The 144,179-nt window shown below is 45.6% G+C and overlaps 1 protein-coding gene, 2 long non-coding RNA genes and 1 pseudogene across 4 annotated transcripts; 2 read left to right on the top strand and 2 right to left on the bottom strand.

Moving 5' to 3' along the window:
* Nucleotides 1-12,061: 12,061 nt before the first annotated feature.
* On the top strand, nucleotides 12,062-12,760 carry LOC127331770 (uncharacterized). The gene is made up of 3 exons (XR_011750854.1): nucleotides 12,062-12,350; nucleotides 12,421-12,527; nucleotides 12,626-12,760. It is a non-coding gene; the product is annotated as an uncharacterized lncRNA (long non-coding RNA).
* Nucleotides 12,761-59,156: 46,396 nt separating this feature from the next.
* On the top strand, nucleotides 59,157-60,675 carry LOC139835443 (uncharacterized; annotated as a pseudogene).
* A 7,974-nt stretch (nucleotides 60,676-68,649) lies between these two features.
* LOC127331768 (uncharacterized) lies at nucleotides 68,650-129,804 on the bottom strand. 2 transcript variants are annotated; one of them, XM_071825961.1, is made up of 6 exons: nucleotides 129,362-129,804; nucleotides 128,975-129,081; nucleotides 127,783-127,891; nucleotides 127,535-127,696; nucleotides 127,218-127,391; nucleotides 68,650-69,050 (listed from the first exon to the last, which is right to left on the bottom strand). In XM_071825961.1, exons 1-6 carry the CDS (start codon nucleotides 129,629-129,631, stop codon nucleotides 69,003-69,005), a joined length of 870 nt encoding a protein of 289 aa, XP_071682062.1. In that variant the 5' UTR covers nucleotides 129,632-129,804; the 3' UTR covers nucleotides 68,650-69,002. The 2 variants fall into 2 exon arrangements, with proteins under 2 accessions (XP_071682062.1, XP_051213915.1); XM_051357955.2 differs by lacking the exon at nucleotides 68,650-69,050 and adding an exon at nucleotides 126,518-126,905 and having other exon boundaries at nucleotides 129,362-129,741.
* LOC139835982 (uncharacterized) lies at nucleotides 95,242-98,417 on the bottom strand. The gene is made up of 2 exons (XR_011751492.1): nucleotides 98,003-98,417; nucleotides 95,242-96,888 (listed from the first exon to the last, which is right to left on the bottom strand). It is a non-coding gene; the product is annotated as an uncharacterized lncRNA (long non-coding RNA).
* Nucleotides 129,805-144,179: the final 14,375 nt, after the last annotated feature.

Below are 144,179 nucleotides of genomic sequence, written 5' to 3'. Positions count from 1 at the left end.
CTGCGCCGGCAAGCTCTAACTTGGGTCAGGAAGCGCCTGACGCTCCTCCTTCGCCCAAGACCTCGCCTGCGCCACCGCCGGAAGCTCCCAGCGCCAAGCCAACCGGAGCCAAGCCAACGTCGCCGCCAATGACCCTGAAGATCATCAAGGGGAAGGCCACGGCTTCCGGCACCTCAACCGGCGGCCCGCAGTCCTTGGTGTTGCACGCCGCCCGCGTCGCAGTTGTTGCCGGCGAGAAGGCCACCGGCCTGCTTGGCCGGATAACGGAGTTCAAGCGCGAAGGCCGGGAGCTAGGGCATCTGCTGCCTTATACTGAAAAGTGGAATGCCGCGGATGTGTCCGAGGCTACCCGCGGCCTGGGAAAGGATCGGCTTCCGGCGCCTGACCCCGCTGGCCCCCGGTGCTCGGAGGAGCACTTCATGCGGCTGCGCCGCGCCGTGAAGGAGCTGGATAGCGCGTGGTACGATGCCACGAACAACATGATGGTAAGTCCCACCAAACCTTTTCTATTTTTCAATTCACACCGGTTTCTCTTTTTCCGGATCTTGTCTATCTTCCCTTCAATTTTTAAATCTATGCCGGTGTCTCTTTTCCTGGATCTTGTCTATCTTCCCAGTCCCCGAGTTTCGTGTTGAGAGCGTAGCTCTTAGCGCGAAACTTAGGTAGAAACGCGCGAAACCAGCATAGCCAGTCCCCGAGTTTCGGGTTAAGAACATAGCTCTTAGCGCGGAACTTAGGTAGAAACGCGTGAAACCGGCATAGCCAGTCCCCGAGTTTCGGGTTAAGAACATAGCTCTTAGCGCGAAACTTAGCTAACACTTTTTCTTGAACAGACCACGGCCGACGCCCGGAAGATCCTCTTTGAGGAGCTTCTCTGGAAGCACCGAGACCTTGCTGAGGCGCACAGCAAGTGCCAAGGTAAGCTTCTGCGCCTCCGGCATCTTCTTACCGGAAGGCTTTCTCTTTCTTAGTACTTATGATTCTCTGTTTAACAGTTATCCCGGAAGCTTCCATTGAGGCCCTCACGACTCAGCTCGCCGCACTCCAAGGTACTACTTCCTCTTTTCCGGTTGACTTGCTTCCTCTTCATTTTATCAGTAGAATCTCGCTAACATTTTCTTTCTGGGCTTCAGATGAAAAAGATCAGCTCATCCGGCAGCACCACGAGGCTCTGAGCACTCAGAAGGCCATCTCCAAGGAGCTGAAGGACCAGCTCATCCAGCTCGGGCTCGAGCATAGCAAGGCGCTGAAGGCCGCCCAGGCCACCGCTGAAGCCAAGCTGGACGAGGCGTTGGAGGATACCAGCAACTCCACTGTGGTGTTGCGGGCTGAGTTGGAGGAGGCAGCCAAGGCGCGGAAAGCAGCCGATGATCAGGCCGCGCGTTTGGAGGCAGAGCAGAAGGAGTACAACCTTCTAGTCACGCAAACTGACGCGCTTGCCTTCCGTAAGTTTTTCTTTTTTCTTTTCCAGTTTCTGCTTATAAGCTTATCTCTTCCGGTAGCATGTGCTTATCTTTTTTCCTTCGCCTTGCAGGACTCTTTCCGGACTCCCAGGCATATGCACAGAAGAAGGTTGGAGAGCGCCGGGTTGCGCAGGCATATCAGAACCTGGATGCGCCCTGGGACCCCTATGACCACTTGGTCGCGCTGAATGCGCGGGTTTCCCACATGCGCGCTGTGGACCGGAACCTCTCCGACATCCCCGAGGTGGCCATCCAGCTCTTCAAGGTTCTCTGGCCTAGAGAGGAGGTGCCAGACACCTTTTCGCTCACCAATGACCGCCTGAAAGGTGCCGGTCGGAGGATCCGGGAGTGGCAATGTTCAGCAGCTCGTGCCGGAGCGGACTCGGCGCTACGCGTCGCCTGCTCCTGGTACCCGGACCTGGACCTGGACGCCCTCATCGGCGTGCGCGAGCAAGCTCCAACTGACCTGGACCTGGTCCTCACCGCGAAGCGGCAGGATCGAGCGTACCGGATCGCGGAGTACGCCGAGATGCGCACCTTCATCCCCCCTCCTCCAGACGTCAAGGATTATCTGAGCAACGAGGAGGAAGATGAAGACGATGAAGATGCTAGAGCTGGTGACGCGCCTCCGGAAGGCCCTAACGCCGGTGATGCTCCTCCTGATGCCCCTGCTGCCTAAGTGTCTCTTGTGATATGTTTGCCTGTCCTGCTCGACTTTAAAACAATGCTCGTTAAATTCTACCCCGGTATGCCGGGGTCTATGATGTAATATAAAACTTGCCTGTCCTTTTGGTTGTGCTACAACGACTTATGCCGGTATGCTATACCGGTAGCCTATTAAGTTGTGTTTGTCTATTGTCTTAGCATTTTTGCTTGTTGTTTTGCTTTTATCTTGCACTGCAAAGATTCCGGAATTGTTTCCGCATCCAATCCGATGCACACTTGGCTCTTTTGCTCTGGCTCTGCCTTCCTTCTCTGGGCGTTCTTTGGCGTATGAGCACTAAGTTCTTTTACCAAGCAAGCACTTTCTTGAACTTAAAAATAACTCGAAATTTTAAAAAAAAAACCGGTTTAACCGGGGTTAGTTAAAACTTTTCCGGATTGTTCGTTCCCACTCTCTCTTTTCGCAGTTCACGTGCTTAATTGCTACCGGTTTATCTTGCTTGCCATGAAGCCAGGTTGCGAACAGCAGCAGAGTCAAAGACTCCGGTAGGTTTAGCACGCTACTAAACCGGAAATAAAAAATGTTCACTAAGCAACCGGTGAACTGAAAAAATAAAAATATTGCATGCAATTTCAGCAGGGGTAGTCCCCGAGATTCATTCGAGGTCCCGACATCTTTTATTCATATCATATAAGGTACAAAAAGGAACTTCTTACACCACAACTTCAAGAGTAGAAGGGACACAACAGGGCTACGTTCCATGGACGCTTGCTCTCCTCTCCGGACCTGTCCGCCTTTCCTTTTTTCCATTCTTGTGCATCGATCAAGTAATAGGCATCATTGTGGAGAGCTTTGCTCACAATGAAGGGTCCTTCCCATGGGGGTGAAAGCTTATGCCAGCCTTCAGTGCGCTGCACTAGGCGTAGCACCAGATCTCCTTCCCGGAATACTCTCAGGTTAACCTTTCGGCTATGATAGCGTCTGAGGTTTTGTTGGTAAATGGCTGTTCTTGCCAATGCCAATTCTCTTGCTTCTTCTAGCAAGTCCATATCATTTTCTCTGGCCTCTTTTACCTCTTGCTTGGTATAGAGCTGCACTCTTGGTGAGTCATGAAGAATGTCGGTTGGTATGACCGCTTCTGCTCCGTAAACCATGAAGAATGGAGTGTATCCGGTGGACCGGTTTGGAGTTGTTCTTATGCTCCACAGCACTGATGGTAGCTCATCGAGCCAACACCCTGGTGACTTTTCCACCGCCTCGATGAGTCTTGGTTTGATACCGGAAAGTACCAAAGCATTTGTTCTTTCCACCTAGCCATTGCCTTGTGGGTGTGCCACTGAGCACAAATCCAACCGGATGTTGTTATCCTCACAAAATCTTTTGAACTCTCCTTGAGCAAAGTTGGTTCCGTTGTCAGTGATAATGCTATGCGGGTAGCCATACCGCAAGATAACATCTTTTAGGAACTTCACCGCTGTGCGCCCATCACACTTTGCGATAGGTTTCACTTCTAACCATTTGGTGAATTTGTCCACCATGACCAAGATGTGGGTCATATTCCCTCTTGCAGTTTTGAATGGGCCAACCATATCCAGGCACCAAACAGCAAATGGCCAAGTTAGCGGTATGGTTTTTAAACCGGATGCTGGGGTATGATTCTGCTTGGCGTACCTTTGGCACCCATTGCATTTTCTTACCAAATCCTCAGCATTTTCCAAAGCAGTGGGCCAATAGAACCCATGCCGGAACACCTTTGCTACCAGCGCCCTTGATGAAGCATGGTGCCCACATTCTCCCTGGTGAATCTCCTCAAGCATTTCTTTTCCTTCTTCCGGTTCCACACATCTTTGAAGGACACCGGTAACACTTCTCTTATACACCTCGCCATTGATTATGGTATAAGCTTTGGACCTCCTCTGGATCCTTCTGGATTCATTTTCGTCAACCGGCGAGGTGCCGTTGATCAGGAATTCCTTAATAGGTTTAACCCACAATGGTGCCTCTCGAACCAGAAATACCGGTACGTCTATCTCCATGTTATCCACCAGTACTGTTTCTTCCGGCATGGCCGCAACAGTCCCCGAGCTTACCGGAACAGTCCCTGAGCTTGCCGGAACAATCCCCGAGTTTGCCGGAGCAGTCCCCGAGTTTGCCGGAGCAGTCCCCGAGTTTGCCGGAGCAGTCCCCGGGTTCCCCTCATCGATATCCATGGGTACTACATGTGATTCCGGTACGAAAATTGATTCCGATTCCGGGCTTGGTTTGATCGATGGTACTCTTAAGTGTGCTAAGGCTATTCCGGGAGGAATTTCCTGCCTAGATGAGCCCAGCTTGGACAAAGCATCCGCGGCCTCATTTTCCGCTCGTGGCACATGGTGAAATTCACAGCCCTCAAAGAAGCCGGCAATCTTTTGCACGTGAAACCGGTACGAAGCCATGTTAGCATCTTTTGCGTCCCAATCTCCGGAACATTGTTGCACCACGAGATCTGAATCTCCATAGCAAATGATCCGGTGCGCACCAATTTCTTTTGCGACCTTTAGTCCATGGATCAAAGCCTCGTACTCAGCGACATTGTTTGATGCCCTGAAATGTACTTGCAGAACATACCGGAGATGATCTCCCTTAGGTGAGGTAAGCACCACACCGGCACCTAGACCCTCTTTGAGTTTGGATCCGTCAAAGTGCATCTTCCAGTATTCTATTTTTTGATCCGACGGTTTGTATTGCATTTCCGCCCAATCAACAAGGAAATCAGCCAAAGCTTGCGCTTTTATGGCATCTCTTCTTTCATACACCGGTACATATGGTGATATCTGGATTGCCCACTTTGCAATCCTACCGCTAGCATCTTTGTTGCACATGATATCGGAAATGGGTGCCTCGCTCACCACTTTCATGGGGTGCTCCTCAAAGTAATGCTTAAGCTTGGTGGCGGCCATGAACACGCCATAAGTCATTTTCTGGAAGTGAGGGTAGTGTTGTTTTGAGAGGGAGAGCACCTCGCTCAGGTAGTATACCGGCCTCTGGACGGTTTTTCCGTCCTCTTCTCTTTCGACCACAACTACCACGCTCACAACCCGGTTTGTTGCTGCTATGTATACTAGCATAGGCTCTCTTTCTAGAGGTGAAGCCAGTATAGGCGCTGTGGCCAGCATTGTTTTTAACTCTTTAAACGCTACGTCTGCCTGAGGGGTCCAGATGAATGTATCGGATTTTTTCATGAGAGCATAGAGTGGCAGAGCTTTTTCTCCAAACCTGCTTATGAACCGGCTTAGCGATGCCTAGCTTCCGGTAAATTTTTGCACATCCTTGAGATCGCGCGGTATAGTCATTCTTTCAATTGCCCGGATTTTTACCGGATTAACCTCAATGCCCCGGCTTGATACGAGAAAACCAAGCAGCTTGCCGGCAGGGACACCGAAGGTGCATTTTGCCGGATTGAGTTTCATCCGAAATCTTCTCAAGTTATCAAATGTTTGCCGGAGGTCATCGATTAAGGTTTCTTTTACCTTAGTTTTTACTACGACATCGTCCACATAGACTTGCACATTTTTTCCGATTTGATCAAACAAGCATTTTTGCATACAACGCTGGTATGTTGCACCAGCGTTGCGCAAACCAAAAGGCATAGTGACATAGCAGTAAGCCCCGTGCGGGGTAATGAACGCAGTTTTTATTTGATCTTCCTTTTTCAGGGGGATTTGGTGGAAACCGGAATAGGCATCCAAGAAAGACAACAGTTCACAACCAGCGGTGGAATCAATCACCTGATCGATCCGGGGTAAAGGGAAAGGGTCTTTCAGGCAAGCTTTGTTCAGGTTGGTGTAGTCGATGCACATGCGCCACACCTTTGGAGCTTTTGCTTCTAAGTTCACTTCTTTCTTCTTTTCGACCAGCACCGGATTGGCTAGCCACTCAGTGTGCAGTACTTCCACGATGAAACCGACAACCAGTAACTTTGTCACCTCTTCTCCAATGATCTTTCTCCTGTCTTCAGCAAACCGGCGCAGCGGCTGCCTTACCGGCTTTGCATCTTTCCGGACATTTAATGAGTGCTCAGCCAGCTCCCTCGGAACACCTACCAAGTCATCAGTAGACCAGGCAAAGATATTCCGATTCTCATGGAGGAAGCTGACGAGCACGCTTTCCTATGCCTCATTCATGTCGGCACCGATACGAACGGTGCGCTCAGGGTAAGCCGGGTCCAGCACCATGTCCTTTGTTTCTTTTGTCGGCTTGAATGTCGGTGTGCCCAGGTTTGCACTCATTGCCGCTAAGCTCAGCTGTGAGGACTGAGCTAGCGCAACAGCAGTTTGCATCCTCCTCTTTTCCTCTGCAATCACCAGCGATTCTGCCAGGTTTGATCCGGCGGAAGCAGTTTCCAGTGAGACTTTGTAGTTTCCCACCACAGTTAAGGGTCCACGAGGTGCCGGCATCTTCATCTTGAGATAGGCCGTGTGAGTTGAGGCGATGAAAGCAGCCAATGCCTTTCTTCCCAGCAATGCATGGTAAGGACTATCTAAGTCCACCACCTCGAACTCAAGGTTTTCAACCCGGCAATTGTCGCGTCCTCTAAACGATACATCCACCCGGACCTTTCCGACCGGTGCGCAGGACAGGCCCGGAACGATTCCGTGGAAAGTTGTACGAGTTGGCTGAAGCATGTTTTCTGTTATGCCCAGCATATTCATGGTGTGCCGGTACATGATGTTTATGCTGCTCCCATTGTCTATCAGCACCTTGCTGAATTTAACACGAGCGTTTGGCCCTTGCATGATTGGGTCCAAGACAAGAGCATAGCCACCCGGGTTAGGCATTATCTTGGGGTGATCCTTGAACGACCAAGAGATCTCTTGATCTGACCACAGCATGTATTTTGGCACTGCCGGCATCACCGCGTTCACTTCCATAGAACGGCGATGCAGACTTTGTCTGTCGGTTGGCTCAGTGACTAACACAACGCAGCACATATCTGGATCATGGTAAACATTCCGGCCCAAAGGTGCCGGTGGAGGCGGTTGGCCATTGCCTTCTCCCACCTGGTTAACTTGCTGGAACTGCTGTTGCCGGTTTGGCTGAGGCTGTACCGGTAAAGCATTTGCCCCGGTAAGCGGCGGTGGTGGTGGTAGCTAATGCTGTCGTAGCATATCTTGAGGTGGTGGTTGCATGGTGGAGCACCCTTGTGCTTGCGCATCTTTTACTGCTCCCCTGAGCATCAAATACTTTGTCCAAGAGCAATCCTTCGTCAGATGATTTGACGGGTGAGCCGGATTCGGTGTGTGCCACCGGCAAGGTTGATCCATGGCAGCTTCCATGGTATACTTCACAGGTTCTTGCCAGTTCTTTTTCTGGCCCCAGGGTTTCTTTTCGACCCACTGTTTCTTAGGACCCGCCCACGGCTGCGATCCGGTTCTTTGCCTCTGACTGCCGCTGGCCTCAGAGTTCTCTTGTACAGCAGCAACTTGCTGCGGACCGTACCTTCGATCCGGGAAATCTTCCCTTCTTTTGTTGTTCCGGTTATCCCGGTGTTGCTCTTGGTGCTGCTGAGGCGGGTTTGATTGCTCCGGCTCAGGTTGCACTGCCGGCTGCATTAGGTCTCCCAACGCATAGTTATCCGCCACGCGTATCATTTCCACCAGCGTTGTCGGCATGTTCCGCTGCAGCTTTTGCCACAACGGTGAACCTCTTCTGCACCCACTGCTAAACCAAGCAATAGCTTGTGCCTCTATCACCCCTTCACAGGAGTTCCTTGTGGTGTTCCACCGGGCCAGATAATCCCGGTCTGTTTCATTTGGGCGATGTACGCACAGGGCGAGCTGCTGCGGCCTGTTTGGCCTCCGGTACGTGCTGCTGAAGTTACTTACAAAAGCCTCCTCAAAGTCCAACCAGCCGTTTATGCTTCCTGTCGGCAAGTTGTTTAGCCAGATTCGAGCCGGTCCCACCAAGAATGATGGTATGATTCTCACGGCCCAACGCCGGTTTCCTCCTCCAGCTACGGTTCCTCCGCCACCAGCGACGTATACCGCGGTCATGTAATCCGCGAGCCAGTCTTCCGGCTTAGTGGTGCCATCGTACATTTTTGTGTCACGGGGCAACTGGAAGTTGCGAACTGGCGGTCCCTCTTTCATGATCCTTGGGCCAAAACACTTTGGGACCGGAGGACCTTCTGCCTCGATCATTTCTGACAAGTATACTCTATCCAGACGGTGCCTCACATCTCGTTCTGGTAGGTATCTTTCTCCCAGGCGCTCTCCCAGTGGGTTCCGGTATGCTGCCGGTCTTGTTGAATCAACTTCGTCATCATGCTCCAGTACCGCGGCCCTTGCCTGCCGGTACCTTGGGGGATCCATTTCCCTCTCATCATACGCTGCCCTTGCAGCTCGATAATTTTGCCCGGTTTCGTGTCTACCGGCATGATTGTTTCCGGTATAGCCTCCTTTGGCGTAGCCTCTGTCTGCCCCTTGGATTTTTCTACCGGCATCGTGTTACCCGGCTTGTTGTTTTCCAGCAAGAACCGGATCATACACAGTCATCTGCTGCGCATTCATCTCTTTTTCTCTTCTTCTGTCTGGATGGGGGGACGAGGCCTGCCCATGGGACTTGCTACCGTCATTCTTTGTTGAACGCGCGGATTTTGAAGCCCCAGCCTTGTTCAGCTTAGCAAGCTGCTCAGCGTTTTGCTGCTCGATAGTCTCAAGCAGCTCCCAGAGGTACTTTTGCCGGCAAGAATTTCCTTACGCAAATCCTGATCTAGATTGCGAGCCTTAAGCCGGTTTTCCGGTATCCTAGCAGCATGAGCGCTAACAGAAGCAAAGCCATGGGCAGCATTATACTCACGTATGGTTAGGTTCAACTCGCGCTGCGCCCTGACGACGTCCTTGCTGTTCTCGAGCAGCTTCTGGCGTTGCGCCTCCAGCTCCGCCTGAGCCGCTGCCGGGTCGATGTTCTGTGCGATGGGCGTGGCAAGGACGCTCATCGCCGCTTGGAGCGGCGTCTCCGGTAGCGCGGACGATGCTCCCGCAGCGCCTGCGTCGCGCTCCAGCGGTGGCTTGGCCGCACGGGTTGATGCCGCACGCCTAGCACCTTCCTCCACAGCTTCCTTGCCGGCGCCGACCACGCCAGCCATCATCACCTCCACGCTGCCGGGAGCGCGGCCAGCATGTAGCCATCTTGGCGGATCCGGCGCCACCAGCACCGGTGAGGGGCGCTGGCGCACAGGGACAGTGCCGAAGTAGATGCGGTGGCTGCCGAACTGGATGATGCGGCCGTTCTTGGGGAAGATGCCGCCGTTGGCAAAGCAGCCCACGTTGTCGTTGATGAAGTCCATGGCGTAGATGCGCTGCACCAGCGCGTACACCGTACGCTGGCGGCGACGTCAAGGATGCCCGCCCGAATGTGAACTCCAGCAAGCGCCAGTTCTTGCCCCACGGTGGGCGCCAACTGTCGTCGTGGTGAACGAGCAGATGCCATGGGATGGCTTAAGTTGGGGCCGAATGGATGCTAGAGGATTCGGGAGAGGGTTTGTGATTAGATGGGATGAACTTCCGGATGCTTTCCTCAAGAACTCAGCCAAAGGCAGTGATACAAGAAGAAACACACAAGGAAGAACTCTGCTCTAGATCACTATCTTCATTGATCTCAACAGGATACAGGTTTTTGGTTACAAGGTTCATCTAGAGATCGACCATCCCGGATACGGGTGTGCCCCCTCTCCTTATATAGGGTAGAGGGTGGCTTACAGAGCAAGAAACCCTAATGGCATCTTTGACTGGACAAACTACTTTACAAAGTAACTTTAATCATAGATGACGCCGGGGTCTTCTTTAATCAGAGAAGCTGACGTCCTCCGGCTTCTTTCAGCGTCATCTTCCTCTTTGGCACCAGGGCCTCGTTTAAAGCTACTTTGCTTAGCTCATCCTTGTCCTCTAGCTCTGAGGAGAATCTTTGACCAGTCTTGCCGACACGCTCTTCTTACCGGTAGCCCGGTGTCTTCTTCATCCGGTTCCGGTATACCCCTCTTGGGGATACCGGCCTGGATTTACTTAGCCAAACACTTATCTTTGTGCTCCAGTATAAACATTAAACCGGTATCTTGATGGCTCAAACCATCCGGTTTGGCATGCCTTTGGCATACCGGGGGTCATCCCCCCAACAATTACAACTATCACTCTCATGGGGAGCGCTGGTTCGCTGGAATCACTCGGGGGCTCTTGGAATATATTCAATTATTGCATTTACTCCCATCGGGAGCGTTGGAATTCAAGAAAACATGAAGAAAACTTATACTATCAATGATTTCATCAAATCATACCCGGCAATACTCGGGGGCTTAGTCGACACATCAAGGCATACCCGGCAATACTCGGGGGGCTTAGTCGACACATTAAGGCATACCTGGCAATACTCGGGGGCTTCATCGACACATCAAAGCATACCCAACAATACTCGGGGGTTGTGAAGTTTTTATCTTGTAACTTTCATCGAAAGCCTCAGGAAACATGCGAGTGCTGCAATCGATGGAAAATAAACACGGCTCATCAAGATATGTTGCGATTGCTACGGGTCCATCGGGTCTGCAATGTGAACTGATCACTCACAACTTGTTGATGACCACCATACAACCAAATATACGACTCAGTAAGATGAAATAAGTCTGTCGTGCACATGGTTCCATCGTTGACTCGAGGGCTGTTGCCGATATAATACAAACAAATATACGGCTCAGTAAGATGAAATGAGTCTGTCGTGCACATGGTTCCCTCGTTGACTCGGGGGTTGCTGCCGACATAATTCAAAATCATCGACTCCTCCGGGACATCATCCAAATCATCGGCTCCTCCGGGACATCATCAAAATTATCGACTCCTCTGAGACATCATCAAAATCATCAACTCCTCTGGGACATCATCCAAATCATCGACTCCTCCGGGACATCACCAAAATCATCGATTCCTCCGGGACATCATCAAAATCATCGACTCGTCCGTGACATCATCAAAATCATCAACTCCTCTCTGACATCGTCAAAATCATCGCCACCATCGAAAGCATCCAAATATTCTCGGAACTTGGAGAAATCTACGGTATTCGACTTAACATTTTTGGGATTTCTATTTTCGTGCCCCTGGTTCGTTAGTTGTACTCAGTTTTCCCCAGTCCCTTAGTTTTTCCTCAGTTTTCCCCTCCTCTAGTTTGAAACACGCACAAGTGCTGGAACGGCCGGTAGCCGTCAGGTCAGAGGCCTTGACCGTTAGTCTGACCGGGTGGGGCCGCACAGGGGCAGCTCCTCCCTGACCGTCTCGTGCTGACGGGTAGGAGTCGAGGAGACACGTCGGAGCAGCCATCCATCTATCGCTGACGTGTGGGCCGTTTTATTTCATGATTTTATACGCGGTGCTGCCAATGACAAATGGGGCCGCTCTATAGGGCTGCCGCAGCCAATGACCAGTGGGGTCGTCTATTTTTCAGGAAAAGACATATATTGCCGCTCTGTGGGGCTGCCGCAGCCAATGACCAGTGGGGTCGTCTATTTATTTAGAGAAACTCATATATTACCGCTCTGTGGGGCCTCCGCAGCCAATGACCAGTGGGGTCGTCTATTTTTCAGGAAAAGACATATATTGCCGCTCTGTGGGGCTGCCGCAGCCAATGACCAGTGGGGTCGTCTATTTATTTAGAGAAAATCATATATTGCCGCTCTGTGGGGCCTCCGCAGCCAATGACCAGTGGGGTCGTCTATTTTTCAGGAAAAGACACATATTGTCGCTCTGTGTGGCTGCCGCAGCCAATGACCAGTGGGATCGTCTACTTATTTAGAGAGAAAAAATCATATATTGCCGCTCTGTGGGGCCTGCGCAGCCAATGACCAGTTTTCGTCTATTTTTCAGGAAAACTCACATATTGCCGCTCTGATATATGTCTTTAGAGAATATCATAGAGAGAAGCAACAAGTTCGCTAATTAATTATTCTTAAGCTAGACCGGAGAACCGCTGGCAGCTCGTTCCCCACCGTCGGACGGAGCAGCCATCGCCGGCGCCTCGTCGCGCCGCCGGCTCTGTCCCCCGGCGGCGTCGGACGAACTGCGGCGCTGCACGTCAACCACGGCTCCAGCACTTGTTTCGTCCGCACGCATTGTACCCACCGCAGGAAAGTCCGCCGCAAGCAGATCCGCCGCCCACGACGACCGGGATTTGTTCCGCGCACCAATTGGTATAGCTTGGTAAGACCTCCGCTTCTGCCTCCCCCGCCCCCTAATCGATTCGGTTCCCGTAATTTATTGGAGTTTGCAGGTACGAAATAGTCCTCAATGTCTGGTCGTAGCGGGTACACCGGCGAGGGTGGGGATTCGATCATGTCGTGGCCACGTTCTACTTCTCCTACCTCGTCGGAAGTGCAGGTATCTAGCTTCAGCTCTCTGTACTACCGTTGAATTTGAAGTTCCGCCATGGCCTGTTGGGGTGATTTCAGTTGTTCTTTTTTCCATTATTGTTACAGTTAGCCAGGCAAGCCGATGATCCATGGTACATTGCATACCAAGATGAATCAACCCAGTGGTGTAGCCAGAGGATGGATTTGGAGGAGAAGGTGGCCAATTTAGGTGATGAATTGGCCCGTAAAAACCTGATGATATTCGAGCTGAAGCGTATTGTGGAGGAAGAAAAGAAGAATTCAGAGCTTATTCGCAAGGAGAAGTTGAGAGTTGAGACAGATCTTGCCGTATTTGATCAAGTGGTAGAAAATCTAGAACATGAACTTAAAGTGATGGGAGAGGAGAAAAGTAGATTCATCTGTGCAGTTTTATTAGGTGTCATCCCTGTCCTAGCAGTTATGTGGTTCTGGTAGACGATTTAGTATAGAATTGTTATTCAGTAGATGGCTCTAACCACTGTATTTTGTTGTGGCTCTAAGCACTGTATTTTGGTGTACAATTTCCTACTTGTGCTAAGTAATGCGCACGATAATTTTAGAATGCATGAACATTTTATAAAAGTGAAGGGATCCCAAAAGTGAAAGCATGTACCAGCCTCCGGATCAAATACATATCAATATCTTCCCAATCAAGTTGGGATAGAATTCAAATCATACATACGGATGTACATGGACACATCAAGAACGTGGAGAAGCTTTTTTTGAGACGGAGGTAGTAGTTCGAACAATTTTATCCCATTTGGAAATTGAAAAATACAAATTTATCATAATTTATCCCAATTTGCGGCGTCGAACACGGTGATCTGCGCCATCAAACGTTGAAGCGATGTTATCGGCGATGGCTTCAATGTTCGTGGCATCGATGACCAGTGTCGGAACCGCCGCTGTCTTGGTGTACTTCATCAGCGACGGATCTGCGGAGGGCTGGATCGGCGGCTTTGCAGCGTGGTTGTAGACGATGGCCTCAATCGTCTTGGCATCGATTCGCACTCTCGGCACCGGAAGTGAGACATCAACAGGCTCCGACATTGAAGGCTGGGTTTGCGCCGTCGAAGCGATGTTGTAGGCGATGGCTTCAATGTTCGTGGCATCGATGACCACTGTCGGCACGGCCGCCGTCTTGGTGTTCTTCATCATTCAACAGATCTGAGAATAGAATCCTCACCGGTTAGAGACAGAGAGAGACAGAGAGAGACATTTCAACTATTTCTGACGGTTAGATCCTCACCGGCACTCTTAGATCCACGGTGCACGCACGGTTAGATCCGCGCCGCCGCACGCCGCCGCACGCACGGTTAGATCCGCGCCGCCGCACGCCGCCGCATGCACGGTTAGATCCGCGCCGCCGCACGCGCGCACGCACGGTTAGATCCGCGCCGCCGCCGCCGCCGCACGCATGATTAGATCCGCTGCCATGCGTACGCCGCCGCACGCACGGTTAGATCCGCGCCGCCGCACGCCGCCGCACGCACGGTTAGATCCACGCCGCCGCACGCACGGTTAGATCCGCGCCGCCGCGACCGCCGTAGTAAGAGAGGAAATACAAGAGAGGAGGATGCGATTGGAATATGCGACTGCCAGGGTTGGTAGGTATGTGCTCTGCTCTTGTCTCCGTATGCGTCCATCGTGGTAGAGAGAGAGAGATACAGGCCGTCCGATCATAAATGATCGAACGGTGCAAGCGTTCGTTGAGCTTTCAACTAACCAAGATCCGTGTGACATACATCTCGACCAATCAGAGATCAGCCAGTGAGTACAAGTTAGGAAAACTGAGTAGAACTAAGAGGGGGAAAAGTGAGGAAATGTTTATCGGAAGGGCAAAACTGAGTATGACTGAGTAAAACAAGTGGGCCCGGAGGGGGAAAACTGAGTAACACTAAGTAAAACAGGGGCACCCAAATAATAAACGGACTAAGGGAAATTGAAGCTTTTGGCATAAAAATTGTAAAATTGTGTTATTTGAACAATATATTACATTTTGGCCGACTAGATATTGTTTGCAACTCAAAGATACACAAGTGTGACGAATTTGGACTCATTTGGACAAAGTTTGTAAGCATAGTGGGTATTTGGGAGGTGTATTGAGCAGAAAGCCCTGCATCTTCATATCTAGTAGCTCATGGACTAGGAAGTGGTTTTGAAGCTTTTGGCATAAAAACTTCATATCTCTATATTTCCTTTTCCATTATTATTTCTCTAGGTTGTAGGTAACATAACAAGGCTCCATGGGAAGGTTCCACCATGTTTTGAATTATTTTGAATTGAACCCTAAAACCCTAAAACCCTAAAATGATAAATGTGGCTTAAATGTGGCATACAAATTGTTCATACAAATTCAAATTGTTCAACACAAAGGGATCCCCAATACAAAGGGAACCACAATACAAATTGTTCATACAAATTCAAATTGTTCAACACAAAGGCATCCCCAATACAAATTGTTCAACACAAAGGGATCCCCAATACAAAGGGAACCACAATACAAATTGTTCATACAAATTCAAATTAGTTGTTCAGAATAAAATCTTTCTCTTGCTCCTGGTGTGACTCGCCACCACCACCTTACTCCGGGTAACCCTACCAGGGATATTACCGGTGTCTACCTTCCTTTTGCCCTCTTTCTTGTTCTTCTTCTTCTGCAAAGCTTGTGCTTTTTCTTCTGCCATGTACTCTTCGAAGTTAGCTTCTATCATGGCCTTACTACTTTCGAGGCATTCTCGACTATACTGTTCCCTCTCCTCTAGACTCATCGGTTGAAGCCATTCTACATCCATCTGTTCCCTCTGCTCTCGATCCATCGGTTCAATCTCCTCATGTTCAATTGCTGCTTCAATCTCCTCTGCATTTGCTGCTTCAATCTCCTCATGTTGAACTGCTGCTTCAATCTCCTCTGCATTTGCTGCTTCAATCTCCTCATGTTGAACTGCTGCTTCAATCTCCTCATGTTGAACTGCTGCTTCAATCTCCTCTGCATTTGCTGCTTCAATCACCTCATGTTGAACTGCTGCTTCAATCTCAAGTTGAATTGCTGCTTCATTCTCCTCTGCATTTTCTGCTCCCGCCTGATCTTCCATTCCAAAAGCTGGGTCAACTCCATTTTTACAAAGCCTAGCAATGTGTCCAGGGATTCCACAACGTTTGCACTTACGTTTTCGAATCGGTGCACCACCCTCTGCACTAGCTCTGATCCTATTCTTCCTCGGCCTACCTGCCGGTCTAGTCAATACTGGAGAGTACAGTTTGAAGCCTGGATCGACTTTCATCCATTGGTCTTTTCCCAACAAGGTAGGAACATTCATAGCATATGCAGCCCTAAATTTGGCAACAGAGAAATACTCTGACACATACTGATCAACTTCACCATCTTCACCCCCTATAACACTCATGAAAAACAATGCGTGTATGCAGGGTATCCCACTGATCTGCCATCCCCTACAATGGCATGTCCTATCAACCAAACTCACTGGATACCTCCACTGCCTGTTTTTACTGGATGCATCCACGGCCAAATAAGGCCTGCAACCATCCAAAAAGCCTTTCCAGCAAGCTTTGAAACAAACAAAAGCCCTTCTGAAACATTCCTTGTGCATTACCTTCCCGCTTTTCAATTTGTAGGGAACTGTATGCTTGTCTATCGCTACAACACTGCCTGGACTAGCCATCTCCACTTCAGCTTTGAAAGTGTAAAGCAACTGAAAGCTTTCATTCCATGGACCATTGATCTTGTCAAGAGCCATTTCCTTTGCATAGAACATCCTCATGTAAGGTACTTCCATTTTATACTTCTCAACCACCTTTTTTACGAGTGCTGTTGGACCAAGTGAAGGATCTTCTCTCAGCCAATCTAGGATTATATCTGCCAACCACCTAGTCTTCACTAGCTTTGTTTTCAGCTCTGGCTCTCCCCCTAGAGGTGGACACCTATGGATCTCCTTATTCTTCTTTATCTGAAACATAATGATAAGGGATATCAGTAATAGTTAACAAATTTTACACCGTGATCTAAATACACAACTGGTTGGCGTAGTACCTGAACCAAGCTGCTTCTGCGCATTGTGGATGCATGCAGCCTAAACCTACACCTTGGGTATGGGCATTTAATTGTGAACCTACCTGGCTCACTTTTAACAAAACTCAAAATTATTCTTAGTGAGAATGTGATATGTAGTAATTGCATTACGGCAGTCCATCATCGTTTGAAACACGGTGCCTTCTACAAGCTGGGGATCCTCCCTGTTCCACTCAATTGTTGGCAAGTCTTCACCTTCGTAATCGGCTAAAACGAGGCTGTCATCATTCTCATTCTTCTCTTCATCATCAGTGTCATCAAATCTGGCACCAAAAGCAATATCTTCCATGTATTGATCCTCCATTGCCTGCTTACTGCATCGATCTACCAATTCAGGAAACATCAACTCATCCTCATCATCTTGAGGAGACTGATCCTCAATGTCTGCATCGTCCTCCACATCGACCGTACGAACGATCTGGCTACCACTAGCACTGGGGACAGATGGTGCTGCTGTGGACCTACAAGGAGCGCCACAAGCACATCGTTAGAAGAGGCAGCAGCAGTAGAGAGACATGATGCCCGACCACCTGATGATGCCCCAGCACCAGAGAGAGATGATGCCCGGCCCCTGTCCACATGGATACGAATTTTACCGAACCGGCAAGAAGCATTCAAAGCAAAAAGAATTCCCAGATCGTCGTCGGAAATTAGTGGAACAAATCTTCCCTCCTTGTTGTGCAAATATTCGAAATGAACTGCGTCGTGGAAGCTCCAGCTGTACTGAACGCAGATGTTAGCTTTCAAATTCCTCAACGAGATGGTGGTTGCAACCACCGCAGGGAAGAAAAACCCATTCTTATAGCGTTTAGAATCACGCGTAAAGCTAGAATCCAGCCTAACCACCAGCCGAAAAGCCAGCGCTGGATCAATCCTATTCGAAAAGCAACGCAGTTAGTTGAGCAACAACGATTGGCGCTAAAAAACTGCCTACTGTTAATTCACATAGGCAGACGATGCTTACCCAGATGGAATCCATGCATTAGATCCCTCCGATTCCCAATCTTCTCCGCGGCTGACGCGAACATTTGGCACACCAGATGGACATACAAACTCCGCGAAAGGGGTAGATCTAGATTTGGTGGAGGCGGAGCCCTCTCCGCCTCCCGATGGTGGTGGTGGGGGCGGGGGCGGCTCGGCGGCGGACGACGCCATAAGGTAGGAGGGCAGGACGGCGTGGCGGCGGAGGGGTGGTGTGTGAGCTCCTCCAGTATCGGGCGGAGTGGAAAGCTTTGGGTGAGCTCCTCCAGTCAACAGTCAACACAGTTCGAAAGAAACGGTCAATTCAACACCAACGCGGCTCCCTAGCCGTCACCGGTAACGGTGAAGGCCTCTGACCAGACGGCAACCCTCCCGTCTGAGTGTCTGCGACGGGTTTCAAACTAGAGGGAGGGGAAAACTGAGGAAAAACTAAGGGGCTGGGGAAAACTGAGTACAACTAACGAACCAGGGGCACGAAAATAGAAGTCCCAACATTTTTTATACCTTATACATGACTACTTCATAATAATTTATAGGCCCGAGGGCTACTCCCGTCAGGAGTGTTGGTTGCGCACCCGATAAAAAGATGGAAGCCTCGTTGATAAAGAAGAACGGACCCAAAGATTCTAATAATCCAGCTCTTCGGCATCTCTCGGAGCTTGCACCATTTTGAAGACCCGATAGATTTAACAGTATCAGATGATGGGATAATTTGAAGAAGCTGTTGGCGTCCGAAACCCACCGGCGAGCAACGGCTGGCAACACGAAGAGCCGGGAACAACCTAGAGCTGCGGCTGGCCCTGGTCCCTCCGAGCGACGGCCCGCAAAGCTCCTGGTACGCACATCCCGATGCTGGTGCAAGGGTGTGCCACCTGACCTATACCTGGTCAGGAAGGTGATGGATTTGCTTCGCTTAGTTTCCTGCATGGCATACACGTAAACATTAAATACGAGCCTCGATCGGCTCTCAGGTTGTCCTGTGAATCGGCTCAAGGAGCCGATCCACCCACGGTTCGTATGAGGTCTACGATCACATGGTGGTCCTGCTTGATCGATATATAGCTAAAGCGACCTACGACGATTTAGGGTTTTCACCACATAATCGGAACATCCTACGCGTGATTGAGCCTAGCAGCCACGCACGGTGATAATAAACCAACCCTAGACAAGGCCTAAAAACCAACATGAAGTTGATCCCCGGAACATCTTATCTAGGGCTAGCAAACTACACCCTACGTGCTACTGGATCCTTCAACCCGTTTGCAAGGCCTAACTATGCAGATATTAAACTAATCCTTGAAGAATAAGGAGCAATCATAACGGATCGGATCTACTAAATAAAGATCAAGCAAGGTGCCGCCCCTACGCCTAAGATAGGTGTAAGGGCGGCTAGACGTCTAAGGGTTGCATGGACAAAAGCATGTATCGCGGTAAAACAATGCTAACCCTAACACATCTACGATAACTACGTTGCTCGCCATCAACAAGGCTTCAGCACGAGCAACGCATGAACAACGAATAAACGTATACTGCCTAGATCGCAAGATGCGATCTAGGCAGCATGATGCTTACCCGGAAGAAACCCTCGAAACAAAGGGGTTGGCGATGCGCCTAGATTGGTTTGTGATGAACGTGATTGTTGTTTTTCTCAATAACCCTAGATACATATTTATAGTCTGTAGACTTTCTAACGTGGGAATAATCCCAACCGTGCACGAGCCAAACTCTAACTAACCGACACGTATCCTACTATATTTACAGATACACGGGCAAACTAGCCCAAACTTTCTTGTACAAGGCCGCTTCATGTATATCTTCCATGTATATTCTTCAAGCCCAATCTTGATCGCGGCCCACCTCTGATCCGGTCAAATTCTGGTGATAACACATGCCCCCCTGGTTTTGGAATTGATAACTCCAAAATCACTCTGCTTTTTCTTCGTCGGGTCATGTCGTGGCAGGGCAAAACCGTCGCAGTATCCTTCATCATGATGCCTTGCCTTCTCAACTTCTCCGCGTGATTTGACCGTTGTTTTTTTTCTTTTTGGGCACCACTTCCTCGGAAACTGCTGTGGCATTAAATCTCCACTATATCCCCTTTTATTTAACCGCTCCAAACAATTTCGCCACTTCATCCCCTTGATCTGTTCTGGCCATCGGCACCAAGAAACCCCAATCTCAGAGCAATGTCTTCCTCCTCTTCCTCCTCCGCCTCGTCGGACCTCTCTTCCCAGTCCTTCTCCTCCTCCTCCTCCTCCTCCTCCTCCCGCGAACCCACGCCAGAGTGGGATCCGATGGCGGCTCAGATGGCGGTGCACGACGAGCGCGCCCCAGAGGAGTGGGACCAGGAGGACCACGCCTCCTCCATCTGGTTCGAGGACGACAAGTCCTTGACCAGCGGAGACGAAGAGCTCCAGTTCCTCGCCGATGGGGAACTGGAATCGGAGAGCGAGGATGACTCGTTCTCCTGGGACGACTACACCTCCTCCGAGGAAGAGGAGGAGGAAGACGACGACGACTCCCTCGAGGATTACCCGCCGGCGAAGCCGCGCCGGGTCAGACGACGACGACGACGACGAAGATGAAGATGAGGAGGCCCCTAATGGGGGCCGCTGGAGCAGTGACGAGGAGCCCGCCGGCAGCAGCGCCGACGAGAGCTCCGAAGACGACGACGAGGGCAGCGACGGCCCGTAGACTAGGACCGGCTAGTATAGGCCTAGCAGTAGTAGTAGCAGATTGGTCAATAGACCTTTCTTTTGTTCTTCATCCCTTGAGCAATCGGCTCTTTCTTTGTAAGAAATCCTCTTATTAACGAAGAAAATATTCCCCCATTAACTTTGCTTTCTTGTTAATTTTGCCGATTGTCAAACGAAGTCAACGCTCAAAGAGCCGATGGCAGAGCATCGGCTCCTACCATAACACGCATTTTAAGGCCAATTTTTTTTACTGGCCGATTTTATACATCGGCCCCCATGTTTTACTGTCCATCGTCCCACATGCTTGGGAAATATTTCTTGAGGTGCTGACCATTGACAGCTGCTGGGAACTTAGCGCCGTCCAGCTGCTCCAGCATGTATGCATTACCCTTCAAAACCTGGACGACTTTGTATGGACCGTGCCAATTAGGAGACCATTTGCCATATGCTTTATCCTTGGTTCCTAATGGCAACACTGCTTCCCATACTAGATCACCAACTTGGAACTCCTTTGGTCTCACCTTCTTATTGTATGCACGAGCTACCCTGGCTTTGTTCTCTTTAATCTTCTCCAACGACCAAAGTCTAAGTTCCGTTGCATCCTCAATAGTATCACTCATCAGAGCTGCATATTCTTCAGCTGTCAGGTCATTCTGAAACGTGACACGTCTCGATCCAGCCGTAATTTCCCAAGGCAATACGGCTTCCTGCCCATAAACGAGCTGGTATGGCGAAGTTTTTATAGCTCCATGGCATGACATGCGATAGGCCCACAACGCTTCTGACAATGTTTCATGCCAAACCCTAGGGTTCTCGTCAATTTTCCTCTTAATCAGCTTGATCAGGCTCTGATTGGACGCTTCAGCTTGCCCGTTGGCTTGAGCATAGTATGGAGATGATCGGATCAGCTTAATTCCCATCTCATCACAGAATTTTCTGAATTCTTTAGAGATGAAGACCGAACCTCCATCGGTCGTGATGGTTTGAGGAATCCCGAACCTATGAATGACGTGTTCTTTCACAAATTTGATAGGGATTTCTATTTTCGTGCCCTCGGGTCCTTAGTTGTACTCAGTTTTCCCCAGCCCCTTAGTTTTTCCTCAGTTTTACCCTAGCCTTTGTCTGAAGACCCGCAGAAGGAGCTCAGACGGAAGGAATCCGTTTATTTGGATGTTCTGTGCTGACGTGTTGCGCCGCGTCGTCTGTGGGGCCGCGTCGTGTGGGGCTGGTAGAAAGGGACCGCGTGGGACAGGACGAGAAGCGTTTGGTTGCACGTGAGCAGGAGCTGGGTTTTGTCTCTCTCGGCCCAAATTGGCATTTTTAAGAGCACCTTTTCCCCTCTTTCTCTCTCTGTCTTTTTCACCAAATTAGTATCAAATCTAGAGAAGCTTCTATTTCTGTCTTTCTTCAATATGGCAGCAAATCTAGTAGCAAATCTAGTAGCAAATCTCTGGGGTTATTTATGCCTTTTGGCCCTCGTTTTTTGCCCAATATGGCAGGAAATCTAGAAGCTAGTATATGATAAATTCACAACAGCATAATCAGAAAACTAAGTATAATACATAAACTGCATACAGCAGCCAAAAGCAGCCAATAACATTGTTAATGTTCACGACAAACTAAGCTGAAAAATATACAAGACGCACGCAATGTATGGACAACAAGAAGATTAGGATACCCCAGGATGAATGAATTTGTTCTTCATTCCTCCTCATATATTTCTCCGTCGCTCCAGCCGTGCATTACCCCAAGGAAATATTCATTGAACTCCTTCCGTCTGCAGTGTGAGGCCGATACATCCTCCAAACGGTATGGCCTGTGTTCATTTCTCATACCGTAGTTTCCTATTCTATCCACACGTAGTGGCCACTCATCCCAGGCCTTTGTATCATGAGAGTACTCTCTGATATAACCCAAATCCGTGTAGTAGATGCAGCCAGGTCGAAGTGTCGGGTACACTCTGGTGTCGACGGAGATACACCGGGTATAATTCACGAAGAAGGCATTACTGCCAATGTTACTGACCGGATGGAGAGAGCGGCTCTGAGTGTCCACACGGTACACCAATGGTTTGCCCGCCAATGCCACGCTGACCAACAACACAAGCAGCAGATCACCATCCGACTTCACAAGGTAGAACTTCTGATGTCCAAGTTCAAAATGAAATTAGTGTCTCCATCTTGACAGTGCTCGCACGCTGCTGCAAATGTACATTGGTGCACACTATTCTTCCGGACTCAAAATTGTCCGCAGCTACTGCATACAGTTCACCATTGAACGGGGTAATACAACGCAGACAATGGTTCTTGATCGAAAATCTTCCTTCTCCCCAATCTTCATATATATCCTTAGTTGGAGTGCTCTCATCGACCCAACCAATTTCTGGCGGGTAATGTGCGGCAACGAAGATCATAGTCGGGGATTTGATTACAGCGACTGAATTCAGAAAAACAGATGGCATCTGCGCCTCAAACATAGTGTTCGATTTCTTTGTGAGTGGGTTCAGAAGCCGTATCTTGTGCGGCGGGTTCTTCTGGGCAAGCACGATGACGCCATGGCAAAAGCCGACGAAGTAGTATCTAAAATATATTGATAAAGATAACATTCAGCACTAAGATGTTTAAGATTGAAAATAAAAAGGTAGATATGGAGGAATTTGAACCTTGTATGAACTTCCGATAGATCTATGGTGACGTAGCGTGATGTGCCGAGTTGGAGGAAGGTGAACTCAGCGACGCGTGGAAGGGCGTGGTCTAGCATGATCCATTCGTCCAGATGCACGTCGGGCTCAGGCAAACCTGAGCGCCAATTTCTACAGACTTGCCTCATAGCAGAGTAGGTGTCGGCGTACTCCTCGTTCGCCAGTAAGCATTCGCCGATCTTGTGAAGTGGTCCATCAGCCGAGAGAGAGGCCCAGTTCACGGAGGCGCCGCGCTTGGATGCGCCGCCCTCGGCGGCGACGGGCTCGGCGGCGACGGGCTCGGTGGCGACGGGCTCGGAGGCGACAGGCGCGGAGGCGACGGGCTCGGAGGCGACGGCCGCCGGCGCATTCTTCTTCTCCATCGCTGGCAGGGTAGCGTGCGTACGGCGGTTGGGGTTTTTTCGATTTGGAGAAGTTGATGGGACGTGAGAGGGGTGGTTTCGTGCGTGAGCGAGAATGAGACGACTGTGTGCAGAGGGAGGGAGGGGCTTACGCGTCCTAAATGCGACCGGCGTCCTACGCGTCCACTATTTGCACGTCTGCACCGCGACACGCGTCAACAAAGGCACGTCTACCACTTCTGCACCGCAACACGCGTCCTCGGGTCTAACCCTGGAAATTTAGATATACTCAGGTATACCCCCGAGTCATATACTAGCATTTTTCGTGTGCTCAGTTTTCGCCTTGAGTGCTAATACTGGCTAGTGTAATATACTCAGTTTTACCCTCAAGTGGGTGGTCAACAGAGAGTCAACAAATGGGATTAACTAGTTAAATGAGTTATTTAATGTGCAAAAAATTCCGAAAAAGAGTGGCACTTACTCATGGAGTCTTTACCACAAATTGCCACTTCTCAAATCATAGATAAATCCTAGATAAATCAAGTTTCACCACAAATTGCCACTTCTCAAATCACCTAGTAGCTATGAAGGTGCATGGTTTTCCATAATAAGCCCTACCCAAAACAGCTTTCCCCAAAACATACTTTGTCTGAATGAGGCCATAATTTTCACACTCATGTAGATTTGTATTGCAAATAGTTTGAGGTAGGCCAAGATGGGTTTCATTGTACAAAACACGCATTTTCCATTTTTTAAATCTCATATTTGAATCCCTTAGTCTGTTTACTACTCACTTGCCCTTGGTTTCTTGATACTACTCAGTTTTGCCCTCTCCCTTCACAAACTTGCCCTGATTGGTCTAGCCCATGTCACGCGGATCGTGCTCGCCGACCGTTGATCGTATGATCTAACGGGCAGGATAACCCCTATCTCTCTCTCTGGTCGGGGCCACCACCCTCTCTCTCTCTCTCTGTCGTCGGTTAGCTTCACGCAAAGTTTGGTTTTCTGCATTATTTTTCACGAGCTAAATTATAAACTCTTTTTAGGCATTACTTTTCACGCAAAAAATGATAAACCATCACCGATTTGTTGTAGCCATTACTTTTCATGCAAAAAAAATGATACACCATCACCCATTTCGTGTACCCATTACTTTTCACGCAAAAAACGATAAACCATCACCGATTTTGTTGTAGCCATTACTTTTCACGCAAAAAATGATACACCATCACCCATTTCTTGTAGCCATTACTTTTCACGCAAAAACGATAAACCATCACCGATTTTGTTGTAGCCATTACTTTTCACGCAAAAAATGATACACCATCACCCATTTCTTGTAGCCATTACTTTTCACGCAAAAAACGATAAACCATCACCGATTTTGTTGTAGCCATTACTTTTCATGCAAAAAAAATGATACACCATCACCCATTTCGTGTACCCATTACTTTTCACGCAAAAAACGATAAACCATCACCGATTTTGTTGTAGCCATTACTTTTCACGCAAAAAATGATACACCATCACCCATTTCTTGTAGCCATTACTTTTCACGCAAAAAACGATAAACCATCACCGATTTTGTTGTAGCCATTACTTTTCACGCAAAAAATGATACACCATCACCCATTTCTTGTAGCCATTACTTTTCACGCAAAAATGATAAACCATCAACGATTTGTTGTAGCCATTACGGTAAATGATAAACTATCACGAATTACCATTTCTTTTAGGCATTACTTTTCACGGTAAAATGATAAACTATATCACGAAGTTCCATTTCCATCAAGATAGTCCGCATTACTTTTTTGTTGAGATATATACCCCCACAACGGTCATCTCCTCCTTAAATTATTGTGTAAACCCCCACAACGGTCACCTCCTCCTTAATTTATTGTGTAAACCCCTACAACGGTCATCTCTCCCTTATAAACACCCACAACAGCCATCCCTTGTGTCAATAGGTTCTGCCTCTCTCTTCTTCGTTCACATACACTTGATCATCCATTGCCATGGCTTCCACGTCTCGGACGCGGAACGGAAGGGGAAGGGGAAGGGGAAGGGGAAGGGGAAGGGGAAGGGGAAGGGGAAGGGGAAGGGGCGGCCGGGGTGGTGGATCATCAACATTGCCACCACCACCGTCGTCAACACTGCCATTGATCATAGAGGAGTTCTTCATCGTCATCTATGAAGACCCTTTGGTCAAGAAGGTACGTATGCGTTCCCACATATATGATGCATGTGATTAATTATGGGCATGTTCTAAAAAACCTTTAATTTCAAACGATCGGCGCTCGATCTCTTTGCAGGCACTCCCAAAAAAGTTTGCGGACTATCTTGACGGCCAGGAGCCAGCTAAGGTGTATCTGCGAGCAGCTGATCATGTCTCGTCTCTGACCGTGGAGGTCCTATTTGACGGACAAGGCCGGATGTATCTCGACAAGGGCTGGGAGAATTTCGCCATCGCGCACGGTGTGGATTTCGGCTGCTACGTACACTTCAAATATGAAGGCGATGATGTGCTCACAGTGAAGGTGTTCGACGGAACAATGTGCAGGAAGTACTACTACTCAGACGACGAAGATACTGACGATGAAAGTGACGACGACGTGAAGCCATGCATCCATCCCCTTTAGAGATCTAGCTATTTTCTATATATTTAGAGATCTAGCTATTTTATATATATTATGCACAATGTTTAGCATAAGAGCGGCAATATATGATTTTCTATAAATAAATAGACGACCCCACTGGTCATTGGCCGCGGCAGCCCCACAGAGCGGCAAATATATGTCTTTTCCTGAAAAATAGACGACCCCACTGGTCATTGGCTGCGGCAGCCCCTCAGAGCGGCAATATATGACTTTTCCTGAAAAATAGATGACCCCACTGGTCATTGGCTGCGGCAGCCCAATAGAGCGGCCCCATTTGTCAGCACGAGACGGGTCAGAGAGGAACTGCCCTCTGTGCAGCCCCACCCGTCAGATTAACGGTAACGGTAAGGCCTCTGACCTGACGGCAACCCTCCCGTCCGAGCGTCTGCGAGGGGTTTCAAACTAGAGGGAGGGGAAACTGAGGAAAAACTAACGAGCTGGGGAAAACTGAGCACAACTAAGGACCTGAGGGCACAAAAATAGAAATCCCAATTTGATAACATCTTCTGATTTTACCTTCTTCATAGGGACGGCCTCCACCCATTTGGTGAAGTAATCTGTAATGGCCAGGATCCACTCGTGGCCTTTGCTCGACGCAGGATGGATTTTGCCGATCATATCCATGCCCCAACGTCGGAATGGCCAAGGCTTGATGATGGGATTCATTGCTGATGCGGGTACCATCTGAATCTTCCCGAACATCTGACACGCTTGGCATCCCTTGTAGTACTTGAAGCAATCCTCAAGCATGGTGGGCCAATAAAACGCTGATCGCCTAATCAGCCATTTCATCTTATGAGCCGATTGGTGAGTTCCACAGGCGCCTTCATGCACCTCATGTAAGAGCCGATTAGACTCAGTTGGTCCCAGGCACTTGAGCAGTAACCCTTCCAACGTCCTGTAGAACATGTCATCTCCTATAAGGACATATTTCATGGCCTTGTACCTTATCCGTTTAGGTGCCCCCCGAGCCGAATCCTTCAAGTAATTGAAGATATCGGCTCTCCAGTCATCCTGTTCTAGGAACTGCACCTACCCTTCTGACCCGTCTGGTATGTCCTTATAGCCTGACGCCATCTGTGCGAGATCGTTGGCCTCGGTATTTTGAGATCTTGGGACCCAATTGAAGTTGATGTACCGAAATTTCGTCATCAGCTCGCGGCATTCCATCCAATATGGGAAGAGTGACTCACTCTCGCACTTGTACTCATCCGTGAGCTGGGAGATCACCAACTTCGAGTCTCCAAAAAGTTCCACCGCCTCTGCCCCGGCTTCCAAAAGCAACTCCATTCCCTTGCGCACTGCCTCATACTCAGCGACATTGTTAGTGCAAGGGGTAGATAGCCTGATGGAGAAGGAGTAATTTGCCCCCCTAGGCGACACGAGCAAAATGCCGATGCCACAACCATCGTCACAAGCCGATCCATCGAAGAACATAGCCCATGCACGTACATATAGTGCTGCTATATTAGTATTAATCCGCTCAGCTATGAGATCGGCCAACGCTTGTCCCTTGACTGCTTTCGCAGGCTGATACCGGAGATCGAATTCCGATAACGCAAACATCCACTTACCAAGTCGGCCTTTCAAAACAGGAGCCGACAGCATGTGCTTGACAACGTCTGACTTGCATATGACGACGATCTCTGCCGTCAACAGGATATGATGAAGCTTGGTGCAGGTGAAGAATAGGCAGAGGCATAACTTCTCGACCTCAGGATACCTTGTCTCTGCATCCAACATCCTTCTGCTGAGGTAGAAAACGACCTTTTCAACACCCTCGTAGAGTTGCACCACCACTGAAGCAATGGACGTGTCAGCTACTGATAAGTAGATATAGAATGGCATGTCTTGCTGAGGTGGAACTAGCACAGGCGGCGTTGTTAGATACCGTTTAATCTCGTCAAACGCCTGCTGCTGTTCTGCCCCCCAGTGAAACTCGTCATCAGATTTAATCTTCACCAACGCCATGAACGGCTCAATTCGTCCTGACAGGTTAGAGATGAATCGTCGGACGAAGTTGATCTTGCCGATGAGACGTTGGAGCTCCTTCTTCGAGGTAGGTGGCTGCATGGTACGTACTGCTTCCTGACTTTTCAGGCCGATCTCAATTCCTCGTTCATGAACAAGAAAACCTAGGAACTGACCGGCCGTCACACCAAAGGCACACTTCTTTGGATTCATTCTAAGTCCGAACTTCCGAGTTCGGTCTAGGATGCGTCGCAGATCATCCAAGTGTCCCTCCATGGAGACAGACTTGACCACCACGTCATCGATGTAGATTTCCACCAACTTGCCGATCAGATCATGAAAAATATAATTCATGGCTCGTTGGTACGTTGCACCGGCATTCTTCAGCCCAAAAGTCATGACCACATATTCAAACAAGCCCACCGATCCTGGTACTCTGAATGCAGTCTTGTGTATATCTTCTGGGGTCATGAAGATTTGGTTGTAGCCGGCATTGCCATCCATGAAGCTCAACACCTTGTGGCCAGCAGCTGCATTGATCAACGTTTCTGCCACAGGCATGGGATATTCATCCTTAGGAGTGGCTCTGTTGAGATCTCGGAAATCTATGGCCACGCGCCATCGGCCGTCCTTTTTCTCTACAGGTACGATACTGGAGATCCATTCAGCATACCTGCATGGCCTGATGAACCCGGCGGCCAACATTTTCTCGATCTCTTTCTTGACTTCTTCCAGAATTCCGGCCTTCATCTGGCGTGCTCGTTGTTGGAATGGCCGAAATCCCTTCTTGAGCTGGAGCTGATGCTCAATGATGCTCCTGTCTAACCCAGGCATCTCTGTGTAATCCCATGCAAAGCAATCTGGGTACTCTTTTAACAGAGCTATCATCTGGCTCCTGAGATGTGGATCTAGCTTTTTGCTGATGAAAGTTGGTCGTGGCTTATCCCCAGGACCAATGTCGACTTCTTCTAGCTCATCAGCCGATGTAAACCCATACCCTAGCTTCCCGTCACCTGTTAGATCGACACTGAACACAGGGAAAACGTGTGGTAAGGATAATATGGGCCGATTGCTGGAATCGGCCCCCATTTTGATTGCACTGCTCAAAAGAGGTTTACATCTCATTCGTGCTTTACCACAACTACTTGACATGCTTGATACAAGATCATCACTTTTTATTTTTTGGGGCCGATCACAAGGATCGGCCTTGCCACGTACGTCCACAGCTTTTGCTCTTGTTACACGGTTAGGCCGGTGGATAAGACCAGCCTCACCCTGTTTTTTGTCACGTCGATGCGCTCGCAGTCGTCCAAAGTGATGCCTGAGAGTGGCTCTTGGCCTGCCGTCTCCCAAACGTTCATGCCAGCCGTTGAAATCTCGGCTGAGTCATCTGCGTGGACGACCTCTACTTCATCTCCATCCCACTGAATTTGACATTGGTGCATCGTGGATGGAATGCAATAGTTGGCGTGGATCCAATCTCTCCCTAGCAGGACAGCATAGGTGATCTTGCTATCGACGATGAAGAATGTCGTAGGGATGGTTTTCCTCCCTACGGTTAGATCCACGTTCAGAACACCTTGTGCTTCAGATGCTTGGCCGTTGAAATCGCTCAGTGTAACATTGGTCTTGATCAGATCCGAGCTAGAGCGTCCCAACCGACGTAGCATGGAGTATGGCATGATGTTGACTGCCGCTCCGGTGTCCACCAGCATCTTGTTGACAGGCTGCCCATTGATATAACCTCACAAGTACAGGGCCTTCAGGTGTCTGTAGCTTCTTTCTCGTGGCTTCTCGAAGATAACTGGCCGTGGGCCACAGTCAAGTTGTGCCACAGGTGCTTCGTCTATTCCAGGAGCACAAAACTCTGCTGGAAGAATGAACACCATGTTTGTACCAGCCGATGTCTCATCATCGGCTTTCCTTTGCTTGGGGCGCCACTCCATCTTTTGTGGTCGACCCTCTTCGTCCAGGGTTCGTTGAATTTTCGCGGCTAGATCAGGCCGCGCCTTCCTTAACGTGTGCAGGTATAACCTTTCGGCTTCCTCCAAACCACGTAGTCGCTGAACCCTACGCTTCTGGGAACGGCTGAGTCCATCAGGGCACCACCTTGGCCGGTGGTACTTATCTTCTTCTTCTTCATCGTCATCTTCTAACTCCTCGAGATCTTCCACCCGAGAGGACTCAGCTTGCTTGTTCCGAGATGGGAGAGGTCCCAGACGCTTGAACACTGACACGTCTCCTGTGCTCTTCTTCCTCTGTCTACATTCTGGGCAGTTGCCGATTGTAGGCAATCGGCTCATTCCTGAATCCCAGCAGTGTTTGAAGAAGGGACAGTCCCAGTGCTTGTCCACGTCGTCTTGCTCTCTTGACTTGTCCCTGGCATGGCGCTCATATCTCTCCTCGTCTCGATCATGCCGATGATGTCTCCTGGCGTCCGTGCTAGCCAGACGATCTCTTTCATCACCGTCGTCGTATCGTCGGCGTTGGTCGTACTGACTCACATATTTGTTGAGGAGATGATCAGAGAGAGGTCGTTGATATCGCACATTCTTCACTTCTCCCTCTGTGATGTAGCGCTTGCCATCGTGTCGGAGCCGATCGCGCGGAACGGCTTCCTCCTTGTCCTTGCTACGAGAGCGGTTGCTCTTGTCTCTGTCCTTACCAGAGTGGTGCCCAGGCCCTACCATGTTAATGCTGAACGAGAAACCTGGCCGGCACCTCCCAGGGTAAGTGCACTCCACCATGTTAACGGCGGGGAAGGGGTGCGTGTCAACTTTCATGGCGTACTGGCTGAAGATTAGACGCCCTTGCTCTATCGCCATTTGGATCTGCTGACGCCACACCCTGCAGTCGTTGGTGGTATGGGTGAACGTGTTATGCCACTTGCAGTATGGCTTTCCGTTCAACTCCTGTGCCGTGGGGGTTTTGAGGCCTTCGGGTAACTTTAGCTGCTTCTCCTTGAGTAAGAGGTCGAAAATTTGCGCAGCTTTGGTCACGTCGAAGTCAAACCCTCTTGGAGGACCTTGTGGCTTAACCCACTTGCAGGACAGCCCCCCCCCCCCCCCCCCCGAGTCCATTCAGCCACTGCTACCTCTTGATCTCCCGCAGAGCCTTCATCTTCATTCGCCTCAACCAGGACTACCGCACGCTTGAATTTGTCCTGGTACAACTCTGGGTGGCGCTGTTCATATAATGACAGTTTCTGAACCATATGCGCCAGTGAAGGGTAATCTGCTTGGGAAGCCATGTCCTTGATTGGCGATGCGAGACCCACCACCGCCAACTCGACTGCTTCTTTTTCAGTCAAACGAGCCGAATAGCATCGGTTCCTGATGGCCCTGAAGCGCTGGATGTATTCTGACACTGTTTCTCCGCGCTTCTGCCGTACTTGTGCTAGATCGGCAATGCCAGCCTCGGAAGCCTCTGAGTGATACTGCATGTGGAACTGCTCTTCCATCTGCTTCCAAGTCCGGATTGAATCTGGTGGCAGCGAGGTGTACCACCCGAAAGCCGATCCTGTGAGGGACTGTGCGAAGAACCTCACACGTAGTTCATCTGATGCTGAGATCGTGCCCAGCTGCGCCAAATATCGGCTCACATGCTCGATTGAACTGGAGCCATCTGACCCACTAAACTTGGAGAATTCAGGGAGCCGATATTTGGGTGGTAGTGGGATCAAATCGTACTCGTTGGGGTACGGCTTGGAATAGCCGATTGCCCTCCTTTTCGGCACCATGCCGAACTGGTCTCTCAAGATTGTACTGATCTGATCCGCGGTGCTGGCTGCAGGAGTCGAGCTCTGAAGATTCGCTGGAGTGGCGTACTTAGCCAGCCACGCTTGCTTCTCAAGCTCTGAGCTAGCTGCAGGAGTTGAGCTTTGGAGGTTTGTTGGAGTGGCATACTTAGCTAGCCACGTCTGCTTCTCACGATCTGAGCCAGCTGCAGGAGTTGAGCTCTGGAGGTTCGTCGGAGTGGCATACTTAGCTAGCCACGTCTGCTTCTCAAGATCCGATCCAGAAGCTCCTCCTGCTGTTCCAGAAGTCCCTGCTGTTGCAGTCTGGTTCGTGAGTGCCCAGTTACTGCAGTCTGGCACGTATGTGCACGTGTACCCGTGAGGGATCTCCTTAGGCGTCTCATACAAGAACTGGTAATCACTAGGGTCACCACCGATCTTGTAGACGATGAATGCCGGTGAACTCAGCACTTCTGGTGCTGCCAACGCGAACGGCAGCGGCGGTCGGGACTGGAGTGGTATCTCTCCTTGGTGAGTCCCTAGAGCAGGTCCTGACGGAGAGTACTGATGCCTCATGATTTCCTGGATCACCCGTAGGGCGACACGCTCCAAAGTGTTCACCAGGTTCTCAGAATGGCGGTGTAGCGAATGCGCTACCATGAAATTAATCTCCTGACGCAGAGACCTGGTGCGTTCTTCTGAAGGGGTAGACAGGTCCACTCCATCGAGCGCGCCTTCAGGCGAGAACCCTTTCCACCTGATGCCGTGTGAGCGGGTCCTCTGGAAAGAGCCGATGAGGTCGGCTTCGAGGATAGCTTTGACCTCGTCATACTTCTTCTTGAGCTCCTCAGTCAGATCCTCATACGTGACTGGAGTACCTTCCGCCATCTCAGATGTGGATGGCGATGCAGTTGATGTCGAAGACTGTCCCACCGGGCGTGCCAGAATGTGTTGGCGTCCGAAACCCACCGGCGAGCAACGGCTGGCAACACGAAGAGCCGGGAACAACCTAGAGCTGCGGCTGGCCCTGGTCCCTTCGAGCGACGGCCCGCAAAGCTCCTGGTACGCACGTCCCGATGCTGGTGCAAGGGCGTGCCACCTGACCTATACCTGGTCAGGAAGGTGATGGATTTGATTCGCTTAGTTTCCTGCATGGCATACACGTAAACATTAAATACGAGCCTCGATCGGCTCTCAGGTTGTCCTGTGAATCGGCTCAAGGAGCCGATCCACCCATGGTTCGTATGAGGTCTACGATCACATGGTGGTCCTGCTTGATCGATATATAGCTAAAGCGACCTACGACGATTTAGGGTTTTCACCACATAATCGGAACATCCTACGCATGATTGAGCCTGGCAGCCACGCACGGTGATAATAAACCAACCCTAGACAAGGCCTAAAAACCAACATGAAGTTGATCCCCGGAACATCTTATCTAGGGCTAGCAAACTACACCCTACGTGCTACTGGATCCTTCAACCCGTTTGCAAGGCCTAACTATGCAGATATTAAACTAATCCTTGAAGAGCAAGGAGCAATCATAACGGATCGGATCTACTAAATAAAGATCAAGCAAGGTGCCGCCCCTACGCCTAAGATAGGTGTAAGGGCGGCTAGACGTCTAAGGGTTGCATGGACAAAAGCATGTATCGCGGTAAAACAATGCTAACCCTAACACATCTACGATAACTACGTTGCTCGCCATCAACAAGGCTTCAGCACGAGCAACGCATGAACAACGAATAAACGTATACTGCCTAGATCGCAACATGCGATCTAGGCAGCATGATGCTTACCCGGAAGAAACCCTCGAAACAAAGGGGTTGGCGATGCGCCTAGATTGGTTTGTGATGAACGTGATTGTTGTTTTTCTCAATAACCCTAGATACATATTTATAGTCCGTAGACTTTCTAACGTGGGAATAATCCCAACCGTGCACGAGCCAAACTCTAACTAACCGACACGTATCCTACTATATTTACAGATACACGGGCAAACTAGCCCAAACTTTCTTGTACAAGGCCGCTTCATGTATATCTTCCATGTATATTCTTCAAGCCCAATCTTGATCGCGGCCCACCTCTGATCCGGTCAAATTCTGGTGATAACAGAAGCTGACATCAACTTCAACATCAAGCCCTTCGAGTAGTAAAACTTGAGTCTACACTCGGTTGCAAGCACCCATCCATAGACTCGGGGGCTACTCTCCTCGGAAGCATTGGTCGTGCACCCGATAAAGAATAACTTCAACACTACATCAATCATAAATTCAACAGATGATCAAGAGATGATCAAGACATTCGAATGATGACAACTTTATTCCATGCCCGAAGCTTCACTTCAGCCAGACACTCGGTGGATACTGATGTGGGCATTACCCTTCAGGTACCCGACATTGCTATACCCGGTACAGATTATGAAGATGGACCAGCGCAAAGATTCTACAAGCTGGACCCATAAGAAACATCAACTTGGACTACAAGAGGACTTTTGTAAACCCTAACCTGGTTGATATATAAAGCCAGATAGGGGCACCACTTAGAGGATACATTCAGAAACAGAAAAACATAGGCGCGATATGCCTAGACATCGCAACCCGCAGATTAGAACTAGACTAGATACAACAACTCTGTCTATGGCGGCCCCATGTACACATATATTCATATAGTGGATTGCTAGAAGGACGTAGCAATCCTCCACCGTGGGGATGTGAACCTGGGTACGTCGTGCCTTCTCTCGCTCCCGGAATCTCCATCACCGTCTTCCGTCAACCCTAAACCCTTCATAAAGGGCATTGCTGAGGAACCGCCTCGTCACCAGGTCTTCTTGGAAAAAACATGTATATGATGCTTCTAATGAAATAGAAACTCACATTAGGATGCACTAGTGGATTTACTGCATGTTTTATAATCCTAAGGAATCTCATCGGTAGTTCCTTAAATTTATCTCGATAAGAACGATAGGTATCGATATCGATAAAGAACTTTCTTTTGAAACACAACCGGAACGTATGACCAAATAGAACTTGTATTTTGTAGATCTCCCTATAACAAAGTGACTCTTAGAGTGTGTATATATTTGTCATTTGTTACATTTAGGACTGTACACGAATGAACCTAACATTATAATAGAACATTTTATTTACTAATGACCGGAAGGCAGAATACTCTCTCCTCCAGTTCTCCAACAGCAAATGTTTCAATTAAGCCTAGAAAATCGTCCATTGTTCTTTCATTGCATTTGCATTAATTTTCTTGAAAAGAACCACAAAAATAAACTTAATTATCTTGGTTTTTTTCTTGATACGTGCAAACAGTAGCTCCCCCATAGAAGAGATATTTTGAGCTGCCGAAGCTTTCATTCGATAGTTAACTTTCTACAGTTCTTCAAGCACTTTGAGTCACCCCGCGCCCATAGTAACTCGAATTATGCACACCCGACCCACGTCATGCGACCCTGGCTATGAGATTTTTCAACCTCTCTCGTCAACTATTCCTAGAGGAAGTGGCTCACACAGGCGATCATGAGCAGCAGTGACAACGCCGTGAGATAGCTATGACATCCATTTACTCGTTGGCCACGATATGAGGACGGCCAGAGCAAACATCGGCATAGATAAGCTATACCAACGGCTAGGCAGCTATGCAGATGCGAGATTTGGGTTGCCCATATGCCAAGAGTGGCAGTCGGGTAGCCTAATTCCTACGACAATTCGGCTTATACGGACGGCAAAGTTTGTCGGCATATATCTCATTATTCCTGTAGTGGTAATGTATTGTCTGGACCTATCCTGAACAGGAATATTTATACGGTGACTCAATCGTGACAGTTTGGTTGCATCATGACATCGTCAGGGCCTTGCGGTGTGGCCTGCACGGGAAGCAAGTTGAAAATCAAAAAAGCGTAATTTTGGATCGACGTGTCTCGGGTCATAGCTGGGAAGAGAGAGTACGTACGTGTAGAACGTTCTCGATTCCAGACATAACCAGTGGCCATTGACCATTCGCCGAGACTGGGCAGCAGCAGCAGCTATATATGCACAGAGCACCGTCCACGGTTCAAGCAGAGATGCGCGTAACGAACCCTCCACGACCAGCCGCCGCCCAGTTTCGGACGCGAGGTAATTGCACCACAGGTACAAGAACTTGCATCTTATGTGCATTTTCATACAACATCTTCCAAAACATGTTCCACTCATACAACAACTTGTCCAATATGTGCATAGTTCATACAATTGAATGTGGTGGCGACACGTGGCAGTTTGGAGGCGGGAGAGAAAGTTTTGCATCGCAACGTTTGACAAACTGGATAATTACGAAGAGGTCCTCCCACCTCTCTGTATAACGACCACGCAGAAATCACGCGCACGACGTAGCCTTCCTTCTTTCTGTTCGTCGTGGGTGGCGAGGATGCAGCCGAGTTCGTGGGCGGCGGCGGCGGACATGGCGGACGATCCACGCCGGCGAGAGTGGCGAGACGAACCTCCGCAGTATGGTACGTCTCGTGGCCGTCCTCGTTTTCTGTTTCTCCTCTTCTTCTCTTTGTTTCTCCTCCACGGCCATGGATTTTCGTGGAGCCGATCTAGCCATGTGTGGACGATTAGCTGCGCAAAATCAGTGGGAGATGTCGTTGTACTGCTTAGGGATAGGTTTGGGGAAGGTTTTGGTCAAGATGGTAGGTGTTGATGTGAGGCGCCAGTCTTCTGTTGATCGGAAAAGCTGCCATTTTGTGTGATGAACAAGTCCAATCAGCTCGGACCAATGCTTCTATTCCATTGGTGTTATTGTGTTTGCAACAATGTAGCAGTAATCCATCTAGTTTATGAAGCTTAGGTCCAAATTGAAGCTGCACAAGTTAACTGTTTAACTGTTAACTTAATTTTAACTGCAAATGTAGATGTGGAAAAGCTGCCATTTTTTATGATGAATAAGTCGAATCAGCTCGGACCAATGCATCTACTCCATTGCTGCTACTGTGTTTGTAACAATGTAGCAGTAATCCATCATGTTTTATGAAGTTTATGACCAAATGGAAGCTGCACAAGTTAACTGAATTTTGACACTTGCATTTTTAACTGAATTTTGACACTTCCTGCAGATGATCCAGACAGATTTACTATTGAGTTTGAGCACAATGGGTTTTTCTGTGGTCTGAAGGAGCATTTGGAGTACATTGGTGGGACTGTGGATTTCTTTGACAATTGCAACACTGATACTTTCTCACTTCTCTGGCTTGTGGATTTTCTTAAGCAAGGAGGGAATGAAATGACAGAGAGAACAAAGTTCTACTGGTGTGTTCCTGGGACTGACATGAGAGATGGATTGTGTCTCATTGAGAATGATGGTGACATTCTTGCAATGATGGCAGCTGTGAGAGAGGTGAAGACACTATCAGTTATGGTTGATCACAACAATTTCTTGCAGGGGCTGAGGACAGATGTTGTGGTGCCAATTCCAAGGAAATACACTGCAGGTGGAGAAGAAACAGAGCAAGAGAAAGAGATTGTTGATCAAGAACCTCTGTCATCTGCATGTCTGTCATCAGGAGAACCACAAAGTGAGGATGAGGATGATTCTGACACTGACAGTGACTTCTATGACAGTGATTATGATGCTGAAGATGGTGATGATGATCTGTTTGCAGACAACATTGACAAAGATGTTAATGACCGCAATGAGTGCACAGACATTGTTGAGTTTGAGGATGATGCTGGGCTTGACCATGATAATCTGAAACTGAGCAATGAGCAGCAGAAGCTTTTGGAATACAGGTTCAAAGAATTCAATCCTGAAGTAGACATGGCAACCCCTGTCTTCAAAGTTGGAATGTTATTTTCTAGCATGGCTGAATTTAGGAAGGCTTTGACAGCTTATGGTGTGAATGAGAGAGTAAAGATTAGGAAGTCAAGGAATGAAGCAACTAGGCTTGATGCTCATTGTGAGGAAGGATGTCCTTGGATGATCAAGGTTTCAGAAGAGAGGAGGGAGGGAGCCATTGTAGTGAGACAGCATTGCAGTGAGCACACTTGTGAGAGGTACTGGGAGTTGAAGTCATTGACAGCTCCTTTCCTTACTCAGATCTTCATTGATGAATTCAGAGATAACCAAAAGCTTGGTTTGAAAGCATTTGCAGCAAAAGTACAAAGGAAATTCAATATGTGCCCAAACAGATTTAAGTTGGGAAGGGCCAGAAAGGCAGCACTTAACATAATCCATGGGGATGAAAAGGAGCAGTTTGCCCTGTTATGTGACTATGGGCAGGAGTTGAGGAGAGCAAATCCTGGATCAAGATTCTTCCAGAGCACCAATCAAATTAAAGAAGTTGCAGATGATGTTCCCAAAGAGCATCTAGCCACATTGTATTGGTCATATGATGCATGCAAGAGGGGTTTCTTGGAAGGTTGTAGGCCTCTGATATGCATAGATGGATGTCACATTAAAACAAGGTACAAAGGAAATTTGTTGACATCAGTAGGCATTGATCCAAATGACTACATCTATCCTATTGCAATGGGACTAGTAGAAGTTGAGTGCACTAGCTCATGGGAATGGTTCCTGACAACACTAAGGGATGATTTAGGGATTACAAACACTGGTCCTTTCACTATCATGAGTGACAGACAAAAGGTATGTCACTATCTACTCAACACTGGTCCTACTTATTCATGCCTTACATTCTTATTCAGATAAACTAGATGATTGAAACAGCAACAAACTAAATGCCTACTGCTTTAACCTTTCCTATGGTAAACTTGGCCCTTGTCCTTGCCTCTACCAATCTCCAGAGCCTCTTTCATCTTCTTCATGCCCTTCTTCAGCCAGCACAACATAACTCCAGCCTTCACCTTTTCTTCAAGATTTGGTGACACATGGTACCTTCTTGGTTTGTCTGTTGGTTTTGGTCTGTCTGTTGGAAGTTGGATGACATGTGTAGTCCTAAAGCACTCACCTAGCTGCTTCAGGGTAACAGCTGCTTCTTGCTCTTCCCTCAGCCTAGCAGCAGCTTCTTCCTCCTCCCTGTGCCTTGCAGCAGCAGCTTCCCTCTCTTCCAAGGTTCTCCTACGATACACTAGCAAGTGCTTGTCTGCCCTAGCCATGGATGCACTTCTGGACAGAGAGGCATCTCTGGAGCCAGAGGCACCAGTAGAGCCAGTGCTCCTCCTCCAACTCATGGCATTGTCCATCTTTGCTTGCATTTCTGCTTCAGTACATGGATGCCATTTATAGGATGCAGCACAATGGCATCAGCACACAAGCTGAACATAAGGCACACTTGCAGAACACATGTAGACAAGTCCATGAGTTTGATCTGTTCTGTCTAGCCAGAAAAGGGAAAAGAATATTCTCTATTTGTGCATAATTTACTTTTTCAGTCGACCTGCCATATTCTGAAGAATATTCTCTGATTAACATTGTCTCTATATTACAGGGCCTCATCAATGCAGTGAAGAAAGTTTTCCCTGATTCAGAACATAGGCACTGTGTGAGACACATTTACCAGAATTTTCACAAGAAACACAAAGGGCAAACTCTGAAGAATGATCTATGGGCAGTTGCAAGGTCTACAAATATTCCAACTTGGGAAAGAAATATGGAAAAATTGAAAGTGGACAGTGAAGAAGCTTGGGCATGGGTGGAGGAATTGCAGCCTAATACATGGATTAAAGCTTTCTTCAATGATTTCCCAAAATGTGACATGCTTCTGAATAATCATTCTGAAGTATTTAACAGCTACATTCTTGAGGCTAGAGAATTTCCTGTACTATCAATGTTGGAAACCATTTTCAGCAAAATCATGCATAGAAATGTGGCAAAGCAAAAAGAGGCAGATACATGGGCTGGTACTATTTGCCCCAAGATAAAGAAAAAAATAGATAAAATGACAGAATGGGCAAAGAATCTAGGAGCATCACATGCTGGAAATGGTGTCTACCATGTCACATCAAATGAATATGAGAAAACCTACAATGTTGACATGGTCAGCAGGCAATGTGATTGCAGGAGATGGTAACTTACATGGATTCCTTGTCATCATGTCATTGCTTGTTGCAGAGCAGATAGACTCCAAGTGGACAAGCTTGTGCATAGCTGTTATAGCATAGACACATTCAAGAAAGCTTATGCATACAATTTGACTCCACTTAGATCCAGGGTTCATTGGGAAAAAATGAATGGACCAATTGTGCATCCTCCAATCTACACAAAGGTCATGGGAAGACCAAAGAAGAACAGAAGGAAAACTCCAGAGGAAAAGGAGGAACATGGAGTCAAATCCATCACAACAGCAGGTGTGACTATGCACTGCTCTGTGTGTGGAAACCCCAACCATAATAAAAAAAAGGACATGCCAAGTGGATATTGGATAACCTAAATGGAGCTACCCATGTGGAAGATGATGATGTGGATGATCCTTCAGTCATGCAGCACTTAATGCATATCACTCCTGACCCTAGAAATGATCCAATGCATCAAATGAGAACACTGTTGGCGTCCGAAACCCACCGGCGAGCAACGGCTGGCAACACGAAGAGCCGGGAACAACCTAGAGCTGCGGCTGGCCCTGGTCCCTCCGAGCGACGGCCCGCAAAGCTCCTGGTACGCACGTCCCGATGCTGGTGCAAGGGCGTGCCACCTGACCTATACCTGGTCAGGAAGGTGATGGATTTGCTTCGCTTAGTTTCCTGCATGGCATACACGTAAACATTAAATACGAGCCTCGATCGGCTCTCAGGTTGTCCTGTGAATCGGCTCAAGGAGCCGATCCACCCATGGTTCGTATGAGGTCTACGATCACATGGTGGTCCTGCTTGATCGATATATAGCTAAAGCGACCTACGACGATTTAGGGTTTTCACCACATAATCGGAACATCCTATGCGTGATTGAGCCTGGCAGCCACGCACGGTGATAATAAACCAACCCTAGACAAGGCCTAAAAACCAACATGAAGTTGATCCCCGGAACATCTTATCTAGGGCTAGCAAACTACACCCTACGTGCTACTGGATCCTTCAACCCGTTTGCAAGGCCTAACTATGCAGATATTAAACTAATCCTTGAAGAACAATGAGCAATCATAACGGATCGGATCTACTAAATAAATATCAAGCAAGGTGCCGCCCCTACGCCTAAGATAGGTGTAAGGGCGGCTAGATGCCTAAGGGTTGCATGGACAAAAGCATGTATCGCGGTAAAACAATGCTAACCCTAACACATCTACGATAACTACGTTGCTCGCCATCAACAAGGCTTCAGCACGAGCAACGCATGAACAACGAATAAACGTATACTGCCTAGATCGCAAGATGCGATCTAGGTAGCATGATGCTTACCCGGAAGAAACCCTCGAAACAAAGGGGTTGGCGATGCGCCTAGATTGGTTTGTGATGAACGTGATTGTTGTTTTTCTCAATAACCCTAGTTACATATTTATAGTCCGTAGACTTTCTAACGTGGGAATAATCCCAACCGTGCACGAGCCAAATTCTACCTAACCGACACGTATCCTACTATATTTACAGATACACGGGCAAACTAGCCCAAACTTTCTTGTACAAGGCCGCTTCATGTATATCTTCCATGTATATTCTTCAAGCCCAATCTTGATCGCGGCCCACCTCTGATCCGGTCAAATTCTGGTGATAACACATGCCCCCCCTGGTTTTGGAATTGATAATTCCAAAATCACTCTGCTTTTTCTTCGTCGGGTCATGTCGTGGCAGGGCAAAACCGTCGCAGTATCCTTCATCATGATGCCTTGCCTTCTCAACTTCTCCGCGTGATTTGACCGTTGTTTTTTTTTCTTTTTGGGTACCACCTCCTCGGAAACTGCTGTGGCATTGAATCTCCACTATATCCCCTTTTATTTAACCACGCCGAACAGTTCGCCTCTTCATCCTCTTGCTCTGTTCTAGCCATCGGCACCCAAAAAATTCCCCATCTCCTGAGCCATGTCTTCCTCTTCTTCCTCCTCCGCCTCGTCGGATCTTTCTTCCCAGTCCTTCTCCTCTTCGTCCTCCTCCACCTCGTCAGATCTCTTCTCCGATTCTTCCTCATCTCGTGAGCCGACGCCGGAGTGGGGCTCGCTGGCAGCGCACGACATCCTCGCCGCATCGGAGTGGGACAACGAGGACCACGAGCCCTACGTCTGGTCCGAGGACGACAAGTCCTTGACCAGTGGCGACGACGACCTTCAGTTCCTCGCCGATGGGGAGCTGGAAGCGACGAGCGAGGACGACTCGTTCTCTTGGGACGGCTACACTTCCTCCGAGGAGGAGGAAGAAGAAGACGACAACGACTCCCTCGAGGACTATCCGCCGGCGAAGCGCTTCCGCGCCGGATCGGATGATGACGACGACGACGACGATGACGAGGAGGAGGCTCCCATAGAGGGTTATGGGAGCAGCGACGAGGAGCTCGCCGGCAGCAGCGCCGACGAGAGCTCCGACGACGAGGGCAGCAACGGCCCGTAGAGTAGGGTCTACTAGTATAGGTCTAGTAGTAGTAGCAGATTGGTCAATAGACCTTTCTTTTGTTCTTCCTCCCTTGAGCAATCGGCTCTTTCTTTGTAAGAAATCCTCTTATTAATGAAGAAAATATTCCCCTATTAATTTTTGCTCTCTTGCCAATTTTGCCGATTGTCAAACGAAGTCGCTGCACAAAGAGCCGATGGCAGGGCATCGGCTTGCATAATAAACACGATTTAAGGCCAAACCGGTTGCCTATTCATGCAGTCAAACAGATCTTATCCGTGTCTACGCCATTCTCCGATCTCAAACGCGCAGATTCAACTCCTCACCAGATTCAATGGGAAAATCATCTCAAAAGCTATGGATTCTGGCTTGAAACTGACCTGTTAACCTGCTCAATTGAGCTTGTTCTGTCGAGAGTCGATGGCTATGCATCGGCTTCCTCATTATTCTAAAGTCGATGTCCGTGCATCGGCTGTACTGGTATCCATATTTCTCAAGTTGATGTCTGCGCATCGGCTGTGATTTGTATATAAATTTTTTTTTACTGGCCGATTTTATGAATCGGCCCCCATGTTTCACTTCCCATCATCCCACATGCTTGGGAAATATTTCTTGAGGTGCTGACCATTGACAGCTGCTGGGAACTTAGCGCCGTCCAGCTGCTCCAGCATGTATGCATTACCCATCAAAACCTGGACGACTTTGTATGGACCGTGCCAATTAGGAGACCATTTGCCATATGCTTTATCCTTGGTTTCTAATGGCAATACTGCTTCCCATACTAGATCACCAACTTGGAACTCCTTTGGTCTCACCTTCTTATTGTATGCACGAGCGACCCTGGCTTTGTTCTCTTTAATCTTCTCCAACGACCAAAGTCTCAGTTCCGTTGCATCCTCAATAGTATCACTCATCAGAGCTGCATATTCTTCAGCTGTCAGGTCATTCTGAAACGTGACACGTCTCGATCCAGCCGTAATTTCCCAAGGCAATACGGCTTCCTGCCCATAGACGAGCTGGTATGGCGAAGTTTTTATAGCTCCATGGCATGACATGCGATAGGCCCACAAAGCTTCTGACAATGTTTCATGCCAAACCCTAGGGTTCTCGTCAATTTTCCTCTTAATCAGCTTGATCAGGCTCTGATTGGACGCTTCAGCTTGCCCGTTGGCTTGAGCATAGTATGACGATGATCGAATCAGCTTAATTCCCATCTCATCACAGAATTTTCTGAATTCTTTAGAGATGAAGACCGAACCTCCATCGGTCATGATGGTTTGAGGAATCCCGAACCTATGAATGACGTGTTCTTTCACAAATTTGATAACATCTTCTGATTTTACCTTCTTCATAGGGACGGCCTCCACCCATTTGGTGAAGTAATCTGTAATGGCCAGGATCCACTCGTGGCCTTTGCTCGACGCAGGATGGATTTTGCCGATCATATCCATGCCCCAACCTCGGAATGGCCAAGGCTTGATGATGGGATTCATTGCTGATGCGGGTACCATCTGAATCTTCCCGAACATCTGACACGCTTGGCATCCCTTGTAGTACTTGAAGCAATCCTCAAGCATGGTGGGTCAATAAAACCCTGATCGCCTAATCAGCCATTTCATCTTATGAGCCGATTGGTGAGTTCCACAGGCGCCTTCATGCACCTCATGTAAGAGCCGATTAGACTCAGTTGGTCCCAGGCACTTGAGCAGTAACCCTTCCAACGTCCTGTAGAACATGTCATCTCCTATAAGGACATATTTCATGGCCTTGTATCTTATCCGTTTAGGTGCCCCCCGAGCCGAATCCTTCAAATAATTGAAGATATCGGCTCTCCAGTCATCCTGTTCTAGGAACTGCACCTGAACTTCTGACCCGTCTGGTATGTCCCTATAGCCTGACGCCATCTGTGCGAGATCGTTGGCCTCGGTATTTTGAGATCTTGGGATCCAATTGAAGTTGATGTACCGAAATTTCGTCATCAGCTCGCGACATTCCATCCAATATGGGAAGAGTGACTCACTCTCGCACTTGTACTCATCCGTGAGCTGGGAGATCACCAACTTCGAGTCTCCAAAAAGTTCCACCGCTTCTGCCCCGGCTTCCAAAAGCAACTCCATTCCCCTGCGTACTGCCTCATACTCAGCGACATTGTTAGTGCAAGGGGTAGATAGCCTGAGGGAGAAGGAGTAATTTGCCCCCCTAGGCGACACGAGCAAAATGCCGATGCCACAACCATCGTCACAAGCCGATCCATCGAAGAACATAGCCCATGCACGTACAGATAGTGCTGCTATATTAGTATTAATCCGCTCAGCTATGAGATCGGCCAACGCTTGTCCCTTGACTGCTTTCGCAGGCTGATACCGGAGATCGAATTCCGATAACGCAAACATCCACTTACCAAGTTGGCCTTTCAAAACAGGAGCCGACAGCATGTGCTTGACAACGTCTGACTTGCATATGACGACGATCTCTGCCATCAACAGGATATGACGAAACTTGGTGCAGGTGAAGAATAGGCAGAGGCATAACTTCTCGACCTCAGGATACCTTGTCTCTGCATCCAACATCCTTCTGCTGAGGTAGAAAACGACCTTTTCGATACCCTCGTAGAGTTGCACCACCACTGAAGCAATGGACGTGTCAGCTACTGATAAGTAGATATAGAACGGCCTGTCTTGCTGAGGTGGAACTAGCACAGGCGGCGTTGTCAGATACCGCTTAATCTCGTCAAACGCCTGCTGCTGTTCTGCCCCCCAGTGAAACTCGTCATCAGATTTAATCTTCACCAACGCCATGAGTGGCTCAATTCGTCCTGACAGGTTAGAGATGAATCGTCGGACGGAGTTGATCTTGCCGATAAGACGTTGGAGCTCCTTCTTCGTGGTAGGTGGCTGCATGGTACGTACTGCTTCCTGACTTTTCAGGCCGATCTCAATTCCTCGTTCATGAACCAGAAAACCTAGGAACTGACCGGCCGTTACACCAAAGGCACACTTCTTTGGTTCATTCTCAGTCCGAACTTCCGAGTTCGGTCTAGGATGCGTCGCAAATCATCCAGGTGTCCTTCCATGGAGACAGACTTGACCACCACGTCATCGATATAGATTTCCACCAACTTGCCGATCAGATCATGAAAAATATAATTCATGGCTCGTTGGTACGTTGCACCGGCATTCTTCAGCCCAAAATTCATGACCACATATTCAAACAAGCCCACCGATCCTAGTACTCTAAATGCAGTCTTGCGTATATATTCTGGGGCCATGAAGATTTGGTTGTAGCCGGCATTGCCATCCATGAAGCTCAACACCTTGTGGCCAGCAGCTGCATTGATCAACGTTTCTGCCACAGGCATGGGATATTCATCCTTAGGAGTGGCTCTGTTGAGATCTCGGAAATCTATGGCCACGCGCCATCGGCCGTCCTTTTTCTCTACAGGTACGATACTGGAGATCCATTCAGCATACCTGCATGGCCTGATGAACCCGGCGGCCAACATTTTCTCGATCTCTTTCTTGACTTCTTCCAGAATTTCGGCCTTCATCTGGCGTGCTCGTTGTTGGAATGGCCGAAATCCCTTCTTGAGCGGGAGCCGATGCTCAATGATGCTCCCGTCTAACCCAGGCATCTCTGTGTAATCCCATGCAAAGCAATCTGGGTACTCTTTTAACAGAGCTATCATCTGGCTCCTGAGATGTGGATCTAGCTTTTTGCTGATGAAAGTTGGTCGTAGCTTATCCCCAGGACCAATGTCGACTTCTTCTAGCTCATCAGCCGATGTAAACCCATACCCTAGCTTCCCGTCACCTGTTAGATCGACACTGAACACAGGGAAAACGTGTGGTAAGGATAATATGGGCCGATTGCTGGAATCGGCCCCCATTTTGATTGCATTGCTCAATGAAGGTTCACATCGTGTTCGTGCCTTACTATGACTACGTGACATGCTTGAGACAAGATCATCACTTTTTATTTTTTGGGGCCGATCATAAGGATCGGCCTTGCCACGTACGTCCATAGCTTTTGCTCTTGCTACACGGTCAGGCCGGTGGATAAGACCAGCCTCACCCCGTTTTTTGTCACGTCGATGCGCTCGCAGTCGTCCAAAGTGATGCCTGAGAGTGGCTCTTGGCCTGCCGTCTCCCAAACGTTCATGCCAGCCGTTGAAATCTCGGCTGAGTCATCTGCGTGGACGACCTCTACTTCATCTCCATCCCACTGAATTAGACATTGGTGCATCGTGGATGGAATGCAACAGTTGGCATGGATCCAATCTCTCCCTAGTTGGACAGCATAGGTGCTCTTGCTATCGACGATGAAGAATGTCGTAGGGATGGTTTTCCTCCCTACGGTCAGATCCACGTTCAGAACACCTTGTGCTTCAGATGCTTGGCCGTTGAAATCGCTCAGTGTAACGTTGGTCCTGATCAGATCCGAGCTAGAGCGTCCCAACCGACGTAGCATGGAGTATGGCATGATGTTGACTGCCACTCCGGTGTCCACCAGCATCTTGTTGACAGGTGATACGTCTCCGACGTATCGATAATTTCTTATGTTCCATGCCACATTATTGATGTTATCTACATGTTTTATGCACACTTTATGTCATATTCGTGCATTTTCTGGAACTAACCTATTAACAAGATGCCGAAGTGCCGATTCTTTGTTTTCTGCTGTTTTTGGTTTCAGAAATCCTAGTAACGAAATATTCTCGGAATTGGACGAAATCAACGCCCAGGGTCCTATTTTGCCACGAAGCTTCCAGAAGTCCGAAGAAGAGACGAAGAGGGGCCACGAGGGGGCCACACCCTAGGGCGGCGCACCCCCCCCCCCTTGGCCACGCGGCCCTGTGGTGTGGGGCCCTCGTGCCGCCTCCCGACCTGCCCTTCCGCCTACTTAAAGCCTCCGTTGCGAAAACCCCAGTACCGAGAGCCACGATACGGAAAACCTTCCAGAGACGCCGCCGCCGCCGATCCCATCTCGGGGGATCCAGGAGATCGCCTCCGGCACCCTGCCGGAGAGGGGAATCATCTCCCGGAGGACTCTACGCCGCCATGGTCGCCTCCGGAGTGATGTGTGAGTAGTCTACCCCTGGACTATGGGTCCATAGCAGTAGCTAGATGGTTGTCTTCTCCCCATTGTGCTATCATTGTCGGATCTTGTGAGCTGCCTAACATGATCAAGATCATCTATCTGTAATTCTATATGTTGCGTTTGTTGGGATCCGATGAATAGAGAATACTTGTTATGTTGATTATCAAAGTTATATCTATGTGTTGTTTATGATCTTGCATGCTCTCCGTTACTAGTAGATGCTCTGGCCAAGTAGATGCTTGTAACTCCAAGAGGGAGTATTTATGCTCGATAGTGGGTTCATGCCTGCATTGACACCTGGAACAGTGACAGAAAGTTCTAAGGTTGTGTTGTGCTGTTGCCACTAGGGATAAAACATTGATGCTATGTCTAAGGATGTAGTTGTTGATTACATTACGCACCATACTTAATGCAATTGTCTGTTGCTTTGCAACTTAATACTGAGGGGGTTCGGATGATAACCTGAAGGTGGACTTTTTAGGCATAGATGTAGTTGGATGGCGGTCTATGTACTTTGTCGTAATGCCCAATTAAATCTCACTATACTCATCATGATATGTATGTGCATGGTCATGTCCTCTTTATTTGTCAATTGCCCAACTGTAATTTGTTCACCCAACATGCTGTTTATCTTATGGGAGAGACACCTCTAGTGAACTGTGGACCCCGGTCCAATTCTCTTTACTGAAATACAATCTACTGCAATACTTGTTCTACTGTTTTCTGCAAACAATCATCTTCCACACAATACGGTTAATCCTTTGTTACAGCAAGCCAGTGAGATTGACAACCTCACTGTTTCGTTGGGGCAAAGTACTTTGGTTGTGTTGTGCAGGTTCCACGTTGGCGCCGGAATCTCTGGTGTTGCGCCGCACTACATCCCGCCGCCATCAACCTTCAACGTGCTTCTTGACTCCTACTGGTTCGATTAAACCTTGGTTTCTTACTGAGGGAAACTTGCCGCTGTGCGCATCACACCTTCCTCTTGGGGTTCCCAACGGACGTGTCAACCACACGCATCAAGCAAATTTCTGGCGCCGTTGCCGGGGACCTGAAGAAAAGCTACACCACAGAGATCTCTAACTCCCACGTCAACTTTGCGCCAGCAACAAATTTCTGGCGCCGTTGCCGGGGAGATCAAGACACGCTGCAAGGGGAGTCTCCACTTCTCAATCTCTTTACTTTGTTTTTGTCTTGCTTAGTTTTATTTACTACTTTGTTTGCTGCACTAAATCAAAATACAAAAAAATTAGTTGCTAGTTTTACTTTATTTGCTATCTTGTTTGCTATATTAAAAACACAAAAAAAATTAGTTACTTGCATTTACTTTATCTAGTTTGCTTTATTTACTGTCTTGCACTCTATACTAAAAATTCAAAAAAATTAGTTACTTTTGTTACCATGTCTAGCTCTGAACCTGTTACTTCTTCGCCTGAAGAATTAGTCTTCACTTTTAAACAAGGGGATGAGGAGAGTTTTAAGGATGCTTGGTCTAGAATTTTTACTTCTTATCGTAAAACTGAACCTCAAATGACTCTAAGTTTGCTCCTTAGTAATTTTTATTTTGGTCTTATGGTTCGCTATAGATATGCTTTGGATACTTTAGTGGGAGGAGATTTCCTTCATTGCAATGGGGATCAAGCTTTTAATGCCATAAAGAAGTTGGTTGCATCACATGATTCAGCTAATAACTTTGATTCAGCCCTCACTAGCATATATAGTAGATTAAACAATCTCGAGACAAGTACATCTCGCTTAGATGATAACTATTGCCATGTTCGTAATCGTCTTGAACAAGTTTTAGTGAACTCTAAACTTTCATTGTGGGATCCTACTGTTAAAATTGTTATTGGTGATCGAACTCTTCATGCCTACTGTGATATTATGTCTGAATTTTGCCTTATGCCTGAGAGCATTTATAAATCTTTGAAACTTTGGGGAGTCGAGGAAGGAGGAGAAGAAATAACTTTCATTGATAACTCTGTTATAATTCCTAAGGGAATAGCTGCAGGTGTGCATACAACCATTTTTGGAAGAACAATATCCATTGATTATCTTGTTATTGAATGTGTAGGGACAGGAAAAATCACACTCGGAAGATCCCTGCTGAAACTATTGGGAGCAGTCATTGATGTGGGAGAAGGCACCCTGAAATTCACCTCTATACCGGGGGGAAATCATATATTTCCTAAATCAAAGGGAAAGAAAAACAATAAGAAAGGTAAGGGTAAAGCCCAAGGTAAGGTTGACACACCATCTCTTGATAATACTTGATACACACTTTCTGCGCCTAGCTGAAAGGCGTTAAAGAAAAGCGCTTATGGGAGACAACCCATGTTTTTACCTACAGTACTTTGTTTTTATTTTGTGTCTTGGAAGTTGTTTACTACTGTAGCAACCTCTCCTTATCTTAGTTTAGTGTTTTGTTGTGCCAAGTAAAGCCGTTGATAGAAAAGTTCATACTAGATTTGGATTACTGCACAGAAACAGATTTCTTTGCTGTCACGAATCTGGGCTGTTTTCCCCTGTAGGTAACTCAGAAAATTATGCCAATTTACGTGAGTGATCCTCAGATATGTACGCAACTTTCATTCAATTTGAGTATTTTCATTTGAGCAAGTCTGGTGCCTCGATAAAATTCGTCAATACGAACTGTTCTGTTTTGACAGATTCTGCCTTTTATTTCGCATTGCCTTTTTTGCTATGTTGGATGAATTTCTTTGATCCATTAGTGTCCAGTAGCTTTATGCAATGTCCAGAAGTGTTAAGAATGATTGTGTCACCTCTGAATATGTTAATTTTTATTGTCACTAACCCTCTAATGAGTTGTTCTAAGTTTGGTGTGGAGGAAGTTTTCAAGGATCAAGAGAGGAGTATGATGCAACATGATCAAGGAGAGTGAAAGCTCTAAGCTTGGGGATGCCCCGGTGGTTCACCCCTGCATATATCAAGAAGACTCAAGCGTCTAAGCTTGGGGATGCCCAAGGCATCCCCTTCTTCATCGACAACATTATCAGGTTCCTCCCCTGAAACTATATTTTTATTCCATCACATCTTATGTGCTTTTCTTGGAGCGTCGGTTTGTTTTTGTTTTTGTTTTGTTTGAATAAAATGGATCCTAGCATTCACTTTATGGGAGAGAGACACGCTCCGCTGTAGCATATGGACAAGTATGTCCTTAGTTTCTACTCATAGTATTCATGGCGAAGTTTCTCCTTCGTTAAATTGTTATATGGTTGGAATTGGAAAATGATACATGTAGTAATTGCTATTAATGTCTTGGGTAATGTGATACTTGGCAATTGTTGTGCTCATGATTAAGCTCTTGCATCATATGCTTTGCACCCATGAATGAAGAAATACATAGAGCATGCTAAAATTTGGTTTGCATATTTGGTTTCTCTAAGGTCTAGATAATTTCTAGTATTGAGTTTGAACAACAAGGAAGAAGGTGTAGAGTCTTATAATGTTTTCAATATGTCTTTTATGTGAGTTTTGCTGCACCGGTTCATCCTTGTGTTTGTTTCAAATAACCTTGCTAGCCTAAACCTTGTATCGAGAGGGAATACTTCTCATGCATCCAAAATACTTGAGCCAACCACTATGCCATTTGTGTCCACCATACCTACCTACTACATGGTATTTTCCGCCATTCCAAAGTAAATTGCTTGAGTGCTACCTTTAAAATTCCATCATTCACCTTTGCAATATATAGCTCATGGGACAAATAGCTTAAAAACTATTGTGGTATTGAATATGTAATTATGCACTTTATCTCTTATTAAGTTGCTTGTTGTGCGATAACCATGTTTACTGGGGACGCCATCAACTACTCTTTGTTGAATTTCATGTGAGTTGCTATGCATGTCCGTCTTGTCTGAAGTAAGAGAGATCTACCACCTTATGGTTAAGCATGCATATTGTTAGAGAAGAGCATTGGGCCGCTAACTAAAGCCATGATCCATGGTGGAAGTTTCAGTTTTGGACATATATCCTCAATCTCAAATGAGAAAATTATTAATTGTTGTTACATGCTTATGCATAAAAGAGGAGTCCATTATCTGTTGTCTATGTTGTCCCGGTATGGATGTCTAAGTTGAGAATAATCAATAGCGAGAAATCCAATGCGAGCTTTCTCCTTAGACCTTTGTACAGGCGGCATAGAGGTACCCCTTTGTGACACTTGGTTAAAACATGTGCATTGTGATGATCCGGTAGTCCAAGCTAATTAGGACAAGGTGCGGGCACTATTAGTATACTATGCATGAGACTTGCAACTTATAAGATATAATTTACATGATACATATGCTTTATTACTACCGTTGACAAAATTGTTTCATGTTTTCAAAATCAAAGCTCTAGCACAAATATAGCAATCGATGCTTTTCCTCTATGGAGGACCATTCTTTTACTTTCAATGTTGAGTCAGTTCACCTATTTCTCTCCACCTCAAGAAGCAAACACTTGTGTGAACTGTGCATTGATTCCTACATATTTGCTTATTGCACTTATTATATTACTCTATGTTGACAATATCCATGAGATATACATGTTACAAGTTGAAAGCAACCGCTGAAACTTAATCTTCCTTTGTGTTGCTTCAATGCTTTTACTTTAAATTATTGCTTTATGAGTTAACTCTTATGCAAGACTTATTGATGCTTGTCTTGAAGTGCTATTCATGAAAAGTCTTTGCTTTATGATTCACTTGTTTACTCATGTCATATACATTGTTTTGATCGCTGCATTCACTACATATGCTTTACAAATAGTATGATCAAGGTTATGATGGCATGTCACTCCAGAAATTATCTGTGTTATCGTTTTACCTGCTCGGGACGAGCAGAACTAAGCTTGGGGATGCTGATACGTCTCCGACGTATCGATAATTTCTTATGTTCCATGCCACATTATTGATGTTATCTACATGTTTTATGCACACTTTATGTCATATTCGTGCATTTTCTGGAACTAACCTATTAACAAGATGCCGAAGTGCCAGTTGCTGTTTTCTGCTGTTTTTGGTTTCAGAAATCCTAGTAAGGAAATATTCTCGGAATTGGACGAAATCAACGCCCAGGGTCCTATTTTGCCACGAAGCTTCCAGAAGTCCGAAGAAGAGACGAAGAGGGGCCACGAGGGGGCCACACCCTAGGGCGGCGCGGCCCCCCCCCTTGGCCGCGCGGCCCTGTGGTGTGGGGCCCTCGTGCCGCCTCCTGACCTGCCCTTCCGCCTACTTAAAGCCTCCATTGCGAAAACCCCAGTACCGAGAGCCACGATACGGAAAACCTTCCAGAGACGCCGCCGCCGCCGATCCCATCTCGGGGGATCCAGGAGATCGCCTCCGGCACCCTGCCGGAGAGGGGAATCATCTCCCGGAGGACTCTACACCGCCATGGTCGCCTCCGGAGTGATGTGTGAGTAGTCTACCCCTGGACTATGGGTCCATAGCAGTAGCTAGATGGTTGTCTTCTCCCCATTGTGCTATCATTGTCGGATCTTGTGAGCTGCCTAACATGATCAAGATCATCTATCTGTAATTCTATATGTTGCGTTTGTTGGGATCCGATGAATAGAGAATACTTGTTATGTTGATTATCAAAGTTATATCTATGTGTTGTTTATGATCTTGCATGCTCTCCGTTACTAGTAGATGCTCTGGCCAAGTAGATGCTTGTAACTCCAAGAGGGAGTATTTATGCTCGATAGTGGGTTCATGCCTGCATTGACACCTGGGACAGTGACAGAAAGTTCTAAGGTTGTGTTGTGCTGTTGCCACTAGGGATAAAACATTGATGCTATGTCTAAGGATGTAGTTGTTGATTACATTACGCACCATACTTAATGCAATTGTCTGTTGCTTTGCAACTTAATACTGGAGGGGGTTCGGATGATAACCTGAAGGTGGACTTTTTAGGCATAGATGCAGTTGGATGGCGGTCTATGTACTTTGTCATAATGCCCAATTAAATCTCACTATACTCATCATGATATGTATGTGCATGGTCATGCCCTCTTTATTTGTCAATTGCCCAACTGTAATTTGTTCACCCAACATGCTGTTTATCTTATGGGAGAGACACCTCTAGTGAACTGTGGACCCCGGTCCAATTCTCTTTACTGAAATACAATCTCATTGCAATACTTGTTCTCAAGTTTTACGCAAACAATCATCTTCCACACAATACGGTTAATCCTTTGTTACAGCAAGCCGGTGAGATTGACAACCTCACTGTTTCGTTGGGGCAAAGTACTTTGGTTGTGTTGTGCAGGTTCCACGTTGGCGCCGGAATCTCTGGTGTTGCGCCGCACTACATCCCGCCGCCATCAACCTTCAACGTGCTTCTTGACTCCTACTGGTTCGATTAAACCTTGGTTTCTTACTGAGGGAAACTTGCCGCTGTGCGCATCACACCTTCCTCTTGGGGTTCCCAACGGACGTGTCAACCACACGCATCAACAGGCTGCCCATTGATATAACCTCGTAAGTACAGGGCCTTCAGGTGTCTGTAGCTTCTTTCTTGTGGCTTCTCGAAGATAACTGGCCGTGGGCCGCAGTCAAGTTGTGCCACAGGTGCTTCGTCTAATCCTGGAGCACAAAACTCCGCTGGAAGGATGAACACCATGTTTGTACCAGCCGATATCTCATCATCGGCTTTCCTTTGCTTGGGGCGCCACTCCATCTTTTGTGGTCGACCCTCTTCGTCCAGGGTTCGCTGAATTTTCGCGGCTAGATCAGGCCGCGCCTTCCTCAACGTGTGCAGGTATAACCTTTCGGCTCCCTCCAAACCACGTAGTCGCTGAACCCTACGCTTTTGGGAACGGCTGAGTCCATCAGGGCACCACCTTGGCCGGTGGTACTCATCTTCTTCTTCTTCATCGTCATCTTCTAACTCTTCGAGATCTTCTACCCGAGAGGACTCAGCTTGCTTGTTCCGAGATGGGAGAGGTCCCAGACGCTTGAACACTGACACGTCTCCTGTGCTCTTCTTCCTCTGTCTACATTCTGGGCAGTTGCCGATTGTAGGCAATCGGCTCATTCCTGAATCCCAGCAGTGTTTGAAGAAGGGACAGTCCCAGTGCTTGTCCACGTCGTCTTGCTCTCTTGACTTGTTTTTGGCATGGCGCTCATATCTCTCCTCATCTCGATCATCCCGACGATGTCTCCTGGCGTCCCTGCTAGCCAGATGATCTCTTTCGTCACCGTCGTCGTATCGTCGGCGTTGGTCGTACTGACTCACATAATTGTTGAGGAAATGATCAGAGAGAGGTCGTTGATATCGCACATTCTTCACTTCTCCCTCTGTGATGTAGCGCTTGCCATCGTGTCGGAGCCGATCGCGCGGAACGGCTTCCTCCTTGTCCTTGCTACGAGAGCGGTTGCTCTCGTCTCTGTCCTTACCAGAGTGGTGCCCAGGCCCTACCATGTTAATGCTGAACGAGAAACCTGGCTGGCACCTCCCAGGGTAAGTGCACTCCACCATGTTAACGGTGGGGAAGGGGTGCGTGTCAACTTTCATGGCGTACTGGCTGAAGATTAGACGCCCTTGCTCTATCGCCATTTGGATCTGCTGACGCCACACCCTGCAGTCGTTGGTGGTATGGGTGAACGTGTTATGCCACTTGCAGTATGGCTTTCCGTTCAACTCCTGTGCCGTGGGGGTTTTGAGGCCTTCGGGTAACTTTAGCTGCTTCTCCTTGAGTAAGAGGTCAAAAATTTGCTCAGCTTTGGTCACGTCGAAGTCAAACCCTCTTGGAGGACCTTGTGGCTTAACCCACTTGCAGGACACGGGGCTTAACCCCCCGAGTCCATTCAGCCACTGCTACCTCTTGATCTCCCGCAGAGCCTTCATCTTCATCTGCCTCAATCAGGACTACCGCACGCTTGAATTTGTCCTGGTACAACTCTGGGTGGCGCTGTTCATATAATGACAGTTTTTGAACCATGTGCGCCAGTGAAGGGTAATCTACTTGGGAAGCCATGTCCTTGATCGGTGATGCGAGACCCACCACCGCCAACTCGACTGCTTCTTTTTCAGTCAAACGAGCCGAATAGCATCGGTTCCTGATGGCCCTGAAGCGCTGGATGTATTCTGACACTGTTTCTCCGCGCTTCTGCCGTACTTGTGCTAGATCGGCAATGCCAGCCTCGGAAGCCTCTGAGTGATACTGCATGTGGAACTGCTCTTCCATATGCTTCCAAGTCCGGATTGAATCTGGTGGCAGCGAGGTGTACCACCCGAAAGCCGATCCTGTGAGGGACTGCGCGAAGAACCTCACACGTAGTTCATCTGATGCTGAGATCGTGCCCAGCTGCGCCAAATATCGGCTCACATGCTCGATTGAACTGGAGCCATCTGACCCACTGAACTTGGAGAATTCAGGGAGCCAATATTTGGGTGGTAGTGGGATCAAATCGTACTCGTTGGGGTACGGCTTGAAATAGCCGATTGCCCTCCTTTTCGGCACCATGCCGAACTGGTCTCTCAAGATTGTACTGATCTGATCTGCGGTGCTGGCTGCAGGAGTCGAGCTCTGAAGATTCGCTGGAGTGGCGTACTTAGCCAGCCATGCTTGCTTCTCAAGCTCTGAGCTAGCTGCATGAGTTGAGCTCTGGAGGTTCGTCGGAGTGGCATACTTAGCTAGCCACGTCTGCTTCTCAAGATCCGATCCAGAAGCTCCTCCTGCTGTTCCCAGTCCCTTCGTTGCGATGCTGGTTCGTGAGTGCCCAGTTACTGCAGTCTGGCACGTATGTGCACGTGTACCCGTGAGGGATCTCCTTAGGCGCCTCATACAAGAACTGGTAATCACTAGGGTCACCACCGATCTTGTAGACGATGAATGCCAGTGAACTCGGCACTTCTGGTGCTGCCAACGCGAACGGCAGCGGCGGTCGGGACTGGAGTGGTATCTCTCCTTGGTGAGTCCCTAGAGCAGGTCCTGACGGAGAGTACTGATGCCTCATGATTTCCTGGATCACCCGTAGGGCGACACGCTCCAAAGTGTTCACCAGGTTCTCAGAATGGCGGTGTAGCGAATGCGCTACCATGAAATTAATCTCCTGACGCAGAGACCTGGTGCGTTCTTCTGAAGGGGTAGACAGGTCCACTCCATCGAGCGCGCCTTCAGGCGAGAACCCTTTCCACCTGATGCCGTGTGAGCGGGTCCTCTGGAAAGAGCCGATGAGGTCGGCTTCGAGGATAGCTTTGACCTCGTCATACTTCTTCTTGAGCTCCTCAGTCGGATCCTCATACGTGACTGGAGTACCTTCCGCAATCTCAGATGTAGATGGCGATGCAGTTGATGCCGAAGACTGTCCCACCGGGCGTGCCAGAATGTGTTGGCGTCCGAAACCCACCGGCGAGCAACGGCTGGCAACACGAAGAGCCGGGAACAACCTAGAGCTGCGGCTGGCCCTGGTCCCTCCGAGCGACGGCCCGCAAAGCTCCTGGTACGCACGTCCCGATGCTGGTGCAAGGGCGTGCCACCTGACCTATACCTGGTCAGGAAGGTGATGGATTTGCTTCGCTTAGTTTCCTGCATGGCATACACGTAAACATTAAATACGAGCCTCGATCGGCTCTCAGGTTGTCCTGTGAATCGGCTCAAGGAGCCGATCCACCCATGGTTCGTATGAGGTCTACGATCACATGGTGGTCCTGCTTGATCGATATATAGCTAAAGCGACCTACGACGATTTAGGGTTTTCACCACATAATCGGAACATCCTACGCGTGATTGAGCCTGGCAGCCACGCACGGTGATAATAAACCAACCCTAGACAAGGCCTAAAAACCAACATGAAGTTGATCCCCGGAACATCTTATCTAGGGCTAGCAAACTACACCCTACGTGCTAGTGGATCCTTCAACCCGTTTGCAAGGCCTAACTATGCAGATATTAAACTAATCCTTGAAGAACAAGGAGCAATCATAACGGATCGGATCTACTAAATAAAGATCAAGCAAGGTGCCGCCCCTACGCCTAAGATAGGTGTAAGGGCGGCTAGACGCCTAAGGGTTGCATGGACAAAAGCATGTATCGCGGTAAAACAATGCTAACCCTAACACATCTACGATAACTACGTTGCTCGCCATCAACAAGGTTTCAGCACGAGCAATGCATGAACAATGAATAAACGTATACTGCCTAGATCGCAAGATGCGATCTAGGCAGCATGATGCTTACCCGGAAGAAACCCTCGAAACAAAGGGGTTGGCGATGCGCCTAGATTGGTTTGTGATGAACGTGATTGTTGTTTTTCTCAATAACCCTAGATACATATTTATAGTCCGTAGACTTTCTAACGTGGGAATAATCCCAACCGTGCACGAGCCAAATTCTACCTAACCGACACGTATCCTACTATATTTACAGATACACGGGCAAACTAGCCCAAACTTTCTTGTACAAGGCCGCTTCATGTATATCTTCCATGTATATTCTTCAAGCCCAATCTACAAGGCTAACCACTGCAAGTGCAACTGCAAGAGGAAGAGGAGCTGGCAGAGGAGGAACAAGAGAAGCTGGAAGAGGCAGAGCTAATGCACAAGCAGATAGAGGAAGAGCAAGAGGAAGAGGAGGAGGCAGAGGAGGAGCAAGTGAAACAGGAAGAGGAGGAGGAAGACAAGCTGGCAGAGGAGGTGCAAGTGCAAGAGGAAGAGGAGCTGGCAGAGGAGGAGCAAGTGAAACAGGAAGAGGTAAAGGAAGGAAAAGAAAAGAGCCAAATATGGCAGAGGAGGCCAGTTCATCACAGCCAACTGTGCCAACTTCATCAAATACAAGAAGAAGAGGTTACAACACAGGTCCAGGATCAACCTACTACTTGCTTTTTGGTGATGAGCAACCCAGAAATGAGCAACCCAGAAATGAGTTGCCTGATTTGAATGAGGCATTCCCAAGTGACAATCCTGAAGAAATTCCAGTTAGTCAGACAGCACCTCAGTGATGAATTTGTAATGTTCTAACTGAATGATGTTTAGGATCATATTTATATTTGTAAACAATTGAATGCTATCAGTGCTACTAAAATGATGTTTGAACCCTACAATTTGTCTTCCTATGTTACTGATGCCTGAATGCAAAGCAAGTACTTGTTGGAATTGAAGCAAAGATTGATATTTATTCCATAAAAAGAGTTGCTTACAAGCATGGTTTTCATCTAAACAAGCATGGTTACAAGCATAGTTGGTTAGAAGCATAGTTGATATTTATTCCACCTACATTTCCAATTCTACCTCACACTGATCATAGCAACAAGCACTAAGCAGACAGAGAACAAGCACACAATTACACATTCCCTCCAATCCCTCCTTCTAAGCTCCTGGCTATGTTTCTTCAGCAACTTCTTTTTCTCTGCCTTCCTCATCTCTAGCTGTAGCTCCAACCCCTTTAGCTCCATCAGCAGCAATGCATTCTCCTCTTGAAGTTTCTTCTTCTGCTTGTAAGAACAAACATCAACCAAGTCAGAAACTGAATTTCAGTTAACACACCAATTTCAGTTAACACAGAAAATTAACTCACCAGTGTAGATGGAGACGATGATCCTCCTGCTGTCTTCCAGAAGTACTCACCTGTGATCGTCGCCCACGGATCTCCCTCCTTCCAGATGCGCATGTCCTCCTCCTTCAGTTTGCTGGTGGTGGTGGCGGGGGAGGCTGCCGCAGGCTGGCCAGCTGAGCCTCCATGGCGCCAATCTGCTCCTCCAGATTGCTTGGAATTGCTGGCCGCCAGCAATTGGGCTCTGCCATGGCCGCCCTCTCCTCCTCCGATGCTAGGCAGCAGTATAGGAGCATGTACTTCTGGACTAGCTTCTCGTACCTCCATTGCCGAGTCTCCTCCGCAACCCTCTCCTCTGTCGCCGCATTGCTGCCATGGCCTTCCTCCGCCACCACATGTCGCAGCCCTCCGCGACGGCCACGAGCAGGAGCAGGTGCTGGAGCCACGGGCCTGCCCCTCCACCGCGGCCCTCCGCGACGGGCAAACCCTGGCGGCGGCGTCCGGCCCGTGCTGTCCATGCTCCCCTCCCCTTGGTCCGCCATGCATCTAGGGTTTGCTTCTGGTCGCCGCCGCAGAGAGGAGAGGAAAGGGGAACGAGACGAGCGGAGAGGAGAAGAAAGGGGAAAGAGACGAGCGGAGAGGAGAGGGCTGCTTCTGGTCGCGCGCGATTCTCGCATTCTGTAAGGACTTTTCTGCAAAAACGGTTTGACGGTTGACCAGGGACGCGTGGCAGCTCCAGAGACCACTTGTACCAACGGTGCACATCCAGGACAAGTTGTTGTACCACCTGAACACACTTTTCAAGTTTTTGTATGAAAATGTACATAGGGTGCAAGTTCTTGTACCTATGGTGCAATTACCTCTTCGGACGCAGATGCAGCCACGAGGGCGCGCGCCGCCCTTTCCACCTCGTACCACGAACCCGGCCCACCACTTGCATCCTCTCCTTCCTCTCCGCATGCCATTGGCATATTTGGCAGTGCTGCCCGGGAGAAAATGCCGCGGACTTCCACCATGTCAGCCGAGCGCAGTCCGCCCATCCGTTCCTCTGTACACAGCCCGCAGGTTCAAGTCAAACCCGCAGCACTACATGTATCCACCACAGCCAGCTCTCCGTGGTGTGCAGGGCGGACGGGTTCCGCGTCGGCCGCCCCGCGCCGGTGCTCGCCGTCGAGGACCGGGTCGACGCCGGCGTCACATACGTCGTCATCCCCGTCGACAGGCTCCCGGAGCAGGGGTAGGGCGCGGTCACCGCGGGATCGCTCGCGGCACTCTCCTACGACAAACACCAAGAAGGCGCCCGCGGCGGCGGCGTCTTCTCATCCTCGTCCTCGTCATCGGCGCCGTCGCTGGCCGCTGGTGGGAGGAGCCCGTTCGAGTACGTCAAGGACGGGGACGGCCGGACTGTGATCAGCGTCACCGAGGAGTTCATCGTCAAGGCCGTCACGGGCACGCGCTCACCTGCTGGTGATCGTGGTGACGACGAGGAGAATGGAGCGCTGATCTGCAGCACGCCGGAGCTGAGGAAGCACTACGAGCAGCTGGTGGGTGCAGCGAGGGACAGGTCGTGGTCGCCGCGGCTGGAGACGATTGAGGAGCGGAAGGCGCGGAGGATGGTGGACGTCGTGATCAGTCCAAGGACGATGTCGCCGGCCAGGCTGCTGGGCTTGGTTAAGGGATCAAGTGAGCGGGCTAGGTAGGACGCCGACCTGGTGCACAAAAGCATGGATGCAATCATGCAAACTCATACATTATGAAAGAGGCCAACAGTAACATTGGGTATTTCTTACCGATGTCTGCTCAAGCTATTGATACTTGAATATGCATGCCTGCGATGTGTACATTTTTCTTAATTTCCTCAGAAATTTTGTGCAGGTGAATGTACTCTCTCCCTTCCATGAAGGTTGTTTAAACTTTGTAAAAATTTAGATCTCTAGATACATCTAAATTTTAATAAATCTTAGACAATCTTCGTGAGATGGAGGGAGTACTTTGATTGAGGTATTTACATTTAACTACTCCCTTGGTTTCATAATACTTGTTGTGGTTTTTGTTAAATTTGTACTAAAACCATGACGAGGATCATGGAACGGAGAAAGTATATAGTAAGCACATTACATGAATTTCGCACACAATGTTGGAGATATAGTTTCCATATGTTCATATCCAACGGCGTCGTAGTACATCTGTAAGAAAAGTCGTTTCTCACCACCAGCGCTACTCGATGCATGGATTCTCGCAACCTCCCCTTTCATTGCCATGCGCTCGAAGCTTCAATCTCTACGCGATGGCTTTTTTTTTTTCCTTTGAGGGCACTCTACGCGATGGCGTGTTGGAGACTTGGAGAGACCGCCCGGCCCAGAAGATGGGCAACAAGTACCATGGACCCAACAAAAGGCCGAAGAATATAAAGTTTATTAGGGCATCTCTACCGGTGTCCCGGGTAGGCTCCCCCCTCCCCCTCCCCACATCACCACCATCGGGCCAATGGGGATCCAAACACGAAATCTGCAGCGGCACTTCCTATTGGTCCAGACAACACAAAAAAGCGTGTGGCACCCCATTGTTAGAGCATCTCCAGTCGCGTCCCCCAAACCGTCTCCCAAACGGCGCCGGATTGAGCGTTTGGGGGACGTATTTTGTTCGTGCCACGTTTGGGGGACGTCGCTCCCTAGTCGCGTCCCCCAAACGCCGCCCCAAACATTAAACAAAGGGTTTTTGGAAACACAACCATTTATTAAATATAGCATACAAATAAATATGTTTGCGGAGATTGTTTTCAAATAAAAATACAACGAATAATAAAACAACTAAACAAATGTAAATAAATAGGGCTAGATCAATGTGTCGCGGCATTTGCTGATAATCCTTTGATCCTCCACAAATGCTCAACGAGATCAGCTTCAAGTTGCTCGTGAACATTGCTATCACGGATCTTTGCGTGCATGGCGAGGAAATCAGCAAAATCTGCAGGCAACTCATGATCAACCTCCGCAAGAGGGCCTTCACACTCATAGGGACCAACATGTGATCTGGCATGATTCTTGCGGTCATCCTCGATGATAATGTTGTGCATGATCACACAAGTCTGCATCACCTCCCACATTTGGTCGTGAGACTGGCTTAGAGCAGGGTACCGAACAATTGCAAATTGAGCTTGAAGCACACCAAATGCCCGCTCGACATCCTTCCTGTCGTGTAGCAAAGTGGGAATTCTTCTGACCTGATAGATTCGAGATTGTTTTGATAAAAGTGGCCCATGTTGAATATATACCATCGGCTAGATAATAACCTTTGGTATATTGGTGGCCATTGATCTCATAGTTGCATGGTGGAGCATGCCCTTCCACTAGTCTGCTGAACACCGGAGACTGCTGCAATACATTGATGTCATTGTGTGATCCGGCCATGCCAAAGAAAGAATGCCAAATCCAGAGGTCATAATCTGCCACAGCTTCAAGCAGCACACTGCAATATCCATGACGCCCTTTGTATATACCTTGTCAAGCAAACAGGCAGTTCTTCCATGACCAGTGCATGCAATCGATGCTTCCAAGCATTCCAGGGAATCGTCTGGCAGCATTTTGTGCCAGGATCCTTGCAGTCTCTTCCTAAGTTGGCCCTCTCAAGTAGTATTTACCAAATTTTCCCACCACAGCTCGGCAAAACTTGTACATGCACTCAATGGCAGTAGACTCACTCATGCGAAGGTAGTCGTCATGTGTATCGGCAGGTGCTCCGTATGCAAGCATCCTCATGGCGGCGGTGCATTTCTGAATCGACGAGAACCCGACATCGCCTACAACGTCGTGCTTGAGCTTGAAGTAGGGGTCAAACTCTCGAACGCCGTGGAGGATATTCATGAACAGACCCTTGCTCATCCTATACCGGCGCCGAGAATTGTCGGCATGTGTTGCGTCATCTGTGAAGTAGTCGTTGTGCAGCATGGTATGCCCCTCCATCCTCTGTCGGGGCTTCGACTTCTTTCTCCCCGCTTGATCCGCCGCGGCGTGGCCTCTTCCGCTTCTCCGCCTCGGCGTTAAGCACATCCAGGAGGGCCGCGATGATCAGCAAATGCTCCCAGAGGTCATCGTCGAAGGCTTGCTCGTCCTCCAGCAGTAGGGCAATCATCTCGTCGTCGCTATCCATGTCTCGGAGCAAAATCGATGTTTAAAATTGCGCCACGGCAGACGACGCAACGAACAGCGGCCAATCGCGCGTACCTGGCAAGTCATCGAGCACCTTGTGTGCGCGGAGGTGGGATGGATTTGACGCCACGTTCTGGGACGCTCAGGCAAAGCGGCGGCGGCGAAACGACCGACGAGAGTGCCCGCCGGGACGATGGTGCCGATTCTCAGAAGAGATCAGTCATCGAAAGGGCCGGCAAATCCAGCGGCGGCGGAGGGGTGGGAGGCGCGGGAGGGAAGGAGCGACGAGAAAAAAAGCGCGAACCAACGGTTTATGGAAATAGTCACTGACATGTGGGAGCCCACCTCACTTTTCGTTGTGTCCGGCATGCCCGAAACGTCCCCTCTGGGGCGGGGGCGGCCTCGGGGCGCCGGACACCGTATCGGGGCGCACCGGAAAAAAAGCGGCTTTGGGGGACGCGGCTGAGAAAGTTTTTTTGTCCGACGTGCTCAAATCCCTTTGGGAGACGGTTTGAGGGACGCGACTGGAGATGCTCTTAGCCTGGCTAGGGGCTACCGGACACGCCCAAACACGGCGACCAAGTTGGAATCTGATTCGTGGACCTAGCAAATCAACAACTTGTGCGCCGGCCAGTAAAGGCATCCAACCGCTAGTGAGCAAACACGTCAGCGACACCGCCTCTTCTGCCACTCCATCGCGATGACCCGGAGGACACACCAGGCCTCATCAAGTTTTGTTGCCGTTTTGCTCGAGATTAGGATTATGGTAGTTTAAATTTCAGTTGCATTTCGTTCAAAATTCATTTAAAGTATTCTAAACTTTGAATACAATTGTTAAAGGTTCGAATATAATCGTGCCAATGGTTTAATCTACGGGAAAAAAATTCATTGTAACAAGGCACATGTGACCACAAAAGGATTGTATATAATCATGTCAATGGCTTATTTTACACTCCAAAGATTATATAGATATGATCACAAAATCATACACTAGAAACCAATATTATGATATTTGTTACCTCCTATGACTTAGAGATATCTGCCATATTTACATATACAAAACCTTTTTACAAGATGCGGTTTAAATTAAGCACAACAAGAAATTATAATTTTCAATAATGCATTGCAACGGTATACCAATGTACCAACTAGTATTTAGTAATATTGGAAGATCTTAAGTTATGTACGTAACAGAGAATTATGCTTGATAAGAATGTACCTTAATAAATTTAAGTTGCATAAACGTACAAAAGTTCAGTATAACAAAATTGTCCAAAGGATGATTTAGAGCGGGGTAGTTGCTTAAACAAATCTCGATAATTGTGATAGGTATCAATAATGTTGAAGAACTTTCTCTTGAAACACAACGGAAATGGATGATTGAGTCAAGGGCGGAGCTCCCAATCCGGCAGCTAAATTTTGCCGCTAGTACATCTATGTCTTGTATCTTTACCCAAAACCAGTGGTGTGTGCAAAACTTGCTTGTTCTATTATTGTTTCGATGTGAGGTTGAGAAGAAAATCAATCAACCTAACAAGTATGAGCCTTGGTGGACTATTAAGATCTAGCTTCACTTATACATAGCCTACATGCTATATCCATATACACAACATCTCAGCCATCGACTCTCTCCTGATTGATTGGCCATTAGTGAGCAGTTTCAGTGAAATATAGAAAAGACATGCGATGAGTTCTTAGCTAGCAAAGATGGCTGCTGGCGGCTCGCTGAGTCAATGATTTGATAGAAAACATAGCTGATCGTTTGGTGTGTGCCTTCTTGATTAATTATCTAGTGAGATATTTATTTTCATATCTTACATCTATATTGGTTCTGCTAAGAGTTGATTCTGATTGTGCACATATTCAATCATTTCATTTGTTTACCCTCTACCCCTATTAATTGGCATGGGTCTGCTAAGAGTCAACCTTGAATCGTATGTATTGCTTTCGCACCATCGTTTTCACCACACCAGAAAAATTGTCCGTCCTCCTCCACTAGATCGAGTATACATGTTGTAGACTTTACTATAACAAAATAATGGTTAGAGTGTGTGTATAAATTGATATTCGTCAAATTTACGATACAATAAAACCTTTTATTTACAAGTAACATGAAGGAAGAGTGCTCCTCTGGTTATGACTTACAACATGAAATACATAGCAGCATGCTCTTCTACACAGGTGTGGATGCTATCTTGCAACAATTCTCCCTCAGTGGGCCTTTTGACAAGTGCAAATAAAAGGGCTCTTCTCATCTGAAATATTTGGACAACCTCTGCAACGTTCCAGTTATAGATGTGTAGTTAGGATTTGCAATCCTCTCCTAATATCGAGCTGAGCCATCATAGGACCATATGTGAGTTAGGAAATGCATTGCATCTAAGTGCTCTCTTGAAGTAGTAGGATGCGATCCTCAGTCGCAGCTACGAGTGGTGCTACATGATGGATAAGATGCATCGGGTCGACCAAATGAAATCAATCTTGTGTAAGTCAACCTTATAGATTATGCACTAACTGTGGGGAGAGAGAGTAAGGGATGTGACGGTACGCCAATGGGGATTAGCGAGAGGAATCGGGGTGGAAGAAGAAGGGAATGAGCCCGTGTCGGAGTAGGAGAATGGTGCGGATCCCTGCAGGAGACGTAGAACACTACGGGAGAATTGTCGTACGCCGACGGCCAGGCAATGTGCCGACGGTCAAATGTCGGGGCCATCGGCACAGGAGCCTCCGAAGCGCGGCGACAAGGATGGCCGTCGGTACAGGCTGAAGGTGCCGACGGCAACCGTCGGCACAGTTCTGGCCCTCGGCATAGGACCAGTCTGACCGTCGGTACAACATTTTTTTCCTTTTTTTCACTACAAACCTGTGCCGACGGTTATACCGTCGGCATAGCTTTTTCTATTTCTCCACGGCAGTCTTCAAAAAAGCATAACTAAACCATTCTAATTGAGAAAAATAAGTATAATATATCAAATTTTGCAGTAAAAACAAGATCGATCATAGACAAATATCAAAAATGTAATATTTCAAATACATAAACAAATCTTCTTAGAAATGAGCTATAATGTTCGAGGTTTCATGGCTCTCACACACGCCAAAAATGAAAAAATATTCGCTCGTGGTTCGGATTAAAAATCCGCATCAGATGTATTGCTTACCATCCTAGGGCCCACACACGTGCCAAATATGACCTTGTTTCGGCAAACTATGCCATGCCGAGGCCATTTCCCACCTCATTTCCCCTGAAATCCATAGAACACCGGATGTGATAGCCTTTTCGTGAAGGTTTTTTCAAAATAATTGTCATATCCCAGTTTTGACAAACGGAATAGTTACTATGACATATAAAATGACGCCACGCGGCTCCGTGGGATTTTTTTTTTTTTTTGACTTCGTTCAAATTGCCATCTGGCCAAAATAGGGCCCCGGGACATGAGGTATCGCTTACCGGACGTGCGGGTGCACCCATTCGCGAACAAACTAAACGGATAAAAGTTAGCACATATAATGATGCCTCGTACAACTAAAAATATTTTTTTCGGAATTTCTGGAGCGACGGATAGTTGACCCCTAGTTCAAATCCGATCAGTTTCCAGCGGATTCGGCAGGACACTGCCGGAAGCCGCATGAGTTCCCAAAAATCTAACACGTGCACATGTCATGTGATAAGTGGTGCGTAGGTGGTTTACTATCATCGCACAGAAGTTTCATGGCATACTAAAATGCGCCATATGTAGCTGCTTCACAAATAAAAACCGTTTGGGCACGCTAAAAATGAAAAGATGGTCGTCCGTGGGTCGGATTAGAAATCCGCGCCCGGGATCTTGCTTCCCATCCTAGGATCCACACACGTGCCAAATATGACTTCATTTCGGCAAACTATGTCATACCAAGGCCGTTTCCCACCTTATTTCCCCTAAAATCCATAGAACTCCTGACGTGATAGCCCTTTTCGTGCAGGATTCTTTAAAATAATTGTCGTATCCTAGTTTTGACAAACGGAATAGTTACTATGACATATAAAATGAGGCCGCGCGGCTCCGTGGGATTTTTCGACTTCGTTGAAATTGCCATCTGGACAAAACATGGTCCCCGGGACATGCGGTATCACCGTACCGGGCGTGCGGGTGCACCCATTCACGAACAAACTAAACGGACAAAAATTAGCACATATAATGATGCGTCGTAGAACTAAAAATATTTTTTCCGGAATTTCTGGAGCGATGGATAGTTGACCCCTAGTTCAAATCCGGTCAGTTTCCAGTGGATTCGGCGGGACACCGCCGGAAGCCACATGAGTTCCCAAAAATCTAACGCGTGCACATGTCATGTGATAGGTGGTGCGTAGGTGGTCTACTATCATCGCACGAAGTTTTTACGTCATACTAAAATGCGCTCCATGTAGCTGTTTCACAAATAAAAACCGGTTGAGCATGCTAAAAATGAAAAGATGCTCGCCCGTGGGTCGGATTAGAAATCCGCGTCCGGGATATTGCTTCCCATCCTAGGACCCACACACGTGTCAAATATGACCTCATTTCTTCAAACTATGCCATGCCGATGTTGATGTTGTTTCCCACCTCATTTCCGATAAAGTCAATCAGATTTAAACTAGAGGTACTTGATCTAATGCTCATAATTTTGGGGTAAATTAATTTTGTAGGTTCAAAATATGATATGGATGTCATAGTTGTATTCCTCTAATTTTTCTGATCAATTTAGACATATTATTTGCCAAATTCGTATTTACTGAATTAATTATTCCATATTAAATAAAAAGACAAAAAATAAAATCATTTAATTGTTTTTCAAATTCTATATTATTATTATTTATATATATTCATTGTTGTTTACCTAAGTAATTGTTAGAATTCAAAAATATAGAGGTGTGGCATTACGGTAAAGGGTTAATATGATTGATATGGTAGTATTAACAACAAGATGTTATTTCTATCATGGAAGCTCATCCGAAGAGAACCAACAAGTTAAGCGTGCTAGGGCGGGAGTAGTGTGAGGATGGGTGATCAATTGGGAAGTTTGACTACAAGTGCAATTTAACCTAACATTAGGTATACTAAATGTGATTGTGAGAGATTAACAAGTAAAAATAATAAGAAGAAAATTGAAAAAAGAATTTTTTTTCAAAAAACATAATTTGAATATTTATTCAAAAATAATTTTGAAAATTTTGAAAATACTATGCTTTGAAGCAATCTGTGCCGACGGCCAGTATGTGCCGACGGTGATTGGTCAGTCCCAGACCAACTATACCGACGATGCTACGCCGACGGTCACCATCGGCACAGCTCTGTGCCGACGGCCTTCCGTACTGTGCCGTCGGCAGACTCCAGCTCTCCCGTAAGACAAGCTGCTAGTGAGCCGAGGGCGACAAACCGGTGCAAAAGTAGAACGGAATCAGCCGATTCAAACCTCGTGAAAGGATCCAATCAGCCGATTATTGCATCCAAGTAAACAGCTGTTCTCCGGATGCAGAGTGCCGAGGCCGGAGCCACAGCTGACAGCTGCATCTAACTGTTGCGAGCGACCGGCCCGCGCTGGCGCGGCTACTCGCCACTGGCACACGGTGCGAGCGGCAGTCAGCTCAACTGGAAGGGGGGAAATCGCTCCGCAGATGGATTACCCCGAAGGTGCAGAATGCAAGGGACACGCTGGGCTCGGTTCTCTTTGAACAAAGATTCAGAACATACGCAACGAACAATCCAAGGAGTAAACCGAGTGCTTAAGGCTTATAACTACTCCTGACACTTGTTGCTACAATATATACAGGAAAAATAAGGCCTGACACAGGAGACGCTGCCTTCAGTTCTCTGGAAAAATATGTACAGCAGACAGCCAGGCACCCGAGAGCAAGAAGGGTCGGCACTATGTACAACAGGAAGGAGGTAGAACACCTCGTCCTCCCAGCCTTTTATTGAAGCTCAGGGGCTCGGCGAGCATACTCGTCAGGAAGAAAGGAAGGGTAGCGGTTCAACTGAGGAAGTGTCACTGACCGCCACACACAGTTGAGTCGGCTTATGGTGTAGACTGTAGAGTGCGAGCAAGAGGAGGGGATCACATAGAGTTGCCCATACCCACGCTAACTCCGATTCTTTCTGCGACCTGCGATAGGATGAGCTGATGTGAGCAAACATAACTTTCTGGAAACTGGAGCTGATACAAAAAGGGACTTCTGCTAACTTTCCTAACAAAAAAACAAGGAAATTCTTCTGAAATAAACAGTTACAAAGGTGGATCTAACCGAGTAACTCTCTGATACAACAAAATTGGTCCTAATGACAGCATAGAGCTACCAGATTTTTACTTGCTGTGTCTAAACCCATTAGTCCTTTTTGTGTATATTATAACGTTGTAGTTGTTATATTGTGATCCAAATTCATATACTAAAGGGACGCTAAGTTCTGACAGCATAGGACCACCGTCTATATATATTCCCTGTAAGCCGCCGCTAGGGTTTTGCCGCATCATTGTACACCCACGGCGTTTGTAAACACCACCGAAATAGTGAAGTTTTGCTGGCTGGCGCCCGTGGTTTTTTTTCCCTTGTGTGTTGCAAGGGTTTTCCACGATAAAATCTCGTGTCCCCTGCAGTGTTTTACTTTTCGTTCTTCGTTTATTGTGCATCTCGATTATAACAAGTGGTATCAGAGCCCGTGTTCTTTGGATCTAGGGTTTACGAGATGTCGTCACTGAAGTTCGATCTACCGCAGCTGGACTACACCACGAGAATTGCTTTGTGGCAAGTGAAGATGAGGGCGATTCTCGCCCAATCTTCAGATCTGGATGAAGCGATCGATGCTTTCAGCGAGAAAGCGAAGGATACCTGGACCGATGCGGAGAAGCGGAAAGACCGTAAGGCTTTATCGTTGATTCAACTCCATCTGTCCAATAATATTCTGCAGGAACTGCTGCAGGAGAAAACCACCGCCGAGTTATGGGTCAAACTAGAGGAGATATGTTTGTCCAAGGATCTCACGGGCAGATTGCACGTGAAGATGAAGCTGTTCTCACATAAGTTGCAAGAGGGAGGTTCGGTAATGAATCACCTATCTTCCTGGAAAGAGATTGTTTCTGATTTGCAGTCTATAGAAGTTAAGTATGAGGATGAGGATTTAGGTCTTCTTCTTTTATGCTCGCTGCCTAATTCTTTCAGTAATTTTCGTGACACCATATTATTGAGCCGCGACAAACTAACTCTCGCGGAAGTTTATGATGCTCTCCAACAAAAGGAGAAAATGAAATCTATGGTGCAGGCTGAAAGTTCGTCCTCCAAGGCGGAGGCATTAGAGGTCCGTGGCAGGACTGAGCAGCGAGATAACTACTACCACAACAACAGAGATAAGAGCAAGGGTGACAGAGGTCGCTCAAAGTCCAAAGGACGTGACAAGTTCTGCAGGTATTGTAAGAAATCTAACCACAATATTGATGATTGTTGGAAGCTGCAGAACAAGGAGAAAAGGAACGGAACTTACCAACCGAAAAATAATGATGGTAATGGTAAGGCTGCCGTTGTCACCGGTAAGGGTGAGGCTGCTGTTGTTGCTGGTAATGATGGTAGTGATAGTTCTGATGGAGATTGCTTAGCTGTCTTGGCTGCATGTGTTTCACGTGATGATGAATGGATTCTTGATACTGCATGTTCGTTTCATATTTGCTGTAACAAAGATTGGTTCAGTTCTTATGAGTCTGTGCAGAGTGGAGATTTTGTGCGTGTGAGGAATGACAACCAGTGCAGCATTGTTGGCATTGGTTCTGTTCAGATCAAGACCCATGATGGGATGACACGCACGTTGACAGGAGTGGAACACATACCCTCCATGGCGAGGAATTTGATCTCTTTGAATACCCTTGATTGTGACGGGTATAAGTACAAAGGTGGGAACAAACTTTTGAAGGTATCATCAGGTTCTCTCATTATTATGATTGGTGATATGAATTCTGTGAAATTATATGTCCTTAGAGGTAGCACTTTGCCTGGTATTGCTGCTGATGTTAGTTCTGATGAAACTAGTAAGACTAACCTTTGGCATAAGCGTCTTGGACATATGAGTGAGCTTGGCATGGCAGAATTGGCAAAGAGAGAGCTAATTGATGGCTGCGATTTAGGTAAGCTTGAGTTCTGTGAGCACTGCATCTTTGGTAAGCATAAAAGAGTAAAATTTAATGCTTCCGTTCATACCACCAAAGGTATTTTAGATTATGTACACGCTGATGTTTGGGGTCCGTCCCGTAGAACTTCTAATGGTGGTGCTAATTACATGCTTACTATTGTTGATGATTACTCAAGGAAAGTGTGGCCATATTTTCTGAAACATAAATCTGATGTTTTTAATGCTTTTAAGAAGTGGAAAGTTATGGTAGAAACCCAAACTGAAAAGAAGGTTAAGATAATCCGTACTGACAATGGTATGGAATTTTGTTCAAATGAATTTGATGAGTTTTGCAGCAATGATGGGATGGTAAGACATCATACCATTCCGTACACCCCTCAACAGAATGGCGTGGCTGAACGCATGAACAGGACCATTATTTCGAGGGCTCTCTGCATGTTGTCTAATGCAAAGATGCATAGAAGTTTTTGGGCTGAAGCAGCCTCCACCGCATGTTATCTCATCAACAGGTCACCTTCTGTTCCACTTGATAAGAAAACTCCAATTGAGGTATGGTCTGGTTCGCCTGCTGATTATTCAGATTTGAGAGTTTTTTTGTTGCACTGCTTACGCTCATGTTGATAATGGAAAGTTGGAGCCAAGGGCTGTTAAGTGCATCTTCCTTGGTTATGGTTCAGGAGTTAAGGCATATAGATTATGGAATCCTGAAACTAAGAAAATTGTGTTGAGCAGGAATGTCGTTTTTTAATGAGGCGGTTATGTTTAATGATAGTCCGTCTACTGATATTTCTGATGCTATTGATTCTCCTGATGTTTCTGATGATGAGCAACACAGAATTGGCGTGCAGGTGGAGCACGCAAAGGAGAATGAAAATGTGGTTCCTGAAATCAACAATGATGATAATGATGTTCCACCTTCACCACCTATTGTTCAGCGACAAGGACGGTCTATTGCTGTTGACCGCCCGAAGAGAAATATTGCACCTCCTACCCGATTAATTCAAGAATGTGATATTGTTGATTATGCTTTGAGTTGTGCTGAACAGGTGGAGCATGATATTGAACCAACTACATATACTGAAGCCATTGCTTCGGTTGACAAAGAGAAGTGGGTAGGTGCGATGCAAGAAGAGATGCAATCGCTTGAGAAGAATGGCACATGGGATGTTGTGCACTTGCCTAAACAAAAGAAGGCTATCCGCTGCAAGTGGATATTTAAAAGAAAGGAAGGTTTGTCTCCTAATGAGCCTCCACGGTTTAAGGCAAGGTTAGTAGCAAAAGGTTTCAGTCAAATTCCACGTGTTTATTATAATGATGTATTCTCCCCGGTTGTGAAGCATAGTTCTATTCGGGCTTTCTTTGGTATTGTTGCTATGCATGATCTTGAGCTTGAGCAGCTAGATGTAAAGACTGCTTTTCTGCATGGTGAGTTGGAGGAGGAGATATATATGGACCAACCTGAAGGTTATGTTGTGCCTGGTAAGGAGGGTCTTGTTTGCAAATTAAAGAGGTCCCTTTATGGTCTGAAATGCCGCCACGATGCTGGTATAAAAAGGTTTGATTCATTTATGCTTACACATGGTTTTGAGAGATCTCAGTATGATAGTTGTGTGTATATCAAGTTTGTTAATGGATCACCTATTTATTTGCTACTATATGTTGATGATATGTTGATTGCTGCCAAGAGCATGAAAGAGATCAATATTTTAAGGAATCAATTAAGTAGTGAGTTTGAGATGAAGGATCTTGGTCCTGCTAAGAAAATACTAGGCATGGAAATTAAAAGGGACAGAAAGTCTAGTTTGTTGTTTCTTAGTCAGGAAAAGTATATTGAGAAAGTTCTTCATCGTTTTAATATGCATGATGCAAAGTCAATTACTACTCCTATTGCTTCATTTCAAGTTGTCAGCTTTGCAATGTCCTAGCTCTGAAGATGATATTGAGTACATGTCTCGAGTTCCCTATTCTAGTGCTGTTGGTTCCTTGATATATGCCATGGTTTGTTCACGTCCTGGTCTGTCATATGCTATGAGTTTTGTCAGTCGATACATGGCTAATCCTGGTAAAAAACATTGGAAAGCTGTTCAGTGGATTTTCAGGTACCTTCGTGGCACATCAAAAGCTTGCTTGAGGTTTGGCAGGATTGGTGAGGGGCTCGCCGGATATGTGGATTCAGATTATGCTGGCGATTTGGATAAGAGAAGGTCCCTCACAGGTTATGTGTTTACTGTTGGTGGATGTGCTGTTAGCTGGAAGGCTACTTTGCAGGATGCTATTGCACAATCTACTACTGAGGCTGAGTACATGGCTATTGCTGAGGCGGGTAAAGAGGCTGTTTGGCTGAAAGGTTTATATGCTGAGCTTTGTGGAGATAATTCTTGCATTGAGTTGTTCAGTGACAGTCAAAGTGCTATTTATCTTACTAAAGATCAGATGTTCCATGAGAGGACAAAGCACATTGATATTAAGTACCACGCAATCAGAGATGTGGTTGCAAAAGGTAAAGTGAAGGTATGAAAGATTAGTACTCATGATAATCCTGCTGATATGATGACTAAGCCTGTCCCTGTGTCCAAGTTTGAGCTTTGCTCAAGCTTGGTTGGTATAACTGTTTAGCCCAAGTGGCTATTGGCACCAGCAAGTGTTTTCTTTGTTGATTCAGGTGATTGTTAAAGTTCATGCTACAAGGAATTTGTCTCAAGGTGGAGTTTGTTATATTGTGATCCAAATTCATATACTAAAAGGAGGCTAAGTTCTGACGAGCGGAGCGAGGCCCGTCGCCGGAGGCTTGGGCCGAAGCGTAAATACTTTCCTGCTAGTGCTCAACATATTGCTTTGCAGAGAATTTATAATTTTGACCAGGAAGATGGAGAGAAATTGCCTGAGGCTTGGGCGAGATTTTGCTCTCTTATTAGAGCTCGGCCTGACCATGATTTGGAAAAGCATGATTTACTTGATATATTTTATAGTGGACTAACCATTGAGTCTAGGGCATACCTGGATAGTTGTGCTGGTTGTGTTTTCAGGAAAAGAACTCCAGACGACGCTGAAGAATTATTGGCTAAAATAGGCCGGAATCATGATGATTGGACTACGCCTGAACCAACTCCAACGCCAATATTAAAGAAGAGGGGTTTAATTAAATTGAATGATGAAGATATGAGGGAAGCCAAGAAGTCTCTCAAGGAGAAAGGTATTAAATCTGAAGATGTGAAGAATCTTCCTCCCATAGAAGATATATGTGAGATAATTCCCCCTTCATCCATGATTGAGGTAAACTCCCTTCAACGCTTTACTAGGGAAGATATTCCGTATTCAAAACCTCCTGCACAATGCTTAGATGAGTTTGATAATTATATTGTTAAGCAAGAAAATTTTAATATGAGAGTAGAGAATCATTTAATGGAAAATTCTCGAGCTATTAGTGAATTGCATGATATTGTAGAGAGAACCTCCAATGATGTTAAGATGCTTGTTAAACATTTTCATATGGTTCAAACTCAAATTGATCAACTCACTAAAGTGCAAAATGACTTGTTGGGGAATAATTCTAAAGAAAAACATGCTTATGAAGTAACAACTAGAGGCGGTGTTTCTACTCAGGATCCTTTATATCCTGAGGGACATCCCAAAAGAGTTGAACAAGATTCTCAACGAACTAAAACTAGTGCTCCATCTAAGAAAAAGAAAAAGAAACATGAGAATGTTGTAGAATCCTCTGAACCTGTTAATGATCCTAATGGCATTTCTATTTCTGATGCTGAAACTGAAAGTGGTAATGAACATGATAAAGATAATGATAAGAATGATACTCCTGATAAAGAAGAGGTTGAAGATGAACCCGAAAAGCATGATCAAAATAAAAAGTATACTAAAGAAGATTTTATTGCTAAGAAACATGGTAATGAAAGAGAACCTTGGGTGCAAAAGCAAATGCCTTTTCCTGCTAAGAAACTAAAATCAAAGGAAGAAGAACACTATAATAAATTTTGCAATTGGATGAAACCTTTATTCTTGCAAATCCCTTTGACTGATGCTATTAAATTGCCTCCTTATTCAAAGTATATGAAAGATATTGTTACTAACAAAAGGAAAATCCCCAATGAGGAAATTTCCACTATGCTTGCTAATTACTCTTTCAATGGCAAAGTGCCAAAGAAGTTGGGCGACCCAGGTATACCTACTATTCCTTGTTCTATTAAGAATAATTATGTTAAAACTGCTCTATGTGACTCGGGAGCCGGTGTTAGTGTTATGCCTTTTTCTCTTTATAAGAGACTTTACTTAGACAAGTTGATACCTACTGATATATCTTTGCAAATGGCTGATAAATCTACTGCTATTCCTGTTGGTATATGTGAGGATGTTCCTGTTCAAGTTACTACTAACTGCTTGATATTAACTGATTTTGTTGTGTTGGAAATGCCTGAAGATGATAATATGTCTATTATTCTTTGGAGACCTTTTCTTAACACCGCAGGGGCTGTTATTGATTGCAATAAAGGAAAGGTTACTTTCAATGTTGATGATAGGGAGCATACCATTTATTTTCCCAAGAGGATTGAGAAAGCGTGTGGAGTTAATACTATTTCTAATGTGAGAACTATCAAAGTGGGAACTATTGATTGTCCTATATATGAGCCTAAAGAAGAATATCAAACTCTCGTGATTGGATCCATATCAATACAATTCAAGGTAACATGATTGATTTGAGGTTTATTTCTTCTTATGCTATGTAAAATTTATTTGGTGGCAAGACTTGATCAACCTTGTTAACAAATACTTTTTATATGCATAGAGGAGGTAAACAACATCTCTTTCTTCCTCCACTTGCTCTAGTTGCTGTAGCACTTTTTATTTGCAAAGTTCCTTAGTTAATTGGAGATTTCAAAATTTTTCCTGGCCAGTAATAATAAACTTAATACCCAGAAATGTGTATTTTTCAAAGTTTTTAAAAATTCACAAAAATTATACCGTTGGTCCTATTTTTCGACGAGGCACCTGGGAGCACCAGAGGATGACCTGTGGGGCACCACAGGGTGCCACTCCACAGGCCGGCGCGGCCAAGGAGGGGGGCGCGCCACCCTGTGGTGTGGGCCCCTCCTTGCCCTACTATCTCATCTCTTTCTCCCAGCATCTTCTCTCTCCCGAAAAAACTCGAACCAGCTTCCTCTCACTCGAGTTTTTGCTCAAGAACTCCAGATTTCTCGATCTCTTTGCTCAGCCCAGATTTCTGTCTGAGATTTGGCACATTTGCTCTCCGGTATGTGACTCCTCCGCCTATCCAAATAGAATTTTGTTTGGTTGAGTATATCTTGAATATTTTGCTGCTGTAGGTAACATGTTTAGTGAGCTTGCATGCTTGTTCTAAGTTGTATAAACTAGTTTTGATGCATGATTAGTACTCTAGCAAGTTCCTATAGTAGTTCCCCTTGATTATATGTCACCAAATCAAATTTTATATTGTTTGTTGAAAATTTCAGAAAATGGAGTGGAGTAGATATCAACTTAACCAACAAGAATTGGAGGTCCAACAAGTTATGAGAGTGAATCATGAAGAGGGAGTATACCCCTCTTACTACCCGTGCGCGGATTTCATGAGAAGCGCGGGAATATTGGAAGATGTTCGGAGTCTAATTTCTCGAGCAGGGCTGAGTGATTTTGTTGAAGGAGAGCCAAGACAATATGCAAAATTAACCATGTCTTTTGTGCAGGACTTTAAGTTCAATTGGTCGCGATCTAACCCCACGGTTCAGTATAAAATTTACAATAAAGCTGTCAACTTGCCATTCAGTGATTTTTGTGCAGCAATTAGAGTACCGCAATGGGGATCATGCGAGAAGATAAGGGGATCGCCGCAAGAACTCTTAAGCCTCTTCAAGATGATTTGCTATGGAAGGAGTTTTTCAGAGGATAGTGGTAAAATCACTAGCATTCAGCTCCCGGCTATCCGCTACTTTGCCTATTTCATTACTAAATGCGTTCTTGCTAGAAAGATTGGTGGTAAACTTTCTATCCCGGATTTAGCTTTTCTAGCTGCGGCACTGCAAAGTAGTAGGACTTATAATTTGGGGGCATTGATAGCTTATAGACTCGCTACTAACCGTGAGAAAGGTGGAATTTGTGGAGGTCTGATGTCTACTTCCCCCTCCTTTTCCTGTAGACAGTGTTGGGCCTCCAAGAGCAGAGGTTTGTAGAACAGCAGCAAGTTTTCCCTTAAGTGGATCACCCAAGGTTTATCGAACTCAGGGAGGAAGAGGTCAAAGATATCCCTCTCATGCAACCCTGCAACCACAAAGAAAGAAGTCTCTTGTGTCCCCAACACACCTAATAGGTGCACTAGTTCGGCGAAGAGATAGTGAAATACAGGTGGTATGAATATATATGAGCAGTAGCAACGGTGCCAGAAAATAGCTTGCTGGCGTGTAGTTGATGGTGGTAGTATTGCAGCAGTAGTAACGTTAAAGAAACAAGAAACAAGCGATGATAGCAGTATTTAGGAACAAGGCCTAGGGATCATACTTTCACTAGTGGACACTCTCAACATTGATCACATAACAGAATAGATAAATGCATACTCTACACTCTTGTTGGATGATGAACACCATTGCGTAGGATTACACGAACCCTCAATGCCGGAGTTAACAAGCTCCACAATTAAATGTTCATATTTAAGTAACCTTTGAGTGTAAGATAGATCAAAAGACTAAACCAAGTACTAACATAGCATGCACACTGTCACCTTCATGCATATGTAGGAGGCATAGATCACATCAATACTATCATAGCAATAGTTAACTTCGCAATCTACAAGAGATCATGATCATAGCATAAACCAAGTACTAACACGGATGCACACACTGTCACCATTACATCGTGCAGGAGGAATAGAACTACTTTAATAACATTGCTAGAGTAGCACATAGATAAATTGTGATACAAATACATTGCAATCATAAAGAGATATAAATAAGCACTTCACTATGCCATTCATCAGTGAATAAGTATTCTGTGAAATATAGCCTAAGAGACCCACACGGTGCACACACTGTCACCTTTACACACGTGGGACAAGGAGTCTCCGGAGATCACATAAGTAAAACTCACTTGACTAGCATAATGACATCTAGATTACAAGCATCATCATATGAATCTCAATCATGTAAGGCAGCTCATGAGATTATTGTATTGAAGTACATAGGAGAGAGATGAACCACATAGCTACCGGTACAGCCCCGAGCCTCGATGGAGAACTACTCCCTCCTCATGGGAGCAGCAGCGGTGATGAAGATGGCGGTGGAGATGGCAGCGGTGTCGATGGAGAAGCCTTCCGGGGGCACTTCCCCGTTCCGGCGGCGTGCCGGAACAGAGACTCCTGTCCCCCAGATCTTGGCCTCGCGATGGCGGCGGCTCTGGAAGGTTTCTGTGGGTTTCGTCGTACGTATCAGGGTTTTCGATCCAGGGGCTTTATATAGGCGAAGAGGCGGCGCAGGAGGGTCGAAGGGGCGACGACACCATAGGGCGGCGCGGCCAGGGCCTGGGCCGCACCGGCCTATGGTCTGGGGGCCTAGTGCCCCCCCTCTGGTCCTTCCCGGGTGTTCTGGATGCTTCCGGTGAAAATAGGAACTTGGGCGTTGATTTCGTCCGATTCCGAGAATATTTCGTTACTAGGATTTCTGAAACCAAAAACAGCAGAAAACAGGAACTGGCACTTCGGCATCTTGTTAATAGGTTAGTTCCAGAAAATGCACGAATGTGACATAAAGTGTGCATAAAACATGTAGATATCATCAATAATGTGGCATGGAACATAAGAAATTATCGATACGTCGGAGACGTATCAGCATCCCCAAGCTTAGTTCTGCTCGTCCCGAGCAGGTAAAACGATAACACAGATAATTTCTGGAGTGACATGCCATCATAACCTTGATCATACTATTTGTAAAGCATATGTAGTGAATGCAGCGATCAAAACAATGTATATGACATGAATAAACAAGTGAACCATAAAGCAAAGACTTTTCATGAATAGCACTTCAAGACAAGCATCAATAAGTCTTGCATAAGAGTTAACTCATAAAGCAATAATTCAAAGTAAAGGCGTTGAAGCAACATAAAGGAAGATGAAGTTTCAGCGGTTGCTTTCAACTCATAACATGTATATCTCATGGATATTGTCAACATAGAGTAATATAATAAGTGCAATATGCAAATATGTAGGAATCAATGCACAGTTCACACAAGTGTTTGCTTCTTGAGGTGGAGAGAAATAGGTGAACTGACTCAACATTGAAAGTAAAAGAATGGTCCTCCATAGAGGAAAAGCATCGATTGCTATATTTGTGCTAGAGCTTTGATTTTGAAAACATGAAACAATTTTGTCAACGGTAGTAATAAAGCATATGTATCATGTAAATTATATCTTACAAGTTGCAAGCCTCGTGCATAGTGTACTAATAGTGCCCGCACCTTGTCCTAATTAGCTTGGACTACCGGATCATCACAATGCACATGTTTTAACCAAGTGTCACAAAGGGGTACCTCTATGCCGCCTGTACAAAGGTCTAAGGAGAAAGCTCGCATTGGATTTCTCGCTATTGATTATTCTCAACTTAGACATCCATACCGGGACAACATAGACAACAGATAATGGACTCCTCTTTTATGCATAAGCATGTAACAACAATTAATAATTTTCTCATATGAGATTGAGGATGTATGTCCAAAACTGAAACTTCCACCATGGACCATGGCTTTAGTTAGCGGCCCAATGCTCTTCTCTAACAATATGCATGCTTAACCATAAGGTGGTAGATCTCTCTTACTTCAGACAAGACGGACATGCATAGCAACTCACATGAAATTCAACAAAGAGTAGTTGATGGCGTCCCCAGTAAACATGGTTATCGCACAACAAGCAACTTAATAAGAGATAAAGTGCATAATTACATATTCAATACCACAATAGTTTTTAAGCTATTTGTCCCATGAGCTATATATTGCAAAGGTGAATGATGGAATTTTAAAGGTAGCACTCAAGCAATTTACTTTGGAATGGCGGAAAATACCATGTAGTAGGTAGGTATGGTGGACACAAATGGCATAGTGGTTGGCTCAAGTATTTTGGATGCATGAGAATTATTCCCTCTCGATACAAGGTTTAGGCTAGCAAGGTTATTTGAAACAAACACAAGGATGAACCGGTGCAGCAAAACTCACATAAAAGACATATTGTAAACATTATAAGACTCTACACCGTCTTCCTTGTTGTTCAAACTCAATACTAGAAATTATCTAGACCTTAGAGAAACAAAATATGCAAACCAAATTTTAGCATGCTCTATGTATTTCTTCATTAATAGGTGCAAAGCATATGATGCAAGAGCTTAAACATGAGCACAACAATTGCCAAGTATCACATTACCCAAGACATTTATAGCAATTACTACATGTATCATTTTCCAATTCCAACCATATAACAATTTATCGAAGAAGAAACTTCGCCATGAAAATTAAAAGCTAAGAACACATGTGTTCATATGAACCAGCGGAGCGTGTCTCTCTCCCACAAAAGCATTTATTCAAACAAAAACAAAAACAAAAGCACACAGATGCTCCAAGCAAAGCACATAAGATGTGACGGAATAAAAATATAGTTTCAGGGGAGGAACCTGATAAGTTGTCGATGAAGAAGGGGATGCCTTGGGCATCCCCAAGCTTAGATGCTTGAGTCTTCTTGAAATATGCAGGGGTGAACCACCAGGGCATCCCCAAGCTTAGACTTTTCACTCTTCTTGATCGTAGTATATCATCCTCCTCTCTTGACCCTTGAAAACTTCCTTCACACCAAACTTCTCATAAACTTCATTAGAGGGGTTAGTACATAATTAAAAACTCACATGTTCAGAGGTGACACAATCATTCTTAACACTTCTGGACATTGCTCAAAGCTACTGGAAGGTAATGGAACAAAGAAATCCACCCAACACAGCGAAAAAAGCAATGCGAAATAAAAGGCAGAATCTGTCAAAACAGAACAGTCCGTAAAGACGAATTTTTAATAAATACTTCCGTTGCTCAGATCAGAAAACTCAAAACTAATGAAAGTTGCGTACATATCTGAGGAACACGCACGTAAATTGGCATATTTTTCTGATTTTTCTACAGAGAAAACAGCCCAGATTCGTGACAGATTGAAATCTGTTTCTGCGCAGAAATCCAAATCTAGTATCAACCTTCGATTAGAGGCTTCACTTGGCACAACAAAACACAAAACTAAGATAAGGAGAGGTTGCTACAGTAGTAAACAACTTCCAAGACACAAATATAAAACAAAGTACTGTAGCAAAATAACACATGGGTTATCTCCCAAGAAGTTCTTTCTTTATAGCCATTAAGATGGGCTCAGCAGTTTTAATGATGCACTCGCAAGAAATAGTATTTGAAGCAAAAGAGAGCATCAAGAGGCAAATTCCAAACACATTTAAGTCTAACATGCTTCCTATGCATAGGAATCTTGTAAATAAACAAGTTCATGAAGAGCAAAGTAACAAGCATAGGAAGATAAAACAAGTGTAGCTTCAAAAATTTCAGCACATAGAGAGGTATTTTAGTAACATGAAAATTTCTACAACCATATTTTCCTCTCTCATAATAACTTTTAGTAGCATCATGAGCAAACTCAACAATGTAACTATCACACAAAGCATTCTTATCATGAGTCTCATGCATAAAATTATTACTCTCCACATAAGCATAATCAATTTTATTAGTTGTAGTGGGAGCAAATTCAACAAAGTAGCTATCATTATTATTATCATCATCAAATATAGGAGGCATATTGTAATCATAATCAAATTCATCCTCCATAACAGGCGGTAACAAAAGACTACTATCATTATAATCATCATCAATAGGAGGCAAAGTATCATCAAAGTAAATTTCCTCCTCAATGCTTGGGGGACTAAAAATATCATGCAAACCAGCTTCCCCAAGCTTAGAATTTTCCATATTATTAGCAACAATGGTGTTCAAAGTATTCATGCTAACATGTTCCATGGGTTTTTTAATTTTCGGATCAAACCATCCATGTCTTAACTCAGGAAATAGAATAAAAAGCTCATTGTTGTCCATTATGCCAAACTAGTGTAAACAAGAAACAAAAAGATGCAATTGCAGGATCTAAAGGAAATAGCTTCGAGTACTTACAACAACGGAAAATAGCTTGGTAGCCGAGGTCCGGAGTGTGAGTACCTTTTACCTTTCCTCCCCGGCAACGGCGCCAGAAAATAGCTTGATGTCTACTTCCCCCTCCTTTTCCTGTAGACAGTGTTGGGCCTCCAAGAGCAGAGGTTTGTAGAACAGCAGCAAGTTTTCCCTTAAGTGGATCACCCAAGGTTTATCGAACTCAGGGAGGAAGAGGTCAAAGATATCCCTCTCATGCAACCCTGCAACCACAAAGCAAGAATTCTCTTGTGTCCCCAACACACCTAATAGGTGCACTAGTTCGGCGAAGAGATAGTGAAATACAGGTGGTATGAATATATATGAGCAGTAGCAACGGTGCCAGAAAATAGCTTGCTGGCGTGTAGTTGATGGTGGTAGTATTGCAGCAGTAGTAACGCAGTAAAACAGTAAACAAGCAGTGATAGCAGTATTTAGGAACAAGGCCTAGGGATCATACTTTCACTAGTGGACACTCTCAACATTGATCACATAAAAGAATAGATAAATGCATACTCTACACTCTTGTTGGATGATGAACACCATTGCGTAGGATTACACGAACCCTCAATGCCGGAGTTAACAAGCTCCACAATTAAATGTTCATATTTAAGTAACCTTTGAGTGTAAGATAGATCAAAAGACTAAACCAAGTACTAACATAGCATGCACACTGTCACCTTCATGCATATGTAGGAGGCATAGATCACATCAATACTATCATAGCAATAGTTAACTTCGCAATCTACAAGAGATCATGATCATAGCATAAACCAAGTACTAACACGGATGCACACACTGTCACCATTACATCGTGCAGGAGGAATAGAACTACTTTATTAACATTGCTAGAGTAGCACATAGATAAATTGTGATACAAATACATTGCAATCATAAAGAGATATAAATAAGCACTTCACTATGCCATTCATCAGTGAATAAGTATTCTGTGAAATATAGCCTAAGAGACCCACACGGTGCACACACTGTCACCTTTACACACGTGGGACAAGGAGTCTCCGGAGATCACATAAGTAAAACTCACTTGACTAGCATAATGACATCTAGATTACAAGCATCATCATATGAATCTCAATCATGTAAGGCAGCTCATGAGATTATTGTATTGAAGTACATAGGAGAGAGATGAACCACATAGCTACCGGTACAGCCCCGAGCCTCGATGGAGAACTACTCCCTCCTCATGGGAGCAGCAGCGGTGATGAAGATGGCGGTGGAGATGGCAGCGGTGTCGATGGAGAAGCCTTCCGGGGGCACTTTCCTGTTCCGGCGGCATGCCGGAACAGAGACTCCTGTCCCCCAGATCTTGGCCTCGCGATGGCGGCGGCTCTGGAAGGTTTCTGTGGGTTTCGTCGTACGTATCAGGGTTTTCGATCCAGGGGCTTTATATAGGCGAAGAGGCGGCGCAGGAGGGTCGAAGGGGCGACGACACCATAGGGCGGCGCGGCCAGGGCCTGGGCCGCGCCGGCCTATGGTCTGGGGGCCCAGTGCCCCCCCTCTGGTCCTTCCCGGGTGTTCTGGATGCTTCCGGTGAAAATAGGAACTTGGGCGTTGATTTCGTCCGATTCCGAGAATATTTCGTTACTAGGATTTCTGAAACCAAAAATAGCAGAAAACAGGAACTGGCACTTCGGCATCTTGTTAATAGGTTAGTTCCAGAAAATGCACGAATGTGACATAAAGTGTGCATAAAACATGTAGATATCATCAATAATGTGGCATGGAACATAAGAAATTATCGATACGTCGGAGACGTATCAAGGTCTCATCGCCTCTCGTTTACTAGCTTTTCATAATGTAGAACCTCATCATTTTGATATTCCATTCTCCATAGAAAAACTTGACATAGCCTCTATGATTAAACATGAATTTGTTTCTGATTCCTCCAACTTGGGTAACCTGTTTTACAAGATGACATTTTATAAGAAAGTCTGGAGAATAACTAAGAAAACTGAGAAACTAGTAAGATTGCCTGCGCCTGTTCTACTTAACCTTGATTCCAGGGAAGATTGGTCGGTCACAGAAGGTGCACTGAATGCACACATAGAGGGAGGAGGCCATCATGCAAGAGACAACACGGAGGAGGCCGAGGAACACCTCGACTCATCATCCGATGCAGCAAGTTCCTCGCATCAACATGTTGGGTATGTGGAGCCTCCACGCTTTTCTTCTGCACAGGAACTTTACTATGACTACGCCATGAATTATCCACCGGCGAGGAATAGCGACCCTCGTTGGGGTTGAACTCCACTTAGGCCAAAAGCCTAAGCTTGGGGGGAGGTATACCGGCATCACTCATTCTTTGCATATTATGGTTGCTGGATACTTGCACATACTTGTTTAGTCTCTTTGAGTGGTTTTCTAATGAGAGGGAGATGATATTTGGGGAAGTGCTCCCTGAAAACAGATTCTGGACTGTTACAAGAAAAATTCGTGCGCACAGCCAGAACGTTATTTTGAGCTGCCAATTTTTGTGCAGGTTCCCCAGGTTGTTATCTAACTTTCATTAGTTGAACACTTTTCGAGCTGAGCAACGTAAGATTTTTGTAAAAATCGATTTCTGTACTGCTGTCAGGTTTTGGCAGATTTCTGCCATCTCGCTTTTCTGTGTTTCTTCTAGTTTGCTATTTCTTGTTTTTGCTTTGTTTCTTTCCTAAAACACAAAAAGACCAAAAATATTTCTGTTGTTTCTCTTCACCATTTGTTTATCTTGGTTTCTTGCATTTGTTTCGCTTTATTTGCCATTGCTAGTTTGCTACAAGAAAACCCAAAAAGATTTTGCTTTGTTTGCTTGTTTCCTTTTGTTCTTGTTTCTAATTCGAAAACACCAAAAATATTTGATGTTCTTCTTTGGTTTGTAAAGTTCATCTTGAGTTCAATGGTCTTCGGTGGCTGGAGCGTGGTTTTCATTTCATATTATCCAAGCTATACAAGTGAAAAGGCAATAATGACGATCTACGACAATCTGATTGTGGTGAGAGGCTGGTATGAACTCTATTCGTTTTCATTTTTGTACATATACTCATCCATGTGAGCATGCTTAGTTGGTTCATGTGAGGTATATGTTATTTGAGAAAGTCTAGTAGTTTATGATCTCTCATGTTTAGCTCCAATCTATTAATATGAGTAGCATGTCATGGATGTTTGCTTGCATTGTTTTATTCATAAGTAGGTATGGCATTGTGGTATCCTCCTCTGAATAATTCATTTATATCGACTTGGCACATGCTCACGCATGCATATGACTGAACCAAAGTCAATTAAGCCTCGATGATCTATATTGCTTCAGAGTTCTTGTATCACTTTTATGCCTCCATTAATTTATTTTGCCGCAAGCATGATTATGACAGTTACTGCTCTCTTGATTTGTCGCTCCCTAGTCTATTGCTAGCCTTCACTTGTACTGAGCGGGAACGCTGCTCGTGCTTCCAAACACATGAAAACCAAGTTATTCCAGAGTGTCCACCATAAATACCTATGCATGGCATTTCAAACCATTCCAAGTAAATTCTCATGCGCTACCTTTAAAACCTTCAAAATGCTTCTCAATTTGTGTTTATGTTTCATAGCTCATGAGGAATTATGTGGTGTTTAGCTTTCAACCTTGTCATTTACTTTTGACGGACCCTCATATGGACTAGTGGCACATCCGCTTATCCAATAATTTTGCAAAAAGAGCTGGCAATGGGATTCCCAGTCCCAAATTAATTAACTTAAATAGACACTCCTCCATGGTTTGTGATTGATGGACGGCACCCGAAGGATTCGGTTAGCCATGGCTTGTGTAAGCAAAGGTTGGGGGGAGTGTCATCATCATAATAAAACTAAAATAAAAAGGCACTCCTTCATGGTATGAGATTGTTGGCAGGCACCCGAAGGATTCGGTTAGCCATGGTTTGTGTAAGAAAGGTTGGAAGGAGTGCCACATAAATATGCAAATAATTCATGGGAGCCGCTCTTGGAAGTCCGGTTGGCGAGGTAGTTAGTGTACCCATTACCATTCGTTGACAACGACAAACACCTCTCAAAATGATTTTACTCCTGATTTCAAAAATGAAAAGCTCTAGCGCATGTTAATCCCTGCTTCCCTCTGCGAAGGGTCAATCTTTTACTTCTATGTTGTGTCTCCATTATTTCTTTGAGCACTATCTTGAGAGCACGACTGTCATTCTTAGTATAATATGCTTGTCTCGAAATATGATTGATTGTGGTATAATTTTGATGCTTTTATCTTTGACAATCACTACTTCTAGTCTTTCTATGAACTCCAGAGGTGCCCGGGCATTTATGTTTTGCCAATCAAATACAGGCAAGCGAGATACCACTTTATCATACTCTCTTATGAACATTGCAATCTTGCTTATATGCATGATTCGTGATGCTTATTATTAATTGTTGGTACCTCTCCATGATTGACATAGCTGTTAGATGATCTTATTTGCATGTATCTCATTATGAACTGCTTAAGTATTAGCCATAGCATGAGAATATATACATCATATGAGCAAATGTGTTCGTGAAAGTTCTTTTATCGCTCAGTTGTTAACTGAATTGCTTGAGGACAAGCAATAAGCTAAGCTTGTGGGGAGTTGATACGTCCAAAACGTATCTACTTTCCCGAACACTTTTGCTATTGTTTTGCCTCTAATTTGTGTATTTTGGATGCAACTAACACGGACTAACGCTGTTTTCAGCAGAACTGTTCTGGTGTCTCGTTTTTGTGCAGAAATCCAACTTTCGGGAAAATCCTCGGAATTTATGCAGAAGGCCCTATTTCCCCAGAATACTGACGGAGCCAGAAGGACAATTAAGGTGGAGGCCCGAGGGCCCCACACCATAAGGCGGCGCGGCCTAGGGGGGGCCCGCGCGGTCCTATGGTGTGGCCCCCTCGGCCGGCCTCCGACGCCCTCCTTCGGACTATTTATCGGCCTCGACCTAAAAACGCACGGGGAGAAGTCGAAGTCGCCAGAAACCCTCCAGAACGCCGCCTGATACGTCTCCGACGTATCGATAATTTCTTATGTTCCATGCCACATTATTGATGTTATCTACATGTTTTATGCACACTTTATGTCATATTCGTGCATTTTCTAGAACTAACCTATTAACAAGATGCCGAAGTGCCAGTTCCTGTTTTCTGCTGTTTTTGGTTCCAGAAAGGCTGTTCGGGCAATATTCTCGGAATTGGACGAAATCAACGCCAAACCTCATATTTATCCCGGAAGGCTCCAGAACACCGAAGAAGAGTCGGAGAGGGGCCAGGGGGCCACCACACCACATGGCGGCGCGGGCCAGACCCTGGCCGCGCCGGCCTAGGGTGTGGCGCCCTGTGTGCCCCTCGCGCCGCCTCTTCGCCTATAAAATCCCTTTCGACCTAAAAACGCAGTACCAATTGACGAAACTCCAGAAAGACTCCAGGGGCGCCGCCGCCATCGCGAAACTCCAATTCGGGGGACAGAACTCTGTTTCGGCACCCTGCCGGGACGGGGAATTGCCCCCGGAGCCATCTCCACCGCCGTCTTCACCGCCATCTTCACCGCCATCGCTGCCTCCATGATGAGGAGGGAGTAATCCACCCCCGAGGCTGAGGGCTCCACTGTAGCTATGTGGTTCATCTCTCTCCCATGTACCTCAATACAATAATCTCATGAGCTGCTTTACATGATTGAGATTCATATGAGTTTTGTATCACTACTATTCTATGTGCTACTCTAGCAATGTTATTAAAGTAGTTTTATTCCTCCTGCACGATGTAATGGTGACAGTGTGTGCATCCGTGTTAGTACTTGGTTTATGCTATGATCATGATCTCTTGTAGATTGCGAAGTTAACTATTGCTATGATAGTATTGATGTGATCTATTCCTCCTACATATGCATGAAGGTGACAGTGTGCATGCTATGTTAGTACTTGGTTTAGTCTTTTGATCTATCTTACACTCAAAGGTTACTTAAATATGAACATTTAATTGTGGAGCTTGTTAACTCCGGCATTGAGGGTTCGTGTAATCCTATGCAATGTGTTCATCATCCAACAAAAGTGTAGAGTATGCATTTATCTATTCTGTTATGTGATCAATGTTGAGAGTGTCCACTAGTGAAGGTGTAATCCCTAGGCCTTGTTCCTAAATACTGCTATCGCTACTTGTTTACTGTTTTACTGCGTTACTACTGCTGCAATACTACCACCATCAACTACACGCCAGCAAGCTATTTTCTGGCACCGTTGCTACTGCTCATATATATTCATACCACCTGTATTTCACTATCTCTTCGCCGGACTAGTGCACCTATTAGGTGTGTTGGGGACACAAGAGACTTCTTGCTTTGTGGTTGTAGGGTTGCATGAGAGGGATATCTTTGACCTCTTCCTCCCTGAGTTCGATAAACCTTGGGTGATCCACTTAAGGGAAAACTTGCTGCTGTTCTACAAACCTCTGCTCTTGGAGGCCCAACACTGTCTACAGGAAAAGGAGGGGGCGTAGACATCACCGCCACATCGCGAAACTCCGTCTCGGGAGCCAGAAGTCTCCGTTCTGGCACTCCGCCGGAACGGGGAATTGGAAGAGATCATCGCCATCATCACCGCCAACGCCTCTACATCAACCAGCCATGTTTCCCCCATCCATGTGTGAGTAATTCCCCCGCTGTAGGCCGAAGGGGATGGTAGGGATTGGATGAGATTGGTCATGTAATAGCATAAGATTGTTAGGGCATAGTGCCTAGTGTCCGTAATTGGTACTTTGATGATATTGTTGCAACTTGTTATGCTTAATGCTTGTCACTAGGGCCCGAGTGCCATGATCTCAGATCTGAACATGTTATTGTTTCATCATGATATTCATTGTTTATTGATCTTACCTGCAAGTTGTATACACATGTCGCTGTCCGGAACCAATGGCCCCGAAGTGACAGAAATCGGGACAACCGGAGGGGATGGTAGTGATGTGAGGATCACATGTGTTCACGGAGTGTTAATGCTTTGCTCCGGTACTCTATTAAAAGGAGTACCTTAATATCCAGTAGTTTCCCTTGAGGCCCGGCTGCCACCGGCTGGTAGGACAAAAGATGTTGTGCAAGTTTCTCATTGCGAGCACGTACGACTATAATTGGAACACATGCCTATTGATTGCTTTGTACTTGGACACCGTTTTATTATTATCTGCAAATGCCCTGCTATGATTGTTACATGAGTTTCTCTCATCCATGCAACGCCCGTCATCCGTCCCCGTGCCTACAGTATTTTAATCCTGCTGTTTACTATAATCACTACTGCTGTCTTTGTTACTCTGCTGCTGTTATTTCGCTTCTGCTACTGCTATAAACTGTTACTACTGATAAACTCTTGCGAGCAAGTCTGTTTCCAGGTGCAGCTGAATTGACAACTCCGCTGTTAAGGCTTCCAAGTGTTCTTTGTCTCCCCTTGTGTCGAATCAATAAATTGGGTTATACTACCCGCGAAGACTGCTGCGATCCCCTATACTTGTGGGTCATCAACCGGCCTTTTCCCCTATCCGGCCCCAGATCCGGTACGGCTGGACCATGGACCGGCCTATCCGGCCTGTGCTCCGGTCGGCCGGCCTGCTGGCCGGCTGGGCTGTTTTTTCAGCCCATTTTTCTTGCCTTTTCCTTGTCTTTTTCCCCCCAACGGTTATTTCTTCCTCCCCCACTATAAATATCTTTCTCCTACCTTGAGACAAGTAGTTCTTCCTATTCTCTCACCTCCATTGTTCCTTGTTGAAGAACTTGCTCTCCCCTTTGATTCCTCCAACCATTCTTGCTCATTCTTGAGGATTTGAGAGAGGAGATCTAGATCTACACTTCCACCAAACCATTTCTTCTCTAAGTGAGGGAATCTCTTGGGATCTAGATCTTGGAGTCTTTGGTTGACTTTCCCCTTTGTTCTTCCTCTCCAATCTCATCCTAGCATTCGTTGCTTTGGTGGGATTTGAGTGTGAAGGACTTGAACACCTCCGGTGTTCTTGCTTTGCATCATTGCATAGTGTTGAGCTCTCCACCACGATTTGTTCGAGTGAGAGACCGTGAGCTTGTTACTCTTGGAGGGTGACCTCCTAGTTGGCTTGGTTGGTGTCCCGGTGATCTCTTCGTGGAAGATTGTGAAGGGGCCCGGGCTTCTCCTTCGTGGAGCTTGTGAAGTGGTTGTGGAGCTTGCCATCTCCGGAGCGGAGGAAAAGCTAACCATAAGGAAAGGGCCATTATCCTTCGTGGGTGTGGTTCGGAGAATAGGGTGAGCCTTCGTGGCGCGGGGAATCCTTCGTGGGACCTCCACTCCTCCAAACGTGACGTACCTTCTTGCAAAGGAAGGGAACACGGGAATACATCCTCGTCTCCGCGTGCCTCGGTTATTTCTATACCCGAGCTCTCTTTCCTTGTGATAGCCATCGTGCTTGAAGTACATATATCTTGCTATCACTTGTGCTACATATATCTTGTGCCTATCTTGCTTAGCTCTAGTTGCTATTGTTACACTTAGTTGAGCTTAGAATATTTAGGGTTTGTGCTTGTAAACTAAACGATAGTTTAATTCCGCATTCTTACAAGACAAATCCGCAAGAGTTTGTAATTGCCTATTCACCCCCCCCCTCTAGGCGACATCTCGATCTTTCAATTGGTATCAGAGCAAGGTCTCTCCTTGTTTAAGGCTTCACCGCCTTGAGAGTAAAGATGTCGGCTAGTATAGTGCACAATGACACAATTGTCTTTAATGGCACAAATTATCTTTTGTGGCGAAATTGCTTGCTTTATAATCTTCGGACCTTGTGTCCACATATAGAGCAATTTCTAGATGTCGGTTTTTCTCCTCCGATGGATTCTCAAAATCTATCTTTAGAGGATGAGAAAAACTTACATCTTGAAGCTCAAGTATCTAATGAGCTTTTATTCTCCTTGAGACCCAATTTTCGTAGGTTCTTGATATATATAAAGCGAAAATCGTCTCATGAGATGTGGATCAAGCTTAAGGAAATGTTTGGTGGATCCACTTCTCAATTGGTCGGTGGTGACTCCGAGGAGTTCTCTTCCCCTTCACATCATGAAGAGCTCCAAGTTGCTTCCACCTCCGGTCGTGATGAGTCATCATCTTCTTCCACTTCACCAACGTGTAGCAAGACACGAGGTAATGATATGGTGAGTGGTGAGGAAAATTGCAATGTTGATATTGTGCTCAATAGTGATGATTCTTCATCTCTATCCCATTGTAATGCTTCCTCTTTGGACTTAAACACATCTAGCATTGAAAATAACCTACATGCTTATGTTGATAGTCCTTGCATATCATGTGCAAATTGCTTACATAGATCTCATGATGATATGCTTACCTTGTCTTGCTCCCATAATCAAAATGCTTATATTTCCTCTAGTTGTTTGTTGACTAACGATGTAGAGGAAACCGAACGCTCTATGGATCAAGACATGTTTTCAAATGAGGATTCAAGAATATCTTCATCTTCATCCTCCGGTATGCACATGTGCCTTATGGAAAATGGATCAAAGGTATCTCCTACTTTGACTCCTAACACATCCTCTAATGATGAGAATGATGATGATGATAATGATGAAGAATATAATACCTTGGTGCATAATATGGCAATAGTATATGCTTCTCTTCATGGTAATAATGAAGCTCGTGCTAATCTCGAACACTCTATGGATACCTTGAATAAATATAGGGAAACCATAGTGGAGTTGGAGTCCCATGTTGAGAATGAGGAAATGAGATTCACTCTCCTCAAGCATGAGCTAAAAGATGAGAAGCATACTAATTTTATGCTTACACAAAAAATTGAATCCTATATGCATGAAAATGAGAAAGCTATTGTTGATGCTTGTGCTACTAACTCTAATTCTTGTGAAGCATCTACCTTAGAGGAGAATGTTGAGCTAAGGGCTCAACTTGAGTTGCTAACTAGCAATTATAGAGAATTGGAAGAAAGTCATAAAAAGCTCTCAAGCTCTCATGATGATCTTCTAATTTCCTATGATGGGCTAAAATTAGCTCATGAGGCAAGTATCACTAAGGTAACATCTTGTGAGCCTCATATGGATGTTAGCACAATCTCTACTACAAATGCTATATTGCCATGTGCTAGTCCTTGTAATCCATCTAGTCAAACTAGTGATACACATTGTGTTGGATTACTCACTTTGCCTTGTTGCTCTAACAATGAAGCTTCTACTTCCTCTAGTACTTGTATTTCTACTAACCATGTAGAGGAAATAAAAGAGCTCGAGGCCCAAGTCCTTTCTTTGAAGAAAGACTTAGAAAAGCGTCATGAAGGGAAATCCGCACTTGACAAGATGCTAAGTGTGCAACAATCTCCCAATGACAAGAGTGGACTTGGATTCAACTCCAATAACAAGAACAAGTCCAAGAGCAAGAGCAACAAGAAGAAGGGCCAAGATAAAATCGTTGATCCGGCCAAGTTGGTTTGCTTCAAGTGCAAGGTTGAAGGGCATCATGTTAGATCATGCCCATTGAAGAAGATGAAGAAGCACTTGAGTGAGAAACAACAAGGGAAACGGCCACAAGGTAAAGGTCAAGCTCATGCTCGACCTCAAGTTGAAGATAGGCCACTTCCCAAGAAGAATCAAGATATTGTTCCCCAAGAGAAGAAATCAATAAAGAAGAGAAAGGGGAACACTTGCTACTTATGCCGTGAGAAGGGGCACTTTGCTTCTTCTTGCTTAGGTGGTACCTTATCTAACCCTATAATTGTTGATAATGATTATTCTCTAGGGAAGGATAAGGATGGCAATGTGTTTGCCAAGTTTGTTGGAACTCAAAGTGGTTTCAAGAAAAGAACCATTTGGGTTGCCAAGCCTATTGTGACTAACCTCTTAGGACCCAACTTGGTTGGGGACCAACAATCTCAAACTTGATCAATAGGTACAATTGGAGGTCATTGGAGACTTGGCTACTTCATGAAGAATTAAGGGATCTTCATATATTATATCTTTACCAAGCCAAGTCGTATGGATTATCATCTATATCTTATATCCAATGTTCCTCTTTGCGGTAACTTATACTTCAACTCTTCATGGTTATTGTAAGTTACTTGCCCCTTTGCATGTTTGGTTTTGTACCAAATATGTGTATGTATGTGTTGTGTCTTACTTGCCTATCTTGTGTATTCAAGTATGTTTGTTTGACTCATCATATACTTGTGTATTGTTTTGAGCCTAATGCATCTTGATGATATCTTATTTGGCTCTCTTTGAAGTGATTAATGGAACATTCCATTTTGGGGGAGTGATATGCTTTGTGCATCTCTCTTTCTTTAAAATGTGTGTACATGGGTACCACCACTTAGTATTGATATTGCAAGATTATCTAGTCACTATGCGGTGTGTCATACTCATGAGAAATTCAAATTCTAAATATCCATTAATCATCTCTAGTTGAATTTTAGTTGCCTCTTATTTAGAATAAATGTTTTATCACATTATGGGGGAGTAATATGTTTTGTACATATCACAAGCCTAGAAAATGTGAACATATGAGGTTATGCCACTTAAAGTTGATGCTCTTAGTCATCTTGTTCTTAGGTGGCATGTTTGCTCAAACAAGCTCCACTTCTATTGGAAAACTTTTATTGCTCATCTTATGGATTCTTGTTTGAGTAAGAAATTCTTGGTACGGTTTTCCTCAAATACATATCTCTATATCTTATTTGGGACACCGCTTGCTTCAAGTTATTCTAATCATTGTCGTGCGTGATTGTTTGACTAGTTGAAGCTATCAAGAATCTTCATCCATGCTTAGTGCTTAATTCTATATACTTATCCTATGCCTTTTATTGTGAAGTTGATCCTTACTATCTTTGTCAATTCACCACCGGAAATTATTTCCAATATACTCATTGTCTTTGACAATTGATAACCTTATATGTGGTTGAATTTATGGATCACCTTCACCTTGGATTGCTTCTTATTGCCTTATTTTATTTCCAAGAAATCGTTGTTGCTCCCATGTGTCTTCCTTGTTCCTTTGAAAAATCTTTTGATAAATCCCCTTGATTCATATCAAGTGTTTGTTTTGGAATACATACCTTTTCCTTACGGTACATTGTGCCATTGTGAAAAGTGTAGTGGGCTTGGTTTATTTGTTCGAACCTTGCTCCTTTGGGAGTTTTGCTATCTCATTCCTTCTTTTATGCTTTATTTGTTGAATGAGATAAATCTTTGAGCATGTTTGCTTTATTTCATCCTTTGTGCTCAATGGTCTCTTCTTAGTTCATTTGTTGAACTTCGTTGAACAAATCTTTTGTGATTTGCTTCTTAGATATAATTTGGACAACAAATTTGTTTTGTGACACCTCTATGCCTTATTTAATTCTTTTGGTGTTTTGTCCAAAGTATATCTTTCTTGGATCTTTAAAACTTTTGGTGCATGCTTATATGTAATTTGTTTATACTTGTAGCATGCTTGCTTTCTTTCGATCCATTATGTAGGATATACTCCATCAAATCCTAAATGGCTAAGATGTGCATGAAATTCAAATTTCATCTAAATATGCACATGTTTATATGGAGTGTGTCCTATATATTGTGGTTAGTCTAACCATGTTGGACCCAATAAGTTTGGGGACCAAGATGTACTTGAATGATGTTTTAGGTACATTGGAGATGCAATGGAGGCTTGTCTCATCTATAAGGAAGGTGTTGTCACCATATGAGGATTGGAGTCAAGCTAGGATGATCGATGAACTCTTATCTACTACATCAAGCCATTGTCATCTCGGTAACAAGTATCTTTTGTGACGCCCCAAAACCGGTACCATGAGGATCCCAGCGAATCCGCCGAAATCCGCACGATATCGATTTTAGGAGACGCACCACCAAGCGCCTCGTACACGCCGAAGCATGCACGCGATGCGGGTGGAATCAATCACGAGAGGTAACATTACAACAGGATTACAATAGAGCCCAGAAGAAACATATATATTACAACAACGACTCCAACGAGTCAAGATACAAATAGGTACATACAAAGATACAAATCATACAGAAGATCAAATACATCCGAGTACGGACAAGATACAAATTGGACTAAGAGTCCTGAAGATAACCGATGGCGTCCATAACCATGCCCAGGCCAAGCCAGAAGGGTAACCTTGCTAACGTCGTCTTCATCGAACATATCTTCATACCTGCCCGGTTATATCCCGTAGAAGCAGCAATAAGTACGGGTTCGTACTTAACAAGACTTCAAGACGTATAAGCATTCGTCAACCAGTCGTCCTTTGTACTTGAGGCACGCAGGGGACTTAGAGGACGCAAGAGGAACGTCATAGGCAATATGGTGGGGTTAAGCGGCAGCGCGCAAGCACTAAAAACCTATAGAGACACTCTACAATAGTCGTCTATCAGAGAAGGTGAGAGAGCGCATAAACTAACAGTTCTATACTCTGCAAACATAACACAACCGATGCGTTCCCCCCTCGCAAGGAAGTACTTACAAGGGCACTCACACGTTTGACAAGTTTTAACCAGTTATTATTTAAGTTGTTCTATCTTACTATGCAAGTTATTAGTAATGAACAACAGGTGTAAGTTGTCTATGGTCGAGTCATACAGCTCCAAGTCGTCCATAACCGTGGACACGGCTTATCGATAAGATTTAACCCTGCAGGGGTGCCCAAATGTGCCCACACGCACGATCAATCCACTTGCGACAGGTGGATATAACGACTCGCACTCTCCTTCACGACAACAATGTCCAGGAAGCCACCTAACTAAGTTAAACCCGAATCGAAGTCCGGCCGTATCTCCGAAGCGGACCTAGCTATTTGCGACAGCGTACTAGGTGGTTTAAACACACACTGGGGCGATAAACCACTTCGCAGCGGCTCCGCGACCTATGCGTGCATACCAGAAACATGGGATACAAGGCACCCAGGGGCTTCCCAAAGTAAATAAGTAACAGGCTGGCATGCACGCAAACAACAAATGGTAAAACATTGCAAACTAGTTGTGGCCACTGGACAAAGCTGTAGATTCCGGCAGTGGTCGAGGGGAGACCCAGAAACATACCCACGTGTGGTTAGAGCGCTCAGTCTCGGAACAGATAACAGGAACTCGGGTCCTAGGGGACATTAGTGAGTCAAAGTTCCAATGCTTTCGCAGAGGGGCCTGCTGCATGCCTCTGCTTATCATTTTAGTTGTTAACAATAAGTAAAGCATGATTATCTCCAACAATATATCCATAGACCATGTGTCATGATTCCCCAACAGATAACCCGATAAGATAGCGGTAACGGTAACGAGGTTTAAGCAGCACTAGCATGCACTACGACTCGCAAGGTAGACCCGAAACCAAACAATAGCTGTAGGTGGTTGGTGGAGGCAATATAGGCTGCTTGAGGTAACAAGTGGAAGGGACACGTGACAAGAACGCAACTCAAGGATAGCATGAGGGAGAAGGCAAAATAAAATAGGTGAGCGACTTCTGCAGGGGCAGAAGTATAGGGGAAAATGCTTGCCTATTAAAGCTTGCCGAGGAACATCCGGAGAACTTGTCGTATCTCACAGCATCACTTCGTGATCCTATCCGGGAAGAAGCAAATGCTGGAACACACAACGTATGCAAGTCTTACTACTATGGATAAAGAAGATCCAGCACGATCAAGATGATATGCATGACATGACAACGATGATGTGATTCAACTAATTCAATTTAATCGGAGTCGGAAACCCCGGACAAGCAAATTAGGTTGAAGTTGCATTTCTACCGGCAAAGTTAAGTGTTGATTAGCATGGAAAGACATGGCAGGGGTGAGCTACTTCAATATTAAACGGAGCCGGGAAAACCGTAGTCGGTATCCGAAATACTCCGCATATATGTGAGGTGAAATGCACAAACTAACAACGCGCGACATGATGCGGGATGCAAGCAGGTATATGGATGGCATATTCATGTTCCTTGCATTTTTCTGAACAATTTTCATATAAAATACATTTTATTTCGAGTTATAGTTTGAAAGATATGAAATTGTCAAATTTTAATAATAAAATGCATTTAACTTGATTGGTCAAATTTCTTGTTCCAAAATAGTTGTAACAGGTTCAGATTTGAGATAGGTTTCAAATCCCTGTAATTAGGTTTTAGTTTCCACAGATGAAAAACAAGTTTGAAATTCTACATTCAAAAGCAAACCAGAGAACAAAACAGAATAAAAGGTGTTCTTTTATTTTTGAAGAAGATGGTAACCAGGGATTGATCTTGGGCCTCCCAGAATTAGGATCTAGGCACTAGCCAGAGGAGCTCGTTTTGAGTCTTGAAAGACTACATGGCTGATCATAGGTAAAACGTCATGTGGCGTTAACTGAAGAATGAACTTCAGTTTACTGAAGATGAACACGTACAGGTTCTGAATTGAAGCAACACACGGCAAGCATAAAGCAGGATGGATGTGCGTTTCCCCTGGGATTTTAACGTGCCTCTCCTGGAATTGGATCTAGCCAACAACGAACTGGCTATGTTCGATTTTGAAAGGAAAACAGAGAGCTAGCTGTGAAAAGCTACAGAACTGTTAACTGAAGAAGACACTGAAACTGAAAAACTGGAGTTTTACGAGCTGCTGTGTGCGGGACGCTGGCTGGCATGATGCGTGCTGCTGTTGCTAGATGAGTTGGAACGAAAAATACAAGGAATAGCATCAGTGAAGGACGGACTGCTCACCGCGCCTGCAAACGGTCGAACAAGATCAAGGCGACGGATGTTGAGGGAGCAGACAACGCGATGACGATCGTGGCGGCGCTTGGTGGCGATGAGGACGGCCAAGACATCCTGGGGCAGCTCCCACTCCGGACCTTCAGCAAGGAGGACGAGGGCACCACGGCTGTTCCGTCGCCGCGCTCCGACGCGACGAGGCAGCCAATAATGGGGACAAATACGGCGATCTCCGGCGGTTTTTCTTGGTGTTACTCATGAAACTGAAATTGCTTCCAGGGATAGTTCTTGGTGATGATGGGACAGAGCTGGAAGAGAGAAACGGCGGCGGCTGGAGGAAGGAGGAAGGCTAGGTTTTGGTTGGGGCTTGATTTGGAATTGGAGGGGAAAAGCTTGGAGCAGGTGGTTGTGAAAGAAGGATGGAAAAGCTCACGGCGTCAGCGTACTGACGGGAAGCAAAAGGAAAACATGAGCAGAGTACTCCCTCTCGTTCACAGAAGTAAAACGGAGTCAGCTGGGCTTTCTCCAGAGAAGAGAAAAGAGAGCTTGGGCTGATTTCTTTTTATTTCTTTTATTCCTTTTTCTTTCTCTGATTTTATTTGAACCATTGAAAAACAAGTTTGAATTTGAAACAAAGGTAAAGACAAGTGACAGAAATAGTTTCAACATAAATATCTTTATTTGGAACCAAGACAAAATATTTTCAACATTCCAAAATTATTCATAAGTTGATTAATTGTAAGATAAGAGATTAAAGAGAGGGGGTTTAATATCAACCCATATTTACTAGAAATTTGGCATGGCCTTTTGAAAAGTGGTCAAGTGTAGAAATAGGTAGGCAGGCTTGAAGCTTGGAACATCTCAAGTGAGATGGAGATAGAACAAGAGAGAAGAGAGAGAGAGAGAAAAACCAATCATATAAAATAAAGAGGGCAAATAAAATCCAAATGCAATTTTTATAAGAACCAAAGTGACATGGTATGATATGCATGATGCAATGATGATGCACAAAACTAAACAACCGGCAAAAATCTAGTAGGGGTATTTTCGGGGCCGTTACAATCGACACCACTAACAAGGAATCTCGCCCCGAGATTCCACGTCCAGGTACGGGGGAGAGAGGTGAACTATCGGGTCTTCAGGCGACGTGTCGATCTCCTCGACACCACTAACAAGAATTCTTGCTCCATGTAGATCGGCGACACCACTACCAAGAAGTCGTTGTGCCGCTGTTGATGATGCGCTTCCAGCGAAATTCATCAAAGATCGGTCCTACTAGGTTAAAGGCAAAGATCGTCCAACCCACGTGGAAACCTAAGACTCGGAAAAACTCAGATAAGGAAGAAGACTCAAAACTCGCATAGGTAAGAGGAGAAAGAATATAGGTAAGGAGAAAATTAGAGCTAATCGGAACTATCCAACAAAGTTTTAGAAAATAGGTTTTGACACTAGACACAACGTCCGTTGGCAAGGTTATCCTAAAGGCTGGACTAGTGGGGTACCGACAACCTGATGCTCTGATACCAACTTGTGACGCCCCAAAACCGGTACCATGAGGATCCCAGCGAATCCGCCGAAATCCGCACGATATCGATTTTAGGAGACGCACCACCAAGCGCCTCGTACACGCCGAAGCATGCACGCGATGCGGGTGGAATCAATCACGAGAGGTAACATTACAACAGGATTACAATAGAGCCCAGAAGAAACATATATATTACAACAACGACTCCAACGAGTCAAGATACAAATAGGTACATACAAAGATACAAATCATACAGAAGATCAAATACATCCGAGTACGGACAAGATACAAATTGGACTAAGAGTCCTGAAGATAACCGATGGCGTCCATAACCCTGCCCAGGCCAAGCCGGAAGGGTAACCTTGCTAACGTCGTCTTCATCGAACATATCTTCATACCTGCCCGGTTATATCCCGTAGAAGCAGCAATAAGTACGGGTTCGTACTTAACAAGACTTCAAGACGTATAAGCATTCGTCAACCAGTCGTCCTTTGTACTTGAGGCACGCAGGGGACTTAGAGGACGCAAGAGGAACGTCATAGGCAATATGGTGGGGTTAAGCGGCAGCGCGCAAGCACTAAAAACCTATAGAGACACTCTACAATAGTCGTCTATCAGAGAAGGTGAGTGATACGCGTACAGCACGCGTCCGTTGGGAACCCCAAGAGGAAGGTGTGATGCGTACAGCGGCAAGTTTTCCCTCAGTATGAAACCAAGGTTTATCGAACCAGTAGGAGCCAAGAAGCACGTTGAAGGTTGATGGCGGCGAGATGTAGTGCGGCGCAACACCAGGGATTCCGGCGCCAACGTGGAACCTGCACAACACAAACCAAGTACTTTGCCCCAACGAAACAGCGAGGTTGTCAATCTCACCGGCTTGCTGTAACAAAGGATTAGATGTATAGTGTGGATGATGATTGTTTGCAGAAAACGGTAGAACAGTATTGCAGTAGATTGTATTTCAGTATAGAGAATTGGACCGGGGTCCACAGTTCACTAGAGGTATCTCTCCCATAAGATAAACAGCATGTTGGGTGAACAAATTACAGTTGGGCAATTGACAAATAAAGAGGGCATAACCATGCACATACATATTATGATGAGTATATTGAGATTTAATTGGGCATTACGACAAAGTACATAGACCGCTATCCAGCATGCATCTATGCCTAAAAAGTCCACCTTCAGGTTATCATCCGAACCCCCTCCAGTATTAAGTTGCTAACAACAGACAATTGCATTAAGTATTGCGCGTAATGTAATCAGTAACTCCATCCTCGAACATAGCACCAATGTTTTATCCCTAGTGGCAACAGCACATCCATAATCTTAGAGATTTCTGTCACTTCCCCAGATTCACAGAGACATGAACCCACTATCGAGCATAAATACTCCCTCTTGGAGTTACAAGCATCTACTTGGCCAGAGCATCTACTAGTAACGGAGAGCATGCAAGATCATAAACAACACATAGATATAAATTGATAATCAACATAACAAGTATTCTCTATTCATCGGATCCCAACAAACACAACATATAGAATTACAGATAGATGATCTTGATCATGTTCGGCAGCTCACAAGACCCGACAATTAAGCACAATGGGGAGAAGACAACCATCTAGCTACTGCTATGGACCCATAGTCCAGGGGTAGACTACTCACACATCACTCCGGAGGCGACCATGGCGGCGTAGAGTCCTCCGGGAGATGATTCCCCTCTCCGGCAGGGTGCCGGAGGCGATCTCCAGAATCCCCCGAGATGGGATTAGCGGCGGCGGCGTCTCTGGAAGGTTTTCCGTATCGTGGCTCTCGGTACTGGGGGTTTCGCGACGAAGGCTATTTGTAGGCGGAAGGGCAGGTCAAGGGGCGTCACGAGGGGCCCACACTATAGGTCGGCGCGGCCAGGGCTTGGGCCGCGCCGCCCTATGGTTTGGCCACCTCGTGGCCCCACTTCGTCTCCTCTTCGGTCTTCTGGAAGCTTCGTGGCAAAATAGGACCCTGGGCGTTGATTTCGTCCAATTCCGAGAATATTTCCTTACTAGGATTTCTGAAATCAAAAACAGCAGAAACAAAGAATCGGCACTTCGGCATCTTGTTAATAGGTTAGTTCCAGAAAATGCACGAATATGACATAAAGTGTGCATAAAACATGTAGATATCATCAATAATGTGGCATGGAACATAAGAAATTATCGATACGTCGGAGACGTATCAGCATCCCCTGATACGTCCAATTTGCATCACTATTTTATATCATAATTTGCTGTTATTCATTGATATATTTCATATTTGGGTACAATACTTATGTTATTTCATCTATTTTGCATGTTTCATCATTATTGGAGGATCAAGCACCGGAGCCAGGATTCTGCTGGAAAAAGCACCGTCAGAACGCAATATTTCGGAAGATCAACTGTGGAAGGAAATTATACCAAAAATCCTATTTTTCAAGATGACGAAGGAAGCCAGAAGGAGGAGCCAGCTGGACCCAAGGTGGGCCCACACCATAGGGCGGCGCGGCCCATGGCCTGGCCGCGCCACCATGTGGTGTGGGGGCCCCACAGCCCCTTTCGCCTCCTTTTCTTCGCGAAACCCTTCGTCCCGAAAACCTAAGCCACAGAGGGTACCTCGCGAAGAGTTACAGCCGCCTCTGCGGGGCGGAGAACACCAGAGAGAAAAGAGCTCTCCGGCGGGCAGGAATCCGCCGGGGAAATTCCCTCCCGGAGGGGGAAATCGACGCCATCGTCACCGTCATCGAGCTGGACATCATCTCCATCACCATCATCATCATCTCCACCATCATCACCGCCGTCTCCACCGCTGGACACCGTCACCGCCGTAGCAATTTGGGTTTGATCTTGATTGTTTGATAGGGGAAACTCTCCCGGTATCGATTTCTACTTGTTGTTGATGCTATTGAGTGAAACCATTGAACCAAGTTTATGTTCAGATTGTTATTCATCATCATATCACCTCTGATCATGTTCCATATGATGTCTCGTGAGTAGTTCGTTTAGTTCTTGAGGACATGGGTGAAGTCTAAATGTTAGTAGTGAACTATGGTTGAGTAATATTCAATGGTATGATATTTAAGTTGTGGTGTTATTCTTCTAGTGGTGTCATGTGAACGTCGACTACATGACACTTCACCATTTATGGGCCTAGGGGAATGCATCTTGTACTCGTTTGCCAATTGCGGGGTTGCCGGAGTGACAGAAACCTAAACCCCCGTTGGTATATCGATGCAGGAGGGATAGCAGGATCTCAGAGTTTAAGGCTGTGGTTAGATTTATTTTTAATTACTTTCTTGTAGTTGCGGATGCTTGCAAGGGGTATAATCACAAGTATGTATTAGTCCTAGGAAGGGCGGTACATTAGCATAGGTTCACCCACACAACACTTATCATAACAATGAAGATTATTTAGCCGTATGTAGCGAAAGCACTAGACTAAAATCCCGTGTGTCCTCGAGAACGTTTGGTCATTATAAGTAAACAAACCGGCTTGTCCTTTGTGCTAAAAAGGATTGGGCCACTCGCTGCAATTGTTACTCTCGCACTTTACTTACTCGTACTTTATTCAACTGTTACATCAAAACCCCATGAATACTTGTCTGTGAGCATTTACAGTGAATCCTTCATCGAAACTGCTTGTCAACACCTTCTGCTCCTCGTTGGGATCGACATTCTTACTTATCGAAAATACTACGATACACCCCCTATACTTGTGGGTCATCAAGACTATTTTCTGGCGCCGTTGCCGGGGAGTGAAGCGCTATTGGTAAGTGGAATTGGTAAGGAAAACCTTTACTGTTTGTGCTGATTTTATTTCTGCCTGCTGCTATAAGTCATTATGGAGAGATCTTCTCTTCAATTTCTATTTGGGAAATCTACTACTACTGCAACGGTAGTGGATGAGGCGCCAGGTGAGGAAGTGATACCATATAAAATACCTATGAAAATTATTGAATGTGTTATGGATAACCGCTATGAAGGGGATGGAACTGTCCACCCTGGGGATCATTTATTGTTCTTACATGAATTATGCGGTTTATTCAAGTGTGCAGGTATTGCTATGGATGAAGTGAGGAAGAAACTATTCTCTTTATCGCTGTCTGGTAAGGCGGCGCATTGGTATAAATTACTGGATAATGGGGATTCTCTTGAATGGAATGATATTGTGCCCCGGTTTTATTCTAAGTTCTATCCTCCAAGTGAAATTCACAAGGATCGGAATCGCATATATAATTTTTGGCCTCATGATGGAGAGAGTATTGCCCAAGCTTGGGGGAGATTGAAGTCTTTAATGCTCAAATGCCCCATTCATGAGCTTCCTGGTAATGTTATTATTGATAATTTCTATGCAAGACTTTCTTTTCAAGACAAGACCTTGCTGGATACTTCTTGTTTTGGATCATTTACACGCAACAAAGAAGAGTTTAAAAGGGACCTTCTTGATCGGATCCAAGAAAATACTGAAGGTTGGGAGAACGACAAGGATAGAGAATCAGGTATAATTTATGATTATAAATGCATTGAAGCTTTTATGGATACTGATAAATTTCGTAATATGAGTGCTACATATGGTCTTGATTCTCAAGTTGCTACAAATCTTTATAAAGCTTTTGCCTCTCATTATGAATTGCCTAAGAAGAATTTTGATAAGTATCATGAACCGTATAAAGATAAAATTGATTCAGCTATTAATAAATGCGTTGTAGTTGAAACTGCTGATCATGTTATTCCTGAAGCTTATATTGAAAAAACTCCTTTCCCTGCTAAAATGAAGGAGTACTCTGTTATAAATAGTGCGGTTCATAAAAGTGAAAAGAAACCTGTAGAACCTGAAGAACAAATAAAAGTTGAACCTGCTATTGCAATAGTTAAAGATCTTGTGACTGAAAATGTGGAGGATGGTCATATTATTTTCTGTGAAGATGCTTCTAATATTGTTTCACATCCTAATAAACCCAAACAAGTTAGTGTGCCTATGCTATCTGTTAGAATTGGTGATCATTGCTATTATGGATTATGTGATATTGGTGCAAGCGTTAGTGCTATTCCTTATGAGCTTTACACGGAGATTATGCACGAAATTGATTCTTGTGAACTTGAAGATATTGATGTGGTTATTCAGCTGGCTAATAGAGAAACTATTTCTCCAATTGGTATTGTTCGAGATGTGGAAGTTCTATGTGGTAAGATTAAATACCCTGCTGACTTTTTGGTACTTGGTTCTGCTGCTAGTGATTATTGTCCTATTATTTTTGGTAGACCTTTTCTAAATACTTGTGGAGCTATTATAGATTGCAAGAAAGAGAAAATTTTGACTAAATTTGCTGGTGAATCTTATGAGTTTAACTTCTCTAAATTTACCAAAACTCCTTATAAAGCTGATTTGCCTAGTAATGATTTTAAAATGGAGCAATGTGCATCTATTGTTCTTGTTCCTAACAATCCTTTGCAGCAACATTTGGAGGATAGCGAGAGTGAAGTTTTTAGGAAAGAAAGAGATGAGCTTGAGGAAATTTTTCTTCTCCAACCTATTCTTAAGCATGATTTACCGGTGGAAGATCTGGGTACAACACCGCCACCAAAGGAAGATCCTGTTTTTGATTTAAAGCCTTTGCCTGATAATCTTAAATATGCTCATATTGATGATAAGAAAATATATCCTGTTATTATTAGTTCTAAGCTTACAGAGTTTGAAGAAGAAAGGTTATTGGAAATATTGAAGAAACACCGAGGAGCTATTGGCTACACTCTTGATGATTTGAAGGGGATTTCTCCCTCTATTTGCCAACACGCCATTAATATGGAAGATGATGCGAAGCCTGTTGTTGAACCTCAGCGTCGTCTAATTCCGAAGATGAAGGAAGTGGTAAGGAATGAGGTATTAAGACTTCTTGAAGCTGGTATTATATATCCTATTGCTGATAGTAGATGGGTTAGTCATGTGCATTGCGTTCCCAAGAAAGGAGGAATGACTGTTGTGCCTAATGATAATGATGAGCTCATCCCTCAAAGAGTAGTCGTAGGGTATAGAATGTGCATTGATTTTCGAAAAGTTAATAAAGTTACTAAGAAAGATCATTACCCTTTACCATTTATTGATCAAATGCTAGAAAGATTGTCTAAAAATACTCATTTTTGCTTTCTTGATGGTTATTCTGGATTTTCACAAATTGCTGTTAAAACTAAAGATCAAGAGAAAACCACTTTTACTTGTCCCTATGGAACTTATGCTTATAGACGTATGCCTTTTGGTTTATGTAATGCTCCTGCTACTTTTCAAAGATGCATGTCTGCTATTTTTCATGGTTTTTGTGACAGTATTGTAGAGATATTCATGGATGATTTTTCCGTCTATGGGAATTCTTTTGATAGTTGCTTGCGAAACCTTGATAAAGTTTTGCAGAGATGTGAAGAAACTAACCTTGTTCTTAATTGGGAGAAATGCCACTTTATGGTTAATGAAGGAATTGTATTGGGACATAAAATTTCTGAGAAAGGTATTGAAGTTGATAGAGCTAAAGTTGAAGCAATTGAGAAGATGCCCTATCCGAGGGATGTTAAAGGTATTCGTAGTGTTCTTGGTCATGCTGGGTTTTATAGGAGATTTATTAAAGATTTCTCCAAGATTTCAAAGCCTCTTACTAATCTTCTTCAAAAAGACGTACCTTTTGTTTTTGATGACGATTGTAAGGAAGCTTTTGAAACTCTTAAGAAAGCCTTAACAGCTGCTCCTATAGTTGAACCTCCTGATTGGAATTTGCCTTTTGAAATTATGTGTGATGCTAGTGATTTTGCTGTAGGCGCTGTTCTTGGACAGCGAGTAGATAAAAAACTGAATGTTATTCATTATGCTAGTAAAACTCTTGACGCTGCTCAAAGAAATTATGCTACAACTGAAAAAGAATTATTAGCTGTAGTCTTTGCTTGCGATAAGTTTAGATCTTATATTGTTGATTCAAAAGTTACGATTCATACTGATCATGCTGCAATTAGATACCTTATGACAAAGAAAGATGCTAAGCCGAGGCTTATTAGATGGGTACTTCTTTTGCAAGAATTTGATTTACATATTGTAGATAGGAAAGGTGCTGATAATCCTGTTGCTGATAATTTGTCTAGATTGGAAAATATTGATTATGATCCTGTTCCTGTTAATGATAGTTTTCCAAATGAACAATTGGCTGTAATAAAGGTGAGCTCGCGAGACAGTCCTTGGTATGCTGATTATGCTAACTTTATTGTTTCCAAGTACTTGCCTCCAACCTTTTCAGCTCAGCAAAGGAGGAAATTCTTTTACGACTTGAGGCATTATTTCTGGGATGACCCACACTTATATAAAGAAGGAGTGGATGGTATTATGCGAAGATGTGTTCCCGAATATGAACAACAAGAGATATTGAGTAAATGTCATGGTAGTACTTATGGAGGATATCATGCCGGAGAAAGAACCGCGCAAAAGGTTCTACAATCAGGTTTTTATTGGCCAACTCTCTTCAAGGATGCGAGAAAGTTTATTTTATCTTGTGATGAATGCCAAAGGGTTGGTAATATCTCCAGACGTAATGAAATGCCTATGAATTATACTCTTGTTATTGAACCGTTTGATTGTTGGGGATTTGACTTCATGGGACCTTTTCCCTCTTCAAAATGTAACACTCATATACTTGTTGCTGTTGATTATGTTACCAAATGGGTGGAAGCCATACCTACAAAAAGTGCTGATGGTGAGACCTCTTTAAGAATGCTTTTAGACATTATTTTTCCTAGATTTGGAGTGCCTAGATATATTATGACTGATGGAGGTTCTCATTTTATTCATGGAGGTTTTAGAAAAACTCTTGCTAAGTATGGTATTAATCATAGAATTGCTTCCGCTTATCATCCTCAAACTAGTGGTCAAGTAGAATTATCAAATAGAGAGATTAAATCTATTTTGGGAAAGACTGTTAATAAAACTAGAAAGAATTGGGCTAGTAAATTGAAGGATGCACTATGGGCTTATAGAACTGCTTATAAAAATCCCATGGGAATGTCACCTTATAAAATGGTTTATGGGAAAGCTTGTCATTTACCTTTAGAACTAGAGCACGAAGCTTATTGGGCTGTTAGAGAATTAAATAAAGATCCTAAACTTGCCGGTAATAAGAGGTTGTTGCAATTGAGTTCTCTAGATGAATGGAGAAGTGAAGCTTATGAAAATGCTAAACTCTTTAAAGAGAAAGTTAAAAAATGGCATGATAGAAGGATTATCAAAAGAGAATTTAATATTGGGGATAAAGTCCTATTGTATCGGTCTCGTCTCAGACTCTTTGCAGGGAAATTACTCTCGAAATGGGAAGGACCATATGTTGTCGAGGAGGTGTATCGTTCAGGAGCAATCAAAATTAGCTCTCTCCAAGGCAATGCCACGCAAGTGGTGAATGGACAAAGACTCAAGCATTATATCTCAGGTGATTCCTATAATGTTGATGTTGATATTATTCAAGTGGAAACACCGGAAGCTTTCATCAAAGGGCAAATTGACAGGCCGCCAGAACCCGACTTTGAATAGGTAACTTGATCTTGGTAATGAAAAGTACGCGATTTACTTTCCGAACAATATTTTTGCTGTTTTTGGAAAATATGAAAAATTACGAGTTCAAAACGGAGTGGAAAGGACGCACGAGGGCGTGCCACCATAGGCCGGCGCGGCCTGACCTGGGCCCGCGCCGACCTATGGTCTGGCCGCCTCGTCGCCCCTTTCCGACCCTGGTTCGATCTGGTACTTTCCGTTTGTCGTGAAATTTTTTGCTATATAATCCCCCGGACCCCTGGAGGTCCGTATATCATTTTCTCGACGTGTTTTGTTTCGAGCTGTTTCTGCCAGGATCTGTTTTCAGTCTAGAAGCACCATGGTCTCCAAGAACAAGGGCAAGGAGTTTCCGGATGAAGATAATCGAGATCTTGGGTGGAAAGAGGAGGACAAAGACGTCAAGGAAGAGGATGAAGAAGAGGTGGAGGAAGATTCGCGCGCACACCCGAGTGCTACCATCGCAAGCATCAAGGTGGTGGACAACCCTTTTAGTGCAAACAAGAGCGCAAGAATTCGCACTGGAGGAGCGGTTCCACGTCATTACCTAGCTCCGAAAACATCTCTATCAGGCATTCACCATCCCTTCCACAATCTAATTTTCAATAATCAAATTGAAGGGACTCCAAAGGCAGCATTGCCTAGCCAGTGGGATATAGATCGCTCTAACACTGCAGGAAGGAGGGAGACTGAGGCCGAAGAGTGGGGAAATAACTCCAAGAGTTGGGACTCGCCGTCGGACAGACTCCTTAACCGTGTCGAGCACAATTCGGAGATGATTCGCAATCTCACATACAGGATTGATGAGCTTCAGGAGCTTATTGAGAAGCTTGTTAGGAATTCATCACCACCATCGCCAAAGGAGTAATTCATCATCGGTATTGGCATCCCCTTGGTTTGTTCCAAGCTTGGAGGAGTGCCGCGGTATCACATCATCACTATCTTTTACGTTTTGCTGTCAAGTAGTGTCATATCATGAGTAGGGAAGTTATCATATAAGATGGGTTGCAGTTTGGAAGTATCTCTCCTTTAGTTGGTTATCTATGTATCCCTTGGTGTGAGTTATCGTTATGGAATATTAATGAGAAGTCTTATCATTTACATATTGCACATCTTATTTTAGTTTGCAATCTCTATTATATGATTTACCTTGTTGTTAGTATTGGTATCACTTTGGGAGCATTGAATAAATCTATTTGGTTTTGGCAAACTTAGCATTGGTCAATAGCAACAACACTTTGAGGTTTAAGTAGAAAAGAGAAATACATGTAGTTGTTTCATTGTCTTTCTTTCTTGTTAGCTCATAGCCTATTCTGAAGTTAAAATTGTTTGTGCTTACAAGGAAGATGCATGATTGTTTCTATCACATGTATATTTGTTTGTTTCCTTCAACTCTTATGCTTGCTAATTAACCTTGCTAGCCAAAAACTCAGACTTGAGAGGGAATACTTCTCGTGCATCCAAACCTTAGCCCAAACCTATGTCATTTGTGTCCACCATACCTACCTACTACATGGTATTTTCTGCCATTCCAAGTAAATACTTCATGTGCTACCTTTAAACAATTCAAAACTTAGTATCTCTTATTTGTGTCAATGTTTTATAGCTCATGAGGAAGTATGTGGTGTTTTATCTTTCAATCTTGTTGGGCAACTTTCACCAATGGACTAGTGGCTTCATCCGCTTATCCAATAATTTTGCAAAAAGAGCTGGCAATGGGATTCCCAGTCCCAAATTAATTAAACTAAATAGACACTCCTCCATGGTATGTGATTGATGGACGGCACCCGAAGGATTCGGTTAGCCATGGCTTGTGTAAGCAAAGGTTGGGGGGAGTGTCATCATCATAATAAAACTAAAATAAAAAGGCACTCCTTCATGGTATGAGATTGTTGGCAGGCACCCGAGGATTCGGTTAGCCATGGTTTGTGAAAGAAAGGTTGGAAGGAGTGCCATATAAAATGAAAATAAAATGGGAGCCGCTCTTTGAAGGTTTGTCTGGCAAGGGGGTTGGAGTACCCGCTACCAGTCGTTGACAACAACAAACACCTCTCAAAATGTTACTTTTATTCTCTCTATATGATTTCAAAACTGAAAAAGCTCTAGCACATGATTTAATCCCTGCTTCCCTCTGCGAAGGGCCTGTCTTTTACTTTATGTTGAGTCAATAAACCTATTTCCCTCCATCTCAAGCAAGCATTTGAGTAGTTGTGATCAAACCATTATATTGTGATTTGCTTCATCATGTCTTTTATTCTTCTTTGTTTAGTACAAGTTTTATCTGAATGAATATAACTTTGCAAGTTATCAATGATCTTGAGGAGACCATTATGATTGAGTATGCAAGTTGTGCCTTATAAACTTTAACATGAGAGCGCTGCTCAATGAGATAAGTATAATCTGTTAATTGTTCTCTGACCAAGAACGAAGTTTGCCATCACCAACTATGATTTCTTATGCACCTTTATTTGTGATTACCTTATACTTGTTTCAAGTTGAGTTATATGAGGAAGTTGTTTACTATAATGTCTTGTGTGAATGAATATGATGCTTCTTGTCCGTATTTTATTTATCGACTCTTCACTCCATAAACATGTGGTCCTGTTTACCGAGCTCAGTTTCGCTTGGGGACAAGCGAAGTCTAAGCTTGGGGGGAGTTGATACGTCCAATTTGCATCACTATTTTATATCATAATTTGCTGTTATTCATTGATATATTTCATATTTGGGTACAATACTTATGTTATTTCATCTATTTTGCATGTTTCATCATTATTGGAGGATCAAGCACCGGAGCCAGGATTCTGCTGGAAAAAGCACCGTCAGAACGCAATATTTCGGAAGATCAACTGTGGAAGGAAATTATACCAACAAGCCTAGTGTTCAAGATGACGCAGGAAGCCAGAAGGAGGAGCCAGCTGGACCCAAGGTGGGCCCACACCATAGGGCGGCGCGACCCAGGGCCGGGCCGCGCCACCCTGTGGTGTGGGGGCCCCACAGCCCTTTCGCCTCCTTTTCTTAGCGAAACCCTTCGTCCGAAAACCTAAGCCACGAGGGTACCTCGCGAAGAGTTACAGCCCGCCTGCGGGGCGGAGAACACCAGAGAGAAAAGAGCTCTCCGGCAGGCAGAATCCGCCGGGAAATTCCCTCCCGGAGGGGGAAATCGACGCCATCGTCACCGTAATCGAGCTGGACATCATCTCCATCACCATCATCATCATCTCCACCATCATCACCGCCGTCTCCACCGCTGGACACCGTCACCGCCGTAGCAATTTGGGTTTGATCTTGATTGTTTGATAGGGGAAACTCTCCCGGTATCGATTTCTACTTGTTGTTGATGCTATTGAGTGAAACCATTGAACCAAGTTTATGTTCAGATTGTTATTCATCATCATATCACCTCTGATCATGTTCCATATGATGTCTCGTGAGTAGTTCGTTTAGTTCTTGAGGACATGGGTGAAGTCTAAATGTTAGTAGTGAACTATGGTTGAGTAATATTCAATGGTATGATATTTAAGTTGTGGTGTTATTCTTCTAGTGGTGTCATGTGAACGTCGACTACATGACACTTCACCATTTATGGGCCTAGGGGAATGCATCTTGTACTCGTTTGCCAATTGCGGGGTTGCCGGAGTGACAGAAACCTAAACCCCCGTTGGTATATCGATGCAGGAGGGATAGCAGATCTCGTAGTTTAAGGTTGTGGTTAGATTTATTCTTAATTACTTTCTTGTAGTTGCGGATGCTTGCAAGGGGTATAATCACAAGTATGTATTAGTCCTAGGAAGGGCGGTACATTAGCATAGGTTCACCCACACAACACTTATCATAACAATGAAGATTATTTAGCCGTATGTAGCGAAAGCACTAGACTAAAATCCCGTGTGTCCTCGAGAACGTTTGGTCATTATAAGTAAACAAACCGGCTTGTCCTTTGTGCTAAAAAGGATTGGGCCACTCGCTGCAATTGTTACTCTCGCACTTTACTTACTCGTACTTTATTCAACTGTTACATCAAAACCCCCTGAATACTTGTCTGTGAGCATTTACAGTGAATCCTTCATCGAAACTGCTTGTCAACACCTTCTGCTCCTCGTTGGGATCGACATTCTTACTTATCGAAAATACTACGATACACCCCCTATACTTGTGGGTCATCATCCCCAAGCTTAGTTCCTGCTCGTCCCGAGCAGGTAAACGATAAACAAAGATAATTTCTGGAGTGACATGCCATCATAACCTTGATCATACTATTTGTAAAGCATATGTAGCGAATGCAGCGATCAAAACAATGTATATGACATGAGTAAACAAGTGAATCATATAGCAAAGACTTTTCATGAATAGTACTTCAAGACAAGCATCAATAAGTCTTGCATAAGAGTTAACTCATAAAGCAATAATTCAAAGTAAAGGCATTGAAGCAACACAAAGGAAGATTAAGTTTCAGAGGTTGCTTTCAACTTGTAACATGTATATCTCATGGATATTGTCAACATAGAGTAATATAACAAGTGCAATATGCAAGTATGTAGGAATCAATGCACAGTTCACACAAGTGTTTGCTTCTTGAGGTGGAGAGAAATAGGTGAACTGACTCAACAATAAAAGTAAAAGAATGGTCCTTCAAAGAGGAAAAGCATCGATTGCTATATTTGTGCTAGAGCTTTGGTTTTGAAAACATATAGAGAGCAATAAAAGTAAAATTTTGAGAGGTGTTTGTTGTTGTCAACGAATGGTAGTGGGCACTCTAACCCCCTTGCCAGACAAACCTTCAAAGAGCGGCTTCCATTTTATTTTATTTTTATGTGGCACTCCTTCCAACCTTTCTTTCACAAACCATGGCTAACCGAATCCTTCGGGTGCCTGCCAACAATCTCATACCATGAAGGAGTGCCTTTTTATTTTAGTTTTATTATGATGACACTCCTCCCCACCTTTGCTTCCTCAAGCCATCGCTAACCGAATCCTTCAGGTGCCGTCCAACAATCACATACCATGGAGGAGTGTCTATTTTATTAATTAATTTGGGACTGTGAATCCCATTGCCAGCTCTTTTTGCAAAATTATTGGATAAGCGGATGAAGCCACTAGTCCATTGGTGAAAGTTGCCCAACAAGATTGAAAGATAAACACCACATACTTCCTCATGAGCTATAAACCATTGACACAAATCAGAGGTGATAAATTTTGAATTGTTTAAAGGTAGCACTCAAGAAATTTACTTTGGAATGGCGGAGAAATACCATGTAGTAGGTAGGTATGGTGGACACAAATGGCATAGTGGTTGGCTCAAGTATTTTGGATGCATGAGAAGTATTCCCTCTCGATACAAGGTTTAGGCTAGCAAGGCTATTTGAAACAAACACAAGGATGAAGCGGTGCAGCAAAACTCACATAAAAGACATATTGAAAACATTATAAGACTATACACCGTCTTCCTTGTTGTTCAAACTCAATACTAGAAATTATCTAGACTTTAGAAAGACCGAATATGCAAACCAAATTTTAGCATGCTCTATGTATTTCTTCATTAATGGGTGCAAAGCATATGATGCAAGAGCTCAAACATGAGCACAACAATTGCCAAGTATCACATTATCCAAGACATTTTAGCAATTACTACATGTATCATTTTCCAATTCCAACCATATAACAATTTAACGAAGAAGAAACTTCGCCATGAATATTATGAGTAGAGCCTAAGGACATACTTGTCCATATGCTACAGCGGAGCATGTCTCTCTCCCACACAATGAATGCTAGGATCCATTTTATTCTAACAAAACAAAAAACAAAAACAAACCGACGCTCCAAGAAAAGCACATAAGCTGTGATGGAATAAAAATATAGTTTCAGGGGAGGAACCTGATAATTTGTCGATGAAGAAGGGGATGCCTTGGGCATCCCCAAGCTTAGACGCTTGAGTCTTCTTGATATATGCAGGGGTGAACCACCGGGGCATCCCCAAGCTTAGAGCTTTCACTCTCCTTGATCATGTTGTATCATCTCCCTCTCTTGATCCTTGAAAACTTCCTCCACACCAAACTTAGAACAACTCATTAGAGGGTTAGTGCACAATCAAAATGTACATGTTCAGAGGTGACATAATCATTCTCAACACTTCTGGACATTGCACAAAGCTACTGAAAGTCAATGGAATCGAAATATCCATCGAACATAACAAAACAGGCAATGCGAAATAAAAGGCAGAATCTGTCAAAACAGAACAGTTCGTATTGACGAATTTTATTGAGGCACCAGACTTGCTCAAATGAAAATGCTAAAATTGAATGAAAGTTGCGTACATATCTGAGGATCACTCACGTAAATTGGCATAATTTTCTGAGTTACCTACAGAGAATTTTTCCCAGATTCGTGACAGCAAAGAAATCTGTTTCTGCGCAGTAATCCAAATCTAGTATGAACTTTACTATCAACGACTTTACTTGGCACAACAAAACACTAAACTAAGATAAGTAGAGGTTGCTACAGTAGTAAACAACTTCCAAGACACAAAATAAAAACAAGGTACTGTAGTAAAAAACATGGGTTGTCTCCCATAAGCGCTTTTCTTTAACGCCTTTCAGCTAGGCGCAGAAAGTGTGTATCAAGTATTATCAAGAGACGAAGTGTCAACATCATAATTTGTTCTAATAATAGAATCAAAAGGTAACTTCATTCTCTTTATAGGGAAGTGTTCCATACCTTTCTTGAGAGGAAATTGATATTTAATATTACCTTCCTTCATATCAATGATAGCACCAACAGTTCGAAGAAAAGGTCTTCCCAATATGATGGGACAAGATGCATTGCATTCAATATCCAAGACAACAAAATCAACGGGGACAAGGTTATTGTTAACGGTAATGCGAACATTATCAACTTTCCCCAAAGGTTTCTTTGTAGAATGATCAGCAAGATTAACATCCAAATAACAATTTTTCAGCGGTGGCAAGTCAAGCATATTATAAATTTTCTTAGGCATAACAGAAATACTTGCACCAAGATCACATAAAGCATTACAATCAAAATCTTTAACCTTAATCTTAATGATGGGTTCCCAACCATCCTCTAGCTTTCTAGGAATAGAAGCTTCGCGCTCTAATTTCTCTTCTCTAGCTTTTATGAGAGCATTTGTAATATGTTGCGTGAAAGCCAAATTTATAGCACTAGCATTAGGACTCTTAGCAAGTTTTTGCAAGAACTTTATAACTTCAGAGATGTGGCAATCATCAAAATTCAAACCATTATAATCTAAAGCAATGGGATCATCATCCCCAATGTTGAAAAAAAATTCAGCAGTTTTATCACGAGCGGTTCATAGCTTTAGCAGCTTTCAAAGGTTTCTCGCTTTGCATTAGAAGTGGAAACATTGCTAACACCAATTCTTTTATTATTATTAGTAGGAGGTGCAGCAACTTGTGTAGCATTAGCATTACTAGTGGTGGTAATAGTCCAAACTTTAGCTATATTATCTTCTTTTTCATTTTCTTCTCTTTCCCACCTAGCACGCAATTCGGCCATCAATCTTATATTCTCATTAATTCTAACTTGGATGGCATTTGCTGTAGTAGTAATTTTATTATGATGATTTTCATTAGGCATAACTTTCGATTTCAAGAGATCAACATCAGCAGCAAGACTATCGACTTTAGAAGCAAGTATATCAATTTTCCCAAGCTTTTCTTCAACAGATTTGTTAAAAGCAGTTTGTGTACTAATAAATTCTTTAAGCATGGCTTCAAGTCCAGGGGGTGTGTTCCTATTATTGTTGTAAGAATTCCCATAAGAATTACCATAGCCGTTGCCATTATTATAAGGATATGGCCTATAGTTGTTACTAGAATTGTTCCGGTAAGCATTGTTGTTGAAATTATTATTTTTAATGAAGTTTACATCAACATGTTCTTCTTGTGCAACCAATGAAGCTAACGGAACATTATTAGGATCAACATTTGTCCTATCATTCACAAGCATAGACATAATAGCATCAATCTTATCACTCAAGGAAGAGGTTTCTTCGACAGAATTTACCTTCTTACCTTGTGGAGCTCTTTCCATGTGCCATTCAGAGTAGTTGATCATCATATTATCAAGAAGCTTTGTTGCTTCACCAAGAGTGATGGACATAAAGGTACCTCCAGCAGCTGAATCCAATAGGTTCCGCAAAGAAAAATTCAGTCCTGCATAAAAGGTTTGGATGATCATCCAAGTAGTCAGTCCATGGGTTGGGCAATTTTTAACCACAGATTTCATTCTTTCCCATGCTTGTGCAACATGTTCAGTATCTAATTGTTTAAAATTCATTATGCTACTCCTCAAAGATATAATTTTAGCAGGGGGATAATATCTACCAATAAAAGCATCCTTGCATTTAGTCCATGAATCAATACTATTCTTAGGCAGAGATAGCAACCAATCTTTAGTTCTTCCTCTTAATGAGAAAGGGAACAATTTTAATTTTATAATGTCACCATCTACATCTTTATATTTTTGCATTTCACAAAGTTCAACAAAATTATTGAGATGGGCAGCAGCATCATCAGAACTAACACCAGAAAATTGCTCTCGCATAACAAGGTTCAAGAAAGCGTGTTTAATTTCAAAGAATTCTGCTGTAGTAGCAGGTGGGGCAATAGGTGTGCATAAGAAATCATTATTATTTGTGGTTGTGAAGTCACACAACTTAGTATTTTCAGGAGTACCCATTTTAGCAGTAGTAAATAAAGCAAACTAGATAAAGTAAATGCAAGTAACTAATTTTTTTGTGTTTTTGATATAAAGTGCAAGACAGTAAATAAAGTAAAACTAGCAACTAATTTTTTTGTATTTTGATTTAGAGCAGCAAACAAAGTAGTAAATAAAACTAAGCAAGACAAAAACAAAGTAAAGTAATTGGGATGTGGAGACTCCCCTTGCAGCGTGTCTTGATCTCCCCGGCAACGGCGCCAGAAAAAGTGCTTGATACGCGTACAAAGACGCGTCCGTTGGGAACCCCAAGAGGAAGGTGTGATGCGTACAGCGGCAAGTTTTCCTCGCATGAAACCAAGGTTTATCGAACCGTAGGAGCCAAGAAGCACGTTGAAGGTTGATGGCGGCGAGATGTAGTGCGGCGCAACACCGTGGATTCCGGCGCCAACGTGGAACCCGCACAACACAAACCAAGTACTTTGCCCCAACGAAACAAATGAGGTTGTCAATCTCACCGGCTTGCTGTAACAAAGGATTAGATGTATAGTGTGGATGATGATTGTTTGCGAAAACGGTAGAACAAAGATTGCAAGAGATTGTATTTCAAGATAGAGAATTGGACCGGGGTCCACAGTTCACTAGAGGTGTCTCTCCCATAAGATAAACATCATGTTGGGTGAACAAATTACAGTTGGGCAATTGACAAATAAAGAGGGCATGACCATGCACATACATATTATGATGAGTATAGTGAGATTTAATTGGGCATTACGACAAAGTACATAGACCGCTATCCAAAGATGCATCTATGCCTAAAAAGTCCACCTTCGAGGTTATCATCCGAACCCCTCCGATATTAAGTTGCTAACAACAGACAATTGCATTAAGTATTGCGCGTAATGTAATCAGTAACTCCATCCTCGAACATAGCACCAATGTTTTATCCCTAGTGGCAACAAAGACATCCATAATCTTAGAGATTTCTGTCACTTCCCGCATTCACAAAGACATGAACCCACTATCGAGCATAAATACTCCCTCTTGGAGTTACAAGCATCTACTTGGCCAGAGCATCTACTAGTAACGGAGAGCATGCAAGATCATAAACAACACATAGATATAAATTGATAATCAACATAACAAGTATTCTCTATTCATCGGATCCCAACAAACACAACATATAGAATTACAGATAGATGATCTTGATCATGTTCGGCAGCTCACAAGACCCGACAATTAAGCACAATGGGGAGAAGACAACCATCTAGCTACTGCTATGGACCCATAGTCCAGGGGTAGACTACTCACACATCACTCCGGAGGCGACCATGGCGGCGTAGAGTCCTCCGGGAGATGATTCCCCTCTCCGGCAGGGTGCCGGAGGCGATCTCCAGAATCCCCCGAGATGGGATTAGCGGCGGCGGCGTCTCTGGAAGGTTTTCCGTATCGTGGCTCTCGATGCGGGGGTTTCGCGACGAAGGCTATTTGTAGGCGGAAGGGCAGGTCAAGGGCGTCACGAGGGCCCACACTATAGGTCGGCGCGGCGTGGCTTGGGCCGCGCCGCCCTATGGTTTGGCCACCTCGTGGCCCCACTTCGTCTCCTCTTCGGTCTTCTGGAAGCTTCGTGGCAAAATAGGACCCTGGGCGTTGATTTCATCCAATTCCGAGAATATTTCCTTACTAGGATTTCTGAAATAAAAAACAGCAGAAAACAGCAACTGGCACTTCGGCATCTTGTTAATAGGTTAGTTCCAGAAAATGCACGAATATGTCATAAAGTGTGCATAAAACATGTAGATATCATCAATAATGTGGCATGGAACATAAGAAATTATCGATACGTCGGAGACGTATCAGTGAGAGAGCGCATAAACTAACAGTTCTATACTCTGCAAACATAACACAACCGATGCGTTCCCCCCTCGCAAGGAAGTACTTACAAGGGCACTCACACGTTTGACAAGTTTTAACCAGTTATTATTTAAGTTGTTCTATCTTACTATGCAAGTTATTAGTAATGAACAACAGGTGTAAGTTGTCTATGGTCGAGTCATACAGCTCCAAGTCGTCCATAACTGCGGACACGGCTTATCGATAAGATTTAACCCTGCAGGGGTGCCCAAATGTGCCCACACGCACGATCAATCCACTTGCGACAGGTGGATATAACGACTCGCACTCTCCTTCACGACAACAATGTCCAGGAAGCCACCTAACTAAGTTAAACCCGAATCGAAGTTCGGCCGTATCTCCGAAGCGGACCTAGCTATTTGCGACAGCGTACTAGGTGGTTTAAACACACACTGGGGCGATAAACCACTTCGCAGCGGCTCCGCGACCTATGCGTGCATACCAGAAACATGGGATACAAGGCACCCAGGGGCTTCCCAAAGTAAATAAGTAACAGGCTGGCATGCACGCAAACAACAAATGGTAAAACATTGCAAACTAGTTGTGGCCACTGGACAAAGCTGTAGATTCCGGCAGTGGTCGAGGGGAGACCCAGAAACATACACACGTGTGGTTAGAGCGCTCAGTCTCGGAACAGATAACAGGAACTCGGGTCCTAGGGGACATTAGTGAGTCAAAGTTCCAATGCTTTCGCAGAGGGGCTCACAGATGCCTCTGCTTATCATTTTAGTTGTTAACAATAAGTAAAGCATGATTATCTCCAACAATATATCCATAGACCATGTGTCATGATTCCCCAACAGATAACCCGATAAGATAGCGGTAACGGTAACGAGGTTTAAACAGCACTAGCATGCACTACGACTCGCAAGGTAGACCCGAAACCAAACAATAGCTGTAGGTGGTTGGTGGAGGCAATATAGGCTGCTTGAGGTAACAAGTGGAAGGGACACGTGACAAGAACGCAACTCAAGGATAGCATGAGGGAGAAGGCAAAATAAAATAGGTGAGCGACTTCGCGGGCGTAAGTATAGGGGAAAATGCTTGCCTGTTAAAGCTTGCCGAGGAACATCCGGAGAACTTGTCGTATCTCACAGCACCACTTCGTGATCCTATCCGGGAAGAAGCAAATGCTGGAACACACAACGTATGCAAGTCTTACTACTATGGATAAAGAAGATCCATCACGATCAAGATGATATGCATGACATGACAACGATGATGTGATGCAACTAATTCAATTTAATCGGAGTCGGAAACCCCGGACAAGCAAATTAGGTTGAAGTTGCATTTCTACCGGCAAAGTTAAGTGTTGATTAGCATGGAAAGACATGGCAGGGGTGAGCTACTTCAATATTAAACGGAGCCGGGAAAACCGTAGTCGGTATCCGAAATACTCCGCATATATGTGAGGTGAAATGCACAAACTAACAACGCGCGACATGATGCGGGATGCAAGCAGGTATATGGATGGCATATTCATGTTCCTTGCATTTTTCTGAACAATTTTCATATAAAATACATTTTATTTCGAGTTATAGTTTGAAAGATATGAAATGGTCAAATTTTAATAATAAAATGCATTTAACTTGATTGGTCAAATTTCTTGTTCCAAAATAGTTGTAACAGGTTCAGATTTGAGATAGGTTTCAAATCCCTGTAATTAGGTTTTAGTTTCCACAGATGAAAAACAAGTTTGAAATTCTACATTCAAAAAGCAAACCAGAGAACAAAACAGAATAAAAGGTGTTCTTTTATTTTTGAAGAAGATGGTAACCAGGGATTGATCTTGGGCCTCCCAGAATTAGGATCTAGGCACTAGCCAGAGGAGCTCGTTTTGAGTCTTGAAAGACTACATGGCTGATCATAGGTAAAACGTCATGTGGCGTTAACTGAAGAATGAACTTCAGTTTACTGAAGATGAACACGTACAGGTTCTGAATTGAAGCAACACACGGCAAGCATAAAGCAGGATGGATGTGCGTTTCCCCTGGGATTTTAACGTGCCTCTCCTGGAATTGGATCTAGCCAACAACGAACTGGCTATGTTCGATTTTGAAAGGAAAACAGAGAGCTAGCTGTGAAAAGCTACAGAACTGTTAACTGAAGAAGACACTGAAACTGAAAAACTGGAGTTTTACGAGCTGCTGTGTGCGGGACGCTGGCTGGCATGATGCGTGCTGCTGTTGCTAGATGAGTTGGAACGAAAAATACAAGGAATAGCATCAGTGAAGGACGGACTGCTCACCGCGCCTGCAAACGGTCGAACAAGATCAAGGCGACGGATGTTGAGGGAGCAGACAACGCGATGACGATCGTGGCGGCGCTTGGTGGCGATGAGGACGGCCAAGACATCCTGGGGCAGCTCCCACTCCGGACCTTCAGCAAGGAGGACGAGGGCACCACGGCTGTTCCGTCGCCGCGCTCCGACGCAACGAGGCAGCCAACAATGGGGACAAATACGGCGATCTCCGGCGGTTTTTCTTGGTGTTACTCATGAAACTGAAATTGCTTCCAGGGATAGTTCTTGGTGATGATGGGACAGAGCTGGAAGAGAGAAACGGCGGCGGCTGGAGGAAGGAGGAAGGCTAGGTTTTGGTTGGGGCTTGATTTGGAATTGGAGGGGAAAAGCTTGGAGCAGGTGGTTGTGAAAGAAGGATGGAAAAGCTCACGGCGTCGGCGTACTGACGGGAAGCAAAAGGAAAACATGAGCAGAGTACTCCCTCTCGTTCACAGAAGTAAAACGGAGCCAGCTGGGCTTTCTCCAGAGAAGAGAAAAGAGAGCTTTGGGCTGATTTCTTTTTATTTCTTTTATTCCTTTTTCTTTCTCTGATTTTATTTGAACCATTGAAAAAAAAGTTTGAATTTGAAACAAAGGTAGAGACAAGTGACAGAAATAGTTTCAACATAAATATCTTTATTTGGAACCAAGACAAAATATTTTCAACATTCCAAAATTATTCGTAAGTTGATTAATTGTAAGATAAGAGATTAAAGAGAGGGGGTTTAATATCAACCCATATTTACTAGAAATTTGGCATGGCCTTTTGAAAAGTGGTCAAGTGTAGAAATAGGTAGGCAGGCTTGAAGCTTGGAACATCTCAAGTGAGATGGAGATAGAACAAGAGAGAAGAGAGAGAGAGAGAGAGAGAGAGAGAGAGAGAAAAACCAATCATATAAAATAAAGAGGGCAAATAAAATCCAAATGCAATTTTTATAAGAATCAAAGTGACATGGTATGATATGCATGATGCAATGATGATGCACAAAACTAAACAACCGGCAAAAATCTAGTAGGGGTATTTCCGGGGCCGTTACATCTTATTCATGCACTCTCATATAGCATCCAACCTCTTGTAGGTTGTATCTTGGCATGAAATTATTTATTTCGAAAATATTGCGGTTCTTGAAAAACCCTTTTAAAAGTAAAACTTCTTATTGAACATTTGAGTAATTTGAGAAGATGCATATGATAGGTTATATATATATATCATATTTTATGATTCACCTATCACAAATATGCCCTCTAGCAATTTATTGCATATCAATTCCTCAAAGAGCTCTTGTGTGAAATATTGATGAATTTGTGAAATAAATCCGTATTTGTGATACTTGTTGCCTTTCTCAAAACACTCCAACTAGCTCTACTTCCCTTATTGTTAGTTGTAATGTTTTTGAGATCTAACTTGGTTGAAGCTCATTCATATACCATAAGTGAAAATTAGAGCCATAGGCTATATATGCTTCCTAAGCAAACATCCTTGGTATATTTTATGACTTCATTTCGGATATCTAGTCTTATTTATTTTGTTAACCTCTTGTGTGTGCATGTTTCTTTATGGATCATTTTGTCCACTTTAGAAACTTATATACATAAGAGCGTTAATCCATCACCTTGATATCCTTGTTCTTTGCCAACTATCTTCTTATCCTTTTGATTTTAGTGTTAATGGTAAAGAAGATTTATGAGTGCTTGGTTTATTTGTTTTTCTTCATGCACTCATATCTCGTAATTGTTGGACTCAAGTTGTTCTTGATAAGCATATTCTCTTTATATTTGTTGTGTTCTAAATGATATATAGGGAGTGAGGATTCCATGTTTGTGCATATTGTATTCAATTGCAAACATTATAAATTGTGCACGAACCTTGGGGAGCTTTCTTATATTTAGAGCACTATATCTCTCTTATCATGATATCTTTGTTTGTCCAATTGGATCCTTGATTGCTTGCTTTACTTGTTGAAGCTCATTTCACCATGTTATCTTTATGCAATCTTTGATCCTCAATATAGTTTGACTTCCTTCAAGTATTCATCATTGGATATGTGCACTTGATTCCACTTAAATTATGAGAAGTGCACACTTTGGGGAGGAACTCACATTATATTGGCCTTCTAAATTTTTCACCCATTTTGACAATCGATGCCAATGGGGGAGAAGTTTAGAGGGTTTAAGGGAATGGTTTTATACTTAAGTTTGGTTTGTGCTTAAGTGTTTTGCCTCTCATGCATTCCATATTTATATATCTTGCATGGTTGTATATATATAGTGGAAACTATCCCAAAGGTTAATCTTGACAATGTATGCAATGAATTCATGTTCATCACACGTGCATACATTGTGGGGGAGCTTTCTCTATATATATTGGTTCTACTCACATCCATTGCATTTGTTGTAGTTGTGTGAGTAGAGCCGGTTTTGATATGGGCTAGTAGCTTTGTGTTACTTGACCATATCAAATACAACCTCTTGTATACAACTTATTCTCGGATAAGTTGCGTACTTGTCACTAATATTCATTATATAAACCCTCTTATTGTGGTTGTCATCAATTACCAAAATGGGGGAGATTGTAAGGGTACATTGCCCCTATGTGTGGTTTTGGTAATTAATGACAACCCCTATGGACTAATGTTTTCATTGAGTTTATATGAAGGAATATTCCATAGGTACTACTTGTACTCCATGTGTTGGATTCAAGTATGGATGCCATGAAGATAAAGGTATACCTTGTGTATTGGCATCAAGACCATCGATACAAGGTTGAGTTGGGCAAGTTCAAGATGAGCATCTTAAGTGAATCACATGCTTGAAGCTTGTCGTTCATTTGGTGATAATGGACATGTGAAGATGTGCATCAATGGAGCTTTCCCATCATAGTGTATAGGGGAGCATTTGTGAGTCTTCACGAAGCAACATTGGTCAAGTGAGGCATTCCAGCTTGAGTGAAGCTTGAAGAGTTATCATCAAGATCAAGCGGGATGCGCAAGGCAAAGGTATGGCCTTGCTAGGTTTTCCTTTTACCGGTCTCAAGGTGGATGTTGGGAGACCGGATTATAGGATAGATAGCCGCACTATTAAGAGGGGCTTTCGGTTGAGTAACTTGATCACATCGTCTTAGGGAGCTCAATCCTTTGCATACTTTGCATATCCTTATTGCTTCTTGGTGTTTCTCTATGTGAGGTTCTTGAGCTTGTTGCTAGCTTTACAACAAGCCCAAGTTCATCGAAAACGGAGTTCGCATGCATCTTCTATGGCGTTTTCGAGGTTGGGTAATTTTACCGGTTATTCATGATATAAGGTTCTACCTTTTATATTCATGATAAAATTCCCTTCTACAGATTCTTGAGTTTGCACTTTTTATAGGATAGCATTTGTCGTTATCTTCCAAACGAAATTAGTTTCATGTCAATCGGAGTTCGGGAGCAATAGTTATTAAAGAAAAAGGAAAAGGAGAAAATATAAAAGAAAAAGGAAAAAGGGGAGGAGGGGCCGCCGGTTGGGCGCCCGGCCTGCCAGGCCTTGCGCCGGCCCAGCCGGCCTGGTCCGGGCAACTACCGGACCGGGCTCCCTCCGGCCGATTGACCGGCCTCGCCGGCACAGCCTCGGCCCGACCGGGGCCTCGGCCTGCTCGCCCACGCGCACCAGGCCGCTCTCCTCGCTTGGCTGGCCGCCGCCCCAAGGCCCACCCGTGGCCTGCACCGCCCACGCGCCCCGCGCGCCTCTGGGCTTCCTGCCGCCCAGCGGCCTGCCTCCCCATCTGGCTGGGCCGCTCGCCCCACCGACCGGCCTTTTCCCCTATCCGGCCCCAGATCCGGTCCGGCTGGACCATGGACCGGCCTATCCGGCCTGTGCTCCGGTCGGCCAGCCTGCTGGCCGGCTGGGCTATTTTTTCAGCCCGTTTTTCTTGCCTTTTCCTTGTCTTTCCCCCCCCCCCCAACGGTTATTTCTTCCTCCCCCACTATAAATACCTTTCTCCTACCTTGAGACAAGTAGTTCTTCCTATTCTCTCACCTCCATTGTTCCTTGTTGAAGAACTTGCTCTCCCCTTTGATTCCTCCAACCATTCTTGCTCATTCTTGAGGATTTGAGAGAGGAGATCTAGATCTACACTTCCACCAAACCATTTTTTCTCTAAGTGAGGGAATCTCTTGGGATCTAGATCTTGGAGTCTTTGGTTGACTTTCCCATTTGTTCTTCCTCTCCAATCTCATCCTAGCATTCGTTGCTTTGGTGGGATTTGAGTGTGAAGGACTTGAACACCTCCGGTGTTCTTGTTTTGCATCATTGCATAGTGTTGAGCTCTCCACCACGATTTGTTCGAGTGAGAGACCGTGAGCTTGTTACTCTTGGAGGGTGACCTCCTAGTTGGCTTGGTTGGTGTCCCGGTGATCTCTTCGTGGAAGATTGTGAAGGGGCCCGGGCTTCTCCTTCGTGGAGCTTGTGAAGTGGTTGTGGAGCTTGCCATCTCCGGAGCGGAGGAAAAGCTAACCATAAGGAAAGGGCCATTATCCTTCGTGGGTGTGGTTCGGAGAATAGGGTGAGCCTTCGTGACGCGGGGAATCCTTCGTGGGACCTCCACTCCTCCAAACGTGACGTACCTTCTTGCAAAGGAAGGGAACACGGGAATACATCCTCGTCTCCGCGTGCCTCGGTTATTTCTATACCCGAGCTCTCTTTCCTTGTGATAGCCATCGTGCTTGAAGTACATATATCTTGCTATCACTTGTGCTACATATATCTTGTGCCTATCTTGCTTAGCTCTAGTTGCTATTGTTACACTTAGTTGAGCTTAGAATATTTAGGGTTTGTGCTTGTAAACTAAACGATAGTTTAATTCCGCATTCTTACAAGACAAATCCGCAAGAGTTTGTAATTGCCTATTCAACCCCCCCCCCCCCCCCCTCTCTAGGCGACATCTCGATCTTTCACTTCTTCCTGGACATCAACAACATCTTTAATGACATAGCTCTTAACGGGAACAACACCGACACTGATTTCTCTTCTGGACCGTATGTACTCTTACCTCGTACCTCTGAAATCTTGCTCCAAACTCTGTTTCTATCTATATGTTTAGCTCCAAACTCTGTTTCTATCAATATGTTTAGACTCGTTGCTTCAAACTCTGTTTCTATCTATATGTTTAGCTCCAAACTCATCAATATGTTTAGACTCGTTGCTAGTTTAGATTTGTTGCTTATGTATTTTATGATGATTTGTATGACTAGTTTAATCTTAACGAATTTAGCCAAGTTTTATTTACTGTTTTCTTAGATTAAATTATGAGAAAATTGCTGATATGTCCAACAATTTTATCCAGCAGGCTTTTCGGAGCTGCGTGCCGCTACCCGCCAGCGAGCGGCAGTCAGCCCAACTGGAAGGGGAAAAAACGCTCCGCAGAGAGCAAGGGGATTAGCAGAGAGGATTACCAGATCCAACTATGCAAAATGCAAAGGGACAACTGGGTTCAGTTCTCTTTGAACACAAGATTCAGAACATACGCAACGAACTATCCAAGGAGTAAATCAAGTTCGCTTAAGGCTTAGCTGCATAAATTGTTGCTACAATATATACTAGGAAAATTAAGGCCTGACACAGTAGACGCTGCCCTCAGTTCTCTGGAAAAATATGTACAGCAGACAGCCAGGCACCCGAGAGCACGAAGGGTCGGCACTATGTACAACAGGAGAAGGAGGTAAAACACCTCGTCCTCCCAGCCTTTTATTGAAGCTCAGGGGCTCGGCGAGCATACTCGTCAGGAAGAAAGGAAGGGTAGCGGTTCGCGCAACCAAGGAAGTGTCACTGACCGCCACACACAGTTGAGTTGGCTTATGGTGTAGAGTGCGAGCAAGCGTAGGGAATCACATGGAGTTGCCCATACCCACGCTAACTCCGATTCTTTCTGCGACCTGCAATAGGATGAGCTGATGTGAGCAAACATAACTTCCTGGAAACTGGAGCTGATATAAAAAGGGACTTTTGCTAACTTTCCTAAGAAAAAAAACAAGGAAATTCTTCTGAAATAATCAGTTACAAAGGTGGATCTAACCAAGTAACTCTGTGATACAACAAAATTGGACCTAATGACAGCATAGAGCTACCAGATTTTTACTTGCTGTGTAGTATAATCCCAACTACGGTGACACCAAAATGTTACTCCTAGATGTCATTTTTGCTACAAGGACAATAATGGATTTGCAGCTTAGTGATGGAGACTTTACCTCCTTGAAGGAGTGAACATCGCTGCCCCAAAGCCAGGCATCACATCCTGCGTCCCTAGCTCCCCATAAATCGTTCCTACGGTCATCACCAATATGCACGGCCTCTTCAGGTTTCACGTCCAACAACTCACAGGCCTTCAAGAATATTGTTGGGTTTGGCTTTTCTGCTGCAACCTGTTAACAGGGAACAAGAGAACAGAGTTTAACGGCAAAGATCAGAAGGAAAACTGATGGCTAAACTTGGATACAAAGGATGGTAGCCACATAGTCCGTAACGGTTCAAAGAGTGGGCAGCTCATCTGATAATGGAAACCCACCTCAGCAGATACAGCAACTGCATCAAACCAGTGATCACAATTCAGGGCCTGTAAAAGTGGCCGGAGACGGGTGTCAAAGTTGGACACAACAGCTGTTCTTACACCAGCCCTTCTTAATGCTTCAAAAACGTATTTAGCATCAGGGTCAATGAGCTGCCAAGCCTAGCAAACAAACATAACAAACTTTGTGAGGTCTAACATACAATAAGATGGTTTGAAATATATTTTTATTACACACTTTGTCTCACCTTTTCAGTTGTATAGTAATGATAAAGCTCCTCAAAGTATTCTAAATTTGAGCAGCCTGTAGAAGAACTAACTATATGTTGCCAAAAGGGTCTTCCGTCGTCAACATACCTGGAGATATTCAGAAACATTAGTCCATGAAGCAGCATATTTTAAGAGGGGTTTCAAATATTAATATGAAATGTTTGATGAAAAGAAGAGTCTAGAATGTCAATAACGAATCCACATATCAAGAGGGCTGGCTGACAGACAGTCAAGCCCATATTTCTATTTTTTTAGGACATAACAAGTACAAGTTCCAAGGAGGAACGTCAATGCAAAAGCATGACAAGCTACAAAAGAATGAAATGAATGCACCAGTACTACCCACCACCATCTTCTGATAATGTTGAGAAAAACATAGTTCCATATCGTTTTTCCAGTATGATGTTTCTCCTGACTGTACACTAGCTAAACTATATTTTCAGAAAAAACTTGAATTAATGTTCCTCCCACCCACTTCTTACCATATTTAGTATCACCAAAACTAGCTCATCCCTGTCTGAGAAATTAATTTTCAAGAATCCAGTACCATACAAAATCTGGGACCAGTTCCTCATTCGGTATCAAAGATTTGGTTTCTGAGAAGCCCAATTGGTTTTGCAAATTTATTTCCATTGAATTTAATTTTAGTTGGAAATATTCTTAGCTCGCAGTTTTCTCAGATTGAGCGATAACACTGTCTGAAATTCTCATGTCTGCGTGTTCATAATCTCAGTGTTCATGAGAGTTGTTTATGCTGGTTTATTAAAAAATCAATTTCCATGAAGTGAATCACAAATATTTAGTTCCCACTTTTTGTGCAATAGCCTTGCTTAAAGTGCAGAAGAGCATTGATGGCATAAATATCCTGGCCGTAAATACTACCAATTTTTCAATTCAGTGCAAGCCCTTCAGAAACTGAACACAAGGCTCCCATCAAAAAATTCAATTCAAGTCTCCCTCAAAAACTTCAAGAGAAAACATCATACAGGGCCATCTAACATATAGCAAAATTTGCATATGCAAGATCACATTCAAGGACAAGAGGGCAGCCAAAAGTTAAACGCCATACCTAAGCCGTGATCTACCCCATGGTTGCTTATAAAGTTCAAGAAAAATCATTATAGAGATGACATTAAGGACAACAGGGCAGTTAAAAGTTAAACGCCATACCTAAGCCGTGATCTACCCCACGGTTGCGCGTACGCCTGCCGGTACCTCATCAAGATCTCATCCTCCGAGTACTTCACCCCGTACTTTTCGCCGAGCGTTCTGTACACCTAAATCAAACATTCAGAACAAGCCACATCAGAACGCATGAACATCCCATCATCGCAGGGAAGAAAGGGAGATTTTATTCGTGACTCGTGACATCCCACCAGAACAAAATGAACAGCGCCGACAAATCTCCCCATGTCCACCACACAACCTCAAATTAATGAATGAATACGCTCGATCGAACGGGACAGCTACGGATCAGATCGACCGAAATTACGCATTGCGTAGCTAGCGGTGCAGAGAACATGCACAAATGGAGATGCGGTACGGGGCGGAGCGGACCTGGGCCATGGGCTCGGTGGGGGCGAGGAGGGTGCCGGCGGCGTCGACGAGGATGGCCTTGTGCGTGATGTCACCGTAGATGGCCCTCCGGTAGTCGTAGTACTCCCGCGCCCCCATCGGCTCCCACCGCGCACCGACGGCCCCGACGGCAACAGCGACCTCCGCCTCCGCCGCCGCGGCCGCGGTCCCTAGGTACCGCCGCCGGCCCGCGAGCGCCGGCTGGAGCCGCGCCGCCGCCGAGGAGGCCGAGCGCAGCCGCGCCACCGCCATTGTCAACGAGGCGGAGAGCGGGTCAGGTGGTGGTGGTGGGTCTCAGGTGGCGGCTATGGCTCCGGCGTGCCGTCCCCAGCGTGGCTGTGTGGGTGTGATGCGGTGTGGCCGTGTGCGGTTTATAGGCGGGCGGGCGGAGACGAGCGGCGGCCGGCCGGGGACGCGATGGCGATGTCTGTTGGCTCCTGTGTGGCTGTTTTCAGTTCCTGCTTTCGTCAGGTTTCAGAGAGAGTTTCCAGTGGGTATGTGTAATCTTATCGCGGTATGAATTTAAGAGGAAATGACTATTCACGACTAGTTTGAATTTACCCTAATTACACGTCCAGATGCACGAATCTACCACATCTATTCCCGGATAGAGGGAGCGTACGTTTTCAATTATATACTAGTCCTCCGTCCAAAAATTTGTCTAGGTTCATATTTATCTACACCACCTCATTTATTTCCGAGTGGATAGAGTACTATTTTTCAAAATAATTATCACGGATTTATCTAGATTTGGACATATCTAGACGTGCAAATCTGTGACACTTATTTTGAAGTATAGCGGGAACATTTTAAGACTTTGAACAGTTTCCAACCTAACAATAATATGAATTTGTTCAAAGTAATTTTAAATTAAATAATGGTTGATCATTGTCCTCGCGAGTTAAACACACCTCGCTCTTGTGTCTTTCGTGGATGGGCACCCCAAGCTCATCTCCGAAGGCTAGTGACCCCCTCTTCACTCGCCGTTGGATGGGCACCCCCACCTTATTTCCCAAGGTTGGTGACCTCCTCTCCACTCGCCATTGGTGGAAGACATCGTCGTGCAAAGTACTTGCATGTTAGCAATCGTATTCCGCTGGCGATGGTTCATCGTGTAGTCTATGATGCTCGGCGAGCGATGATGTGGTGGGGTCTTGGCAGGAACCACTATCGGGTCTTGAATAGGGAGGGGATTCTCATGTAACCGACTATGGAGTTGCTAATCGTCCACCAGTATGTGGATGCGATTGCAGTGGCCACCATAGGTCATGAGGGTTTGTTCCTTCCCATTGTGGCAATAATGCCAATCTTGTACCATTGTTGGCCGGAGAAGTCATTGCACGGTAGTGGGAGCATCGCTTTGTGGACTTTGGGCGACTTCCTCTCTGGCTGATTGGTTGAAAACGACTAAACAATTTCCTTCTTAAAAGATTTGCTTCATTACTTGGGCATTCTTCTCGGGGTGAAAACCCTTGATCTCATCTTCAGTCGTTTGATCGTGCAATTGCAACGCTCGCGCGTCGTTCCCTTCCTAGAGGTACTGTTTTTTTGGAGAGCCTTTCTCACAATTCATGTGTTCTTAGCTTAATTGTTGATGGTGTTTCCTTCTTGAGCACGATATTCGTACTATTTTCCTTTCTTCCTATTTTTAAAGTAAACTGGTCATGTACATATTAATTCTCAACTAGTCTTGACATTATGCCACTGCAGAGGCAAAATGTTCTTCATATCAACTTAATTTAGTACATTTCTTTTATATAGAAAAAATGTAGAAGTCCACTCCTTCTTTATAGATGGCCAGGTCGGTGTCTCTCTAGCCTTAGCAAGGCCTAAGGGTGATGCAACATTGGCTCATGGTATCTCCCAATCTCGAGGTGCGGTGCCTTCTCACACCAACGATTCGATAGGACCTACTTGCAGTGTTAAGTATTATCTTGGGTGGGTTGATGGACGCTCCACAAGCAACTATGGCGGTACACACGTGCTTCTACCTTCGGAGGATACAATGGTGGCTTAGGGCAAATTAAATGGCGGCACAACTCATCAAAGACCTATCTTGGAGATTGTTACATGAACAACATTCCATATCAGGGTGATACAGGTAATTCGGCCTTCCTTGGTCAAATGCAATGACAATGCACGAGTGTATTTTTCACGACAAAGGCGTGTATTCATGCCGATCATTTGTTTCTAATTTTTGTTTCACCAGCTTCATGTTGCAACATAGATTTGTGTGTGTTGATTCGAAAGAATGATAACCTAGTTTTGGGTATCATTATTTTCTTTTATTGTGGTTGATTTTTTGCTGCTTATCGCATCATGCTTGTAATAAATTTCGTGTATGCACGATAACAATAATTTATAAAAGACAAATGTATCAGGGCAACAACAAACAATAGTAATAATATATTGTGTGAACCTGAAGAATGGAGTCTCATGGAGCAAACGAATTGCCAAACATGGGATCTTTCAAAAGACGGTAGTTGCAACTGCCAAATGTAAGGTTGCCACACGGTGGCTCCCGGTTGGTCTGCTATATGTATGGCGGCGGCGTATTTTGTCGTCCAATAAATATGCAAAACCAGGTATTATTCGGATTTTGCTCTTTTAGCTTCCGGAAACAAAACAAACAGATGGCATCCTCGAACTTCCAAGAGCGCCAGTGTGATTTTCGGATCTAAGCATGTTCTTGCGGTTCATAATTTTCCATTTGTTAAGATCTAGTGCGTTCCATTTAGCTAAACAATCAATAGCGCCATATGTCCTCTGAAAAGCAAGGTGTGCCGTACCAGTGCATCGTTGGACAAGACTTGGGGCCACCAAACTCCTGACAGCGAATCAGCTGGACAGAGAAGCATTTTCCTTCTCCGAACATGGCCACCACAAGACACGTTTCAGGCTCGGCACACAGATCAGCCGTCATTTCAGCTGCGATTTGTTGCCCATGTCGTCGAACTGGTACGATCAGCTATCTCACATGCCGAGAATCGATTCCGGGTTGCTGGTGGCGCACTGCCGGTCTGCCGGAGAGACTTCAATCACGGTCGGGTCAGTCTGTCAAGGGTCAGTCGTGATTTATAACTAAGGGCATCTCCAGCGGCGCGACGCAAATGGTCGTTTTCGTCCGCCGTGACCGGAAATACGTCTGGCACCCTCTCCAGCGGGCGACGCAAAGTGACCGGGCCGTCCGCGGAGACGCAAACCTGGCCCAAATATGCGCCTCGGATGCGTCTTCGTGGACACTGCGCGGACGCCGAAAGTGTCCGGTCGTATCCGGCGGACGTTTCGTCGGGCCCGCCTGGTAGCGACCCGGCGTCGATGCGTCTTCTCAAACGCGCCTGCGACTGGAGGTCCTGTTAGACGGGCAGGGCAAGATGTACTTGCACACCGGGTGGGGCAAGTTCCCCCGTGACCTGGCGCTCGAGCCCGGCTGCCAGCTCACCTTCCTCTACGAGGGAGACGGTGAGATGGTCGTCAAGGTCTTCGACGACACGGTCTGCCGCAGGCACCACCACACCGGCTAATCCGAGTCGGACTCCGATAGTTAGAACGTAGAGTGTTCTTTCTTTGCAGCGAATCTGGCTACGGCCAGACGAAGCCAGTAGTGGAAGGTTTCTGTCTGTTCGCCTCATCGGTAGAACCAACAAGGGCACCGTCAATCCTTCCGCTGGATTTCCAGTTTGGATGACTGGGTGTGCCCTCGAATGTTCTTTCTTGGCAGCGAAAATACGGAAATCAACACAACTGGTTTCTATTTTTAAAATATTTATATTTGTGTCCACCATGGTACAAACTATGTATTAGTTTGTGTAAACCATGTTCCAAACTATGTATTAGTTTGTGTAAAATAATCTTCCAATTTGTAATATTTGGAAGTATGTTGAAATGAAAAAAAGAACAAAAAATGCGTCGGGCCGCTGGAGCCAACCCCAGACGCAAACGGACACGCCGATTTAAAATAATTTCAGCGTCATTTACAGCGACGAAACGGACGTCTTGTGACACTAAAATGTGTCGCGCCGCTGGAGATGCCCTAAGTAACACGACGAAGAATCGGCGACTCGGTGCATCAGTAGCACCGAAACGCCGCCCACCGGATAAACACATGCCGGAGAGGATTTCAGATGCACCCGACGCCAGCCAGATTCACCCACATTTGGTGTGTTTGCTCTTCGACCTCTACTTTTAGACCACCTCCAACACGGTGCGACTGGATTTGGATGAGGAGCCGATGTGCCTTCACACAGTGGATGCGCTCTCTTGTGCCGGAATAAGACGCGAGATAGAGAGTGGTGAGAGAGTTAGGGGTAATGTTCCTGTGAGGGTTAAGAGACAATATAATAAAGAGCATGGACTTAACAGAGACGTAGAATTATGTAGCACCATTTCAATAGAGGCACATAGTGCAAACGGAGATCGGAAATGCCTGTTTGCAATATTTCGGTGACAAGTCACCGTGGCCCATGTTGTCTCCACAGTGGCGGTCCATTCTAGAAGTCCTAGTTGGCAACGTGGAATTACCTTTTATCGTAGGTCTATTACCAGCATTTTTTATGCGATTGTCCTTAGGTCACTTTGTACTAGTGTACGTATATGGTCAAACTCTAATTTTACATGCCTTATTCATTAAAACGGAATTAGTAATAATAAAGGCAAGATCATCAAGTTTATTTTGGTTGTTCCTTCGAAGAAAATGAATGCCGATGCAATGAAAGTTCAACACGCCCATTTCTAGCCTTATCTAAAATATTTGGTGTTAAGGAATTAGATGGAGAGTATTTTATCGTTGGATCACTCGTGAATTTAATTCTATTCATAAGTTCTTTGAAGTACAATCCTAAATAAGATTGATGAAAAAAAATAGGTACTCTAACAGTCATTTTGTTATAGAAAACTGCAACCTGTAAGTCCTGCCTGAGCATTCCGTTGATGTTGTATGTGCAGTCACTGAATTAAGTGGTGCACACAGACAACGGATCTTCATAGCTACAACACATCTTCGTAGTTACGACACATACACAAGTAAGAAACCACCAAAGTTGATCTCGAAGGAAAAACCTGAGGAAGAAAACCTTGAAGATAAGTGTTGGGGGGATGACCCCCGGTATGCCAAAGGCATGCCAAACCGGATGGTTTGAGTCATCAGGATACCGGTTAAATGTTCATACCGGAGCATAAGATAGGCGTTCGGCTGAGCAGGGCTAAGCCGGTATCCTCAGGGGAGGTATACCGGAACCGGATAGAAAAGGTACCGGGCCACCGGAAAGAAGAGCATGTCGGCAAGACTGGTCAAAGATTCTCTCCAGAGCTAGAAGACAAAGATGAGCTAAGCAAAGTAACTTTAAACGAAGGGCTGACGATAAAGAAGAAGATGACGGAGAAAGAAGCCGGAGGACGTCAGCCTCCCTGACTAAAGAGGACCCCGGTGTCATCTATGATTAAAGTAGCTTTGTAAAGTAGCTTTGTAAAGTAGTTTGTCCAGTCAAAGATGCCATTAGGGTTTCTTGCACTGTAAGCTACCCTCTCCCCTATATAAGGAGAGGGGGCAGCCCTCCTTACGGGCACGCACGGTAGTAGGAAGGCACGAAGCACAAACTTGTAACCATGTTGAGATCAATGAAGCTCGCGATCTAGTAAAGAGTTCTTCCTCTTGTCTCTCTTCTTGTATACCGGCCTTTGGTTGTGTTCTTGAGGAAAGCATCCGGAAGTTCTTCCCATCTAATCGCAAACCCTCCCCCGAATCCTCTAGCGTCCATTCGGCCCCAATCTAAGCCATCCTATGGCATCTGTCTGTTCACCACGACGACAGTTGGCGCCCACCGTGGGGCATGAAGTGGCGCTTGAAGGAGTTCACATTCGGGCGGGCGTCCTCGAGATCTCCGGCGAGCGAACGGTGTCCGCGCTCGTGCAGCGCATCTACGCCATGGACATCATCAACGACAACGCGGGCTGCTTCGCCAACGGCGGCGTCTTCCCCAAGAACGGCCGCGTCATCGAATTTGGCAGCCACCGCGTCTACTTCGGCACCGTCCCTGTGCGCCAGCGCCTCTCGCCGGTGCTGGTGGCACCAGACCCGCCAAGATGGCTCTGTGCTGGCCGCGCCGCCGGCAGCGTCGAGGTAATGATGACCGGCGTGGTTGGTGCAGGAAAAGAAGCTGTGGGTGAAGGTGCTGGTCGTGCGGTTTCGACCCGTGCGGCCAAGCCACCGCTGGAGCGCGACGCAGGCGCAGCGGGAGCATCATCCGCGCCACCGGAAACACCGCTTCAAGCGGCGATGAACGTCCTCGCCACCCCCATCGCGCAGAACATCGACCCGGCAGCGGCTCAGGCGGAGCTGGAGGCGCAGCGCGAGAAGGTGCTCGAGAGCGGCAAGGACATCATCCGGGCGCAGCGCGAGCTGAACCTAACCCTACGTGAGTACAACGCTGCCCATGGCTTTGCTTCTGTTAGCGTGCATGCTGCTAGGATGCCGGAGAACCGGCTAAAAGCTCGCAACCTAGATCAGGATTTGCGCAAAGAGATTCATGCCGGCAAAAGTACCTCTGCATCTGTTAGCATCGTGGAAAAACCTAAGTACAATAGCCCGGATAAAACTATAAAAGCTGCTAAAGCTGCAGTAGAGTTATGCGAGTCGCTTTCCGGAGATGCTTTGGCAAAACAGCAAGAGCGTGTTAGAGAGCTGCTGGAAACTATTGAGCAGCAGAATGCTGAGCAGCTGGCTAAGCTGAACAAGGCTGCGGCCTCAAAATCCAGCGTTCAACAAAGAATGCGGAAGCAAGTCCCATGGGCAGGGATCGTCCCCCATCCCATTTAAGAAGAGAAAAAGAAATGAACGCACAGCAGATGACTGTGTATGATCCGGTTCTTGCCGGAAAGCAACAAGCCGGGCAACATGATGCCGGTAGAAAAAGCCAAGGGGCAGAACGAGGCTACGCCAGAGGAGGCTATGCCGGAAACAATCATGCCGATAGATATGAGACCGGGCAAAATTATCGAACTACAAGGGCAGCGTATGATGAGGAGGAAATAGATCCCCCGAGGTACCGGCAGGCAAGGGCCGCGGTACCGGAATGCTATGATGAAGCTGATTCTGCAAGACCGGCAGCTTTCCGGAACCCATTGGGAGAACGCTTGGGAGAGAGATACTTACCGGAACGGGATGCGAGGCACCGTCTGGATAGAGTGTACTTGTCAGAAATGATTGAGGAGGAAGGTCCCCCAGGCCCAAAGTGCTTTGGCCCAAGGATCATGAAAGAAAAACCACCAGTTCGCAACTTTATGTTGCCCCGTGACACAAAAACATACGATGGCACTACGAAGCCGGAAGACTGGCTCGCGGATTACGTAACCGTGGTATACGTCGCAGGCGGTGGAGGAACCGTAGCAGGAGGAGGAAATCGGCGTTGGGCCGTGAGGATCATACTATCATTTTTGGTTGGACCGGCAAGAATCTGGCTAAACAACTTGCCGGCAGGAAGCATAAATGGCTGGCTGGATTTTGAGGAGGCTTTTGTGAGCAATTTCAGCAGCACCTATCAAAGGCCAAATAGGCCGCAAAGAACTCGCTACGTGCGTACAGCCGCGCAAAGCGAAACAGACCGGGATTATCTGCCCGGTGGAACACTACAAGGAACTCCCGTGAAGGGGTAATCGAGGCACAGGCCATTGCTTGGTTTAGCAGTGGGTGCAGAAGAGGTTCGCCGTTGTGGCAAAAGCTGCAGCGGAACATGCCGACAACGTTGGCAGAGATGATACGTGTGGCGGATAGCTATGCGTTGGGAGATCCAACGCAGCCGGCAGTGCAACCTGAGCCGGAACAGCTGCGCCACGAACAACACCGGGATAACCGGAATAACAAAAGAAGAGAAGATTTTTCCGGATCGAAGGTACGGTCCGCAGCAAGTTGCTGCTGTGCAGGAAAACTCTGAGGCCAGCGGCAGTCAGAGGCAAAGAACCGGATCGCAGCCGTGGGCGGGTCCCAAGAAACAGTGGGTGGAAAAGAAACCCTGGGTCCAGAAAAGAAACTGGCAAGAACCCGCAAAATACACCATGGAAGCTGCCATGGACCAACCTTGCCGGTGGCACACACCGAATCCGGCACACCCGTCAAACCACCTGACGAAGGATTGTACCTGGACCAAGTACTTGATGCAAAAGGGAACAGTAAAAGATGCACAACCACCACAAGACATGCCGCGGCAACAACAGCTACCGCCACCACCGCCACTTACCGGGGCAAACGCCTTACCGGTGCAGCCAAACCGGCAGCGATACCGACAAGTTAACCGGGTGGAGCAAGATGATGATCAACCACCTCCACCGGCACCTTTAGGCCGGAATGTTTACGAGGGTCCGCATATGTGCTGTGTTGTCTTTGTCACTGAGCCAACAGACAGGCAAAGTGTGCACCGCCGCTCCATGGAGGTCAATGCTGTGATGCCGGCAGTCCCCAAGTACATGCTGTGGTCAGATCAGGAAATTACTTGGTCATTTAAGGATCACCCTAAGATCATGCCGAATCCGGGAGGATATGCTCTTGTTGTGGACCCAATCATGAAAGGGCCACAAACTCGAGTAAAGTTCAGCAAGGTGCTGATAGATAACGGCAGCAGCATAAACATCATGTACAAGCATACCATGCATACGCTGGGCATAACAGAAAACATGCTTCAGCCAACGCGTACAACGTTCCACGGAATCGTTCTGGGCTTGTCCTGTGCCCCGATAGGAAAAGTTCGGGTGGACGTAGCATTTGGAGGACGTGATAATTGCCGGGTTGAAAATGTTGAGTTTGAGGTGGTGGATCTAGACAGTCCTTACCATGCGTTGTTGGGAAGACCAGCACTGGCAGCTTTCATGGCTACCACTCATACGGCTTACCTCAAAATGAAGATGCCGGCACCTCGTGGACCCTTAACTGTGGTGGGGAACTATAAAGTCTCACTGGAAACTGCATCTGCCGGATCAAACCTAGCGGAATCGCTGGTGATCGCGGAGGAAAAGAAAAGGATGCAAACAGCGGTTGCGCTGGCTCAGTCCTCACAATTGAGCTTAGCGGCAATGAGTGGCAACTTGGGCTCACCGGCATTCAAGCCAACGAATGAAACAAAGGACATTGTGCTAGATCCGGCTTACCCAGAGCGCACCGTTCGTATCGGTGCCGGACTCGATCAAGCATAGGAAAGCGCGCTCGTCAGCTTCCTCCGTGAGAATCGGAATATCTTTGCCTGGTCAACTGATGATTTGGTAGGTGTTCCGAGGGAGCTGGCTGAGCACTCTTTAAACGTCCGGAAGGATGCCAAGCCGGTGCGACAACCCTTGCGCCGGTTCGCTGAAGATAGAAGGAAAATCATAGGAGAGGAGGTGACAAAACTGCTCGTTGCCGGATTCATTGTGGAGGTCACGCACACAGAGTGGCTGGCCAATCCGGTAATGGTCGAAAAGAAAAAAGATGAGAACCTGGAGGCAAAAGCTCCGAAGGTGTGGCGCATGTGCATAGACTACACCAACCTAAACAAGGCTTGCCCAAGAGACCCTTTTCCTTTACCACGGATCGATCAAGTGATTGATTCAACTGCTGGGTGTGAGTTGTTGTCCTTCCTGGATGCGTATTCCGGTTTCCACCAAATTCCCTTGAAAAAGGAAGATCAAATAAAAACTGCGTTCATTACCCCGCACGGGGCTTATTGCTATGTCACTATGCCTTTTGGTTTGCGCAACGCTGGTGCAACGTACCAGCGCTGTATGCAAAAATGCTTGTTTGATCAAATCGGAAAGAATGTGCAAGTCTATGTAGACAACATTGTGATAAAAACTAAGGTAAAGAACACCTTAATCGATGACATCCGGCAAACATTCGATAACCTAAGACGGTTCCGGATGAAACTTAATCCGGTAAAATGCACCTTCGGTGTCCCTGCCGGCAAGCTGCTCGGTTTCCTGGTATCAAGCAGGGGCATAGAAGTCAATCCGGTAAAAATCCGGGCGATAGAAAGAATGAATGTCCCTCGAGAGCTAAAAGATGTGCAAAAGTTTACCGGAAGCTTGGCATCGCTAAGCCGGTTCGTAAGCAGGTTGGGAGAAAAAGCTCTGCCACTCTATGCTCTGATGAAAAAATCCGACAAGTTCGTCTGGACCCTCAGCAAGACATACGTCGTTTAAAGAACTGAAAGCAATGCTGGCCACGGCACCTATACTGGCTTCACCTCTAGAAAGAGAGCCTATGCTATTATACATAGCGGCAACAAACCGGGTTGTGAGCGTAGTAGTTGTGGTTGAAAGAGAAGAGGAAGGAAAAACCGTCCAGAGGCCGGTATACTACCTGAGCGAGGTGCTCTCCCTCTCAAAACAAAACTACCCTCATTTCCAAAAGATGACTTATGTCGTGTACATGGCCGCCACAAAACTCAAGCACTACTTTGAAGAGCATCCTATGAAGGTGGTGAGTGAAGCACCAATCTCCGATATCATGTGCAACAAGGACGCTAGCGGAAGGATTGCAAAATGGGCAATCCAGATATCACCATATGTACCAGCATACGAAAGAAGGGATGCCATAAAATCACAGGCTTTGGCTGATTTCCTCGTTGATTGGGCGGAGATGCAATACAAACCGCCAGATCAGAGGATAGAGTACTGGAAAATGCACTTTGATGGGTCCAAACTCAAAGAGGGTCTAGGTGCCGGTGTGGTGCTTACCTCGCCAAAAGGGGATCACCTCCGGTATGTTTTGCAAGTGCATTTCAGGGCATCGAATAATGTCGCTGAATATGAGGCTCTGATCCATGGATTAAAGGTCGCAAAAGAAATCGGTGCACACCGGATTATTTGCTATGGAGATTCAGATCTTGTGGTACAGCAGTGTTCCGGGGATTGGGATGCAAAAGATGCCAACATGGCCTCGTACCGGTTTCACGTGCAAAAGATTGCCGGATTCTTCGAAGGGTGTGAGTTTCACCATGTGCCGCGCGCAGAAAATGAAGCCGCGGATGCTTTGTCTAAACTGGGCTCATCCAGGCAAGAAATTCCTCCCGGAATAGCTCTAGCTCACTTAAGAGCACCGTCGATCAAACCAAGCCCGGAATCGGAATCAATTTTCGTACCGGAATCGCATGTAGTACCCATGGATATTGATGAAGGAAACCCGGGGACTGCACCGGTAAACCCGGGGACTGCTCCGGCAAGCTCGGGGACTGCCGTACCCATACCGGAAGAAATGATGCTGGTAGATAGCATGGAGATAGATGCACCGGTGTTTTTGGTTCGAGAGACACCGTCGTGGGTTAAACCTATTAAGGAATTCCTGATCAACGGCACCTTGCCGAATGACGAAAATGAATCAAGGAGGATACAAAGAAGGTCCAAAGCATATACATTCATCAATGGTGAGGTATACAAGAGAAGCGTTACCGGTGTCCTTCAAAGATGTGTGGAACCGGAAGAAGGGAAAGAAATGCTTGAGGAAATTCACCAAGGAGAATGTGGGCATCATGCTTCATCAAGGGCGCTAGTAGCAAAAGTATTCCGGCATGGGTTTTATTGGCCCACTGCTTTGGAAAACGTCGAGGATTTGGTAAGAAAATGCAACGGGTGCCAGAGGTACGCCAAGCAAAATCATACCCCAGCGTCCGGTTTAAAAACAATACCATTAACATGGCCGTTTGCCGTTTGGTGCCTCGATATGGTTGGCCCATTCAAAACTGCAAGGAGCAGCATGACTCACATCTTGGTAATGGTGGATAAATTCACCAAATGGCTAGAAGTGAAACCTATCGCGAAGTGTGATGGGCATACAGCGGTAAAATTCTTAAAAGATGTCATTTTACGGTATGGATACCCGCACAGCATCATCACTGACAATGGAACCAACTTTGCTCAAGGTGAGTTCAAAAGGTTTTGTGAGGACAACAATATCCGGTTGGATTTGTGCTCAGTGGCACACCCACAAGGCAATGGCCAAGTGGAAAGAATGAATGCTTTGGTACTTTTCGGTATCAAACCTAGACTCATTGATGCAGTGGAAAAGTCACCGGGATGTTGGCTCGATGAGCTACCATCGGTACTGTGGAGTATAAGAACAACTCCAAACCGGTCTACCGGATACACTCCGTTCTTCATGGTTTATGGAGCAGAAGCAGTTATACCAACCGACATCATTCATGATTCACCAAGGGTACAGCTCTATACTGAGCAAGAGGTCAAAGAGGCCAGAGAAAATGATGTCGACTTGCTAGAAGAAGCAAGAGAGCTAGCTTTGGCAAGAACAGCCATTTACCAGCAAAACCTCAGACGCTATCATAGCCGGAAGGTTAACCCGAGAGTTTTCCGGGAAGGAGATCTTGTGCTACGCCTAGTGCAGCGCACTGAAGGCCATAGATGGAATGAAAAAAGAACAGGTTAACCGGAAAAGAAAGGGCGGTACCTTGAAGCTTGACAACCTGGGACCTAAGGGCCTCGATGGTAGCTTCCGGAACAGCTGTTAAACAAAAAGATGCGTAAATATAAAAGAAGAACACATTCCGGTGAAAATACGCCGGAGGAAAAGAAAGAAAACCAACCTTGGCAGTGGCTGTGGGCCTCGGCAAGGTCCCGATGCTCCCACAGAAGCTCCTCAAAGAGTTGCTTCCGGGCATCCGCGGTGCTCTGATCAAAGGAAGATGGTTATGAGAAAGAAAGAAACAAAGGTCTTAACCCGAAACTCGGGGACTGGCTATGCCGGTTTCGCGCGTTTCTAGTTAAAGTTTCGCGCTAAAAGCTACGCTTTCAACACGAAACTCGGGGACTGGGAGGATAGACAAGATCCGGGAAGAAAAGAAACCGGCATCAACAAAAATTACAAGAGGGTTGGCAAAACTTACCACCACGTTGTTGGTGGCATCGTACCATGCACTGTCAAACTCCTTCACGGCGCGTTTAAGCCGCGAGAAGTGTTCTTCAGTGGACCGAGGCCCAGCAGGGTCTGGCGCTGGAAGGCGGTCCTTCCCCAGGCCGCGGGTAGAGGCAGAGATATCCGCCTCATTCCACTTCTGGGCGTAGGGGAGAAGGTGCCCCAGGTCTTTGCCCGCGCGGTTCAGCTCAACGATCCGGCCTAGGAGGCCGGTAGGCTTGTCTTGGACAGCAGCAGCAGCAGGGCCGACATGCAGCACCACGGACCGCGAACCGCCTGAGGCGTCGCCCTCCACGGCCTTGCCCCGAGAAGCCCCGGGCTTGAGGAACTTGGTGATCTTGGGGGTCTCTGGCGGCGGCTTTCGCTTGGCCGCGGAAGGTCCTTGGCTTGGCGACAATGTCGGCGCGGCTCCGGTAGGCTCGAGGATAAGAGCTTCCGGTTGAGGCGCGGAGGATACCGGCGCGGAAGTATCCGGCGCGGTGGAGGAGGAGCTTGGCTGCTTCTTTTTCTTCTTCGGGGAAGGAGGAACCAGAGGTTCCGCCTGCCCGGCATCTATCTCGTCGGCGCCGATGTTGCTGGCACCGGTGTCTTGGGCTTCAGGAGGGGAGGTGAAATCCTCCTCCGCGCGGTGATCAGAAGGTGTAGGGGCCGCGCACCCCGAACTTGTAGTGCCTCCCGAAGGGGAGGCAGAGGTGTTGCCGGCACCAGATGGTGCCGGACTTGAGTGAGGAGGAGGAGTTGAGGTTCTTGCGGAGCCGGCAGAGCCCTCCGGCTTGGAGCCAAGCTCAAGCGCAGGGCTGAAAGAGAGAAAAAAGAGAGCGGATTGGAAAAAAGCAACCGGAAAGGAACTTGGTGAAAATGGAGAAAACACAAAAAAAAAAAGAAAAGAGAACTTACCCGGAAGAAACCGGCATCCGCTTCTGCTTGTAGCGCTTCGTGCCAACCTGCTTCCCTCCAATGACTTCTGTCCGAGGGCGTTTGGCAGGAGGAGCATGGCTAGGGCCGGCGCCAGCAGCTGGAGGATCACTCTTCTGGCCTTCGGCCATGAGTTTGTCCAGAAACTCATCCCCAACCTCGGCCTGCAGGGGGGCCACATGCTCATGGACCTGTGGGTTGATGCTGGCTGAGGGAATGTCTACAGAACGACAGTAACAAAAAGAATATGAGAAAACGAACAGAAAAGCTACCTCAAGCAAGGTCAAGTCATCAGACGAACCAGCTGGCTCCGGCGGAGACTTGCCGAGGCGTGAAGCTGGAGTCCGGCCCATCCTCAGATCCAGCCAGTGAATGACAGGATCCGGATCGTACTTGTCCAAAGGCCTCTTCCGGCAAGGGCCTCGTCGATCTGAGTCAATCCGGGGGAAGCGGGCCCTAGCCTGAAAACAAAGGAAAAAGGGGGTTTAGTCGCAAGTATGAAAGTTACCGGTAATACGACCCGAGCCGCATAATTTCTTACTTCTTGGGACGGAGGATTTCTGGAGCTAAGAGGGCAAAGGCCCCACTCCCAGTCATCCGGCATGTCCGTTTGGCAAATTTGGTTAGCCTTCAGGACCACATCCGCCTTGCTCAAGGGCAGGCCGGTGATCTTGGTGGGATCACCGGGGCCGTACATCTCGCTAATCTTGTGAGCGCGCTGCTGAAGGGGAAGCACCCGGCGGCAGATGAAGGCGCGGATGATATCGTCGGAGAAAATGTTGGTGTCCTTCATCAACTTCAACATGAAGCGTACCACCCGGTTCGTCTCGTTGTGATCCGTACCAGGGTTGTAGTGCCAGTTGATCTTGGCGGGCGGCGCCGGGTTGAACGCCGGCAAGTTGATGAGGTCGGTGGCGCTCTTGTTCTTCACATAGAAGAACATTGTCTGCCACAACCGGCAAGACTCGAGGCCGTTAAACTTAAAAAAGGGGCTCCCTT

This window comes from Lolium perenne, chromosome 2 (genome assembly GCF_019359855.2).
Source record: "Lolium perenne isolate Kyuss_39 chromosome 2, Kyuss_2.0, whole genome shotgun sequence".
Taxonomy (NCBI): domain Eukaryota; kingdom Viridiplantae; phylum Streptophyta; class Magnoliopsida; order Poales; family Poaceae; genus Lolium; species Lolium perenne.
This window is presented reverse-complemented; position numbering and strand designations above follow the sequence as displayed.

Coding starts and splice junctions, on each gene's coding strand:
- LOC127331768 (XM_071825961.1), bottom strand. CDS start 129,631: ATGGCGGTGGCGCGGCTGCGCTCGGCCTCCTCGGCGGCGGCGCGGCTC. Junction 129,082..129,361: donor CCACCGAGCCCATGGCCCAG/GTCCGCTCCGCC, acceptor TGTTTGATTTAG/GTGTACAGAACGCTCGGCGA. Junction 69,051..127,217: donor ATGTTCACTCCTTCAAGGAG/GTAAAGTCTCCA, acceptor ATCCTATCGCAG/GTCGCAGAAAGAATCGGAGT.